Below are 119,248 nucleotides of genomic sequence, written 5' to 3' on the forward strand. Positions count from 1 at the left end.
CACAGCTCAGCTCCCTCCCCTATCCAATTCTTTTGGGTCTGATCCCCCTGACCCAGCACCCCCTCTGCAGGTGCCGTGCCCCTCATCCAGTCTCGGATTGTGGGAGGCTGGGAGTGTGAGAAGCATTCCCAACCCTGGCAGGTGGCTGTGTACAGTCATGGATGGGCATACTGTGGGGGTGTCCTGGTGCACCCCCAGTGGGTGCTCACAGCTGCCCATTGCCTAAAGAAGTAAGTAGGACCCTGGGATCTGGGGAGGGAATGGCTGTGTCCCACAGGAATAACAGCGGGATACTTCCCCCAGGGTCACTTCTCAGGTGAGGCTTCAGACTAAAGGAGAGAGGGAAGGTCCTGGCCCAGGTCGCACCCGGAGGCAGAGCTGGGTCTGGACCACTCTCCCCATGGCTGCCTGGGTTTCTCTCTGTGTCTGATCTCGCTGTGTCTCTTGGTATCTGGCTCTGGTTGTGTCTGTATGACTGTGTTTTGGTCTCTATGTCCCTCTCTCTTTTCTGTCTCCCTGTCTCTGTGTCTCTCCCGTCTCTGTCTCTGGGTCTCTTTGCGGCCATCTCTGTCACCGTGTGTCTCACCCTGCATCTCTTTGCCTGTCTTTCTCTCTGGGTCTCTGCCTCAGCCCTTCCTCATCACTACTGAACACACCCAGATGGGCCCGTGAGGGTAGGTGGGGAGCACCCAGAAAAAGGAAGGACTTTAAGCTCAATGTGTATGCATGTGAGGGGGTGCCTGTCATTGCACAGCACTCTCTGCAGGACATCCCTCCACCCTGGGGAGACACAGGGAGGGCTGGTTTCAGCTGTAGCTGGGTGCACAATTGAGGAGGGAGGAAGGAGAAGGGGAAACAAGAAAGGAGGGGAAGGTGGCGGGGCACGGTGGCCCACGCCTGTAATCCCAGCACTTTGGTAGGCCGAGGTGGGTGGATCATCTGAGGTCAGGAGTTTGAAACCAGCCTGGCCAACATGGCAAAACCCCGTCTCTACTAAAAATACAAAAAGTAGCCAGGCGTGGTGCTGCGCGCCTGTAATCCCAATTACTAGGGAGGCTGAGGCAGGAGAATCGCTTGAACCCGGGAGGCAGAGGTTGCAGTGAGCCGAGATCGTGCCACTGCACTCCAGCCTGGGTGACAGAGCAAGACTCCATCTCAGAAAAAACAAACAAACAAACAAACAAACAAACAACAAAAAAAAAAACGAAAGGAGGGGAAGGGAGCTGGAGAGAGAAAGGGGGACGTGGCCCTGAGCTGTGGGCCAGGCCACCCGCCCCTACAGAGCCCTCGCTCCAGCCCCAGCTGCAGGTGAGCCACCCTCATGCCTCTCCTCCTCCCCCTGCTACTCCACACTCCTCAGATGCCCCCGTGGCCTCCCTCCTTTTTTTCTCCCACACTGTATCACCCCTGGCTTCCTCTCTGCTGTTTCTCTTTCTCTCTCTGACTTCCTGCATCCTTTTCTCATTTGTCTATTTCTCACTCCCTTCCTGGTTCTGTTCTTTCTCCCTTCCTCTTCCCCATGTCTATTTCTTGCTGTCTCTGTCTCTTGTTTGCTCATCCTAATTCTCACTGTTCTCCCTTCTGTTTTTGTCATTCCTCTGCCATTTTATGCTCTCTCTTTTCCACTTCGTTTCTTTCAGTTTCTGTCTCTGCCTCTCACATGATCACACTCCTGTTTTCTAACTCACTGTCTGTATTTCACCACGACTATATCTCCCCGACCCCTGTGCTTTTCTCACTGTTTCTTTTTCTTCCGTTTGGAGTCTCCCTTATCCTCCCCTGCCCCATCTACCTTTCCCCATTTTCTCTCTCCTCATGCATCCACCCCCTTCCTCCCCAGGAATAGCCAGGTCTGGCTGGGTCGGCACAACCTGTTTGAGCCTGAAGACACAGGCCAGAGGGTCCCTGTCAGCCACAGCTTCCCACACCCGCTCTACAATATGAGCCTTCTGAAGCATCGAAGCCTTAGACCAGATGAAGACTCCAGCCATGACCTCATGCTGCTCCACCTGTCAGAGCCTGCCAAGATCACAGATGCTGTGAAGGTCCTGGGCCTGCCCACCCAGGAGCCAGCACTGGGGACCACCTGCTACGCCTCAGGCTGGGGCAGCATCGAACCAGAGGAGTGTACGCCTGGGCCAGATGGTGTAGCTGGGAGCCCAGATGCCTGGGTCTGAGGGAAGTGGGGCCAAAGAACCAGGTGGGGTCCGGCCACAGCCCAGTTTTTCTCTGACCCATAGTCTTGCGCCCCAAGAGTCTTCAGTGTGTGAGCCTCCATCTCCTGTCCAATGACATGTGTGCTAGAGCTTACTCTGAGAAGGTGACAGAGTTCATGTTGTGTGCTGGGCTCTGGACAGGTGGTAAAGACACTTGTGGGGTGAGTCATCCCTACTCCCAACATCTGGAGGGGAAAGGTGAGTGAAGACCCTAATTCTGGGCTGCAATCTGAAAGCTAACCAGACATCTGCCTCCCCTGCTCCCCAGCTATAGCCACGCCCCCTCCCCATGCCTCATCTGCCACCCTCCTTCCCCCTTCCCTGACTCCCTCAACACAAGAGGTGATTCTCACAGCATAATTCACCCATTCCTGTGTTGAGCACATGCTTACTGGGCACCTGCTACGTGACCAGCATTGCCGTAGACCCTGGGAAGCAGCAGTGAACAGATAGAGAGAGCAGCCTCTCCCTCCTGCAGCCCCCACGCTGGTGAGGGGCACGGGCAGGAACAGTGGACCCAACATGGAAATGCTGGAGGGTGTCAGGAAGTGATCGGGCTCTGGGGCAGGGAGGAGGGGTGGGGAGTGTCACTGGGAGGGGACATCCTGCAGAAGGTAGGAGTGAGCAAACACCTGCTGCAGGGGAGGGGAGAGCCCTGCGGCACCTGGGGGAGCAGAGGGAGCAGCACCTGCCCAGGCCTGGGAGGAGGGGCCTGGAGGGTGTGAGGAGGAGCGAGGGGGCTGCATGGCTGGAGTGAGGGATCGGGGGCAGGGCATGAGATGGCCTCACATGGGGAAGAGAGGGCCCCTCCTGCAGGACCTCACCTGGGCCACAGGAGGACACTGCTTTTCCTCTGAGGAGTCAGGAGCTGTGGATGGTGCTGGACAGAAGCAGGACAGGGCCTGGCTCAGGTGCCCAGAGGCTGCCGCTGGCTTCTCTTTGGGATCAGACTGCAGGGAGGGAGGGCGGCAGGGGTGTTGGGGGAGTGACGATGAGGATGACCTGGGGGTGGCTCCAGGCCTTGTCCCCGCCTGGGCCCTCACCCAGCCTCCCTCACAGTCTCCTGGCCCTCAGTCTCTCCCCTCCACTCCATCCTCCATCTGGCCTCAGTGGGTCATTCTGATCACTGAACTGACTGTACCCAGCCCTGCCCATGGCCCTCCATGGCTCCCCAATGCCCTGGAAAGGGGACATCTAGTCAGAGAGTAGTCCTGAAGAGGTGGCCTCTGCGATGTGCCTGTGGGGGCAGCATCCTGCAGATGGTCCTGGCCCTCATCCTGCTGACCTGTCTGCAGGGACTGTCCTACTGGACCTTGCCCCTTGTGCAGGAGCTGGACCCTGAAGTCCCCTCCCCATAGGCCAAGACTGGAGCCTTGTTCCCTCTGTTGGACTCCCTGCCCATATTCTTGTGGGAGTGGGTTCTGGAGACATTTCTGTCTGTTCCTGAGAGCTGGGAATTGCTCTCAGTCATCTGCCTGCGCGGTTCTGAGAGATGGAGTTGCCTAGGCAGTTATTGGGGCCAATCTTTCTCACTGTGTCTCTCCTCCTTTACCCTTAGGGTGATTCTGGGGGTCCACTTGTCTGTAATGGTGTGCTTCAAGGTATCACATCATGGGGCCCTGAGCCATGTGCCCTACCTGAAAAGCCTGCTGTGTACACCAAGGTGGTGCATTACCGGAAGTGGATCAAGGACACCATCGCAGCCAACCCCTGAGTGCCCCTGTCCCACCCCTACCTCTAGTAAATTTAAGTCCACCTCACGTTCTGGCATCACTTGGCCTTTCTGGATGCTGGACACCTGAAGCTTGGAACTCACCTGGCCGAAGCTCGAGCCTCCTGAGTCCTACTGACCTGTGCTTTCTGGTGTGGAGTCCAGGGCTGCTAGGAAAAGGAATGGGCAGACACAGGTGTATGCCAGTGTTTCTGAAATGGGTATAATTTCGTCCTCTCCTTCGGAACACTGGCTGTCTCTGGAGACTTCTCACTCAGTTTCAGTGAGGACACACACAAAGACGTGGGTGACCATGTTGTTTGTGGGGTGCAGAGATGGGAGGGGTGGGGCCCACCCTGGAAGAGTGGACAGTGACACAAGGTGGACACTCTCTACAGATCACTGAGGATAAGCTGGAGCCACAATGCATGAGGCACACACACAGCAAGGATGACGCTGTAAACATAGCCCACGCTGTCCTGGGGGCACTGGGAAGCCTAGATAAGGCCGTGAGCAGAAAGAAGGAGAGGGTCCTCCTATGTGGTTGAAGGAGGGACTAGGGGGAGAAACTGAAAGCTGATTAATCACAGGAGGTGTGTTCAGGTCCCCCAAACCACTGTCAGATTTGATGATTTCCTAGCAGGACTTACAGAAGTAAAGAGCTATCATGCTGTGGTTTATTATGGTTTGTTACATTGATAGGATACATACTGAAATCAGCAAACAAAACAGACGTACAGATTAGAGTGTGGAGAAAACAGAGGAAAACTTGCAGTTACGAAGACTAGCAACTTGGCTTTACTAAGTTTTCAGACTGGCAGGAAGTCAAACCTATTAGGCTGAGGACCTTGTGGAGTGTAGCTGATCCAGCTGATAGAGGAACTAGCCAGGTGGGGGCCTTTCCCTTTGGATGGGGGGCATATCTGACAGTTATTCTCTCCAAGTGGAGACTTACGGACAGCACATAATTCTCCCTGGAAGGATGTATGATAATATGTACAAAGTAATTCCAACTGAGGAAGCTCACCTGATCCTTTGTGTCCAGGGTTTTTAGTGGGGGTCTGTAGGACGAGTATGGAGTACTTGAATAATTGACCTGAAGTCCTCAGACCTGAGGTTCCCTAGAGTTCAAACAGATACAGCAGGGTCCAGAGTCCCAGATGTACAAAAACAGGGATTCATCACAAATCCCATCTTTAGCATGAAGGGTCTGGCATGGCTCAAGGCCCCAAGTATATCAAGGCACTTGGGCAGAACATTCCAAGGAATCAAATGTCATCTCCCAGGAGTTATTCAAGGGTGAGCCCTTTACTTGGGATGTACAGGCTTTGAGCAGTGCAGGGCTGCTGAGTCAACCTTTTATTGTACAGGGGGTGAGGGAAAGGGAGAGGATGAGGAAACCCCCCTGGGGATTTGGTTTGTCTTGTGATCAGGTGGTCTATGGAGCTATCCCTACAAAGAAGAATCCAGAAATAGGGGCACATTGAGGAATGATACTGAGCCCAAAGAGCATTCAATCATTGTTTTATTTGCCTTCTTTTCACACCATTGGTGAGGGAGGGATTACCACCCTGGGGTTATGAAGATGGTTGAACACCCCACACATAGCACTGGAGATGTGAGATCAACAGTTTCTTAGCCATAGAGATTCACAGCCCAGAGCAGGAGGACGCTGCACACCATGCAGGATGACATGGGGGATGCGCTCGGGATTGGTGTGAAGAAGCAAGGACTGTTAGAGGCAGGCTTTATAGTAACAAGACGGTGGGGCAAACTCTGATTTCCATGGGGGAATGTCATGGTCTTGCTTTACTAAGTTTTGAGACTGGCAGGTAGTGAAACTCATTAGGCTGAGAACCTTGTGGAATGCAGCTGACCCAGCTGATAGAGGAAGTAGCCAGGTGGGAGCCTTTCCCCGTGGGTGTGGGACATATCTGGCAAGATTTTGTGGCACTCCTGGTTACAGATACTGGGGCAGCAAATAAAACTGAATCTTGTTTTCAGACCTTATACTGTGTAATTGTAAGTGGACATTTAGTAATGTACAGGGGGTCAGGGAAAGACGGGGGATAGTGAATGCACCTGTGGGACTGGTTTGGTTTCTGTGATTGAGTAACCCATGGAGTTATCTCTGCAATGATGAATTGTTTGAAAGAAACCTGATTGATTTTATATTGAATTAGAAGTTAATAAGCATGCTGAAAAATAAGAGAACATATTAGGAATATTGAGCAAGACTAACATACATAAAATATGAGAAAAAGTAGGTAGGAAATATTAGGTGGGAAAAATATGATAATTGGAAAAAGTAAAAAAAAAATGGATTAATAGAATTGAGTAGAGGTGAAGAACGCAATAGTGACATTTTAGACCAGATTGAAGAAAAATGTCAAAGAAATACTGAATGATGTGAGTGCTGGCAGTGCAGATACTGAACACTAAAGACTCAGGAAGAGAGAAAAATAGGAAAGGAGGAAACACATGACTAAACACTGAAGGCAGGTTTTTTTTTTTTTTTTTTCCGCAGAGTTTCACTCTTATCGCCCAGGCTGGAGTGCAATGGCTCAGTCTCGGCTCACTGCAACCCCTGCCTCCCAGTTCAAGTGATTCTCCTGCTTCAGCCTCCCCAGTAGCTGGGATTACAGGTGCGTACCACCACACCTGGCTAATTTTGCATTTTTAATAGAGACGGGGCTTCTCCATGTTGGTCAGGCTGGTCACGAGCTCCTGACCTCAGGTGATCCGCCTGCCTTGGCCTCCCAAAGTGCTGGGATTGATTACAGGCGTGAGCCACCGCACCCAGCCTGAAGGTAAGTTTTATAGAATTTAAAATATCTGAACGACCTCAGATCAATAGAATCCACAGAGTGTGATTGAGTAGAAAGAAGGAAAGGCTATGAAACAAAAAAGAAAACTAGTATTGTCATTGACAAAAAATGTCATTGACAAAGCCCTGGAGAGAAAGGATGGCGGAAATATTGAAGGAAAAGAATGTAGAACTAGAATATAAATTCATTCCAACAGTTTGGCAGTGTGTATCAATAGCCTTTTTTAGATAATGCAACATTCTCATACATTGCTTAAGGGAGTATAAATTGGTATACTCATTTTAGAAAATGATTTAGAAGTATATGTTGCAGCTGAACATATGCATGACCTATCAGTATCAATCTTAGAAATATACCCCCTAGAAACCCTAGAAATACTTCATATTTTCATAAAAATCCTCGTACCAGAAAGTTCATAGCATCCTCAAACCAGAAACTGCCCAAAATGTTTATCTATAGGAGAATGGAGAAATAAATGGCATATTCATACCAATGAATAGTGTGTGTAATGAACAAGGATTATGTTTCATCCAAGACAGAGATGGGGCTTTAAAGAAACTGCCACAGGAACACAAAGAGAAAACCAGAGACGGAGAGACAGCAGGGGAAATAGAATCTGAGATAGACAATGACAAAATTGGGAAGAGAAAAAACAAGGTAGCTGGAGACACACAGAGAGACACAGACAAACAGGAAGACAGTATCCCCTCGTGGTTAACATCACAGCTTCTGTTTATTAAGCACCTAATGTGTTACAACTGCACAGATCCCATTGAACCATGGGCCCTCTCCCTCACCTCCCCAAGGAGGCAGCATGCAGGAGCTCAACTAGGCAGAGAATCCAGGAGTCCTGAGGTGGTTGCATGAATGGACAGCATACACTAAATGAAGAAATGCTAGACCTGCCCTGGTGTACTGAGCATGAGGGATTTAAAGGCTTTGGGTAATGGGAACACGATCATACATTCATCATTGTGACCTGCACACCCACCCTGGGAGGCTCCAGAGGGCGCACCTTTCACTACAACAGGAAAAATGAATTTGTGAGGGGAGTACCAGCATCCTTGAAGAGCTATATGATCCCTCACCTCTGTAGGTCAGAAATTATGTGGGAATGGCTGACACTGAAGCAGGAAATCTCAATTCAGTGAGGATAATTGGATACCAAGATGGTTGGGGCCAAGTGATGCTAATTTCACCTAAACATCGGCATGGTTAGTACAATAGACAGCACAGTCAACACAGTAATCATGATAGTCTGACTTCGGAGAACTATGGTGCTGGCTAGTTGATCACAGTGTTCCTGGAAGAGAAATAGATTGGAAAAGACTAAATTATTTCTATGTAATCAGAAGACTTCTTGGGTCCAGTGAACAGAAGTATAATTTGAATCATAAAAGCAAAGAATCCTGGCCCATCGTTCAATTCATAAACTTGAGTCAGTTACCAGATGTTTTGGAGATTATTGGACACTGATTCTTAACTGACACTAATTACAAGAGACCCAAAACACCACTGTAGTCCAACAATCAGTGTAGCGCCTGGTGGAGGTCAGGAGTTGTGGCCGAGGCCCATCTCACAGTGGATCCCGTGGGTCTCTGAACCTACCCTTCCGGTATTTCACCAATTACAGAATAATGCATAACTGGGACAGGCATGCTGAGAAAGTGACAGAATTTCCACATGGGCTTCCAGACCTGTGGATGAGGGATGTTACACCAGACAAGTCCAGGTGGAAGTCACTAGGACTTAGCCCCATCTAGGCTAGCCCCACCTAGCCCCATCTAGGAGGGATCAGGGGTTACACCAAGCCCCGGTCCTTCCTTTATCATGTGGCTGCACCCAGCTGAATCCTGTCGTATCTCCACACCTAGGGAAATCATAAACCAAAAGCAAGTCTGCATTCCTGCAGGGATTACAGAGGTTGGTGACACTGTCAATGACTGAAGGACGCAGGAGTGGTGGTTCCCACTACATCCACATCCAGTTCACCTATTTGGCCCATGCTGAAAACAGACAGATCTTCAGGGATGATAGTGAGTTATCCTAAGTATAACCAGGCAGTGAATTTCATTACAGCTCTTCATGTGGCTTCATTGTTTGAGCAAATAACACATCTCCTGGTACCTCATATGCAGCTATTGACCTGGTTAATGTTTTGTTTCACCTCAATATCTTAATAAAGGCAACCAGCAGCAGTTCATTCTCTACTGACAAGGCTTTATTATCCATGAATATCCTCTTGGTGTCTCAGTGATGATGCATCCACTGTCATTTCTGATCTTACTAACGTGTATCTTCTGTTTTTTTTTTTTGTCTTTGTTATCCTGGCTACAGAATTATCAATTTTATTGATCTTTTAAAAGAAACAGTTGTTTTAGTTGATTTTCTCTATAGGTTACTTGTTTTTAATTTCACCAATTTCTGCCATAATTTTTATTATTTATTTTCTTAGGTTTGCATTAGGCTTAAATTGCTCTCTGAGTCCATGGGAGGTTGGACTGGAAGCTGGGATTCAGAGTGGGAGTCTGGGAGTGGGTCCAGATAGAGGGTGTGGCTGGAGGTGAGTTATTTGGGACTGGAGAAGATCTAGGGGCTAGGTGGGATGTGGCTAGCGTCTGATGGGCTGTGGGGCACCCAGGGGTCTGACCTGGTGTCTGAGGGAACAATAGATCATCTGGAGATGTGAGATATGAAAACGAAGAGGAAGAACATGTTGGGCAGGAGAAAACCAAGGGTGGTAAAAGGAAGTTTTTTTACATAGCTGTTGGGATGAATTTGTGTCTGGAGAGATTCAGGTGGGGCCAGGAAGGTTCAGCTTTGTCCTGGTTTACACTCCCCACAAAGGAGGGATCAGGGGTTACACCAAGCCCCGGTCCTTCCTTTATCATGTGGCTGCACTCAGCTGAATCCCGTCCTATCTCCATCTCCAGTTGTGCAGGTGCAACCTCAGTGCCCACGTGTTTGTCAAGAACTCTGAGGGGCTGACATTTTACCAACTTAGAAACAAAAAAGTTGGCCTGCCACACCTTCACGGGTATTGGCAGAACACACCAGAACCTGGCCAGAGACAAAGGACTTGATTACTTGACACAGCAGGCAGCGTGAGGTTCATGTTCATACGGGTTCATCTTGCCCGAGTCCTATAGGGTGACCAGAGCAGTCCAGGTGGATTTTGCACTCAAAGTGGTTTATGCCACTGCAGAGGGTCCTGAGTTTCAGAATCCTCAGTCTTATAAGTGGGCACTAGCAAACCTGCCCAGCATTTGCCTTTTGCTTTTTAAAGAGACAATGTCTCACTCTCTCCCAGGTTGGAAGGGAGTGGTGGGATCATAGTCCACTGCAGCCTCAAACTCCTAGACTCAAGCAGTTCTCCCACCTCAGCCTTATGAGTAGCTGGGACTACAGGCTTGCACCACCACACCTGGCTAATGTATGTATGTATGTATGTACTTATTTTGTAGAGAGGGAGTCTTGCATTGATGCCTAGGCTGGTCTTGAACTCCTGACTTCCACCGATCCTCCCACCTCAGCCTTGAATCTTTGTCTTTGGTGGTGATATTATTTTTATTACCCTGAACCACAAACAGAATTGCTGCACAGGGGCATATTATATTTATTGTCCTGGACAGTAAACTAGTCAATTCTGGGAAGACATTATTTTTATTATCCTGGACAGTCAGCAAACCTGCTCTGATGGAGATACCAACTTGAAAGACTGCTTGTTAGCTAGACATCCTTGATAGATATTATCGAGTAAGATAATGTTAGTACCTTTGCTCAAAAATACATATAGAAATGTAAGAGACTCGTGGAAATTTGTCACTCACTACTCAGCTCCTGGCCTCCACCCTTCTCTGCTGGAGAGGCCCCCTTTCTTCCCTTCCACCTCTCATTCACTGCATGTTCCCCCAGTTCTCCCAGTGTTCTGGGCCCTGTTTATGCCCATGGTAGATATAACAACGGTAATTCAATCGGGATGAGCAAACCCTGCCCTACTCTTCAGTGCATATGTGTGTGTGACTTTGACTTTGAAGGTCCTTTGACTTTGAAATGTCTCTGTTTGGTATCTGTGCATAGTGAAGCTCTGTGTGTGCATGTACATGGGTGGTGGGAGTGCGAGGCTCTGCCTGTCCACTACCTGCCCATATGTGTGCATTTGTCCCCAAATGCAAAACCTGATGAGTCACCTTCAATACGAAGTATCTCTGACGTGGGCACTGATCCAGAGGTAGATTATTTCCTATCCTGGCTGCCTGTGTCTCTAGCTACACCTTTGACCTTGAATGGCCAACCCTGTGTCTGGGTGCTACCCTGGCATCTGCTCCAGTGGGTCCATATCCGAATGCCTGGCCTCTGGGTCTGCGCCTGCAACTTTGAATCACCGCACACTGGCTTCTGCATGAATCGCAATGTTGACCTTGACTGTCATATCCGGTCCTGTGATTATGTTTGAATTACTTTGGCCATATTTATTTCTCAAATCTGAATATCCACAGATGCTATGTATCTCCCACCCATCTAACCTTTACAGCAACCTCCAATTTACAGATGAAATGGAGGCACAGTGAGATCAAAGAATTTTCTCAAAGTCTCAAAGCTGATATTTTTGAATGCAGGTGGTCAGACTCTGGATATAACCACCATACTCATGTCTGTGAATCAGTGTCTGGGACTCTGAGTGCATATCCCTGTCTCTTCCCTTTGTAATCTTATTAAAGACCCAACCTTGTACATCCAGACCCTGTGTGCAAGTGTGTACCCACGTGACCTTGCACACCCAGAGCCACACTGGAGGTTATGAATTTAGGTTTGAGCTCTTATGTCCAAATCTGTGTCTATGAATGTGTATGTGTGTGCTTACACCCGTGCCTGTCCATATTTATATGCACATGTGATCACTTGGGCTGTTATTATATAAGCCACATGTACATGCATATGAATTTCTGCTTAAGGCACACAGTCTATATATGTATCCAAGCCTGGAAACCATCCTGTGCCTGTATGTATGTCCATGACCTTGTGTGGTCACATATGTGTCCTTCCCTGGCATGCTGAGTTTGGCTTAGATCTCCAGATTCTGAGGCCAAGAATGCTACCATACAAATTGAATGGACACGTCTGTTTGAGGTCTCTGACATATGAAAGCAACCGTCTGTCTAAACCTGTATCCAGTGAACCTGTCTCCATCTCCAATCACAGAGGGAATTTTGCCCTCTGGTCCTTCATTTCCCTTCTGTCTGTCTCTCTCTGTCTCTCAGGAACCTATCGCATGTAGGATAGGAGATGAAAGGAGAAGTTCTGGAAAAACAGGCTGCAGCTGTAAAACCTAAAGAGAGGAGAATGCTTCAAAAATAACAGAGGCTGGGCACAGTGGCTCACTCCTGTAATCCCAGCATTTTGGGAGGCCAAGGCAGGCGGATCACGAGGTCAGGAGATCGAGACCATCCTGGCTAACATGGTGAAACCCGGTCTGTACTAAAAGAACAAAAAACAAAAAACGAAAAACATTAGCTGGGCGTGGTGGCATGCGCCTGTAGTCCCAGCTACTCGGGAGGCTGAGGCAGGAGAATCGCTTGAACCTGGGAGGCAGAGGTTGTAGTGAGCCGAGATTGCACCACTGCACTCCAGCCTGGGCGACAGAGCAAGACTGTCTCAAAAACAAAACAAAACAAAACAAAAAAGCAAACAAAACTAACTGCCCCAAAAACCAGAGACTTCCGGATAAATTGTGGGAAAAGCATATGTGAATGGTTTTCACATATGTAGGTACTGTAGGGCACTGGGAAGGGTGGCCACATAGGAAAAAGTCTCTGTTCTCAGGGATCCTCTATTCCTTTCCGCAGAGGCTCAGGATGGCAATGGGGAGGTGTGGGGAGGGGTGAGAGAGACTCGAGAGAGAGAGAGAGATGGGCAGAGAGATGGGGACTGAGATACACAATGACAGAGATGGCCAAGAGAGATGCAGAGAAAAACAGAGACGGGGAGACACAGAGACAAGAGACAGAGAAGAGAGAGGGAGATCAAGGCCGAAACACAGCCACACAGACATAGCAGAGCCATATACCAAGAGACACAGAGAGACTAGATGGACAGAGATACGGTGAGAGACCAAGGCAGCCCCCAAGAAGGTGGTCCCCAATGCATGTTCATGCAACCTGAACCAGAACCTTCCCTGTCTCTCTCCCTCTGTCCCCAGCCTCATCTGAGGGGAAATGCCCAACTGTTATTCCTGTGGGGCACAGACACCCCTCCCCAGACCCCAGGTCCCCACTCACCGGGTGATGCAGTGAGCAGTAGTGAGCACCCAGTGAGGATGCAGCAGGACGTCCTTGCACTGGAAGTTGCCGAAATGGTACAGCCCTGCCAGGGTTGGGAAAGCTTCTCACACTCCCAGCCTCCCACAGTCTGGGACTGGATGGCAATCACAGCATCTGCAGAGGGAGTGCTGGGTCAGGGAGGGCAGGCTTGGCAGGAGGGCCCAGGGACTGGGCTAAGAGAGGGAGCTGGGCTGTGGGTTTGAAGGGGGCAGAGGACCAGGGCTGGGGATCCAGGGACACAGGAGGGCCTGAGATTCTGGACCATTCCTTGGGGTTTGGGTTGGTGGCTGTTCCTGGTGAGGAGACTTTGCTCTGAGAGCAGGGCAAACCCCAGGGATTAGGGTAGGAGACATGAGATTGCCTGGAGCAGGCATGGGGTTGGGAGCAAAGTATGTGGGGTGATTTGGGGTCTTGTCTAGGAGGCTGTGGTGGGGAGATGAAGGACAGAGTGCTTGTGGGTTTATGAGCTTCTTGAGTCTGGGATGTCCTGCTCCTATGGACAGGGGACATTTTCCCAAGTTAGCAGTTTTTTCAGCCAAATTACCTAATATGATGCTACACCCAGATCAGGGTGGCAGGAGAAGAGTCAGGAATGGGGACCTAGGGACAGACACCTGATCCAGTCCCCAAGGCTTCTCCCCTTCCTGGTCAGCACTCTCTGAAGACAGTGGGTCTCTTCTCTACTGGTTCCATGTCTCTGCCATTAGCTCAGATTCCATCTTCTTGTCCTTGTCTTTCCATCTCCATCTCTGTCTGTCTCTTTGCATGTGTGTATTTGTGTGTGTGCATCTTATTTTTTTTTGTTTCTCTAAAAATCCTGTCTGAGAGAAACCTTACTAGTTGTTCTAGAGGAAAGAAGTCTTAAGGATGAGCTTTCTGAATTAGTTCTGGCATTTCTAGTGTTTGGAATTGGTTCTGTAATGCGAATAAATTAAAGGCACCACAACTCTATTTTCAGTAATACAAACAGAAATAAAAGTCCATGGTGTGATGTGGCAATAGAGATATGCAAAATAACACCACTGGATATTCCGAATCAAATAAAGGAGCAATGACCAGGGTGATCATGTATATGACACTTTAGAATATTTTTTAAAGTAACAAGCATAATGAAATTGGATGATTGCTTCTAGTTGTGTTGGCAAAAGTGGAAAAAGAAAAGAATGAGCACAGGACTTTAAATTTCCAGATTTCAGACTGAAGAAATAATCTAAAGTTGCTATGTCTATGATGTTGAAAGAAACCTTTATCTCCTGTAGCCACAGAGCTGAGATTTCTGAAAATCAAACCTAGAATCTTATTGTGTGAGTGGCTGAATTACAGTGCTAATTAAATCCTCAGCATGCATGCTGTCTGCCATTAAAGTGAAGGCATAATTGAAAGGGTAGGGATCCCGAAAGTTGGAATGAAGACATGTGGGAAGACTCTGATTATGGTCAGGAGACTGGGGAAAGGGTCTAGTTAGAGGATGTGGCCTGAGGCTTTAAAAATGAAGATCCAGGGGACAGATAGAATGTGGCCAGTGTCTGGCAGGATGTGGGGCACTTGGCATCTATCCTGGTGCCTGAGGAAGCAGTGAACTCTCCCAAGAGGGAGAACCCAAGAGGAAGAGCACGTTGGGGAGGAGGAGAGACAAATGGCGAAAGAAAATTTATTATGCCAAAGGTGGGATGAATTTGTATCTGGAAGGATCCAGCTAGAGCCAAGAAGGTTCAGCTTCAGCTTGGCTTACACTGCCCCCAGAAAAGTTCAACTCAGCCTTGTTCCCTCTTCTGTTATTTGGCTGTGCCCAGCTGGGGCCCCTCCTAACTCCAAGGGCCAAGAAAGTTCAACTTCAGCTTGGCTTACACTGCCCTCAAAAAAGTTCAACCTAGCCTTGGTCCCTCTTCTGTCGTGTGGCTGTGCCCAGTTGGGGCCCCTCCTACCTCCCACCCTTCCATCTCCAGCTGGACAGGTGCAGCCTTAGTGCCCAACTGTTTGTCAAAAACTCTGAAGGGGCTGATGTTTTGCCAACTGGCAAACAAATAAGTTAGCCTGCCACAGTTTTATGGATACTGGCAGAACACACTGGATTCTGGATCAAAGGCAAAGGACTTTATTACTCACAGCACAGAAGGCAGCATGAGCTTTGTGTTCACATCAGTTCACCTTGACCCTAAGTCCCACAGGAATGATCAGAGAAGTTTAGGAGGATCCTGTGACACGGTGCTTTGACCCACAGCTGAGAAACCTGAGCTTAGGAATCCTGAATCTTACGAAGGGACTATTAATATTTGTCCGAGAGGGAGACACATTCTTCGTTATCCTGACCACAAACAGACCTGCTCTGGAGGAACATACTATATTTATTGTACTGAACACTAAACAAATCTGCTTTAAGGGACACATTATTACACTGGTCGGTAAGCAAAGCTGTTTTGTTGAAAATACCATTTGCGAGATGGCTTGCTAGCCAAACATCCTTGATAGTCCAAAGCAATTTTTTTTTTCACTTTGAAGACATGTAGAAACATGAGAGGCCCATGGAGAATTTTCTCTCAGAATCATAATTTAAATTCTCTAACCTTCCCTGCAAAACAAACTTATATTTTCTTCCTTATACCCCTTGTCTGCCACATCTGTTACCCTAGCCTCACCAGCGTGCCAGGCCCAGTTCCCAAAGATGGCAGGAAAAATATGGGGATCTGATCTGGATGTGCCCTATTGTTGCTGTCTGTTTACGTGTGGATTTGACTTTGAGGGGACATATCCATGTTTCCCAGTGTAGAGGCTCATGGTCTTCTGACTGCGAAAAGTCCTTGTTTGGTACTTGTGCGTAGTGCAGTTCTGTGTGTGTGTGTGTGTGTTGTGTGTGTGTATGTGCATGCACATGTGTATGTGTTGGGTGTGCAAGGCCCTGCTGTCCACTACCTGCCCACACATGTGAGCCATGTCCCCATATGGGAAAACTGATGAGTAACCTTCAACACCAAGTGTCTGACTTGGGGGCTGATCTAGAGACAGATAAATCTTGTCCCAGCTGCCTGTGTCTCCAGAATACGTCTTTCCCCATAAATGCCCAACTCTGTGTCTGGGAGTTGCCAGGAATCTAACCTATGAACCTGTATTTGAATGTCTGGCCCTTGGGATTGGTGTCTGCAACTCTGAATCACCACTAAGTGGTTTTATGGATGAATCACAGTATTAGCTTTGACTAACTTTATCTGGGTCTGCACATATGTCTGATTTTGGCTATATTTGTTTTCAAAATCTGAACATGCACATGTATGTACCATAACTAAGTCATGTGTCCTTGATTAAAATAACTGATATTTATTACTACGCATTACAGTTACTGTGTGCCAGGCATTATCATGCACACCCACACACAGGCATACACATAAAGACACATTTTTCTATTTAAGTCTTAAGGAAACCCCCATGAACAAATGAGGAAATGGAAAGACATTGAGGTCAAATAATTTTCTCAAAGATTCAGAAATAATATGTTTGATCCCAGGTGGTCATACTTTTGGATACAACCACCATACTATAGACCCATGTCTGTGAATTGCTTTTGAGGGGGCTACTCAGGATATGTCCCCTCAAAGTCAAACCCAACACTGCATATCAGTGTCTCTGTCCTGTGTACCTTTACTAAGGCCCCCACCTTGTACGTTCAGACCTTGTGTGCAAGTGTGTGCATCTGGAACACTGGGTATCCAGACCTACAGTGGAGTGTAGATTTTGGTCCAAGCTTCTATGTCCAAAGCTCTGTGTGTGTGTGTGCGTGTGTGTATGCACACGTACACCTATGTCTTTTTTTTTTGAGACAGTTTTGCTCTTATTGCCCAGGCTGAAGTGCAATGGCACGATCTTGGCTCAAGTCAACCTCTGCCTCCCCAGTTCAAGCTATTCTCCTGCGTCAGCCTCCCAAGTAGCTGAGATTACAGGCAATTGCCACCATGCCTGGCTAATTTTGTATTTTTAGTAGAGAAGGGGTTTCTCCATGTTGGTCAGGCTGGTCTTGAACTCCCAGTCTGAGGTCATCCACCCATGTTGGCCTCCCAAAATACTGGCATTACAGGCGTGAGCCACTGTGCCCAGCCACACCCATGTCTTAACTGTCCACACTTACATACAAATATCAATGTCCATATAGTGATCCTCGAAGCTGAGATCTATTTATATGTTACGTGAAGGTAAGCTGTAAATGCTGTACCTACCAATACCTAAGTTTGAAAGTCTGGTTGTGCATATATGTAGGTTCACAATCTAGTATGGCCACATCTGTGCCCTTGTATGACCCTGAGTTTGGCCGAGATACCCAAACTCTGGGACCAAATTTGTGTGTCATACATACTGAGTGTCACATCCATTTAATATCTGTGACAGATGAATGAGCCTGAATGACTGGCTCCAAGTGACCACTTGTCTGAACTCACTGTATCCAGTGACCTTATCTTCATCCCCAACCACAGAGAACTTCTTGCCCTCTGGTCTTTTCCCCTTTCTCTCTCTTTCGGGAACCTATAACACATGAGATGGGTGGTGGGAACAAAAAAGGATACAGTTCCAGGGAAAAGAGGCAAAAGTTTTTTAAAGCTAGAGAGAAAACAGTATTTTAAAAACACATCAGAGGCTCCTGGAGAAATTGAGGGGAATGCATAAGTGAAGAATATGTAGGTAGATAAGGGCACAGTCAGGGAATAGGAGGTGAGAAGGACCCTGTCCTCATGGATCCTCTACTCCCATCCCAGAGGCCTAGGACGGTGACTAGGTCCTGGGAACTGAGGAGTGTGTGCTCTGCTCCCAATCTTGGCAAGTGATTCTCTTTGAATGTGGACATTTTAACTGTGGTCCTTCATGCACTGTCCCCCGCTGTGAGCTCTCTGAGGCCCACTACCAAACCTGGTAAGAAGGCAGGGGTCAGGGTCCTGAAAAACGTGGCTGGGAGTAGGAACCCGTGGCTTCTGTACCTGGAGTTGGAGAAGGCTGAAAGCCGGGAGTCCAAGGTCTTGGAGAAGGAAAATGTTGGGATTCTGGAGTCCTGTATTTTAATGGGTTGGGGAGAGAGTCCTTGACTCCTCTGAGGACAAAAGTACTGGAGCTTGGGGACTACAGCCCAATGGGTGTGTGCCCACACATTGGAACTCTTAGCTATCTGAGATGCAGGAGTAGGGGCCATTGGTACCAGGGCCTCGGGAGGTGGTAAGTGGAATTTCAGATTATCACAGGGCTTGGGGATCCCAGATTGCTAACATTTGGGTCTTTCTGTCTACTCCACACTCAGCTTGTGGGTAACCACTGGCCTGCTAGCTCCCTATAGTTGCTGGGCCAGCAGGAGCCTGGCGAGCAGGAACTGCGCAAGCGCGCTGGTTCTAAACAGCTGAAGGGCGTTTGGCGCATCTTCTGACATCATCAGCACTATGAGGATCCCGGCGCACCACTATGACGTCACGTAGGCGCAACTAGCCCACCATCACCCTGTGCCTCTCCAGTCACATGTATCACATGGCACTGCCCACGTCTGCCCCCTTGTTGGTGTGTCCAACATGGTCTCTGACTTAGGCTTTGTGTCCATAGGGAAGAGCCTAGGACCACAGGGAGGCTTGGGTCACAAGATGCTTGAGAAAAGCCAGATGTGTCCAGTCTATGAAACCTGAAATACATGGCTTTTGGGAAGAGGGGCAGGGTCCTGAATGTATGGGTCCTTCTCAAGTTCAGGGTCTTCCCTGGTGGGTCTCCTTGATAATTGTATTGTGCCAACATCAGCATAATTTCAGACACATCTGGTAACATGGACTACCCAGGGCACCTGATGGACACCTTAGTGTGTGCATGTTTGGAGGGCAGAGGCGCAAATGGTCCTAAAATCTTGATCTTGGTTACTAATGTTGGCTGTTCCCCTAAACTGCACATCCAGGGCAAATGTTGATTTGTTGCATCCTAGACCCTGCCCTCAGCTACACCCCTGTCTCCACCGCAATCCATCCCAACACCATCCTCATCCCTAACTTTGTCACCATCTCCTGCCCTTGAGAGCTGATGAAAAGGAACGCCCAGAAAATGGAACTTACGGCCAGGCGCGGTGGCTCACGCCTGTAATCCCAGAACTTTGGGAGGCCAAGGCGGGTGGATCACCTGAGGTCAGGAGTTCGAGACCAGCCTGGCCAACATAGTGAAACCCCGTCTCTACTAAAAATACAAAAATTAGCCAGGCATGGTGGTGCGCGCCTGTACTCCCAGCTTCCTGGGGAGGCTGAGGCTGGACAATCACTTGAACCCAGGAGGCGGAGGTTGCAGTGAGCCGAGATCACGTCACTGCACTCCAGCCTGGGCAACAGAGGGAGACTCTGTCAAAAAAAAAAAAAAAAAAAAGGAAAGAAAACAGGGGATGTGTGCAGAAAACCAGGAGATATAGAGTCAAGAAGCATCAGAAAAAAGGTCAAAACAAAAGGTCGAAAAGGGCCCCCCTGCAACAACAACAAAAAAGAAAATGGAAGTCACCTGCCAACATTACCTAGTTACCCAGAGGCTGAGCTGAGATTCACACCCAGGGCTGACTAGGTCTTTCTCCTGCATCTCCTCCCCTTTTCTTGGAACACCTACTTCTCTCAGGTTATCCTTTTCTTCCAAAGCTTCCACAGTTGGCTCAAACCCGGGATTCTGAGACAACCTAGTCTCCCTGACTCCATGGAGGCTCTGCTTCTCATTCAGACCTAGCAAAATGATCTAAAGCTCACTCCACCAATGTTGAGCTCCTAGCCAGACCCTACACCAAGGTAAGCCCTGGCCCATGCTCAAGCCCTACCCCTCCTAAAGTCTTACCCCTGCTCAAGCCCTGCCCCTAGCCCAAGCCCTTTCCCCTGTGCAAGCTTCTGACCAAGGCGCTGCCCTCTGCTCAAGCCCCACCCCTTATCAGGCTCCACCCATCCCAAAGCCCTAACCTTGCTCAACCCCACCCCTGCTCAACTCCACCTGTGCCCCAGGCCCTTTGCACAAAAATTAGCCAGGCATGATGGTGCACACCTGTAGTCACAGCTACTCTGGTGGCTGAGGCAGGAGAATCGCTTGAACCCAGGAGGCGAAAGTTGCAGTGAACTGAGAGCATCATCTCTGACCAAGGCTCTGTCCTCTTCTTAAGCCCCGTCATGCATAAGGCCCCATCCCTGCTAGCCTTCCACCCCTGGCCTGGGACCCTCCTTCACTCAAACTCTCCTCCACTCAAACTCTCCTCCACTCAAACTCTCCTCCAGCCAGTGCTTGCCTCTTAGCTGGCGCTCTGCTTCAGACCCACCCAGCACTCACTTCTGGAGGCAGTGTGCAGCCGACAGCACCCACTGTGGATGCTCTAAGATGCCCCAGCGTCTTAAAGTTTTCCACTGACAGTGCTGGCTGTCTGCCAGGGCTGCAAGTGCAGACTGCATTCCTGTTGCCACCAATGAGGACTTTGCTGGCACTGGAGAAAGTGCTTGGGAATGGAGTCTGGGATCCTGCAGGGGGAATCACAGCTCCTGGGGATGGAATCAGGACACAAAGTGGAGGGGTTCAGAGTCGAGGGTCAGGGTTAGGATTAGGAAGGTGTGGGTTGTATTGAGGGGTGTGACGGTTAATATCAAGCATCAACTTGATTGGATTGAAGGATGGAAAGTACTGTTCCCTGGGGGTGTCTGTGAGGGTGCTGCCAAAGGAGATTAAGATTTTACTCAGTGGACTGGGAAAGGCAGACCCACCATCAATCTGGGTGGGCACCATCTAATCAGCTTCCAGCATGGCCAGAATAAAAGCAGGCAGAAGAATGTGGAAAGACCAGACTGGTTTAGCCTCCCAACTTACACGTTTTCCCGTGCTGGATGCTTCCTGACCTCGACATTGGACTCCAAGTTCTTCAGCTTTGGGACTTGAACTGGCATCTTTGCTCCTCAGCTTGCTGACAGCCTATTGTGAGACCTCACCTTGTGATCATGTGAGTCACTTATCCTTAATAAACTCCCCTTTTTATATACATCGATCCTATGAGTTCTGCCCCTCTAGAGAACCCTGACTAATACAGGGGGGAAAATATGGGCAGGGTATCCAGGTCTGCTTTTTGGGCTGGGGCATGATGAGGCTAAAGGACATGTCAGTTCTTTTTTTTTTTTTTTTTTTTTTTGGAGACAGAGTCTTGCTCTGTCACCCAGGCTGGAGTGCAGTGGCGTGATCTCGGCTCACTGCAAGCTCTGCCTCCCGGGTTCACGCCATTCTCCTGCCTCAGCCTCCTGAGTAGCTGGGACTACAGGCGCCTGCCACCATGCCTGATGCCTGGCTAAGTTTTTGTATTTTTAGTAGAGATGGGATTTCACCATGTTAGCCAGGATGGTCTCCATCTCCTGACCTTATGATCCACCCGCCTTGGCCTCCCAAAGTGCTGGGATTACAGGCTTGAGCCACCCCGCCCAGCCAGGACATGTCCGTTCTAAACTCCAGGCCCCTGGTCTGTCCCTCCGATACATCCTCTTACACCATCCTCAGACACACAGTTTCTTTTCTTTTCTTTTCTTTTTTTTTTTTTTGAGATGGAGTCTCACTCTGTCGCCCAGGCTGGAGTGTGGTGGCGCAATCCTGGCTCACTGCAACCTCTACCTCCCGGGTTCAAGCGATTCTCCTGCCTTGCCTCCTGAGTAGCTGGGACTGCAGGTGCCTGCCATCACATCCAGCTAATTTTTTGTATTTTTAGTAGAGACAGGGCTTCACTGTGTTAGCCAGGATCGTCTCGCTCTCCTGACCTCATGATCCACCCACCTCAGCCTCCCAAAGTGCTGGGATTACAGGGTCTCCCAGCTAATAAATGGCAGGGCAGGGCTTTGAACCCAGGCAGGGCAACTCCACAGCCTATTTCCTTAACCACTGTCCCATAAGGCCTCCCAAGGTCCCAGTGGGCAGGGCATGGCTAAACATGCAGCTACATGTCAGAACCCTGGAGTCAGGCTCAGGGACACAGGACCAGGTGACAGGCACAGGGCACAACCTCCCATGTGACATCACGCTTGGCTACACACACTCTTGCAAAGCTGCAGGGTGACTCATACAATGTGGTCACACCATGATACACACAGCACATGACACCGAACCAGATAGGTACAACCACAAAGACCCAGTCACATGGTAAATTATAGTGATATCATAATCCAGAAACAGCCTCGGATGAATGGAAATGCCTGCTCACCCTAATACACAAAAATCACACAAGTACAGCCACACAAGCACCCCCATACACACGTCATACGGGCATGTAAACTTAGAAGCAACCCTGTCTGCTTGAAGACGGTGACACTTTGGGACATACACATCACACACGCAGAGCCATGGACCAAATTGTGTCCCTCCCTCTCCAGACTTATATGTTAAAGTGCTAAGCCCCAAGATAGTGGCATTTGGGGCTGGGACCCTTGGGGGGTGAGGAGGGTTAGCTGAGGTTGTGAGGGTGGGGCCTTCATGATGAAATTAAGTGCCCTAATATGAAGAGGAAAAGAGGGAGAGAGAATTGAAACCTGCTAAACCTCAGACTTGGACTTTCCGGTCTCCAGAATGGTGAGAAATAAATTTCCGTTGTGGAAGCCACCTGTCTGTGTTATGTTGTTATGGGAGCCAGAGAAGACTAAGACACACACACTTACACCCCTCTCCCACCACATACACACAACACACACACCTGTGACATTGTGGACGACATATCCCAGGAGCCTGGTGCAGGGGGTTTCTGCTGTGGTCATCAGGTTGGCACCTGGTGGGGAGGGGATTCTGGGATTCTTTAGCCATCTCGCTTCTCCACCCTCCCACGGAATCTCTGGGCAGCAGCAGCCATAAGGGATCCTCTCCACCTTAGGCGGTGAGACCCTGAAACCATAACCTAGGGCAGAGTTTCTCAACCTGGCCTCTACTGACACTTCTGATTGAATCATTCTTTGTTGTGGGCACTGCCCTGTGTGCTGTAGGATATTACGCAGCATCCCTGCCCTCTGCCCACTAGATGCCAGTAGCACCCTCCTTGCCAAGTCGTAGCAACCAAAAATGTCCCACTGTCCAGTGGTCTCTGGGAGAAGTCAGTGTTAGCAACATCTGGAATGAGAGGGAGTGATGGGGAGCTGGAGAGATGGAAACTCAGAGTGCAAGAAAGGCAAAGAAAGTCAGTGACAGAAACAGAGAAAGTTAGATAGGGATAGAGACACAGAGACACTGATACAGAGACACCAAGATGGAGGCTGGGGGAGACAGAGTCAGAAAGCTAGGATGGGGAAGATGGAAACACAAGCACAAAGAGTTCTCAGGGTCAGTGAGTCTGAAAGGTATGGAGACGGAAATACAGGTGTTGACAGCAGACACAGCCTACAGCCTCTGTGCCCAGGCATTGTTCTAAGCACTTGACATGCAGTAATTCACTTTCATAGGAACCTTACCTGGAAGATTTGATTATTAGCCCCATTTCACAAAGTTAAGTATCAGAGAGGTTAAGTAACTTGCCGAAGGTCACACAGCTATCAGCAGTTTATTCCATTTTTACTGCTGAATAGGATTCCATTGTATGGATGCACCATGGTTTATCTGTCCACTCACCAGTTTATGGAACGTCTGTCACTGCTTTAACACTGCAAACTTCCCTCTCCCCAATCTTCCTTATTATTTAACTTATTATATATGATTTGTACTAATTTACAATATTATGTTAACACATATAAATGTATATCTAATTTGTTATTTATTTTATTGGATGTATTTTCTATTGTTTGTATCTTTCAGCTACAACAAGAACAAGGATCTTTGCCAGTTTTGTTCACTGGTTTATCCAAAGCCCCTAAAACCCTGCCTAGCACATAGTAGGTACCTGATAAGTACTTACTGAATAAATGAGAATGAATGGATGGCCACAAACTCTTTCTATCACTGTATTTCTCAGTTGAGCTTCTCGGTCAGGGTACTGCCTCTCTGGCTGTTTCTGTCTTTGAGACAGACAACTAACACACACACTCTCTCTCTCTCTGTTTATATCTGTCTCTCTGTGGCTGACACTCTCTCCATCACTTTTTCCTGTCTCTTTCAGTAGATCTCTCACTGGAGAGATCTCTTAGTCTCTAGAGGGTGGTTGGGGTCTTGTCAGGGGTCTGGGGTTGGGAATCTAGAGCAGAGGAATGGAGTTTGGAGGCTGGGTCTGAGGTCTGGAGTCAACCTTCAGAATCTCCAGTTTGTGCTGTGGAATCTAGAGCTTGGAATCTGAATTCTGGGATTTTGGGGTTTGGAGTGAAGCATCTGGAATCTAGACGAGACATCAGCAAACTATTTCTGTAGAAGTCCAGAAAGTAATTATGTTAGGCTTTGTGGGCCAGACAGTCTGTGCTGTAATTGCTCATTTCTGCTGTCCCAGCATAAAAGCAGTCATAGACAACACAAGAAGGAATTAATGTATGTTCCAACAAAATGTTATTTACAAAAACACACAGCAGCTGGATTTGGCCTGCAGGGGTGATTTGTTTACTTCTGATTAAACTGGAACCTGGAAAATGGAATCCAGAAATGGAAGTCTTGGTTCTAGAGTCCAAAGACTGGTCTGATATCTAGAGCTTGGACCACCAGTCTGATCTCCAGGAAGATGAAGCTCAAAGTCTAGAATCTGAATTTGGTGACTGAGATCTTCATTTTGGAGTTAAGATTTTTGTATGTAGATCACAAAAGACTGTCACTTCATTGCAGTACAGTTTAGCCCTGAAATTGGGGTTTAGCCCAGGAGGGTTCTTGGCTTCACTCAGGAAAGGATTCAAGGGTGCTGGTAGTGTGAGACAGCAATTTTCGTTGAATGGTGCTGCTCCTTGCGAAGCAGGGCTCACTCACAGGCAATGTGCCCAGAATCAGCCACCTATGGGCTCTTGGCAACTATATTTATACTCATGTAAATCCACTTTCAATTACATGCAAATTAAGTAATGGGTCAATGTAAATTGAGGGGTCATTTATTTAGAACTTTCTAGGAAAAGAGCAGTAACTTCCAGGTCATTGGCATGGAAAGGAGCAGTAACTTCCGGGTCACTGCCATGGAAAGGGGAGGTAACTTCTGGGTCACTGCCATGGAAAGGGGAAGTAACTTTCAGGTCATTGCCATGACAGTTTATAAATGCCATGACACTGGTGAGGGTGTTCTATACCAATGAGCAATGAGAGCAGATAGGGATCACTTTTGTCTTCATCTGGTCATTCCTGCTGGGTTTTTTTTGTTTGTTTGTTTTTTTAAGATGGAGTCTTGCTCTGTCGCCCAGGCTGGAGTGCAGTGGCACAATCTCGGCTCACTGCGAGCTCCACCTCCTGGGTTTACACCATTCTCCTGCCTTAGCCTCCCGAGTAGCTGGGACTACAGGCGCCTGCCACCACGCCTGGCTAATTTTTTGTTTTTTAGTAGAGATGGAGTTTCACCATGTTAGCTAGGATGGTCTCGATCTCCTGACCTCGTGATCTGCCTGCCTCGGCTTCCCAAAGTGCTGGGATTACAGGCGTGAGCCACCACACCCAGCCATTTTTTTTTTTGAATTTTATCCTGTCTGGACTTGTTTTGGTCAGCAGGGTTGTGACCAGAAAACAAGTCCTGCCAGTCTCCTACCTGATCTTTATAAAACATTGTCTGGATAATCATGAAAAGTCGTTCGGTCTAGTTGTCAGTATAACACAGAGAGAGAGGCCTTCCCTTCTTACCACTGGGGACTCCTGCCTGCTCCCTGTGACTGGACATGTTTCTATCCAACTAACTGAGGTCTGGCATCGTCCTATGGAGTTGACCTGAACTGTCTGTCTTTTCTTCAGAGCAAGGAGTGCCGCAGGGGCCCAGGTGTCACCATTTTGTTATTATAGGCAACCCCTCCAGGCTGCTTGTAGAACCATCTAAGGCAAAATTACTGATCAAGTTCATGTCTATCCAGGTAAACCTGAGATGAGTAAAATGACCTGTCCATCCATTCACTAAGGTCTTATGAACTGTCCACTCATCCCCTGAGGTCCTATGAATGTTTTTTTCTTTTAGAGACAGGGTCTTGCTCTGTCACCCAGGCTGGTGTGAGCATAGCTCACTGGAGCCAAGAACTCCTAGGCTCAAGCAGTTCTCCTGCCTCAGCCTCCTGAGTAGCTGAGGCTATAGGTGCACACCACCACACCCAGCTAATTTTTAAAAAATTGTAGACATGGAGTCTTGCTATATTGCCCAGGCTGGTCTCAAACTCCTGGCCTCAAGCAATCCTCTTGCCTCAGCCTCCAAAGTGCTGCAATGCCTGGTGCCTGTGAATTTTTTTTTTTTTGAGACAAAGTCTTACTCTGTTGCCCAGGCTGGAGTGCAGTGGTGCCATCTTGGCTCACTGCAACCTCCACTTCCTGGGTTCAAGTGATTCTCCTGCCTCAGCCTCTCTAGTAGCTGGGATTACAGGCACGTACCACCAGGTCTGGCTAATTTTTGTTTTTTTAATAGAGACAGGGTTTCGCCATGTTGGCCAGACTGGTCTTGAACTCCTGACCTCAGGTGAACCGCCCGCCTCGGCCTCCCAAAGTGGACTAGGTTTAGATTTCTATATGTCGAAATTGTATAGATAGGTTAATAGTGTTATGGAAATTTATGTCCTCATTCTTTCTTATTGTGGTAAAGTACACAAAATATAAAATTTACAATTAGTGGCATTTAGGACACTCACGATGTACAACCCTACCAGTATTAATCCAGAACATTTTTATTACCCCAAAAGGAAGCCTTGTATACATTAGCAATCACTCCCCACTCCCCCCGACCCCCAGCTCCTGGCAATTACTAATCTGCTTTCTGTCTCTATGGATTTGCCTATTCTGTATTTCATATAAATAGAAGCATAATTCAGCCACAAAAGATGGAATGGAATAATTCAGCCTTTTGTGGCTGAATTATTCCACTTAGCATCATGTTTTCAACGTTCATCCATGTTTAGTATTTCATTACTTTTTGTTACTGAATATTCATTGTATGAATATGCCAGAAATTACTTATCCAATTTACTAGTTTTACCTGTTGGATTGATTGTTTCCAGTTAGATGCTACAGTAAAAAAAAAAAGCTTCCATGAACATATATATAGGCACACATATATAGAGTCTAAATCATTATATATATATCATATATATTGCAGATATGCATAAGTTTCTTTAGTGCGTATACTCAGGAGTGAAATTTCTGGGCATTAGATATGCATATCTTGGCCAGGTGTGGTGGTTCATGCCTGTAATCCTAGCACTTTGGGAGGCCGAGGCAAGCAGATCACCTGAGGTCAGGAGTTCGAGGTCAGCCTGGCCAACATGGTGAAACCCTGTCTCTATTAAAAATACAAAAAATTAGCCAGGTGTGGTGGCAGATGCCTGTAATCCCAGCTACTCAGGAGGCTGAGGCATGAGAATCGCTTGAACCGGGGAGGCAGAGGTTGCAGTGAGCCGAGATCGTGCAACTCCACTCCAGCCTGGGCAACAAGAGTGAAATTCCGTCTCAAAAAAAAAAAAAGATATGCATATCTTTACCGTTTCTACTTGAGGTCATGGAAATATCCTCCTAAATTATGTCCTAAAAGTTACATTGTCTTGCCTTAATCAGGTCTAATCTACTTGGAACTGATTTCCGTGTGTGGTGTAAGGTAGGAGTTCAATGCCATTTTTTTTTCCATACTGATACCCAATTTTCCCAGCAATACCTACTGAAAAGACATGTTCTCCACTGCTTTGCAGTGTGATTTCTGTTTCATATAAAGTGCCTATAAATGCACAGGTCTGCTTCTGGCTCTGGGTTCTATTCTATTGGTATGTTTGTCTATGTCTGTGCTAATATCACACTTCTCATGATAAGTTACAAGTAGAAAAGGCTACCCTCCTTGCTTTTCTTTGGAAGTGTGGTGGCTGACCTTTGCCCTTGCCCTTTGTTCTTTTTCAAAAATTTTAGAAACAGTCTGTCAGGCTCCAGAAAAATCCTGCTGAGATTTTGGTTTGGAATACATTGAATTTTAAAATAATTTTGGAGATAATTCTCCTCTTTACAACATTGAGTTTTCTCCTCCGTGCACATGGAACAATATATCTCTCCATTTATTTTGGTCTTTCTTTTCTTTCTCCCCTCCCCTCCCCTCTCTTCCCCTCCCCTCCCCTCCCCTCCCCTCCCCTCCCCTCCCTTCCCCTCCCCTCCCCTTCCCTCCCCTCCCTTCCCCTCCCCTTCCCTTCTCTTCTTTCGAGATGGAGTCTTGCTCTGTTGCCCAGGCTGGAGTGCAGTGGTGCGATCTCAGCTCACTACAACTGTCGCCTCCCAGGTTCAAGGGATTCTCCTGTCTCAGCCTCCTGAGTAGCTGGGATTACAGGCGTGAACCGCCGTGCCTGGCCTTTGGTCTTCTTTAATATCTCTCTATGGTATTGGATATCTTTGAAGACTTATTTTTAGGGTCTTCATGGATTTTACATTTTTTGATTTTTTAAAATTTTGTGGCAGTTACATAGAAATGCAGTTGATTTTTTTATTGATTTGCTTCCAACAATCTTGCTAAATTATATGATTATTTCTATAATTATTTATTGATTATTTGGGACTTTCTGCATTCATAATCATATCAACTAAAATATTTTATTATTATTTTTTTGAGACAAGAGTCTTGCTCTGTTGCCCAGGCTGGAGTGCAATGGCGTGATCTTGGCTCACTGCAACCTCCGCCTCCCAGGTTCATGCAATTCTCCTGCCTCAGCCTCCAGAGTAGCTGGGATTACAGGCACATGCCACCATGCCCAGCTAATTTTTGTATTTTTAGTAGAGACGGGGTTTCACCATGTTGGTCAGGCTGGTCTCAAACTCCTGATCTCAGGTGATCTGCCCTCCTCGGCCTACCAAAGTGCTGGAATTACAGGTGTGAGCCACCACACCCGGCCAGCTCTTTTTCTTCTATAATTATGTGCTTATGGCTGCATGTTTCTCTCTGAGCACTGTAGTAGGCACACGCAATACATGTGTATACATCTTGTATTTTCCTTAGCATTTAATTCCAAATATTTTCTAATTTTCATTATATCTCTTGTTTGAACTCTGGGCTCTTTAGGGGTGTTCCTTTAAAATCAAAACACACAGTCCTAGATGAGATAACTCAGAAACAGCCAGTCAAATACCACATGTTCTGTCTTATAAATGGGAGCTAAACAGTGGGTACAGACAGGCATAGAGTGAAATAATAGACACCGGAGACTCCGAAAGGTGGAAGCATGAGAGGGGGTGAGGCGAAGGAGGAAAAATGACCTGTTGGGCACAGTGCACACTGCTTGGGTGATGGGTACAGTAAAAAGCCCAGAGTTCACCACCGCACAACATATCCCTGTAAGAAACCTGCACTTGCGGGCGGGGCGCGGTGGCTCACGCCTGTAATCCCAGCACTTTGGGAGGCCGAGGCGGGAGGATCACGAGGTCAGGAGATGGAGACCATCCTGGCTAACACGGTGAAACCCCGTCTCTACCAAAAATACAAAAAATTAGCCGGGCGCGGTGGCGGGCGCCTGTAGTCCCAGCTACTCGGGAGGCTGAAGCAGGAGAATGGCGTAAACCCGGGGGGCGGAGCCTGCAGTGAGCGGAGATCGTGCCACTGCACTCCAGCCTGGGCGACAGAGCGAGAACGAGACTCCGCCTCAAAAACAAAAAACAAAAAACAACAACAACAAAAAACTGCACTTGCACTCCCTAAGACCATTTTGAAAACACATGAGGATTTTCTGGTTATCATGATTTCTAGCTTAATTACATTGTGGTCAGACAACATACTCTATATATTCCAACTTGGAAATTTGTTGAGACTTGCTTCGTACCTCAGTAACAGGTTCACTTTCGTAAATGCTATGTGTGGTTTTTAAATTGAGGTAAAGTTTTTATTGAGGTATGCACAGTGTGGCGTTACAGTTCAATGAGTTTTGGCAAATGCATACTCATGTAATCCTCACTCCTGTAAACTTATGGAAAATTCCCATCACCCGAGAACGTTCTTTTATCCTTATTCCCAATCTGTTTTTTTTTTTTCACTTTTATTTTTGAGATGGAGTCTCACTCTTTTGCCCAGACTGCTGTGCAGTGGTGTGATCTCGGCTCACTGCAGCCTCTGCCTCCTGGGTTCAAGCAAGTCTCCTACCTCAGCCTCCAGAGTAGCTGGAATTACAGGCCCCCACCAACACACCCATCTAATTTTTTTTTTTTTTTGAGATGGAGTCTTGCTCTGTCACCCTGGCTCGAGTGCAGTGGCGCGATCTTGGCTCACTGCAACCTCCACCTCCTGGGTTCAAGTGATTCTCCTGATTCAGCCTCCTGAGTAGCTGGGATTACAGGCACCTGCCACTATGCCTGGCTAATTTTTGTATTTTTAGTAGAGACGGGGTTTCACCATGTTGGCCAGGCTGGTCTTGAACTCCTGCCCACCTTGTCCTCCCAAAGTGCTGGGATTACAGGTGAGCCACCGCACCTGACCCCAATCTGTTTCTATACCTATTCCCCTCTCCCATCCCAGCAACCAGGCCACATTGAATAATTTTGCCTGTTCTAGAATTTCATATAAATATAATCATATAGTGTATCATATTTTGTGTCTGGCTTCTTTCACTCAGAATAATGATTTTGAGATGCATGTATGTTGTTGCTTATATCAATAGTTTATTTCTTTCTGGTGCAGAGTAGCAATCCATTATATGGATATATCACAGTTTGCTTATCCACTCACTTACTGATAGACATTTGCTTCATTTCCAATTTCATTATTATGCATGAAGCTACTATAAACATTCTTAGGGAAGTGTTTTCTATGGCTATTACCTAAATACCTATGAGTAGAATCGCTAGCCATCATGTGGATGTATGCCTGTCTTTCTAAGAATCTGCCAAGCTGTTTTCCAAAATGGTTGTAGCATTTTACCCCCTACCCCCAGCAATGTAGGAGAGTTACAGCTGCTGTAGATATAACCAAGACTTGATGCTGTTATTCTTTTCAATTTTAGCCATTCTGGTAGCTGTATGTCTTTTGAAATGATTCTATATTTTTCAGATACTGGGTGCAACATTCCATATATGACCATTAAATAGAGTATGTTAATCGTATTGTTCAAATTATCTATATACTTATTCAGTCTCCCATCTCCTTGCCCCTCAGTTGCCCCATTCTGCCCCTCAAACTTCCCTCTTTCTACTCCTTGGTCTCTGTAGCTGTCACTCACAGTAGCCCTCTCCACAATTCTCCCCACTAGACTCTAGCTGCAGCAGCCAACTTCTGAGACACATGCAAATTAAAAATTCTTGAAATGCAGTTAAGAAGACAAAAATGAATATAGATCAACTAGAGCTGAATAGTTAAACTAAGCAAGAAAATCTCTACGGTTACCATTTGCTGACCTGACTTTTCAGAAACTGGACAACATCCATGGCACTGGTTTCTCTTAACTATCCAGGGAATGGCCCCTCCCTCTGAAACCCTGTGGCCCTCCTGGTCAAAGCTCCCATTTCCCAGATAGGGAAACTGAGACCCATGGAGGGAAAGCCATTTGTTGGAATCTCTGAATGGAAGGGGAAGCAAGGAGGACACTACAAACAGAACCTGCGCTTCTCTTAGACTTTATTTCTGGATCTAGGGGAAAGGGACAAAAAATGAAAAACCAACTGGTAAGGTTGGGTCAACGTGCCACAAGGGGGCACTGTGTACAGGGAGAGTCTAGGTGGCATTGGACCGCTGGGTCTGAGGGAGGAGGGGCTGGGACCCGGACCTCTGGGTCTGGGGAAGGAGGGGTTGGGGGCCTGGACCTCTGAGTCTGAGGGAGGAAGGGTTGGGGCCTGGACCCCTGGGTCTGAGGGAGGAGGGGCTGGGGGGTCTGGACTCCTGGGTGTGAGGGAGGAGGGGCTGGACTCCTGGGTCTGAGGGAGGAGGGGCTGGGGGGTCTGGACTCCTGGGTCTGAGGGAGGAGGGGCTGGGGGGTCTGGACTCCTGGGTCTGAGGGAGGAGGGGCTGGGGGCCTGTACCCTTGGTCTGAGGGAGGAGGGGCTGGGGGCCTGGACTCCTGGGCCTGAGGGAGGAGGGGCTGGGAACAGATATTCCTGAATTCCTTCCGCAGGATGTATTTGAGGGTCAATTTCATGGGTTCCCAGTCCCCATAGTTAACTGGCCTGGACGGTTTTCTCTATCCACTCAGTGAATTTGCAGAGGTTGGTGTAGACGCCTGGCACGCCAACTTGGCCACACGGGGCTTTTCCGAAAGACACAAGGCCCTGCAAGTACCCGTTGCAGATCAGGGGCCCCCCAGAGTCACCCTGTTGTGAAGAGAGGGAGAGTCAGAATCCGAAACACAGAGAGATGGAAATGGATGTGGGATCAGAAAGGAACTAAATGAGACTGAGAAACAAAGACAGAACCATCATCAATAACAACATAGCCCAGCAACATATCTGTTGGAAGTCCCATTCCAGATCCCTGACTTCATCTAATCCTGCTTCCCGATGTCCTATGTCCTGAATGCTGGCTGCTTCTCTTGGGCTTGTGGTCTGTTTCTGTTTGTCTGTCCCTCCTTCTTTGTCTCCTTTGTGGCTTGTTTATCTGTCTCAGTGTCTCTGCATCTCTTTGTAAAGTCTTTTTTTTTTTTTTGAGACAGAGTCTTACTCTGTTGCCCCAGCTGGAGTATAGTGGTATGATCTCGACTCACTTCAACCTCTGCCTCCCATATTCAAGCGATTCTCCTGCCTCAGCCTCCCAAGTAGCTGGGATTACAGGCGCCTGCCACCATATCCAGCTAACTTTTGTATTTTTAGTACAGACAGGATTTCACCATTTTGGCCAGGCTGGTCTTGAACTCCTTACCTCAAGTGATCTGCCTGCCTTGCCTCCCAAAGTGCTGGGATTACAGGCATGAGCCACCATGCCCAGCCTCTTTGTGGAGTCTTGATTTTTCCTATTTCTCTTCGTGTTTCACCTCTATGAATCTGTGTCACTGTTTCCCTCTGGGTACACAGTTGACCCTTGAACAACCCTGGTTTGAACTGCACAAGTCCACTTATACTTGGATTTTTTCAATAAATACATTAGAAAAATTTTAGGAGAGTTGCAAAAATTTAAAAAAATTCACAGATGAACTGTGTAGCTTAGAAATATCAAAAAATTCCAACAAAGGTATATCATGAATGCATAAAACATATGCATAAATCGACTATTTATGTTATTGGTAAGGCTCCCCGTCAACAGTAGGCTATTTCTAGTCACGTTTTTGGGGAGTCAAAAGTTATAAGAGGATTTTCTGTTGGGTGGAGGTCACCGCCCTCAGGCCCCATGCTGTTGGAAGGTCAACTGCATTTCTATGTGTGTGTGTTTCTGCCTCCCCATGGCTGTTTCTGTTTCTCTCTTCCTTTGCTTCTCTTTATTCCTGTGTTTATTTCTCTGTTTCTCTCAGTTTCTCTCTCTAGTTGTCACTGTCTCCCTGTGTGTCTCTCCATCTCTGCATCTCGCCATGCGGCCCTGTGTGTCTCTGTCTCCCCCTTCTCCACCCTTCCCTGAGTCGCCTGCCCTCCCCTTTCCCGTCTCTCACGTTGCAGGAGTCCTTCTGGTCTTGCCCTCCGCCGGCGCAGAACATGCTGGGGTGGTACAGCGGGTCATAGAGCTTACTGCAGACCTCCTCAGACACCACCGACACGTTCACGCACTGCAGCACGGTAGGCATTCTGCCTGGGACGCAGAGCTCTGGGTCAGCCCCCGCGACGGGGCAGAGGACCCCCTTGAAGAGGGCAGACACACACCCGTGAGCTCACCGTTCGCCAGCAGACCCCAGCCAGAAACGAGGCAAGAGTTCCCCGCGGTAGGGCACTGCAAAGCAATGCTGATGCTCCGGATGGTGTCAGACTCGGACACGGATTCGTCCAACTTGATGAGCATGAGGTCGTTAGCGAGCAAGGGTCTGTTGTACTCTGGGTGCCGTACGGAGAGGCTGGCCTCCACCATCTGGCTCCCTGGCTCTTGGTCGGCCTCAAGACTGTGCAGGCCCAGCCCGATGGTGTAGGAGCTGTGGGCCACGGAGGGCAGGTCAGTTTTGTGGCAACTACATCCTTACCTCCATTCTCATCTTCAACCCCATTCCCATCCCCATCTCCTAACCCCAACCCCACCCTCTTCGCGGAACACCCTAAGAGCTACTTAACCATGGTCTCAAATCCTCATTCACAAAAATTCAGGGACAAGAACTTGCCTTAGTTCACTAGAGACTCAGCACTGGGCTGAGATTTCAAGTCAGGGCTCTCTGAATCCTTCCGAAGCAAGGTTCCCGCCTCCCAGCCCTTCCCTCTGGGCTCCCCGGATCCAGGCTCATTCCGTCCTCCTCCCAGAGCCTTCACCGCTGTTTCCCCCTGAGCACCCCAAGATGAGCCTGATATTAGGCCCCGCCCCCGGACCCAGGCCCTGCCCACTCCCCCTACCTCTGCACTCACTTCTGGAAACAGTGTGCGGCTGACAGCACCCACTGCGGATGCACCAGGACGCCCGAGCAGAACAATTCGTTTTCCATGACCAGTGCCGCCTGCCAGGGCTGCGAGTGCGGGCTGCAGTCCTCGCCGTTTATGATTTGGCTGCAGCTACCAGAGACGAGCGATCCTGAGGGCGGAGTCAGGGATGGGATCGGGACCAGGAGGCGGGCCCAGGGTTCCTGGGGGGTGGGCTTACCGAGCAGGGGCGTGGTCAGAGGTTCAGGAGCAGTCAGGGCTCCTCGGGGCGGAGTCAGGGCTGGGAACGGGCTCAGGAGGCGGGCCCAGGGCTCTTGGGGGAGGGGTTACCGAGCAGGGGCGTGGTCAGGGCTTCAGGAGCAGTCAGGACTCTTCCGGGGCCGAGTCAGGGCTGGGGGCGGGCCCAGGGGGCGGACCCAGGGCTCCTGGGGGTGGGGTTATGGTGCAGGGGGCATGATCGGAGCTTCAGGGGCTGGTCCAGTATATAGGCCTAGGGCTCCCAGGGGCGGTGATCACGGTGCAGGAGCCTGGTCAGGGATTCAGGGTAGTCAGGGCTCCTGGGAGGAGAGTCAGGGCATGGGGGTGGGCTGAGAAGGCGGGATCAGTGCTCCTAGGGTTGGGGTTACAGCGCAGGGGCGCCATCAAGGCTTCAAGAGCTGGGTTATGGCTAGAGGCAGTCTCAGAAGGTGGGACCAGGGCTCCTGGGGCGGAGTCAGGGCTCTGGGGTGAGCTCTGGAGGTGAGACTGGTGCCATCGCGGTGCAAAGCCACGGTCAGGAGGGGTTCAACAGAGGAGTCTAGGCTCACAGCGGTAGGATCGGGTCCTTTGGGGTGAATTAAAGCTCAGGGGGTGGAGTTGTTGCTGGGAGCAAGGATGGGGTCACTTGTCTGCGCAGACCGATGCTCAAAGTCGGTCCTGCGCCGAGTCACTCCTATCCTCTCCCAGCCTTGCCCACAGTCACACCCAGCCACGAGCCCATGCACACCAAAACACCATTTTATAGTCCTGTGAGGTGAGTTCCTTGGGGGTGGGAGAGGGGGATCTCAGGACTGAAGACCCAGGAAGCAGGCGCAGATTCCCAGCAATGGATCACTCCCCAGGAAGCACAATCTCCTGCACCCTCGGCTTCCCCTGTCCCCATATCATCATTACACTGTTGTCACTCCACCAGATATTCAGAGGCACAAACTGTCAGAGTCTCACAGGTACAACCACACACCCAGGCACACTGCCACACACAAATTCACCAGGATACAAGGAGTTACAGGGGCACAGCCATGGGGGACGGATAACACGGTACCGTCTCACAGGCAGCTTTGCAGTCACAAGCAAGAGGACACTGAGTCACACCTGAACATTAACAAACACTGTGCCCCCGAGCACGGACAGACACACACACGCATACTCAGATACCTGCGACACCAAGGATGAGGTACCCCAGGAACCAGCCCCAGGGATTTCCTGCTGTGGCCATCACGTCAGCACCTGGGGATGAGGACTGAGACTTAGCTGTGTCTGGGGATCTTCAGCCCAAGTCTCTCCATCCCTCTCTTTGTCCCTCCCTTTCTTCCCTCTGGGACGTTATTAGGTAGGCAAGAGCCTAGACCATCTACCCCCTCTCCCATCCATGGACCCAGAACCTAGAGAGACAGATTTAGAGACTGAGAGAGAAAAAGAGAGAGAGAGATGGGAAAAGAGAGAGAGAGAGAACTAGGTAGAAAGGAAAGTTTAGAGAAAGCATCTAGCCATCTGTGAATGGCGAGAGATGGTGTCTAGCCACCCACAAATAAGCATGGAGGGCAGACACACAGAGAATCAGAGCCGGAGAGACAGAGTGCTTGAGAGATATCCTCAGAGACAGTCTGAGAGTTAGACATGGAGATATAGATTCAGAGAGACAGAGAGACCCCTAACTAGAGACAGTGACTCCTAACTAGAGACAGTGAGAGATCTGTCTAGAGAGATGTGGAGACAGAAGGCACAGAGGCTGAGAATCCAGCGACATGGAGCTGTAGGGAGAGTTGGATCATGAACACTGCAGGCTTTTAGTGGGGGACCACCAGGCCTCTTACCGGGCCACCTCTGGGCTCCTGGATTCCACTGCTGGGCTGAGCTCCAGCCTGCTGCCTCCCGCAGGGGCCTCTTTGGGGCTTATAAGCATCCTCAGCCTGGGCTGGCCTGCCCCCAGGGGATGTGTTCCAGGGGTCAGGTGCTGCAAACTTCCAGCTCAACTCTCTCAGGCTGCCTCAACTCTGACCAGGCAGTGGTTGGGGGCCCAGAAGGGGCTGGCAGCAGGGTCTAGGGACCCAGGGAGGAGACCCCTGCCCAGATCCTAGACTACACTCTCCTTTCTCTCTCTCTCTCTCTCTCTCATTCTTTCTCTTTTCATGTTCTTATTCTCTCTCATGAGATACCTCTCTCTTGCCTGTATCTCTCATTTTCTCTTTCTCTTCTTCTTTCTTTCTCTCATTCTCTCTCATTATTTTTCTTGTGTTTTCTTTCATTTCCTCTCATTCTCTCCTGTTCTCTCTCATGTTCTTTCTCTTTTTAAATTAAATCTCTCTCTCTCTCTCCCCTCCTCCTTCATCCCTCTCTTTCTGTGCTTCTCCAGCAAATTTCCCCAGGTTCGTATCCAGCCTACATCACGAACTATTTTTGGAACCTTGGGCAAGTGACTGCACCCCTGTGAGCCTGTTTTTCCAACTGTAAAACTGGAGTGACCATTATGCCCCATTTCCCAAGTGGATTCAAAGAGGTAATTCAGGGAAAGGCACACAGTGCCAGGCACATTGTAGGCTCTCGGTGAGCGGGAGAACTAAAAAGTCTTCGCTCAGTGAAAAGCAGCTGAGTGCCTACCACACTCCGAGCTCTGCGGCAGGTGCTGGGGCCACAGGAGGAACCAGCAAAGTCCTCGTCACTGGGGATCGCGTCCTACCCGGGGGCACAGACCATAAAGGAAAACTGCAGGGACCAGCATATAAGGTGGTGGTCGGGGAGACTCAGAGAAGGGGAACATTTAAGCTGAGAGCTCAGGGAAGAGGAGGAGGAGGGTCCCCGCAGCAGGGGCGGTTGCGGGGTGCAGGGGAGAACTTGGCTTCAGCCAGAGGAGGGCAGGGCGGGTAGGAGGGCAGGGCGGGTAGGAGCGCAGACCGGGAACCGGGCGGGCCTGCAGGAGTTTACGTACCAGGATTAAGGAGCTTGGGTTTTACTTAAGTGCAATGGATTTTAAGCACAAGGATGGAGTGACATAATCTTATTTACTTTTTAAAAACTTCCAGCTTGGAGAGTGATGGTGGGGGCGGGGCGGGGGGCAGTGGCAACAGCCCAGGTGGGAGGTGACAGGGTCAAGGGAGAAGAGAGGTGAATGGACACGGGGTCCCCTCTGCATGTGGAGCCAAGTTACTGCCCGATGGATGGAAAGTGGGGGGCCAGGAGCAGAGGGGCCAAGGATGGCATGGAGGCTTGGTCTGTTGGCTTGCGCTCTACGGATCTTGTGGAGACGCATAGGTGCGGGAAGGGGGGTGGGGGGTGAGAGGGTGCCATAGACCGCGGAGGGTGCACGGAGGGGCAGGCCGAGGTCAGGACTGCCGAGAAAGAAACAGTGGGGACTCATCAGGGGAGAGGTGGTGTTTACAGCCACGAGGCCGGGTGAGATCATCCAAGGAGTGGGTGAGTGTAGACCGCGGAGCCGGCGCGGGTGAGCGATGGTGCCCGCAGGTGACCGCGACGAGGCAGGAATGTCTGTGTGTCTCTCTGTCTCTCCTGGGTCTCTAACACTCTTTCTCTCTCCTTCCTTACTTCTTTCCCCCACACCCCACCCCGTGTGTCTGTCTCTCTTTCTCTCTGGCTCTCTTTTCCTCTGCCTCTCTGGTCCCATCTCTGTCTCTCTCCCCCTTGTCTCTGTTTCTCTCACCTGCCAGACTAGAAGCATCCCAAGTGAGACCCTCCCCCAACTCTGTCCTGGGCCCGTGCGCCCCCAGATAACTCTGGGCAGGACGGGACATAGGCTGGGACCACAGAACAGGAAGCCCTGGCAGGTTTCTGTCTCTGTCTCTCTTTTCCCTGTCCCTGTCCCTTTCTCTCTCTGATCCCGTCTCTCTCGCTCTCCCTCTGACCTCTGTCTGTGACCCTCTGATCTCTGTCTGTCTCTGTCTGCCCCTGTGTGTCTCTCTTTCCTCCTGTCTCTGTCTCACCTTGCCTTCTCTCTCTGTCTGTGTCTCCACACCTGTCTCTGTCTCACCTTGCCTTCTCTCTCTGTCTGTGTCTCCGCACCTGTGTCTGTCCATCTTTCTCTGTGTCTCTCTCCTCCCATCTCTGTCTCTGTCTGTCTGTGGCTCCTCACCTGTCTCTGTCCATCTTTCTCTGTGTCTCTCTCCTCCCATCTCTGTCTCCGTCTCTCTGTCTGTCTCCGCACCTGTGTCTGTCCATCTTTCTCTGTGTCTCTCTCCTCCCATCTCTGTCTCTGTCTCTCTGTCTGTGTCTCCGCACCTGTGTCTCTGTCCATCTTTCTCTGTGTCTCTCTCCTCCCATCTCTGTCTCTGTCTCTCTGTCTGTGGCTCTGCACCTTTGTCTCTGTCTATCTTTCTCTGTCTCCGCTTTCCTCCTGTCTTCTCTCATGTTGCTCTGTCTTTGTTTTCCATGCGCTTCCAACACTTCTCCCTTCGCTCTCTTCATTGTGTCTCAACTCAAGTGTTACTTCTTCAGAGCCCTTCCCTGAGCCCTCCCCTAGTCTGATTCAGGGTCTTCACTCCCCTATTTGTTTTTTCATCTTATAGCATCCTACATGCTCCTTTAGAGAATTTGGTACAATGTATACACGTATTATTGTGTGTTTCTTTTTCTTTTTTTTCTTTTTTGTTTGTTTGTTTGTTTCTTTGAGATGGGGTCTCACTGTGTTACCCAGGCTGGAGTAGAGTGGTGCGATCTCTGCTCACTGCAACCTCCGCCCCCCGGGTTCAAGCGATTCTCCTGCCTCAGCCTCCCCAGTAACTGGGATTATAGGTGCCTGCCACCAATTCTGGCTAATTTTTGTATTTTTAGTAGAGATGGGGTTTTACCATGTTGGCTAGGCTGGTTTCAAACTCCTGACTTCAGGTGATCCACCCACCTTGGCCTCCCAAAGTGCTGGGATTACAGGCGAGAGCCACCGCGCCCGTCTTATGTGTTTATTTTTCTAGTAGCTGTTTCTTTCATTAGTGTGGGAGCCCCTTGGGGAAAGGGCTGGTGTCTGTTATGTTCACTGATAAAAACTATTCACTGCAGATGTGTTGAGTGGATGGATAAAGGGAGATACAAAAATAGAGAGAGACAGACAGGAGAGGGAGAGATGAAGGCTGACGGAGAGAGAAAATAACAACAGACAACAATGGTAGCTTACTATTAATTAACCTTTAGAATATGTTAAATTAATTGTGAGGAGGTCAAGAACTTACCATATGTCTGGCCCTCTTCTAAGTATTTTAAATGCAATAACAAATGTATTCCTCAAAAAAATCTAAGAAGTAGATGCTGCTATGAACTTTGTTTGACAGATGAAGAAACTGAGGCACAGAGCGGGTAAGTAGTTTACCAAGGTCACAGAAAGACTGAGGCCAAAAGAGAAGAACAGACAGAGGTGGGTAGATGGAGAGTAGGAGAGAGCTGGGAACACATTGAGAGATGTGGCCAAAAAGATAGGAAGACGCTGAAAGAGAGACACGTCTCAGGAATTAGGAATAATCATCACTTTAAAAATAATAAAATATCAGTTTGGGCACGGTGGCTCATGCCTGCAATCCCAGCACTTTGGGAGGTTGAGGCGGGTGGATCACCTGAGGTCAGGAGTTCGAGACCAGCCTGGCCAACATGGCAAAACCCCATCTCTACTAAAAATACAAAAATTACGTGGGCGTGGTGGTGGGCACCTGTAATCCCAGCTACTTGGGAGGCTGAGGCAGGAGAATTACTCGAACCCGGGAGGCAGAGGTTGCAGTGAGTCGAGATCGCGCCATTGCACTCCAGCCTAGGTAATAAGAGTGAAACTCTGTCTCAGAAAACAAACAAGTAATAATAATAATGATAAAATATCTAACATTTATCTATCACCTCTCTTCTAGTTGTCATGGTAGCAATTTTATACAAGTTAACTAGTTTTAATTTTCATAACTCCCTGAGGTACTCATCATTATTCCCAATGTGATGAAAGAGGAAATGAACGCACAGAGAGGGCAAGCTACTTATTGACGATCACACAGCAAAGCAGCCATGCATGTGGGCTGCCTGACCCCAGAGCCCATATCTTGAGCTGTTATGCCACCTCTCTCTATAAGTCAGGAAACAGAAGCTGAAGCCAAAGGACAGGTGGGCCTTCCTGTAGATACACAGGTCATGGGGGCCCACCCTGGCCCACTATCCATCACCTGAGTCATCTGAGTTCACCCCCACCTGCGGATGAGATGCAGCCTCAGCCAGAGAAGCCAGGGAGTATTGCTGGGGAGGGGAGGGAATGCGGCCACAGACGGGGCCACCCACCCACCGAGAGAGCCCACTCTTACTGTATAACTGGAAGAACAAGCCCCTTCTACCTCCCATCCCCCTGGGGGCTGGCTGAGCCACAAGAGGCATGAATCTCTGGATGCAGTGGTGCCGCTGCACTAAGGCCCCAAGGCAGCCCCAGCCATCTCTGCTGAGGTGCCCAGAGCAGCCCTTAGGGAACTGACCCCTGAGTTTTCCTCAGTAACCTCAGGGAACTCCTGTAGGCTGGATTTGAACAAACCTCAAGGGTGGAAGAAGGCATCACTCTTGCTTTTTTTTTTTTTTTTTTTTTGAGATGGAGTCTCGCTCTGTCGCCCAGGCTGGAGTCCAGTGGTGGGATCTCGGTTCACTGCAACCTACTCCTCCCAGGTTCAAGCAATTCCCCTGCCTCAGCCTCCCGAATAGTGGGGATTACAGGCACACACCACCACACCCGGCCCATCCTTGCCTTTTATTCAATAACATAAGGCTACCTTGGGGCAGATTGTATTACACAAGAAAAGTCTTTTCCTTCCTTAGTATGGACGATAGGATATTCAGTAGGAAGAAAACTCAAAAGTCCTGGTGTGAGTGGCTCCTTTTCCTGCTCCGGTCTCAAGAGGAGAGAGGCTGGGACTGAATGGTGCAATCCTGGGATCTCCTCCAGAAGTGGGGAGGATGGAGAGACGGACTTTGGGAGAAGGAAAGATGGAGCTCACTCCAGCATGAGGGAGGTGCGGGGAGGCAGAGAGAACACAGCCCGTTTGCCGGTAAGATGGGAGGATGGCTGTGGGCTGGGGGGACAACTCTGGGGAGGATCTTCTAGCCACTCTGCAGCAGCAAGTAGAAGAACCCCAGTAAATAATAAAGGAGGGCTGGGCACAGTGGCTAACGCCTGTAATCCCAGCACTTTGGGAGGCTGAGGCAGATGGATCACTTGAGCTCAGGGGTTCGAGGCCAGCCTAGGCAACATAGCAAGACCCCGTCACTACTAAAAATAAATTAGCCAGGCATAGTGGTGCACGCCTGTCGTCCCAGCTACTCAGGAGGCTGAGGCAGGAGGAGGATCGCTTGAGCCCAGGAGTTCAAGGCTGCCGTGAGCCAAGATCACACCACTGCACTCCAGCCTGTGAGAGCAAAAACAAACAAACAAGGCTGGGCATGGTGGCTCACGCCTGTAATCCTAGCACTTTGGGAGGCCAAGGCGGGTAGATCACCTGAGGTCAGGAGTTTGAGACCAGCCTGGCCAACATGTCGAAACCCCGTCTTTATTAAAAGTACAAAAAATTAGCCGGGCTTGGTGGCGCATGCCTGTAATCTCAGCTACTTGGGAGGCTGAGGCACGAGAATCACTTGAACCCAGGAGGTGGAGATTGCAGTGAGCCAAGATCATGCCACTGCACTCCAGCCTAGCGACAGAGTGAGACTCTGTCTCACACACAAACTCACCAAAAAAAAAAAAAAAAAAAAAAAAATCACCCCAAAACCCCACAAAAACCAAAGGAGCAGAAGTTATGATGGTGGCCTCATTAACCAAGGGCCTGGGCATCCCCCATTTTTCTAGCAGCAACCAAGCTGAGTCATCAGACATCACTCTACAGAAGAAGGAGGATGGATGGGACCCCAAAGTAGCTGTGACATTTCTTGCCAGGCAGATGGGGACAGGGGCAGTGGGCCTGGAGCAGACTGAAATCAATTAAGATCTAATTGTGCAGGCCATAGTGGGCAGGTGTGGTCAAGGGACTAGCTTTTAAATTTTATTTAGGGTTTTTTTTTTTTTTTTTTTAGATGGAGTCTTGCTCTGTCGCCCAGGCTGGAGTGCGGTGGTGTAATCTCGACTCACTGCAACCTCCACCTCCTGGGTTCAAGTGATTCTCCTGCCTCAGCCTCCCGAGTAGCTGGGATTACAGGCACACGCAACCACACCTGGCTAATTTTTTTGTACTTTTAGTAGAGACGGGGTTTCACCATGTTGGCCAGGCTGGTCTCGAACTCCTGACCTCAAGTGATCTGCCCACCTCGGCCTCCCAAAGTGCTGGGATTACAGGTGTGAGCCCCTGTGCCTGGCCTTATTTAGTTTTAATTAATTTAAATGTAAACACCGACACTTGATTCAGTTATTGGGAGAGTTTTAATTAAGTATGTTTGGAACAACCTGGGTGCGTGAATCATCTTTTTCAACTCTAAACTTTCTGGGCTCTGAATGCAGATCAAATATTTCTGAAAAAACTTGGCATCCAAATTGCGATGTGCTGGGAGTGTAAGTATATACACTGGATTTCGAAGAACTGGTGTGGAATAAAGAATGTAAATTCTCTTACTGATTTTTTTTACATTGGTTACATGTGGAAATGACAAGTTTGGATATATCAAGTTTAATATGTTACTAAGATTAATTTTACCTGTTTCTTTTTCCTTTTTAAATTTATTTATTTATTATTATGTTTTATTTTTGCAGAAACAGGGTCTCACTAGTTGCTTAGGTTGGTCTTGAACTCCTGGGCTCAAGTGATATGCCTGCCTCAGCCTCCCAAAATGTTGGGATTACAGGCGTCAGGCACTGCACCTGGTCCAGGTTTCTTCTTAAATGTTCCCTCCTGACCACCTGTCTAGAATGGCTCCATCTCTTTACCCTGATTTTATTGTTATCAAGTATGTAAGTCTGTATTCATTTCATTTCCCATTGCTGCCGGAGTAACTACCACACACTCAGTGGCTTAAAACAAAAAAAGATGCATCCGCTTACAATTCCAGAGGTCATAAGTCCAAAGTGTCTAAAGTGGGCTAAAGTCAAAGTGTCAGTAGAACTGATTCCTTCTGGAGGCTTCAGAGGAGGCTCTGTTTCCCCCTTGTTTCCAGCTTTAAGATGTCACCTGCATACCTTGGCTGGTGGCCGCATCCTCCATCTTCAAAGCCAACAGTCGCCTGCATCATCCTGACCTCCGCTTCATGTACTCACCCTCCTTCTCTGACGGACTCTTCTGTCTCCCTCTTATGGGTGATCAAGGTGATCTTTGTGATCACCTGGAGCCCCCTCGGGTAATCCAGGATAATCTCCTCATCTCAAGATCATCCACTTAATCCGTCTGCAAAGTCTGTTCTGCCACATGAGGTCACATATGCACGGGGTCGGGGGATTGGGACATGGACATCTTTGGAGAGGGGGCATTATTCTGTGTACTCAAAAATCGCGGCATATTCAGTGATTTGCTCGTTTATTGTGCCTGCCTCTGCTGGACCGTAAGCTCCATGAGGAACAAAACATGAACCTGTCAGGGTCACCATTGTATCCCCAATGCCAGGGACGATGCCTGGCACATAGTAGTTGATCAGTAAACATTCACTGAGGACTGGCCTGGTGCGGTGGCTTATGCCTGTAATCCCAGCACTTTGGGAGGCCGAAGTGGGCAGATCATGAGGTCAGGAGATCGAGACCAGCCTGGAGGACACAGTGAAACCCCATCTCTATCAAAAATACAAAAAATTAGCCAGGCGTGGTGGCGGGCGCCTGTAGTCCCAGCTACTCAGGAGGCTGAGGCAGGAGAATGGCGTAAACCCAGGAGGCAGAGCTTGCAGTGAGCCGAGATCGCGCCACTGCACTCCAGCCTGGGCGACAGAGCAAGACTGTCTCAACAAAACAAAACAAAACAAAACAAAACAAAACAAAACAAAACCATTCACTGAGGACAAATGTTCCAAGGACAGAAAAATTCATGCTCTTATGAACAAGTGATTTACAGTAACAGAAACCGTTTGGAAATTGGCATTGCGTTTTACACTGATTAAGAGACGGACTCTGGAATACACACTGTCATAGTTCAAATCTCTGCTCTGCCATTCACTAGCCGGGCAACCTTAGGCAGATCGTACTGTCTCTGTGCCTCGATTCCTTATCCGTGAAATGGGGATAGTTACAGTAGTTGTCTCATAGAATGTTAGAAGGATTAAATGAATGAGTACATACAAGGCAGTTAGAACTCTGCCAGGTGCAAAGGAAGTGCTTCATAAGCGTTAGCTTTCATTGTCATTATTAATATTATTCTGCAAATGATATTTAACAAAACATGATGCAAACCCAAGCATAGGGGATTCGTTTGTAGTTCCAAATAGATTAAACATCTCAGGAACACTTTGGAAGATTCTTATTGTCTCCACCTTGAGCTCACCATGAACTCAAGGAGCGAGAGAATACAGTCCATACAAGTTGTGAATCCTGAAAATCTGAGACAGGTCTCAGATTTTTCAGAAAGTTTATTTTGCCAAGGTTGATGACGTGTGCCCGTGACATAGCCTCAGGAGGTCCTGACGACGTGTGCCCAAGGTCAGCAGAGCACAGTTTGGTTTCGTACATTTTAGGAAGACATGAGACATCAATCAACATATATAAAATGAACATTGGTTTGGTCTGGAAAGGTGGGACAACTCGAGCGGGGAGGGGGCTTCCGGGTCAAAGGTAGATAAGAGACAAACGGTTGCATTCTTTTGAGTTTCTGATTAGCCTCTCCAAGGAAGGCAATCAGCTGTGCATTTATTTATTATTATTATTATTATTATTTGAGATGGAGTCTTGCTCTGTTGCCCAGCCTGGATTGCAGTGGCGTGATCTTGGCTCACTGCAACCTCCACCTCCCAGGTTCAAGCAATTCTCCTGCCTCAGCCTCCCGAGTAGCTGGGACTACAGGTGCCCGCCACTAAGCCTGGCTAATTTTTTTGTATTTTTAATAGAGACAGGGTTTCACCATGTCAGCCAGGATGGTCTCAATCTCCTGATCTTGTGGTCTGCCCGCCTCAGCCTCCCGAAGTGCTGGGATTACAGGCGTGAGCCACCGCACCCCGGCCAGATATGCATTTATCTCAGTGAGTAGAGGGTGGGTTTGAATAGAATGGGAGTCTGGTGGGCTCTAAGCAGTGCCCAGCTGGACTTTTCCCTTTAGCTTAGTAATTTTGGGGGCCCCAAGATTTATTTTTCTTTCACGAACTCATTTCAAAACTGAGTCTGGATTTCATTCTCCTAGCTTGACAAATTCAGCTGCCAAATTGCTGATTAAAAGCAGATTTCCTTCTTAAAGAGGAAAGCCATGGTTTTTTTTCTGAAAGGAGAGGAGAGAGCCTTATCATTTCTGTTTCATAAAAGGAAACTTTCATGAACTGCTTCCTGGCTCCTCTGGTTATGGAGTGAAATTCATTGCAATTTCTTAGGATCTCTACCCGGGCCACCCACAGAGGGCTCTTGAACAACATGCAGGCTGCAGACACATCTGGCCTGTCTCGTAGAGTCTGGACTTTTTTGTTTGCTTGTTTGTTTGTTTGAATGGATCACGAGCATTAAAAGGTCAAGAGATTGCAAGTTTCTCTTGAAAAGGCCACGGTATCAGTCAATATCACGCCTGCATTCCCACGTGGCCATAATCCAGCATCAGCAGGTGCTGAGTGGCCACCCCGGGGGCACCCTGTGGTTTTCCTTGGCCCACACACAGTCAGCTTCCCTCATTTATACTTCCTGCCTGGCCCCAGGAGGTGGCTGAGTTTGTGACCTCGGTGGAGAAAAAAGCATGGACACACAGAGACATGGATATAAAGAGATCAGAGGGAAAGAAAGTCACAAATAACGAAACAACACAACAAAAGGAGTCATCCATCACCCTGACCATGAACATCATCATCATAGCTACTCTTGTAACGTACTTTATCTTGTGCCAGGCATTATTCTAGGCTCTTTGTAAATGTGAACTCATTTAATCTCCTGAACATCCTATGAGGTGGGAACTATTATCACCCCCATTTTATAGATTTAAACAAAGAGTCACAGAGAAGCTCCCGGGTTGTTTGCAGAAAACAGCGGGCAGGTGAGAGCGCTGGGCTCGGCACTCCCCCAGTTCGGAGCAAGCGCGCCTACAACTGTGAAATACTGCCACCTAGTGGAGCCGGAGAGACATACTCGGAGAGGACTAAAGGCTGTGGGCCCAGGGTTCTCTTGCGCCAGTCACCCTGGGCCGCAGCATCCGGCTCAGCCTCCAGAAACGGGAGCAGAGGTGGCAGGAAGCAGGGCTGGCCGCCACCAGAGCTTTCCACCTGGGGACACCAAGTCCTGGTCCTGACTTTGGGTCTCTCAGATGTAAAGGGAGGGGTTCAAGCGTGACATCAGGCGAGGGCTGAGTGTCTGGCCTCATGGTCGGCTTTCCTCAGCTGAGGATAGCGACATCGCATCGGTTTATGTGAAGTTTCAATGGGGACGTCCACACAACACGTTGGACACACAAGAGCCCGGCAAATGGTATCTCCAATTATTGCTATGAATACAATGAAGTCACATGGTGACCTTGGTTGCCCTTCGCCATCTCCCGCTCCGCTGTGCACCCATATAGTCAAATAACAACCATGCAGATAATAATAATAATTAACTTCTCACATAATTGAGTGGCTATAGTCATTTTCTAAAAATAGAGACAGGGTCTCACTACGTTGCCCAGGCTGGTCTTGAACTCCAGGCCTCAAACAGTCCTCCCACCTCGGCCTCCCAAGTGCTGGGATTACAGGTGAGTCACTGCACCCAGCAGATTCTTTAACTTGAGTTATTGTACTTAATATTATAGGATAAAATCATAAGCCTGTCTTAAAAAAAAAAATGGTGCAGGGCCGGGCATGGTGGCTCATACCTGTAATCCCAGCACTTTGGGAGGCAGAGGTGGGTGGATCACCTGAGGTTGGGAGTTTGAGACCAGCCTGACCACATGGAGAAACCCTGTCTCTACTAAAAATACAAAATTATCCAGGCGTGGTGCTGCATGCTTGTAATCCCAGCTACTCCGGAGGCTGAGGCAGGAGAATTGCTTGAACCCGGGAGGCAGAGGTTGCGGTGAGCTGAGATGGTGCCACTGCACTCCAGCCTGGGCAACAAGAGTAAAACTCCATCTCAAAAAAAAAAAAAAAAAAGGTGCAGATCCCCAGCGCTCTCACCTGCCACTCTGTTGTCTGCAAACAATCAATTTCTGAATTGATTTCTTTCTCCATTTGAAAAGGAAATCAGCTTTTCTCAGCAAAATTCTCACTGGCTAGATTTGTTAGATTGGGGAAAGGTGAGAAGAAAGCAAATCTTTCTTTGGTTCCACACTTACTGAAGTGGGAGAACACTGCCGCTAATTGGTAACACATGCTAAGTGTGTGTGCTGTACAACAGTCTTAAGGGATTGCAGGAATGAACTTGTTTATATTCCCAGCCACCCTAGGAAGCTGCTACTGTTTCTATCGCCACTATAAATAGGGAGAAACTGAGGCAAAGGGAGATTAAAGTTATTTCCTAAGTCAAGGTGCCATGGTTCACACCTTTAATCCCACCTTTAATCCTGGGAGGCGAGGAGGGAGGATTGCTTTAGTCCAGGAGTTCGAGGCCAGCCTGGGCAATATAGTGAGACCCTTTCTCTATTAAAAAAAATTTTTAAGTCATTTTCCAAGGTCACACAGTAAGGAGCAGCCAGGTTTGGACACAGGGACTCTGGCACAAGTGTGTGTGTGTAACATCATTTCTATTTAATTTTTTGAATAGAAAATATTTTCGGCCAGGCACTATGGCTCATGCCTGTAATCCCAGCACTTTGGGAGGCCAAGGTGGGTGGATCACTTGAGGCCAGGAGTTCAAAACCAGCCTGGCCAACATGGCGAAACCCTGTCTCTACTAAAAATGCAAAAGTTAGCTAGACATGGTGATGCGTGCCTGTAATCCCAGCTACTTGGGAGGCTGAGGCAGGAGAATCGCTTGAACCTACGAGGCGGAGGTTGCAGTGAGCTGAGATTGCGCCACTGGACTCCAGCCTGGGCGACAAAGTGAGACTCCATCTCAGAAAAAAAAAAAAAGAAGAAGAAAATATTTTTACATGGTAAAAAAATATGTTTATAAAAAATACAGAGTGATAAACCTTCACCTAACTTTGTTCCCCAACCTGTCCTGTCTTCATCCCTCTTCAAAACACAAAAACTAGAATATGTTTTTTTGGATCATCTTCCAGGATTTTGTGGCACATGGACAGATGCTTACAAAGATGTGTTTTTATTTTTTTTTCTCTTGCCTTTAGCCACCAGGCTGGGTTTCGCACCAAGAAACGTGTCTCCCGGAGCTTAGACCTCTTGGTGAATTCTCTTTCTTGTTATCAGCATTGAAGACCTGTAATGCCTGGTTAATGTCAAGGTTTGTGAAACACTGTTTGGATAATTACACAAGTTATAAAACAATAGCTGGTGTGAAAATTACAGATGATTCATAATTACACATATGGCTGTCAAGCTTTCTGCTAGAGAGTCTTTCAGCCTGGGAGAACTCAGTGGGAGGAACTTTTTTTTTTTTCCTAAAGGGATCTCATTGCTCATTCTGCAATGATTAGAGCTGGCCAGAAAATAGACACTGGCAATACAGCAAATAAAATCGAAGGGAAAATGCAGTCAGAGAGATCTAGGAGGACGACAATATTTTTTACTGAGCACTTCCGATATGCCAGACACATTTTTATTATGACATTTTATTTCGAAATAGTTCAAAACTCACAAAAAGTTGCAAAATAGTGCAATAATGCCCATGTACCCTTCATCCAGGTTCTCCCAATGGTAACATTTTTTATAAGGATAGTACACTGTCAAAACTAGGAAAACATCGTTGATACCATGCTGTTAACTCACATAGAGACCTTATTTGGATTTCATCATTTTTTACATCTCTCTCTCTGTCTCTCTCTCCACCCCATCCCCACCATCTGTTTGTCTCTGTTTCTCTCTGTCTCTCTTTTCATGTATCTAGTTCTTATAGCTCTATAGATAAAGGTAACCATCACCACAGTTGGGATACAGAACTATTTCATCACCATAAAGAAATTTTCAGGCTGGGCGCGTTGGCTCATGCCTGTAATCCCAGCACTTTGGGAGGCTGAGGTGGGCGGATCACTTGAGGTCAGGAGTTCAAGACCAGCCTGGCCAGCATGGTGAAATCCCATCTCTACTAAAAATACAAAAAATAGCTGGGTGTGGTGGCATGCACCTGTAATCCCAGCTACCTGGGAGGCTGAAGCATGAGAATTATATGAGGTACCTAAAATAATCAAGTTCATAGAGACACAAAGTAGAATGGTGGTTGCCAGGGGCTGCTGGGAGCAGGAAATGGGGAGTTGTTGAGTGAATACAGATTTTCAGTTTTGCAAAATGAAAAGGTCCTGGAGATTGGTTTCATAACAATGTGAATACACTTAACAATACTGAAGTATACACTTAAAAATGAATAAGGCCGAGTGTGGTAGCTCATGCCTGTAATCCCAGCACTTTGGGAGGCCGAGGTGGGCAGATCATCTGAGGTCAGGAGTTCGAGACCAGCCTGGCCAACATGGTGAAACCCCGTCTCTACTAAAAATACAAAAATTAGCCGGGCGTGGTAGCACACACCTGTCATCCCAGCTACTCGGGAGGCTGAGGCAGGAGAATCACTTGAACCCGGGAGGTGGAGTTTGCAGTGAGCCGAGATCATGCCACTGTACTCCAGCCTGGGCAACAGAGCAAGACTCCATCTCAAAAAATAAAATAAAATAAAATAAAAAATAAAATAAAATAAGGAAAATATTGTTAAATTGCAATTTTAAAGATATTTTAAGTTCTGTGGACTATATGGTTTCTGTTATCAACCAGTCAACTCTGCTTCATCGAACAACTCATACTCAATACATACATGAATAAGCATGGCTGTGTTCCAATAAAACTTTATCTACAAAAGCAAAACAAAACAAAACAAAAGACCACCTTTGAGTTGGTCACAAACTTTGTGAAACATCATTGAGTCAGTTGCGTAAGTTATACAACAGTGACTAAGTGTGAGAACTAGTGATGACTCCCTTCATTGTTATCAGTGGAGATAGATGATGCGGACCTGGCTTATTTCTTAAGGTGCACTGTTTCAAAAAGCTACAAAAACTCAGGACAAGCTCCTAATTGTGAAGATGAACAATTTCACTCATCTTGGTCTACTGCCTTGCAGGGGTGTTTTGGTAGAGTGGTTTCTCGACAGTTTTTCTTGAAACCCAAATCCAAATCCAAAGCTTTGCTGAGTAATCCATTATCCTTGAAACAACCCCGTGAAGTTGTACTGTTATTCTTGCATTTGTACTATTATTCTTGTATTTTGGCTTGGAAGACTGTGTGCCTAGCTGCTCTGCTATCCTGTCTCTGTCCAGCACACACACACACACACACACACACACACATGCACGCACACACGCACACAAATGTCAACATTGGTTTCCTCTGGTTGGTGAGATCATGGGGTGTTTTTTCATCTTTGTTTTTTGAGACAGAGTCTTGCTCCTTCGCTCAGGCTGGAGTGCAGTTTTGTGATCTCGGCTCACTGCAACCTTCACCTTCGGGGTTCAAGCGATTGTTCTGCCTCAGCCTCCCCAGTAGCTGGAATTACAGTCTCCCACCACCATACCTGGCTAATTTTTGCATTTTTGTTAGAGACAGGGTTTCACCATGTTGGCCAGGCTGGTCTCGAACTCCTGGCCTCAAGTGATCTGCCCACCTTGGCCTCCCAAAGTGCTGGGATTACAGGCGTGAGCCACTGCACCCGGCCCAGGCTGGGGTTTTTATTATCAGAAACTGCTAGACTTTTTCCCGAAGCGGTTGAACCATTTGACCCTCCCTTCAACCAGGTATGAGAGTTCGAGGTGCCCCACGAAGTGTGCAACATCTTGGCATTTTCATCTTATTTATTTTTATTGAATTTATTGTAGTTTTTTGTTATTTAGTTTTTATTTCATAATCATAAACTTAACTCTGCAATCCAGCTAGGCATGGAAGGGAACAAGGAAAACATGGAACCCAAAGGGAACTGCAGTGAGAGCACAAAGATTCTAGGATACTGCAAGCAAGTGGGGTGAAGGGGTGCTCTCCCGAGCTACAGAAGGAATGGTCTGGTCGTTAAGATAAAATACAAGTCAAACTTAGAGTTGTTCACAGTCAGCAATGGTGATCTCCTTGCTGGTCTTGCCATTCCTGGACCCAAAGTACTCCATGGCCTCCACAATCTTCATGCCTTCTTTCACCGTGCCAAAGACCACGTGCTTGCCATCCAACCCCTCAGTCTTGGCAGTGCAGATGAAACACTGGGAACAATTTGTATTGGGTCCAGCATTTGCCATGGACAAGATGCCAGGCCCTGTATGCTTTAGGATGAAGTTCTCATCATCAAATTTCTCCCTGTAGAGGGACTTGCCACCGGTGCCTTTATGGCGTGTGAAGTCACCACCCTGACACATAAACCCTGGAATAATTCTGTGAAAGCAGGAACCCTTATAACCAAATCCTTTCTCTCCAGTGCTCAGAGCATGAACCTTTTCTGCTGACTTTGGAAACTTATCTGCAAACAGCTCGAAGGACACATGGCCTAAGGGCTCTCCGTCAATGACAATGTCAAAGAACACGCTGGGCTTGACCGTGGCTGATAGTACAGGACTCGCAGCGGCAGTGTCTGCAAAGCCTATTTTAATTTTTTAAAACCGATCTGATGGGTGGGTGGTAGCGTCTAATTGTGGCTTGAATTGGATTTCCTCTCATGACAAAAGAAGTTGAGCATTGTTTCATGTGCTTTATGGCCCTTTGTATGTCTGCTGTTGTCAAGTGGACCTGTGTACACCGAGAGCTGACCCACTCATGTGTATCAGTTCTGTGGGGCTGCTGTAACGAAGTAGCACAAACTGGGTGGCTTTAAACAAAAGAAATGTATTCTCTCAGAGCTCTGGAGACTGTAAGTCTGAAATCAAGGTCCCCACGGTGTCAGCAAGGCCACACGCCCTCAGGCTCTGCGTAGAGTCTTTCCTGGCTTCTGTTGACGGCTGCTGACCACTGGCCTTCCCTGGCTGGCAGCTGCAATACTCCAATCTCTGCCTCTCTCTTCACATGGCCCTCTCCCTTTGTGTCTGTCTTCATATTTTCTTCCCTCTTTTTATAAGGACACCAGTCATACTGGATTAAGAGTCCAACATACTCTGGTAAGACTTCAACTACTTATACCTGAAATGACTGTATTTCAAACTAAGATCACATTCTGAGGTCCTGGTGATTAGAACCTCAACATATCGGCTGGGCGCGGTGGCTCACGTCTGTAATCCCAGCACTTTGGGAGGCCGAGACAGGTGGATCACCTGAGGTCAGGAGTTCAAGACCAGTCTGGCCAACATGGTGAAACCCCATGTCTACTAAAAAAAAATACAAAAACTAGCCAGGCGTGGTGGCGGATGCCTGTAATCCCAGCTACTTGGGAGGCTGAGGCAGGAGAATTGCTTGAACGTGGGAGGCGGAGGTTGCAGTGAGCCGAGATTGCACCATCCACTCTAGCCTGGGTGACAAGAGCAAAACTCCATCTCAAAAAAAAAAAAAAACCAAAACAAACAAACAAACAAACAAACAAAAAAACTTCAACATATCTTTTTGTGGGGGAACACTTCAACCTATAACATTATGGATTCAGTAGCCTGCCCTTTAAATAATGTCCAGGCTCTAGGCTACATCTCAGATGCATCAGTGATGCATTCCAAAAGTGGTAGTGTTACCATGCAACCAGTGGGCTCACAGCCCCATGTGCATAGAGGCCAATACCATAGCACTGGCTTTTGAGAAAAGAAAAACTTAATTGCACGTTGATCAGCAAAAGGACATAGGAGGAAACACCTGACTCTGTCTCCCTGAGCTGGGGGGCTGGAGCAGGTTTTATAAGCATGGAGTAAGGAGGCGTGATCTGATTGGATCTGGCAATAAGGTGATGCTGGAGAAGCATGATCTGACTGGATCCTGCCATGGGGTGACACCAAGGCTCAAATCTGATTGGATCCTGAATCCTGCCATGCAGTGTCCGCTTCTTAATTCAGTCCCTGCTCCTCCATCCAAGCACTTTGGTTCCCCCTGTGGTTGCACGCATGGTTCATCTGGGTGTACTCAGGTTATATGATCTGAAATACCATGGCAACTGAAAAACATCTCACAACTTTGTTACATAAAAGTGGAACCAGGCTGGGCACGGTGGCTCACACCTGTAATCCCAGCATTTTGGGAGGCCGAGGCAGTTGGATCACCTGAGGTCAGGAGTTTGAGATCAGCCTGGCCAACACGGTGAAACCCCGTCTCTGCCAAAAATACAAAAAACCATCACTGGTCATGGTAGCATGCACCTGTAATCCCAGTTACTCGGGAGGCTGAGGCAGGAGAATTGCTTGAACCCGGGAGGTGGAGGTGGCAGTGAGCCGAGATCGTGACACTGCACTCCAGCCTGGGCAACAAAAGTGAGACTCTGTCTGAAAAAAAAAAAAAAAAAGCGAAACCAGATTGGTCTGTGCCAACTCTGGGGCAGGCACTGTGCATGAGGTGGAATTGTCATCTTGGTGTTACAGGTGAAGAGTGTGACCTATACACCACGGCTCAGAGAGGTCAAGGAACTTGCCCAAAACTAGACAGCTGGGAATGGCTCGCAGGACTGTAGGACTCCAAATTTCTTTTTCTTTCTTTTCTTCTTTTTTGAGACGGAGTCTCGCTCTGTCACCCAGGCTGGAGTGCAGCAGCACGATCCTGGCTCACTGCAACCTCCGTCTGCCAGGTTCAAGCGATTCTCCTGCCTCAGCCTCACAAGTAACTGGGATTACAGGCGTCCGCCACCACGCCCGGCTAATTTTTTGTGTTTTTAATAGAGACGGGGTTTTGCCATGTTGGCCAGGCTGGTCTTGAACTCCTGACCTCAAGTGATCCACCGGCCTCGGCCTCCCAAACTGCTGGGATTACAGGCGTGAGCCACCGCGCCCGGCCCTGGACTCCAGATTTCATGCCCCTCCCACAACTTTCCCAGGTCCCAGTTCAGTTCTTGCAAAGGCCTCCAGGTGGCGCGATAGAGCAAATGGTGGATTCCGCTAACTTGGGTTTACAATTTCTTCGTGGGAGGCTTGCAGGGTGGGGCACTTGAACGTGCACACGAAACACCAGGGGATCTTATGGAAATGCCGCTTCTGGTTCAGTTGGTCTGGAGTGGGATTCTGTTTTTTAATATGCTCCCAGGGCATGTTGCTTCAGCCTTGAGCAGCAAGAGCTTCATTCAGTGGGATCAACAGCCCTCGCCACACTTGTGCAGGCAGCCAACTCCAGAACAGTAATTAATGACGTTCATCACAATCACGGAAACAACGATTTCCACATGTTTATTCTGTGCCGGCCTCTGTGTTCTTGTCTTTGCCTTTATGCGCATTCTCTCCTTTAATGCTCAAGGCAGTCTCATGAGGTAGCATCATTTTACAGAATAGGAAACAGGTAGGACTGAACCAGTCTGTGTCTATTGCACCCCTTCCCTTTTTCCTACAGGATAGATGCCATCCCTGGGGGACTCAGCCCAAGGCATGGGGGAAGAGAGGCCCGGGCTCTGGGGGATTGGCTGCAAGGCCAAGCGGTGGGACGAGGCCGCTTAGGCAGCGGGATTGTGGGGATTAGAAGGAAGAGTGAGATCAATAATATGCAAAGGGCCGGGCGCGGTGGCTCACGCCTGTAATCCCAGCACTTTGGGAAGCTGAGGTGGGCAGATTGCTTGAGGTCAGGAGTTCGAGACCAGCCTGGCCAACATGGTGAAACCCCGTCTCTACTAAAAATACAAAAAAATTAGCCGGGCATGGTGGTGAGCACCTGTAATGCCAGCTACTGGGGTGGGGGGTGTTGCTGAGGCAGGATAATCGCTTGAACCTGGGAGGCTCAGGTTAAGGTGAGCCGGGATCGTGCCACTGCCCTCCAGCCTGGGCAACAGAGCCAGACTCCTCTCAAATAATAATAATAATAATAATAATAATAATAATAATAATAATGTAATAAAATAGAAAGATCTGCAAAGGAACCCCAGATCCTGCACTACCTCCCTTACAACTCTCACCAAAGGAATCCTCTCTCTCTCTCTTTCTCTCTCTCTCCCTCTCATTTCTCCCTCTCTGTTTGCCCTTCTCTTTCCAGATCTCTCTCTGGGTCTCTTTCTCTTCATCTCTCCTCCTCCCTCCCTCCTTTCCTTCCTCAATCCTCTTGCTCTCCCTATGTCCTTCTTCCATCACTTTCTCTACGATCAGTGTTTCAGTCTCTCTCTCTCTCTCTCTCTGTTTCTCTCTCTCTCTTTGAATGTCACCAAAGCTAGCTCTTCCCCTCTTTCTGAATCTTTTTCTACCCTCCCCACCCCCAGTCTCTTTAAACTTGAGTCTTTCCGGTGAGGTAGTATGAGCCTACAGTCCCAGCTACTCCAGAGGCTGGGGTGGGAGGATCCCTTGAGCCCAGGAGTTTGAGTCCAGCCTGGGCAACATAGCAAGATTCTGTCTCCAAAAAACAAAAAAAAAATCTGAGTCTGTTTGTCTCACTCTCCCCAAGTTGCTCTCTTTAAGTCTCTCTGAGTCCATCTGCCTTAAATCTATTCCAGTATATCACTATGTTCCTCTCTTTCTTCCTTTTCCTCCCTTCCTCTCTCCCTCCTTCCTCTCCCCTCCAAATCTGTCTCTCTCCATCTCTCTCTGTCTTTACATCTCTTTGAGTCTCTTTCTTTTCTTTTCTTTCTTCTTCTTCTTCTTTTTTTTTTTTTTTTTTTTTTTGAGACGGAGTCTCACTCTGTTGCCTAGGCTGGAGTGCAATGGTGCAATCTCAGCTCATTGCAACCTCTGCCTCCTGGATTCAAGTGATTCTCTGGCCTCAGCCTCCTGAGCAGCTGGGATTACAGGCACCCACCAACATGCTTGACTAATTTTTGTATTTTTAGTAGAGACAGGGTTTCACCATGTTGGCCAGGCTGGTCTTGAACTCCTGACCTCAGGTGATCAGCCCACCTCGGCCTCCCAAAGTGCTAGGATTACAGGTGTGTGAATCACCGCACCTGGCCGAGTCTTTCTTTCTTTAAAGTTCTCAGAGTCTCCCTTCTTCCCCCCTTCCTACCCCTTCACCTCACATCCTTATGGCTTTGGCCCTATGTACCTATGTTTGCTTTCGCTGGCTCAATCTAGTGTTGTGGTTACCGGCACGGGCTTGGGACTCCTACGCCCTTGACTCAAATTCCGGCTCTGCCAAGTACCAGCTGCAGAAATTGAGCCAAATGCACCAAACCTCCCTGCTCCTCAGCCTCCTGGCTGGCTGAGGGCCTCCCTCCTAAGGTTTCTGTCAGGACCAGGAGGAATAAGCATGCAATGAATGCAGTGAGGTGTCTGGCACTGGATGAATGGTAGATGTTGTCATCATCATCATTATTATTATTACTAATAAAAGGTAACCCACAGCCAGCCTCTCTGTAGCCAACAATTAGATGCATATCTGGTGTGTGGAATGCATGGGGGGGAGGGCCCTCCCACCCATAAAATTGGGGCCACTCCCTGACCTTGGTTTCTCGCCAGGATCAACCACCCCAAGAGCGAGGACTGGATGGAGGATGTGCCAGCTTTCTGAGCCACACCTGCTGACACTTTTCGCCCTCAGTCAAAGCCTATCTGAGATCTTCAGCCACTTCTGTGCATTTCATTTTTTTTAAAATAAAAAGTGGTTTATCTATTTCCCTTTTTATTTTAGAGACAGGTCTTACTATGTTGCCCAGGTTGGTCTTGAACTCCTGGGCTCAAACGATCCTGCTGCCTTGGCTTCCCAAAATGCTGGGATTACAGGTGTGAGCCACAATTCTGTACATTTCAGAGAGGTATGTATTCAAGTGAGAATCAGCCACCGCTGGGTTACATTAAGTGTCTGGTTTAGCAAGTCAGGGATATAAAACAGCATCAGAAGGTGGCCACAGTGAGCAGGAACCACAACACACAAACACGCACACACACTAGTCTCACGGGTGGCTCAGCCCCAGGTCAACATCCCTGCAAGCTATGGCTTGACAATTTGACAAGCTACTTTTTACTCCATTTATAGCTTAGGTGAAGAGGTTGAATATTAAATGCATTATTGTCATCACTGGTTCAAACAGATTCCTTTCTTCATTTTCTTTTCTTTTCTTTTTTTTTTTTAAGATGGAGTTTTGCTCTTCATGCCCATGCTGGAGTACAATGGTGCGATCTTGGCTCACCGCAACCTCTGCCTCATGGGTTCAAGCGATTCTCCTACCTCAGCCTCCCGAGTAGCTGAGATTACAGGCATGCACCACCATGCCTGGCTAATTTTTTGTATTTTTAGTAGAGGTGGGGTTTCTCCATATTGATCAGGCTGGTCTCGAACTCCTGACCTCAGGTGATCTGCCCACCTCAGCCTCCCAAAGTGCTGGAATTACAGGCATGAGCCACCATGCCTGGCCCCTTTCTTCATTTTCTCTCTCTCTTTCTGTGCCTTCTTTTCCTCCCTCCCACTCTCCCTCAGTCTTACAAAATGTGCAGTGTGGTTCTTACGTATGAGTGAATGTGTGACTTTAATTTACTTACCTGGCATTGGGTGATATTCTTACTCTATCCTAAGCCACTTTGCAAATAGCACTATGTTTTTCAGGCCCACCCGTGTTGTTACGTGTTCATACATGTGTTCGTTGCATCTGACTTCTGCATAGGAACTTCATGGCGGGACGTCCACCACATTTACACAATTCCCCTACTGATGGGCACTTGGTGGCTTCCAGTTTCTGGCCACTGCAAAGAACCCTGCAAAGCACAAGCTTGTACGTGTCCCCTTGTGGGTGTGTAAGAATTTCTTTGGGATGTATAGCCAGGAGAGAAATCGCTGAGTCACTGGGTGTGTGTATACTTGTTTGATGAAATAGCATCAGCTCCGTCTTCATAATTGGAGACACCACACTCAACCCAGTTGCACTTGAACATTCGAATGTCTACACATCCCTGACAGCCCTTGACCTTGTCTGCCCTTCTCAAAATGAGAAGACTACTTGATGTAAAGTCACGTCTCAAGTTACAGTATCTAAAAAGTTTGAACATCTCTCTCTCTTTTTAGAGACCAGGTGTCAGTCTGCGATCACAGCTCATGGCAGCCTCCCAGGCTCAAGTGATCCTCCCATCTCAGCCTCAGGAGTAGCTGGGACCACAGGCTGACACCACCATGCCTGGCTAATTTTATTTTATTTTATTTTATTTTTTATTTATTATTATTTTTTTTTGAGACGGAGTCTCGCTCTGTTGCCCAGGCTGGAGTGCAGTGGCGCGATCTCGGCTCACTGCAAGCTCCGCCTCCCGTGTTCATGCCATTCTCCTGCCTCAGCCTCCCGAGTAGCTGGGACTACAGGCGCCCGCCACCACGCCTGCATGCCTGGCTCATTTTTAATATTTTTTCATAGAGGCCGTGTTTCGCCCTGTTGCCCAGGGTGTTCTTGAACTCCTGAGCTCAAGTGATCCGCCTGTCTTGGCCTCCCGAAGTGCCGGGATTACAGGCACGAGCCACCGCGCCTGGCCTTGAACTTCTCTATGTGCATGTTAGCTTTTGGAATTCTGCTTCTGCAAATCACCTCTTTGTAGCTTTTATCCATTTACCTATAAGGATATCCATATTTTTTTTCATTAATTCACAGGTGCTTCTTGCATATTACAGGTTCTAGTTCTTTGTCCATTTTGGATGTTACAAATAACTTCTCCCATTCTGATAAATGCCTATGAATCGTCCTTACCTTCTCTTAAACCAAAATGTTTAATTTTAAGATAATCAAACTAATCAATGTTTTGTCATATGATGTGTGTTTTTTTAGGTCTTAAGAAGTCATCCCCTATCACAGAGATTCAAAAACAGGCCGGGTGTTGTGGCTCATGCCTGTATTCCCAGCACAGGGATGCCAAGGCAGGAGGATCACTTAAGGTCAGTAGTTTGAGACCAGCCTGGCCAACATGGCAAAACCCCCATCTCTACCCAAAAATAGAAAAAGCAGCTGGACGTAGTGGCATGTGCCTGTAGTTACAGCTACTTGGGAGGCTGAGGCATGAGAATCGCTTGAGCCGGGGAGGCAGAGGTTGTAGTGAGCCCAGATCATGCCACTGCACTCCAGCTTGGACGATAGAGTCTTCAAAAAAATAAAAAAATAAATAAAATAAATATATATTCACCATGATTTTTTCTATTAATTTTATAATATTATCTTTCAGTGGTCTTTAATACAGCTGGAATCCAATTTCATGTGTAGTATTAGAAATCTAGGTTTCTTTTTCTCTGCACAGCAGACGAGTTTTTCTAATGCCACTTACTAAATATACCATCATTCTCCCACTAATTTGTGTTGATATTTTATCTTATATTAAGTCCCTAATATATTATATGATGATACATCAGTTTCCTATGATTCTCTTTCTGGGACCTCTCTCCTGCCTCTCTGGTCTACGTGTCTGTTCTTGCACTGATCCCACCCTTTTTTAAAAACACTGATTTTGTTTTGTAGCATGTCTTAATATCTAGGAGGGCGAGGAGCTTATTTCTTGCACCACCACAGCCGCATTTTTCTCACCACTTACATCACCATGCAGGAAATACACTGATCTCCTCCACCCTTAATGGGAACAATTTACAGACATCTGTCCCCTCCTGGTTCTGGATCCAGCCTCCACGTTAAAAAGACATCTTCATCCAGGAAAAGAAAGTCAAGGCTGCCCAGGAAAATCTGCACAATGTCTTAGCTCATCTTTCAGTTTCTAGAAGCTTCATTTCCCATACCATCCTCTCTATATCGGCATATAGAAAACCAACTACGGTAGCCCAGACACCCAAGATTGTATTCTGCCTGTTCCAAGCCCAGATGTAGGAAGTCCATGCATGGAGCTCTGAAGGAAATCATCAGAAATGTGAGCTGCTTTTTTTTTTTTTTTTTTTTTTGAGACGGAGTCTCGCTCTGTCGCCCAGGCTGGAGTGCAGTGGTGTGATCTCGGCTCACTGCAACCTCCACCTTCCGGGTTCAAGCAATTCTGCCTCAGCCTCCTGAGTAGCTGGGATTACAGGTGCCCACCACTGTGCCCAGCTAATTTTTGTGTTTTTAGTAGAGATGGGGTTTCATCATGTTGGCCAGGCTGGTCTCGAACTCCTGACCCCGTGATCCACCTGCCTCGGCCTCCCAAAGTGCTGGGATTATAGGTGTGAGCCACCACATCCAGCCTACTCTTTCTCTTTTATCAGCAAAACAAAAACTTCCCCAGAAACTCCAGCTTTGCCTTCTTGCTTATAACTGGATGACATGGCCACCCGGATGTATCCAGGTCATATGCCAATCTGAGCAATACTCGGGCTCATCAGTAATGCAGTGGGAAGAATGATAAGCACATCTCAGTTGCACCCAGCTTGCCCTGTGCAAGTCAGACAAGTCACAAAACACCAACCTCTGCCTCATAGTCCACACACATCTCCCCTCTGTTCGCCTGTTTGCCCTTGAGCCTGAACTTGATGGGAAAATGCATCCAGGCTCTGCCATTAGCAACAATCAGCGTGGGGATAGTGCTTGCATCTTTGGTGGGCAGAGAACCAAGCACACTGTTTCTCCTAAACTCTTGGTTTATTTTTCTTGAGACAGGGTCTGGCTTTGTTGCCCAGGCTGGTCTCGAACTCCTGGGCTCAAGCAATCCTCCTGCCTCAGCCTCTGAAGTAGTTGGGATTACAGGTGTGAGCCACCATGCCCGGCCTCTCTTCTTTTCATCACGGTTGTAGCAATTGTTCCACAAGTGTATTACCTTTACAGCTGTTAAAGAAACTAGAAACTGCCCAAATGTCTCCTCATAGTAAAAAAATGGCTCAATAAATCGGAGTACATTTACACAATGGTATACTGCGCAATGATGAGAATAAAACATTTACAACCATAAACAAAAACCTGGGCGGACCACACAATATATAATACTGAGAAAAAAAAAAGCCCAACACAAAATAATATAAGACACTCATTGCTTTTTTTGTTTGTTTTTTTGTTTTTTTAGACAAAGTCTCACTCTGTCGCCAGGCTGGAGAGCAGTGGCACGATCTCAGCTCACTGCAACCTCTGCCTCCCAGGTTCAAGCAATTCTCCTGCCTCAGCCTCCCAAGTAGCTGGGATTACAGGTGCACGCCACCATGTCCGGCTAATTTTTGTATTTTTAGTAGCGACGGGGTTTCACCATGCTGGCCAGGATGGTCTCGATCTCTTGACCTCGTGATCCACTCTCCTCGGCCTCCCAAATGATTTATTTATATAAACTTATTATACTTCTATATGTCTATGTAAATAAATTTATATTTATATGTTGTTCATAAATGGGAAAAATTAATTTATGGTGATAGAAGTCACAAAAGTTGCTACACTTGGGGAGAAGTCATGAAAGTCGCTACCCTTGCAGGCGAGGGATTTAGGTAGTAATGGAAGCGGCTACATTTGGCAGGGGAGGTGGTGACTGCAAGGAAGACCCCACTGGTTTTTCTGAGGAGATGCTTAGGTTCCGTGGCTCTGTCTGAATGCTGGTTACAAGGGTGTGTTCTGTTTTGTGAAACTTCACTGCCATTTATGATACTTCTGTGCATCTTTCTTTCTTTCTTTCTTTCTTTCCTTTCTTTCTTTGTTTCTTTCTTTGTTTCTTTCTTTCTTTCTTTCTTTCTTTCTTTCTTTCTTTCTTTCTTTCTTTCTTTCTTTCTTTTTTTGTTTCTTGAGACAGTCTCATTCTGTCGTCTAGGCTGGAGTGAAATGGCGTGATCTTGGCTCACTGCAATCTCCAACTCCCAGGTTCAAGCGATTCTCTTACCTCAGCCTCCCGAGTAGCTGGGATTACAGGTGCCCACCACCGAGCCCGGCTAATTTTTGTATTTTTAGTAGAGACAGGGTTTCGCCACATTGGCCATGCTGGTTTCGAACTCCTGACCTCAGGTAATCCACCCGCCTCTGCCTCCCAAAGTGCTGGGATTACAGGCGTGAGCCACCATGCCCGGCCCTGTGCATTATCTTTCAATAAAAGTTAATTTAAAATATTGCTGCAAGGGCATCTATGGGGCAGACATCATTGGTTGTTCCTCCTGTTCTTTGATGTCGGAATCCTGGTTTCTCTCAAGGAGCAGCTTCTACATGCTTTAGGGGGGGTCCTCCACTCCACCGTGAAAGGATAATCCTGTTTGGTTCAAATCAACCATGTTAACCTCTCCACCCCACTCCCCACCCCACCCCACCAGTCTGTGACTGGTTTAGGAAAGGACATGTGACCCAATTCTGGCCAGTAAGAATAAGATAAAATTCTGCTGGGGTGGTTTCTGGAAAAGCATCATCCTTCTCAAAGACAGACCCACTACGGGTGTTGATCTTAAGGATGATGACCCCCCACCGAGGAGAACCAAGCGAAACACAGCCTGACGCCCTGTGTCTGGAGCTGCCCTTACCTGGATTTCTTGATATGTGAAATTAAAACTTATTTACTATTGAAGCCAGCATGAATCTTCTCTTGTTCCTCAAAGCAGCTTAACCGGAAACATCATTTTGGAAAATGCGCTCGAGACTGCCCCTTAGCTAGGATTCTGCTCCTATCTAGATTTTTTTAAGATTAAAAAAAAAAATTGAGTCCAGATGGCTCACGCCTGTAATCCCAGCACTTTGGGAGGCTGAGGTAGGCAGATCACCTGAGGTCAGGAGTTCGAGACCAGCGTGGCCAACATAGCGAAACCCTGTCTCTACTAAAAATACAAAAATTAGCCAGGCATGGTGGCTTACACCTATAGTCCCAGCTACTCAGGAGGCTGAGACATGGGGATTGCTTGAACTGGGGAGGTGGAAGTTGCAGTGAGCCGAGAATATGCTACTGCACTCCAGCCTGGGTGACAGAGTGAGACTCTCTAAAGAAAAACAAAAACAAAAAACAAACATTGAATTACAACTGTCACCCAGTACTATTTGCCCCTATTTTCACACCACACCACACACCCTGGCACCCCAGTCTTTCTGGAATGTCCCCTAAAAAGTCGTGAGGACTTGTAAATGGCTAGGCACAAAGGGGAAGATAAAGGTGACAATTATTGGATCATTTTGATGTATGTGTCCTTCTCTCACACCTTTGACTGTTCATCAGGCAGACACTTCTTATCTCTTCTTCCTTGCTGGTAAGGACTGCACCCGTGACAGAGAAATGTCAGAAACTCACTTTCTCAGCTTCTCTTGAAGCTAGAGTGTCAGCATTGGGACCTTCTCCAATGAGTGGTCACTGAGACCCAAGAACAGATCCAGGGGTGTCAGGGGACTCTGGAAAAGACTTTCTTTCCTAATGAAGAGAGCTCTGCCAACAGAGTCTCTCCTTCCTGTCTTTTGTCATGGTGTGTGAGGATGTGATGTCTGGAGCTGTGGCAGCCATTTTACAGCCACGAGATTACAAGCCTAAAGGAGAAAGCTGACATATTTTCTTCTTCCTGCTAGAACATAAGCTTAAGGAAGGCAGGGGTTTGGTGTCTGTTTTATTAATCAGTCTATCCCAAGTGTCTATAATATTACTTGGCTCTCATAGGTGCTCATGAGTTGAATAAATATATGAATGAATGAATGCAGAGGGCAGTAGAGAAGAAAGATGGGTCCCTAATGATGTAATGTAGGAATCACCAAACCACAGTACTTCCCTCTTTTGGGGCTTCTTATTATGTGAAATAATACACGTCCTTATTGCTTAACCCACTTTGAGTTGGGTATTTTGTTACTGACAAAATTTTCTGGTGTAATTCCTTTTCTAGAGTGTTCAATTTCCAAAGTATTCCCTGGAGTGACTTTCTATAACCACCTGTGAGTATCTTGAGAAATCTTAGAGCTGGATTGGCACATGGAGATCATTACGTTTCAATCCTCCCGTTTTACAGGTAGAGAAACTGAGGTCCAGAAAAAGTACAAATGACCTTTACACAGGTCACTCAGAAAGTGCTGAAGACTAAAATGTCCATGTGTTGATGTGTTGTCCATTTCAATGACTACCATGCCCACAACCTTCTTAGGGGCCCTGCCCTGCCCACTGCTATGGATGAAGGGGTGGCTGGGGGATCCATGTTGCACTCTGTGGGCCCACCTTTCAGACTAGAGATAGAGTCTGCATCTGACCCTAGGGACAGCCAACCAGATTTTTTCTCTAGGGGCTATGAACAAAGAAAACCCAGTAACTGGAGCCAGTTATGGGGGAGAGAAGAGATGCTTTGATAGGCAACAGGCAGTCAATGTAATGAGAAAACAGAGGTGGGATGAGAAGAAAGAGACTGTGAAAGACACATAACTAGGGGAGAAGGGATAGAGATCCCACAGGCAGCTGCTTCTGCTCTGACATTTTCCAATTTAAATTAATGGATATTCTTTTGATAACTGATATGGCCTGGCCCTGTGTCCCCACCCAAATCTCATCTTGGATTTTAATTTGAATCATAATCCCCACGTGTTGGGGGCGGGATCTCATGGGAGGTGATTAGATCATGGGGACAGTCCCCCCGTGCTATTCTTGTGATAGTAGTGAGTTCTCACAAGATCTGATGGTTTTATAATTTTCCCCCTTCAGTTTGCCCTTCTCCTTCCTGCCAACCTGTGAAGAAGGACATGTTTGGTTCCCCTTCTACCATGATCGTAAGTTTTCTGAGGCCTCCCCAGCCATGCTGAACTATGAGTCAATCAAACCTCTTTCCTAATTACCCAGTCTTAGGTAGTATCTTTGCAGCAACTTGAGAATGGACTAATACAATAACCTACCTCCCGTTTCTACCCTGGCCAACAAGCAGCTCCAGTTTGTTCTCCACAAAGAGCCAGAATGATCTCCTTTGTGCATGAACCAGCTCTGGCTGAAAAACCTCCAATGACTTCCCAGATTCTCAGAGAAAACAAACAAGTGTCCAGCTCTATGGGTCTTCTTTCAGCTCCTGGAGAATGTCCAGCATGCTCCCATCTCAGCACTTGGCACTTGACCTCCTCTCTGTCTGGAACATCAGTGCCCCAGATGTTCATGGGGCTGGCCACTTTCTTTCTTTCTTTTTTTTTTTTTTTTTGAGATGGAGTCTCCTTCCATCACCCAGGCTGGAGTGCAGTGGCGCAATCTCAGCTCACTGCAACTTCTGCCTCCCAGGTTCCAGTGATTCTCCTGCCTCAGCCTCCCAAGTAGCTGGGATTACAGGTGTGCACCACCACGCCCAGCTAGTTTTTGTATTTTTAGTAGAGACAGGGTTTCACCATGTTGGCCAGGCTGGTCTTGAACTCCTGACCTCAAGTAACCACCTACCTCAGCCTCCCAAAGTGCTGGGGTTACAGGCATGAGCCACCGCACCCTGCCCGAGGCTGGCCACTCTTTATCCTCTCAGTCTCAAATGGTACCTCCTCGGCGAGGCCCTTTGTGTTTGTTGCAGTGGCTACTGTAACAAATCACTGAGAGTCTAGTTGCTTAAAACAACACAGATTTATTCTCTTGTAGTTTGGGAGGTCAGAAGTCCTAAAGATCTCACTGGGCAGAAATCAAGGTGGTCGGCAGGGCTGGTTCCTTCTGGAGGCTCTAGGGGAGGGTCCATTCCCATCTCCTCCCGCCTTCCAGAGGTTGCCCATATTCCTCGGCTCATGCCCCTTCCTTCACCTTCATTATTATTATTATTATTGTTAGAGATTGGGTCTCGTTCTGTTGCTCAGGCTGGAGTGCAGTGGTGCAATCATGGTTCACTACAGCCCTGAACTCCTGGGCTCTAGTGATCCTCCTACTTCAGTCTCCCGAGTAGCTGGGACTATAGGCACACACCACTACACCTGGCAAATTAAAAAACATTTTTTTATTTTTTTTTAGAGATGGGGTCTCCCTATGTTGCCCAGGCTGGTCTTGAACTCTTGGCTTCAAGCCATGCCCCTGCCTTGGCCTCCCAAAGTGCTGGGATTACAGGCGTGAGCCACCATGCTCATCTTCCTCTGTCTTCAAAGCCAGCAGCATAGCATCTTCCAGTCTCTCATTCTGATCTTTCCGCCTCCCTCTTATAAGGACCCTTCTGATTATATTGGGTCCACCCAGATAATCCAGGATCATCTCCCCATCTCAAGACCCTTAATCACATCAGCAAAGCCCCCTTGCTATAGAAGGTAACATATTCACAGGCTCCAGAAATTAAGATGGCGTTTCGAGGTGGGAGGGAGGCATTATGCTGCCTCCCATGCCCTCCTTGATCATCCAATGTAGAGACCCCCCCACCAACTCATGACATTTCCTCTCTTGCCTTATGCCCTGCTCTGATTGTGTTCATGTCACTTACATAATTACTATGGCACATACAAGTTTATCTCTCTCTCTCTTTTGTTTTTTTGAGCTGGCATCTTACTGTCGCCAGGCTGGAGTGCAGTGGCGTGATCTCTGCTCACTGTAATCTCCACCTCCCAGGTTCAAGCGATTCTCCTGCCTCAGTCTCCTGAGTAGCTGGGATTACAGGTGCATGCCACCATGCCTAGCTAATTTTTGTATTTTTAGTAGAGAGGGGGTTTCACCATGTTGGCCAGGATGGTCTCGATCTCCTGAACTTGTGATTCGCCTGCTTTGGCCTCCCAATTATCTCTCTCTTTATTGTCTGTCTTCCACTCCTGGAATGTGAGCTCTACAAGGCAGGAACTTTTTGGTCTGTTTGGCCCAATGCCTTATCCCCAGCACATGGAACCATTCCTGGTGCAAAGTAGCCACATGGGGCCGGGTGTGGTGGCTCATGCCTGTAATCCCAGCACTTTGGGAGGCCGAGGCAGGCAGATCACTTGAGGTCAGGAGTTCGAGACCAGCCTGGCCAACATGGTGAAACCCTGTTTCTACTAAAAATACAAAAACTAGCTGGGCGTGATGGCAGACGCCTGTAATCCCAGATGCTTGGGAGGCTGAGGCAGGAGAATCGCTTGAACCTGGGAGGTGGAGGTTGCAGTGAGCCGAGATTGTGCCACTGCACTCCAGTGTGGTTAACAGAGTGAGACTCCATCGCAAAAAAAAAAAAATAATAATAATAAATAAATGAAAATTAAAAAATAGCCACCTGGCCAATATTTATGAAGAAGGTGAAAAGTAGTCTGACTGGACCTGTTTCTCACAACCCAAGTGACCTCATAGACAAAACACATGAGCCTGGAGGCGGAGATATGACTTGTTCATAGCCACCCCGCACAGGGAGGAGACACAGGAAGATTCCACTTCTCAGTTTATTTCTGGGACTAAATTTGGGTCAGAGCTGCAGAGAAGGGATGGGCCCTGAGCTTGAGGATGAAAGTGCCCCAGGGAGATTGAGATACAACCCCCGCCCTGGACAGTTTTGGAAATTGTTCCCAGGGTTCAACTAGAGAGACACGGTCAGCCCAATGTGGGGGAAGCGGACCCTGAGTCCTGGAGACATGGGGTCAGGGGCTGGAGAGATGAACACTCTCAACATCTCTGGGAAGGAATGAGGGTCTGAAAGGAGTGTCAGGGCCGTCCCTGCAGCAGGTGGGGATGCCGGTGTGCTGAGTCCTGGGATGACTCAGGAGTTGGCCTGGATGGTTTCCTGGATCCACTTGGTGAACTTGCAGAGGTTGGTGTAGACACCCGGTCTGTTGGGCCGGGCACAAGGGTAATCTCCCCAGGACACGAGTCCCTGCAGGGAGCCGTTGCAGACCACAGGCCCCCCAGAATCACCCTGCAGGAGAGAAAGGGAGGCACGAGAGAGGCAGAGATGTGGCAAAGTGGGCAGAAGGAGACATGAGAGACCCAGAGACGCCCATAGATGGAGAAGCAGATGGGAACAGACACACAGAGATGGAAAGTACAGAGATGAAGAAATGCAGAAAAAGACAGAGAAGGAGACACAGGCAAAAAGAGAGAGAGGGAGAATGTTATTAATATTTCACTCCAAATCCAGCTTTTTTTTTTGAGATGGAGTCTTACTCTGTTGCCCAGGTTGGAGCGCAGTGGCCTGACCTCAGCTCACTGCAGCCTCCATCTCCCGGGTTCAAGCAATTCTCCTGCCTCAGCCTCCCAAGTAGCTGTGACTACAGGTGTCCATCACCACACCCGGCTAATTTTTTGTATTTTTTTTGTAGAGACGGGGTTTCACCATGTTGGCCAGGCTGGTCTCGAACTCCTGGCCTCAAGTGATTCGCCCACCTCAGCCTCCAAAGTATTGGGATTACAGGCGTGAGCTACCATGCCTGGCCTCCAAGTTCAACCTTCAGACCCCATTTGTCACTCTCCACTCCATCTTCCTCTTCCAGATTCCTGTTGTCCACACATCATTTCGGGGGGCCTGTGACCCTTCCTCTCCACATCTCGAATCTTCGTCTCTACTTTCTGTTCCAGCCTGTCTCCCTCATCGTGTATCTCTCCGCCTCCCTTTCTCTCTCACTCTCCCCTCCAGCCTGTGCAGGCCTTATTTCTCTTACTGGACACACACCTTCCTTCCCCATTCTCCACCAACCCATCCTTATACCTCCCTTCTGCAGAAATACAGTTCTCAGCCCCTGGATGAGGGCTTCTCGATCTGGGCACTGTGGGCATCTGAAGCTGGATAATGGTTTGTTGTGGAGGCCTGCCGTGTGCATCATAGCACGTTGAACAGCACCCTTGGCCTCTATCCATTAGTTGCCAGTAATGCCCCTCCATATAGTTGTGACAACCAAAAATGTCTCCTGGTATTGCCAGTGTCTTCTAGGGGCAGAATCACTCCCAATAGAAATCCATTCGCTTGGACTAATTTGTGTTTCCTGTCCTCAATTCCCCATACCTCCCTATAATTACCCTCCTATAATAATACTCACTGCTCTTCAACAGTCATTTTTTTCCCTCTTTTCCTTCCTTCCTTCCTTCTTCCCTTCCTCCCTTCCTCCCTTCCTCCCTTCGTCTCTTTTTTTTTCTTTCTGACAAAAAGTTCTTGCTTTGTCACCCAGGCTGCTGTCTGGAGTGCAGCGGTGCTGTCATGGCTTACCGCAGCCTCAAACGTTTGGGCTCAAGCAATTCTCCCACCTCAGCCTCCCAAGTAGCTGGAACTACAGGTGTAAGCCACCACACCTGGCTAATTTTTTTTTTTAATTTACTACATATTTATCTATCTCTTTATTGCCTGTCTTCCACTTGGGGAACATGAGGTCCACGCGGCAGGAAGTTTTTGGTCTGTTTTGCCCGATGCCATATCTGCAGCACCTGGAACCATTCCTGGTGCAAAATAGCCACTCGGCTAATATTTATGAAGAAAATGAAAAGTAGCTTGAGTGGACCTCTGTTTGAGGTAGAGAGAAATATCTATCTCCCAGCTGGGCACGGTGGCTCACACCTGTAATACCAGCAATTTGGGAGGCTGAGGCAGGCAGATCACTGGAGGTCAGGAGTTCAAGACCAGCCTGGCCAACATGGTGGAACCCCATCTCTACGGGGGAAAAAAAAAAATAGCCGGGCATGGTGGTGGGTGCCTGTTATCCCAGCTACTTGGGAGGCTGAGGTGGAAGAAATGCTTGAACCCAGGAGGCGCATGCTGCAGTGAGCTGAGATGGTGCCATTGCACTCCAGCCTGGGTGACAGAGCTAGACTCCGTCTCAAAAAAGAAAAGAAAAGAAAAGAAATAAATATGTACATACTACAATAATGATGTAAGTGGTATGAATAAAATCTACTAAAATAAAAACAATTAGTATTTTTATTTTTTTAATTTTTAGTTGCCCAGGCTGGTCTTGAACTCCTGAGCTCAAGTGATCTTCCCACTTCAGTCTCCCAGAGTGCTGGGATTACTGGCATGTGCCATTGCACCCGGCTTCATTTCTTACTTACATGCATGCAAAATATGAATTACAGAGTCCTGGTATCAATTATTAGGAAAGCCAAGACTTGCCTTTTTCCCAGTAGCAGACACTGTTTCAAAGCAAACAAGCTTAGCTGCCTGTACCTCTAAATTTCAACTTTCTTGTGGTTTAATTTCTCTCATTATTTTTTAAATTTAATATCTCTGCAGAGTTTCTTTTGAGAGGCTGTTAGTTAACTGCTCTGAGCCTTGGCTCCTTGTTTGTAAAATAGGGCCAATAATAACAGGTAAATGAGTTAATGAGCTGAGGTATGCAAACCACTTAAAACAGTGTCCAGCAATTAGCCAGATGCTATTATTTTTATACTATTGGTATTAGTATTGTTGTAGTTGTTATTATTTCTTGCTTGTAGCTTTTAGTGGCCACACCCAGACCACACACCGGTATGAAAAAACAAACAAAAAAACACCTTGAGGTCTGGAAAAACAAGATACTAACCTTGCCCACAGAAAGGCTAAATAGTTTTAAATGCCACCATTCGAATGAGATGTGCTTTCTTTTCTTTTCTTTTTTTTTTTTTTGAGACGGAGTCTCACTGTGTTGCCCAGGCTGGAGTGCAGTGGTGCGATCTCGGCTCACTGCAAGCTCTGCCTCCCGGGTTCAGGCCATTCTCCTGCCTCAGCCTCCCGAGTAGCTGGGACTACAGGCGCCCGCCACCACGCCCGGCTAATTTTTTGTGTTTTTAGTAGAGACGGGGTTTCACCGTGTCAGCCAGGATGGTCTCCATCTCCTGACCTAGTGATCCACCCGCCTCGGCCTCCCAAAGTGCTGGGATTATAGGCGTGAGCCACCGTGCCCGGCCGAGATGTGCTTTCTTCTGTTAAAAGTTTTCCCCCTCGCAACCCCCCGCTAAACCCAGGGCACAGAGAAGAAATGGGGAGAGCTGGGAAGGTGTTGCATTTGTCAGGTTTGTACAATTTGGGGGGAGCTTTTCATAGCCATGGGACTGGAGTACTCCTGAATCCCCAGCTTCCTAACTACTGTTGAAACCCACACCCTGCTAATGAGAGCTTGTTAACTTACGTCCTTCTAGATCCCTTGGGAGCCTGAATACAGAGGAGGGTGCTGGTTGATGTAACAGTTTGATTTTAAATTCTGTCTTCCTCAATAGATACAGCTTCCATTAGAATATAGGGAAGCTCTGTGTTGGTGACCAAGAAATACTTGCAGAGCATTCGCCCCTGTCTACACCTCCAGCGTCACTTTCTACTGTTGCCCCCACTTTTGTTCTCCAGTTGCATTGGTTTCCTCTTCTTCTTTGAATCAGCCAAATTCCTTACTGCCTCAGGGCCTTTGCACGTGCCTTTTCTTTCCCCTTAAACTTCACGAGTTTAGCTTCTTAGTGTCATCCATTCTCTGCTCAAATGCCACCTCTCCAAGGAGGCTCCCCTGACCACCTTTTTGAATATTGGCCCTTATTGTTTACTATCCTAAAACCATGTTTTATTTTGGGGTTAACCTTTACCACTCTCTGAAATTGCCCTATTTATGCAGATTCTTGACCACAGAGTTTTTTATTTTTTAACTTTGTTCCTCCAGCCCTTCCAGCAGCTTTGCAATTAATCCCATGTATTAAATATTCTCTTGTAAAAATACCTACCAGATTTCTCTTTTCCTTCCTCAAGATATTTTACCAGCACTTGCTAGAAAACTGTCATATTACAGATTTTGTTGAAACAAGACACTTAACTACCACACGCCTGAAAACTGCCAAAACTGACATCTGTAACATGGAGTGCCCCTATTAGATATGGTATCTTTATGCAGTGCACAACCTGCCCAACCATACAAAACAGCCCTGATCTTTCCCTCTAGATCCGTGCCATCCAATACAGTAACTGCTAGCCACATGTGGCTACTGAGCACCTGAAATGTAGCTAGTCCAAATTGAGATGTGCTGTCAGCATAAAATATATACTCACTTTCAAAGACTTAATATGAAAACAAGAAAAGAATGTAAAGTATCTCATTCATAATTGTTTTATATTAATTACACTTTGAAATGATTGTATTTGGGGTACATTGGGTTATTAAAGTTAACTTCACCTGTTTCTTTTTTACTTGTTTTTTTTTTTCTTTTTGAGACAAAAGTGTCACTCTGTCTCCCAGGTTGGAGTGCAGTGGCACGATCTCAGCTCACTGCAACCTCCACCTCCTGGGTTTAAGTGATTCTTGTGTCTCAGCCTCCTGAGCAGCTGAGATTACAGGCGCCAGCCACCATGCCAGGCTAATTTTTGTATTTTTTTTTAGAGACGGAGTTTCGCCATGTTGGCCAGGCTGGTCTCGAACTCCTGACCAAAGGTGATCTGCCTGCCTCAGCCTCCCAAAGTGCTGGGATTACAGGTGTGAGCCACCGCGCCCAGCCTTTTTTACTTGTTTTAATGTGGCTACTAAAAAACTGGAAATGACATAAGCAGCTCAGCATTATTTCTACTAAACACCACTACTCTAGGGTATGAGCTCTGTGAGAACAGGGGTCCTGACTGTCTTGGCAATTGCTGGATTCTCAGAATTTGGCAACGCTCCATGTTACCGAGTTGGCACTCAGTGTGTATCTGCTGAATAAAGAGAGGTGTCCTCACCTGGCAGGAGTCTCTACCTGCTTTGTCACCGGCGCAGAACATGGTGTCATCTATCTGTCTCGGGTAAGCATCCTCGCACCTTTTCTGACTTAGCACGCTGATATTCAAGCACTGGAGGACCTTAGGGAAGCGCACTGTCAAACAGGAACACAATGAGAAGTGGGGAAAGATGGAAGGCGGCAGAGATGGGTCGATATCAAGAAGAACCTGGACACTCACCTTGGGGGCTCTTGGTTGTCCCCCAGCCAGACACCAAGCACTTTGTCCCAGCAGAGGGACAATGAGAGGAGACGTTGATGGGTCTGACATCTTTAGTGGGACGAATTCTTCGGTTCAGTTTGATGAGCATGAGGTCGTTAGAGTGGCCAGGGTGGGAGTAGCCAGGGTGGGGGATGGATTTGACCCCCTGGAACATCTGCTGCCCAGATTCATAAACTGGTGACAGGGAGTAGTGGCCGAGACGGACTCTGAAAACTCTGAGGAAGATGGGGCAGGTCACCACCAACCCTGATCTCTATCTCCACGTCCAACGCCAATCCCAACCCCACACCCAGCCCCAGCCCCACCCCCATCCCCACCCCCGGTCCCCAAACCATCCTCAACTCCCTCTTGGTCTCCAATCCCATGCCTGTCCCCATCCCAGTCACAATTCCAAACCCATCCCATTCCCAACCCTAATTCTTTCCCTACCCAGAAGCCATCACCATATGCATTCTCAAGCCCAAATCCAACCATCTCCAACCCCACCCAAAACTCCAATCCCTATCCTTCATTCTATATCTGCTCCCAATCTCAACCCTATCTCCATGCCATCTTCATTTCCACCCCAGCCCGATTTTCACCCACCCCCAATTCTAAAGCCAATCCCAATTCCACCTCCATCCCAAACCATTCAACAAATATACGCTCCTAACCTCAAATCCAACCCATCCTTGGCTCCTTCCCATTCCCTACCACAACACTCTCCCCTCTCCAACCTCATCCTCCCACCTTGCTCCCCCGCAAAACTCCATCCTTAGTCCCATCCCCAACTCGACCTCCTCCCGCTCCCACATCCCCAACCCATCACCACCAGCCCTCACCTCCATGACACCCCCAACCCCACTTCCCCATCCCCACCAGCCCTCACCTCCATGACACCCCCAACCCCACTTCCCCGTCCCCACCAGTCCTCACCTCCATGACACCCCCAACCCCACTTCCCCGTCCCCACCAGTCCTCACCTCCATGACACCCCCAACCCCACTTCCCCGTCCCCACCAGCCCTCACCTCCATGCCCCCCAACCCCACTTCCCCGTCCCCACCAGCCCTCAGCTCCATGACCCCCCAACCCCACTTCCCCGTCCCCACCAGCCCTCACCTCCATGACATCCCCAACCCCACTTCCCCGTCCCCACCAGCCCTCACCTCCATGACATCCCCAACCCCACTTCCCCATCCCCACCAGCCCTCACCTCCATGCCCCCCACCCCCACTTCCCCGTCCCCACCAGCCCTCACCTCCATGACACCCCACCCCCACCCCCACTTCCCCGTCCCCACCAACCCTCCTCTTGGAACTCCCACTCACTTCTTCCTGCAGTGGGCGGCCGTGAGCAGCCACTGTGGATGCACCAACACCGCCCCGCAGTAGAGCTGGTTGGGCCTTAGCAACAGCGCAGCCTGCCACGGCTGGGTGTGCTTATCGCAGTCGGACCCATTGATGATGCGGCTGCTGCTGTCGTCCGACCGGGCGTCTTCCCCGGCCCCAGCTCCCAGGTCCTGGTTGCTCCCAGAGGGCACGGTGTTAGAGGGGTGGTCACAGGAAACATCATTGTTGGCGAGAACATGCTCTGGGAACGGAAAATGGGTTGGGCGGGGCTCAGAGGCGGGGCTTGGGCTGGGGGTGGGTTTCAGACTCAAGAGGCCAGACCAGCTAGAGGGTGGGTGTCTGACACGCTGAGGGGGCAGGGGCAGGGCCTGGAGAATAAGAGTGGCACCTCTCAAGCCCAGGCTCAAGCTCAAGGACAGAGCCCAGGCTCAGGTAGGGTTACTGGACTCTAACTGGACCTCACAGATTCCTGGAATTGGCTAGAACTACATGGGAGGGTAAAATTGGGTACAGGATTCCTGGACAAGCTCAGGGGTAGTGCCAAAGCTGTGGGGGCTGGAGCCTGGGGATGGGAGGGAGACCAGGGCTTTAGGGATGGAACTGGTCTCAAGAAGTGGGGTCAGGCCTCAGTGAGTGGGGTCAGGGCTGGAGGCAGGAAGGGGTTTGGAATTGACTTAGTTAGGGTCAAGGCCAGGGTTACATGTTAGAGTCTCCTATAGAGCTCTGACTTTGGGCTGGGGGCAGTGGCTCACGCCTGTAACCTCAGCACTCTGGGAGGCCGAGGTGGGCGGATCACCTGAGGTTGGGAGTTCGAGACCAGCCTGGCCAACCAGGTGAAACCCTGTCTCTACTAAAAACACAAAAATTAGCCAGGTGTGGTGGCGCGCACCTGTAATCCCAGCTACTCAGGAGGTGGAGGCACGAGAATCACTTGAACCTGGGAGGCAGAGGTTGCAGTGAGCCGAGATCACGCCGCACTCCAGCCTGGGAGAAAGAGCAAGACTGTCTCCAAAAAAAAAAAAAAGCTCTGACTTTGAAGGGGGTTCTAGAAGGTACCCACAGAATAGGGGGTGGAGCCTGGCCCAAAGGGGTGTGGCCTTAGGCGGGGTCCACTAGAGTCTGGCCTAGGGGCGTGGTTGAGGAAAGGAGGTGGGGTCAGAGCTCATGGGCGGAGCTAGGGTTCCGAAAGCAGGACCAGGAAAGACCGGCTCAGCTTAGGGGGCCACATGGAGGGGAAGAGCAGGCCTAGGTTTCTGAATTCTCAGATGAAAACATGCCTTCTCAATCCTGTCAATCTCCTCCTCTCACACACAGACCTACAGACTACATACATGCCCCACTCCATCATCAGTCCTCCCGTGCCCATTCACTGGTTCTTACCCTTTTTTTTTCTTTTTTTCTTTCGAGACGGAGTTTCGCTCTTGTTGCCCAGGCTGGAGTGCAATGGCGCGATCTCGGCTCACCGCAACCTCCACCTCCCGGGTTCAAGCAATTTTTCTGCCCCAGTCTCCCGAGTAGCTGGGATTACAGGCACGTGCCACCACACCAGCTAATTTTTTGTACTTTTAGTAGAGACGGGGTTCTCCATGTTGGTCAGACTGGCCTCGATCTCCCGACCTCAGGTGATCCGCCTGCCTCGGCCTCCCAAAGGGCTGGGATTCCAGGCGTGAGCCACCGCGCCCGGCCTGGTTCTTACCCTTGCTGATTGCCCTGGCACCACCATCATTCACGAACTCACCCCAAGAACCACGCGCACAACAGCAGTAACAGCCAAGCACGCACGCAGTTCTGCAGACACGTACATGTTGCCTCCACAGGGGCAGCTAACATACAGCTCTGTCTCCAGGTACACACGCTCCTGGGCAGCCTAGCGGGATCGCACACCCTCATCCACAGTGTCTCAGTGCCACGCACAGATGCCGTGTGTGCACAGATGTTCAGACTGCCACATACTCTTCTGCACACAGGCACACCCTGCAAGTCAGTCACCTAGCACCCATCTCCCAGAGATAGCTACCCCTGCACCCTCTATCCCTCCAGGCAGAGACAGAAACTCGACACACAGCTGCACCATCACACATACAGTAGCATTTACACGGCCTCACACAGACACACACAGTCACATACAGTCAGCCCTACACAGAGCTTCAGGTAGTCACACGGTCACAAATACAGGCATCCATAACGTCACACTCAGCCACAATCATATAATCGCCTGCAAGCAGCACACAGTCACACCTTTCCACGGTGATGACCACTTCTGTTGCACACAATCCCGGGACCTCAGGGGCAGGAACTGCAGATACCTGCAGTCATATACAATGCCAAGTCACCACACACAGCCAAACACACAGTGAACACCCCCAGTGCTACATGCATTCACCCACACAGCTGTGGAGCCACACACAATCTTAAATGCACACACAATCACAAAACCACACACACAGCCTCAAAGGGTCAGTGCCACCTGCCGCACAGTCACCTGATATGGGAAAAGGCATCCCCCTCCCCGACACACACCGTGGCAGTCACAGGGCCACATGCAATCGCACAACCACAAGTACAGACAGAGACTCACATTCACCCGGTCCCGGAGTCATGCCCAGGCTCACACAGTTCCCCAGGGGACGGGCGCTCTAGTGCCGCAGAGACAGTCCTCCCAATCCCACACCCCTCCCACCCCAGAGTTCTGGTTACCTGTGACCCCCAGAAACAAGGCTGTGATCAGAGCACAGAGCACCCACATCCAGGGGGGTCTTGCTGTAGCCATGGCCGCTGCACCTGGATGGGGAATGTCAGAGGGTTGGGAGGCCCAGGCCATCCGGGGAGCCCTTAACCCACTTCCCCTCCCTCCCCTACCTTATTTCCCCAGGTAGAAAGGAACCACAAGGGCGGGCCACCATCAGCACTGCGCTGAGACCCAGGCACTATAGAATTCAGAAGATAGGAGTCTAGCAGCCTCCAGACAGGGCAAGGAGGGGACAGAGAAAGATGTGGGTGCAGGACGCACAGACACCTCTCCTTCCCTGCCTGCTGAGCCACCCTCACCAGGTCTCACTTGCCCTGTCCCCCAGGTAGGGGGTGGGGGATTTGCTCCCAGCTCAGCCGCAGACTTCTCAGGCCTGTGCCTTCCTGGCCACTGCCTCCTCCTGGGCTCTGGGCACCGGGCCTGAGTTATAACCACCCACTGCTCCCTGGGGCACATTCCCGGGCAATGAGGTGCCTATCGGGCCTTAGCAATAGCTCCTCCTGCTCCCCCTATCTCCACCCCCAGAGCACCCCCCACCCAGTCCGGAATGTCACTCCCTGCCTCCCTGGCCGGGAGAATGGGGAGGGGTCTCTGGAAGCCAGGCCAGCCCCTTCCCTGCCTCCCCCAGCCTTAAGGATCTGGCTTCTCACCAACTCTGGGTCACTATTCTTGGCGCCTGGATTGCTTGCTTTCTTCTCTGCATTTTGCTCATTCCACCACTGTCTGTTCATCCTCGATACTCCTCTTTCCATCTTTGTCTCTGGTTTTTTTTCAGAGTCTTCTTCCATCTCTCTGTGGTTCTCCCTCGGCTGTCTTTCTGAGTCTCTCTCAATATCTTGTGTCTCTCTCCACCCCTCTCTCTCTTTCTATCCCTCTCGCCTCTCTGTCTCTCTCTCTCTCTGTCTTTTTCTCTGTCTGTCTCTCACTCACTCTCTCTCTCTCCTCCTGTCTGTCTTAGGAGCCTTGTTTTGTTCTCCTTGGGCCACAGGTGTTTCTGTCTCCCTGTTCCTCCCTGTCTTTCTATGCCTCTGTGATTCTTTCTTTTTTAAAGGTTCTGAATCATTTGTCAAATATACCTTAGAGTTCTTGGCCCATTTATTTTCCTTTATTTCACTTCTGCTCTATTTGTTGACAGCATTTTTTTTTTTAGGTATAACTAAGGTACAACAAACTGCTTGTTCGTTTGTTTATTTATTTATTTGAGACAGAGTCTTGCTCTGTCGCCCAGGCTGGAGGGCGGTGATGTGATCTCGGCCCACTGCAACCTCCACCTCCAGGGTTCAAGTGACTCTCGTGCCTCAGCCTCCGGCGTAGCTGGGATTACAGGTGTGCCCCGCGACACCCGGCTGATTTTTTTTTTTTTTTTTTTTTTTTTTAGTAAAGACAGAGTTTCACCATGTTGGCCAGGCTGGTCTCAAACTCCTGGCCTCAAGTGATTCACCCACCTCTGCCTCCTAAAGTGCTGGAATTATAGACATGAGCCACGGTGCCTGGCCCAAACTGCATATTTAAAGGGTAGAGTCTGATGGCTTTAGGTACTTGTCACATCAGCATAGTCAAGAAGATGATCATAGACACCACCCTGAAAACTGTGCTTCTGCCCCTTTGCGTGTATCTGGGACTCTTAATCTCTCTTTCTTTACACCTCTGTGTCTCCCTTTGTGTCTTTCTCTATCTTCTTTTTTCTCTCTGACTCTGTGTGTCCCTGTGTCCCAGGCTCTCTGTGTGTTCTCTCTGTGTTTCTGTAGTTGTGTTATTCTGTCTCTCTCTCTCTCTCTCTCTTTCTTCCCCACCCCTTCCTCCTTCCCTGTCTTTCTGCCTCCCTCTCCCTGCATTTTAGGCAGGGGAGACTCAAACCACTTTGCAGAGGGAGCTCTCAACTCCTTCTCTTGCCTTCACTCTGGGCCCAGGCCATGGAGCACAAAGAGGCAGGGACCCAGTCTGGGAATCTGCAGGTGCCGTGGCCCAGCTGGTATGGCCAGGCATGGGTGAGAGAGTTGGGCAGGGCTACTTGTTATTGGGAAAATAGATCAAGAGGCCAGGAGAGGGGCAGACGGCTTGGGAAATGGGCATTGGGTGGGGAACCCGAAAGGTGGCTTCTCCCTCTCCACTCCTGAGCCATCTGAGGCCACCTCTCCTGACCTCGTCTCTACGCCAGCTTTTCTTTCCATCTGCCGCCAGCTCTTTGCATCTGTCTTCGTGTCTCCTTGTCTCTGTCCTCACTAGGAAGTAAGAGCTAATGAAACATTCATCTGTGATGTGCCAGACACAGGTGTCTGTGAACAATCAGACTCAGGTGTCCGTGAACAAAATGACAAAGACGCCTGAAGATGCTGCCTTCTTTGAGCCCTCATTCCTTGAGGGCAAAAAAACAACCGAGCTGTGTTGCTCACATCTATAATTCTGTTAAAGGGGAGATTTTAGAGCACTCAGGACTGGTTTTAGTGCACAGGGAAAATACCAAAAAACCCAAAATAACAAAAACCTATTCTGAGGTTTATTTTGATTATGACAATTAATATTTCATTCATTAAAGTGACAAAACCGTGGCCGGGCGCAGTGTCTCACCCCTGTAATCCCAGCACTTTGGGAGGCCAAGGCAGGTGGATCACAGGGTCAGGAGTTCGAGACCAGCCTGGCCAACATGGTGAAACCCTGTCTCTACTAAAAATACAAAAATTAGCCAGGTGTGGTGGCGGGTGCCTGTAATCCCAGCTACTCAGGAGGCTGAGGCAGGAGAATCGCTTGAACTTGGGAGGTGGAGGTTGCACTGAGCTGAGATCACGCCACTGCAGTCCAGCCTGGGTGACAAGAGCGAAACTCCATCTCAAAATAAATAAATTAATTAATTAATAAAGTGACAAAACCAGCAACCTATTTCTTCCTTTAGTCTTTTAAGTTGTTTGCAACCCATTTTGATCTAGATAAATCTTTTTCTTTCTTTCTTTCTTTTAGACATCAGTTGCTTTTAAGTTCTTTTTTTTTTTTTTTTTTTTTTTTGAGATGGAGTCTCACTCTGTCTCCCAGGCTGGAATGCAGTTGTGCGATCTTGGCTCACCGCAACCTCCGCCTCCTGGGTTCAAACGATTCTCCTGTCTCAGCCTCCTTCCCGTGTAGCTGGGACTACAGGAGGCACACCGGCTAATTATTTTTTTGTATTTTTAGTAGAGATGGGGTTTCACCATGTTAGCCAGGATGGTCTCCATCTCCTGACCTCATGATCCGCCCGCCTCAGCCTCCCAAAGCGCTAGGATTACAGGTGTGAGCCACCGCACCCGGCCTATGGGGTCCTCATAATAATGCTTGGTCCTATTCACAAACTAAGTTAATTAAACACCTTCAGACATTTTAAACTACGTTTCTAAAACCAACACATTCAACCTCTTCTGGAAGTCCCTTGAGTTTTAGGCACCACTTCCAAAGCATTGAAGTGAGTTTGTACATCTGAGTGTATTACACTCATAAATATGACCCATGTTGCATTCTTTCAGATATCCCAATGCTGGATATTAACTTGGCGTAACTCCATCTTAAAAAATCACAGCTCAATTATTACACATTTAAAGCTGAAGTCACAAGGCTTTCCCTATAACAGGTGAAATTCTCTTAGACACACAATCACCTAAAATACCAAAAGTGTAGAGATTCTGCTTCAAAAAAATAAAATTCATAAGAAGGGTTGGATGTCTAAACATTTTAATGCTCAGTTCCAAAACATCTCAGAATTACAAGAAGACTTCAGTACAGAAGAGTGGTTAGGAGCCCAAACTGTGGCACCAGCCCCTAGCATTTAAATTCTGGTGCAGCCATCTACTAGCTGTGAGGCTTTGATCACACCATGGACCCCCTCTGTGCCTTGGTTTCCCTGTCTGTAAAATGGGAACAATAATGGTATCCACCTCACAGGCTTGTGATGAGGATCAAATGAGTTAATATATGTAAGGCACTTAGAATAGTACCTGGTAAGTGCTAATCAGTATATTTTAAATTATTATTATTACTGTTGTCATGACTATCATTATTCTTATTATCCATTCAGAAAGTCAATTTCTTTCTGAATGGCTCACACCTGCTATCCCAACATTTTGGGATTCTGAGATTCATGGATCACTTGAGGTCGGGAGTTTGAGACCAGCCTGGTCAACACGGTGAAACCCTGTCTCTACTAAAAAAAAAAAAAAAAAATTAACTGGGTGTCCTGGCACACAGCTGTAATCCCAGCTACTCGGGAGGCTGAGGCAGGAGAACTGCTTGAGCCCGGGAGGCAGAGGTTGCAGTGAGCCGAGATCGTGCCATTGCACTCCACCCTGGGCGACAGAGTGAGACTCTGACACTCTGTCTCAAAAAGAAAAAAAGAAAGTCAATTTTCTCTCAATTAACTGCAGCTGATTTTGGTCTGGACCGTCATTGCCTGGGTTCCTCTTGGTGACCCTGGTGAATTTCACGGCTTTTCCGGAGAAGGTTGCTCAAGGGGGGCCCAGGTCATTCACATGACTTCATAATTCCATCAAGTCACAAAGTCAGCCACTTCCTTCCATCACGTCCCCATGATAGAATGTTGCATTTCTTTGATTCTTAAGGCAAAGATCATAGGGTCTTTCTAAAGCCCAGATCTGACCACGTCCTTCCTTTTCTCCAGGTCCTCGGGATCAGGTCCAAGTTCTTCTGCCTGGTGCTCAGTGGCATCATCTTCCACTGACCTACATTTCCAGCCACATCGTTCATTTCTCCCACCTCAGACGCCAGCCTCCACCATCCAGGACGATTCACAGGTGTCCTCACACCCCCAGGATTGTCTACATGTTGTTCCTTCTGTGAGAATGCCACCCACCCGAACTTCTCCAAAGGGTGACCTCATATCCGGCCTTCCTTTCCAGCCCTCCCAGGCCCAGCCCCACCTCAACCCTCATCTTCTCTCCCTGCATCATCACCTCAACCTCCTCCCCAGCCCCAGCCTCCAGGGTCTCCCCTCTGGTTCATCCTGCACATGGCCCTAGGGCTGCCCCAGCTCACAGACTTTCCATGGCTCCCCAGTGCTCTCAGGAGAAGGTTTCAGCCTCTCATGCTGGCATCTGAGATCCTTGGGGATCTGATCCCTGCCCTCCTCTCCCATCACTGTTACCCATGCATGGTGGTCTTCCTACCCTCCCACCTTCCTGGTTTGGCTGTGACAAAAGTTTAGGCTGGGCGCGGTGGCTCACACCTGTAATCCCAGCACTTTGGGAGGCCGAGGTGGGCGGATCATGAGGTCAGGAGTTCGAGACCAGCCTGGCCAACATGGTGACACCCCGTCTCTACTAAAAATACAAAAACTAGCCGGGCATGGTGGCACGTACCTGTAATCCCAGCTACTCAGGAGGCTGAGGGAGGAGAATCACTTGAACCTGGGAGGCGAAGGTTGCAGTGAGCCGAGATGGCGCCACTGCACTCCAGCTTGGGTGACAGAGCAAGACTCCATCTTGGGGAGGGAAAAAAAAATTTAGGGGCAAAAGCCATCTTTGAGGTGTAGCACAAGGTGGAGGCATCAAGAGTGCCTTCCTGGAGGGGAGGAAAAATCAAATTGGCTGTAAAGGAGAACTGAGAATATCTAGATTTCAGAAAGGTGGAAGTCAAATCAAAGCAAAAAGCCCCACTCATAATAAAATTCATTCTTTATTGAGTGCATGGTGGCCCAGGTGCTATTCCGTGTATGTCATAGGTGTGAAACCTTAAATCTTTCCAACAGCCACTGCCTTATGGAGACTGTATCATCCTTATCTTCATCTTACAGGTGAGAAATCTGCAGTGAAGAAAGGTACATCCCAAGGGGACACCGACAGTAAGCAGTGGAGCTGGGATTCCAGACACGCGGCTGGGCCTCTGCAGGAAGAAATCAAACGTGTGGAAGGGTTGGGGAGAGGAGATGCCTAGAAGGGATTTTCCTGTATTCTCTTAGTGGTGGGGGTAAGACCAAGGACCCAAGTCCTCACTCATCACGTCCTCCCCAGTGATGCAAGGATGGAGCTGGTGTAAAACCAGGGAGAATCAGGACCCTCACGTCGCTGCGTTTATTAAGCATCAGGGTCAGAGCTGGGCAGGAGAGGAGGGGAGGCAAGGTCTAGGTGAGAGACGTTCTGGAACCAGCCAGTGGGGTGGTAGGTCGGGAGGTGGATGTCACATGTCAGGGTCACTTGGCCTGAATGGTTTTTTGGATCCAGTTCGTGTATCTGCAGACGTTGGTGTAGACTCCTGGCTTCTCCTTTGATCCACAGGGGATGTTACCCCATGACACAAGGCCTCGGAGGTGGTCTCCACATACCAGCGGACCCCCAGAATCACCCTGCAGGAAAGAGGGAGAAAGTCAGATACAGATAGAAACCCAGAGACTGTGTGTGTGTGTGTGTGTGACAGAGAGAGAGGTAGAAAGGGACAGAGGTACTTACTGAAAGATGGAGAGAAAGACTCAGGGACAGAGAGACAGAGAGAGAGACAGTAAGACACACAAAGGCACAGAGAGAGAATGGTAGAGAGAGAATAAAGGAGACTCAAAGACACAGAGATAGGAATGCCAAGATGCAGAGGAACATAGAGAGCAAGAAAGAGAAACAATTTAAGAATGGAGACTGACAGGTGTGGAGAGAGGCAGAGGTGTAGAGACCGATGGAGAGAGAGAGAAAAGAAGAAGATGAAGACGAAGGAGGAGAAGGAGGAAGGGGAGGAGAGGGAAGAGGGGAAGGAGAGGGAGGAGGGGAGGGGGAGGGGGTCAGGGAGATGGAGGAGGAGGAAGAGGAGGAGGAAAAGAGGGAGTGGAAGAGGAAGAGGAAGAAGGAGGGGGGAGGAGGGGAAGGAGAGGGAGGAGGGGGAGGGGGAGAGGGAGAGGGAGGAGGAGGAAGAGGAAAAGAGGCAGTGGAAGATGAAGAGGAAGAGGAAGAAGGAGGAGGAGGAGGAAAAGAAGATGAATAAGAGGAGGAGGAGAAAATGAGGAAGAGGAGGAGGAGGGGGAGGAGGGGAGGAGGGGGAGGAGGGGAGGAGGGGGAGGAGGGGAGGAGGGGGAGGAGGGGAGGAGGGGGAGGAGGGGAGGAGGAGGGGGAGGGGGAGGAGGAGGAAGAGGAGGAGGAAGAGGAGAAGGAGGAAGAGGAGGAGGAGGAAGAGGAGAAGGAGGAGAAGGAAGAGGAGGAGAAGAGGAGGAAAAGGAGGAGGAGGAAAAGGGGGAGGAGGAAGAGGAGGAGGAGGAAGAGGAGAACGAGGAGGAGGAAGAGGAGAAGGAAGAGGAGAAGGAGGAGGAGGAGGAAGAGGAGGAGGAAGAGGAGAAGGAGGAAGAGGAAGAGGAGAAGGAGGAGGAAGAGGAGGAGGAAGAGGAGGAGGAGGAAGAGGAGGAGGAGGAGAAGGAAGAGGAGGAGAAGAGGAGGAAAAGGAGGAGGAGGAAAAGGGGGAGGAGGAAGAGGAGGAGGAGGAAGAGGAGAACGAGGAGGAGGAAGAGGAGAAGGAAGAGGAGAAGGAGGAGGAAGAGGAGGAGGAGGAAGAGGAGGAGGAAGAGGAGGAGGAGGGGGAGGAGGAGGGGGAGGAGGAGGGGGAGGAGGAGGGGGAGGGAGAGGAGGGGGAGGAGGAGACAATAAGACCCAGGTGGGAGAGGTAGGGAGGGCCCAGGGAGAGATATGCCTGGCACTATTCCGTCCAGGGACACCTCTCCACCACGTGTCTTGAGGACAGTCTCGCCCGCCTGCCCTTTCTTTGCGTCCAACTTGCTATGTATCGCTTTCCCTGTCTCTGTCTCTGTTTCTGCCTCTGTCTCCCTCTTGGTGGGACTCTGCACATCCCTCAATGCATTAGTCATTCTGGCTTAAAGAGGAGAGCTTGGATGGATGACAATGGAGGAAAAGTTAAAGTATTCGGGAGGGAGTCCCCTTTTCCCAGCTAGTGTCTCCCTCCTCCAGAGCCTGGTCGTTTCTGAGCAGGCTCGTAGGGGCTCTGTTTGAGGAAGGACAGTCCCCTCACACCATCTGCTTCCTTACTACCTCTCTTTGGTTCTTTTTGTTTTTAGACAGAGTCTGGCTCTGTCCCCAGGCTGGAGTGCAGTGGCGTGATCTCAGCTCACTGCAGCCTCTGCCTCCTGGGTTTAAGCAATTCTCCAGCCTCAGCCTCCCGAGTAGCTGGGACTACAGGTGTGTCCCACCATGCTTGTGTAATTTTTGTATTTTTTTTTTTTGAGATGGAATCTTGCTCTGTTGCCAGGCTGGAGTGCAGTAGCATGATCTCGACTCACTGCAACAACCTCCGCCTCCAGGTTCAAGTGATTCTCCTGCCACAGCCTCCTGAGTAGCTGGAACTACAGGCGCCTGCCACCACGCCCAGCTAATTTTTGTATTTTTAGTAGAGATGAGGTTTCCCCATATCGGCCAGGCTGGTCTCAATCTCTTGACCTGGTTATTCACCCACCTCGGCCTCCCAAGGTGCTGGGATTACAGGCATGAGCCACTGTGCCCATCCTAATTTTTGTATTTTTAGTAGAGATAGGGTTTCACCATGTTGATCAGGCTGGTCTCGAACTCCTGACCCCAGGTGATCCTCCTGCTTCGGCCTCCCAAGGTGCTGGGATTACAGGCATGAGCCACTGTGCCCATCCTAATTTTTGTATTTTTAGTAGAGATAGGGTTTCACCATGTTGATCAGGCTGGTCTCGAACTCCTGACCCCAGGTGATCCTCCTGCTTCGGCCTCCCAAAGTGCCAGGATTACAGGCATGAGCCGCTGCTCCTGGCCTCTCTGGTTCTTGATCCCGTGGCCTCCATCCTTGTCTCTGCACTTCCTGTGTCTGCTGGCTGTGTCTTTATATCTCTGCATATCCCTGACTGTGTCTCTGTGTGTTGAACTAAGTCTCTTCTTTTCAGGGCTTGGGTTCTCCCTCAGCCTGTCTCTGTAAAGCTCTCTTTTGGCCTGTGTCTCTCTCTTCCTGTGTCTGGCCATGTTTTTGTGACTTCGTCCTGTCTCTGGCTGTGTAAGTGGCAGATCCGGGTCACCTCACCTGGCAGGAATCCTTCCCGTACTTCTCATCCCCAGCACACAACATGTTCTGGGTGATCTGGCCAGGGTAGGCATGCTCACACTCCTCACGGGACACCAGGTGGATGTATGCACACTGGATGGTGTCAGGGAAATCACCTGTTAGGGGAGAGATGGGCCAGACTCAGCCCAGGCCTTGCACTCCCCACATCCTCCCCAGTCACCCCCCCAACCCCTATAAGTCCTCCATCCTCTATTGGTCCCTCTTTTCTATTGGCACCCCTCTTCCTGTTTGTCTCTCATTCTTACATCTCATTACCATCGTCCCTGCCTCCTAATTAGTCCCTCTTTCTATCATTCTTCCCTCCCATTGGCTGTCTTCCTCATTAATCGTCTCTTCTCCAGGAGTCCTCATTTCCTATTGGTTTTCCTTTTCTCTTAGGTCCCTCCTCCACTTTTCTCTCTTCCACTGGTCCCACCTTCTTCAGTAGTTTCAGTTGACCTGGAGGACTCTTCCTCTGTTATGCCCTCCTCTACTGTACCCCTCCTGATCAGTAGTCCATTCTTCATTGGACACTTCCTGCCCATTGATTCATCTTGATTGGTCACTCTGTGACCATTGGTCTTTTCCTAACTGGCCATGCCCTCTCCCATTGGTTCTTCCTTTCTATTGGTTCTTTATCCAATGGTCCACCTCCATCATTGGTCCTTTTCTAACTGTCCCCACCCTCCCTCATGGATCCTCCCTTTCTATTGGCCTTTCCTCCAATGGTCTACCTTCCTCATTGGTCCTTTCCTAACTGGCCCTGCCCTCCCTCATTGGCTCTCTCTTCCTATTGGTCTGCTTCCCTCCTTGGTCCTTTTCTAACTGGCCTCACCATCCCCCACTGGCTCTCCCTTCCTATTAGCCCTTCATCCAATGGTCCACCTCCCTCATTGGTCCTTTTCTAACTTGCCACATCCTCCCCCATTGTCTCTGCCTTCCCACTGGCCCTTCATCCAATGGTTCACCTTTCTTATTGGCCCTTCACACACAGGCCCACCTTCATGGTTCCTGCTGATCTATTGGACCTGTTTTTTCCTCTAGTGACTCCTCTGGACCATTGATCCTTTCCCCTTAGTCCCTCTTCCATCAGCTATACCCCCATTCACTGTCTCAATTCACATCCTTCAGTTGGCTTTTGTGCTTTATTGGTTTCTCTTCTTCCATCAGTTCCTTCTCCATTATTCCTTCCTGCTGTTCAATGAATCCTGATCGGTCCCCTTTGACCTTTGACATCCTTCCTGATTAGCATCTCCCCACTGACCTTCCCTCTTTATTGAACCTTCATCTTATGTTCCATCTCTCCCATGCTATTCACCCATTGGTCTACATTTTCCATTGGCTGTTCACTCACTGGCCCAGCTCCCAAATTCACTCTCCCTCCCCCTTGACCTTTCTCCCATTGAAACCCTGTCCCATTGGTCCTCACCATTAGCCCATCTTCCCATGGCCCCTCACCAATTTTCCCACTCCCCATCCTTTGGCCCACTTCCCCCAGTAGCCAGTAGCCTGCTCCCCACCAGCCTCCCACTACTGACCATCTGCTGTCTTGCCCCAGCCCAGGATGTGGCAGCTGGTGGTGTTGGCTGAGCAGTCCCTCTCCAGGGGAAGGGGCTGGATGAGTTCAGAGAGTTTGGCTGGGCGTGCCAGGCGCAACAGCATGATGTCCTGGTCATGGCTGGCGGCATCATAGTCAGGGTGGATCACAGCCCGGACAACAGAACTCTGCTCCTGGGAACTCTCCCTTTGCCGAAGGTTATGCTTCCCCAGGAACACCTGAAGATTCCTGGGAAGGAAGAGGGCTGGGTCTCACCTGGAGCCCTTGGGCTACAGTTGAGGCTTCAGAGAGGGCTGGGAAGTCATGAATCAGCTGGCCTGCTCCTCCCACAGTCTTCCCCAGCTGGGTAAATGGCAATTCCATCCTTTCAGAATAATCTTGGGGGCTATTCTTCACTCTCTTTATTTCATGCCCTACATCCAAGCTGTCCAGAATTCCTTTTGCCTCTCTGAAGCATATCCAGAATCTGGCCACATCTCACCTTTCCCACGGCTACCATCTTGGTTTGAGCTGCCTTTTCACTTCCTACCTGAACTAGAGCAGTAGCCTCCTCAATGGGCTCCCTGCTCCATCTCTGGCCCCCCACAGTCCATCGTCCACAAAGCAACCAGAGATATTTTAACAATGTAAGTTGGTCCTGTGCCTCCTCTGCTCAGCCCCTCCTATGACTCCCATCTCTCTCGGAATCAAAGCCAAAGTTCTCAACGTGGCGCACCAGGCCTTGCAAGCACTGCCCCATCATCTCTCAGACATCTTCTCCTCCCACTCTCCCCTTCTCTCCCTCTGCTCCAGCCAAACGCTGGCTTCCCTGTCTTGCCTTGAACACAATAGTGATCTTCCCACCTCAGGGCCTTTGCACTGCTGTTCCCTCTGCCAGCAAGTCTGTCCTCCAAGTACCTGCATAGCTCACTCCCTCACTTCCTTTAAATGTCGCCTCTCAGGGAAGCCTTCCTTAGTTGCCCAATTAAAATACAAATACCTGTTAGTAGGCAATTCCTATCTCCCTCCCCTGCTTTCTGTTCCACCAGAGAACCTATCACAATCATCTGACATGCTATATATTTATTGTTAAATATTTACTCATTGTATTATTTCTCCTCCTTGCAGAGCAATGCTGTCCACTAAATGCTACGATGCCATGATCTCGATCTGCACTGTCCAGAGGTGGCTGGGGGAACCACAAGCTACAGGTGGCTGCTGAGTACTTGAAATGTGGCTTGTGGATTTTCCATTTCATTAATTTCAATGTAATTTGCTATATGTGACTGATGGCTACCATATTAGACAGTGCAGCTCTAGGATGTCAAGATGGGGATTTTTGTTCTATTCAGATATAGTATCTCCAGTGCGTTGATCAGCACCTGGCACAGGATAGGTGTTTGATACATATTCCTGAAACAGAGAGTCACTCCCTTGCTCAGACATCACCCATGGCTCCCCATTGTCCTAAGAATAAAGCCTGGGCTCCTCCACTTGGCACTGGAGCCCCTGTGTGATCTGGCTGTAGTCACTTTCCAACCTTATCTCCCAGCACCTTCTGCCCCCCAGTGAACGGGAAATTTTCTTTTCTGAGAATACTCAAGACGGTTCTCACCTCAGGGGTGTTATCACAGCCTTTCCTCTGCCCTGAACATTCCTTTTCCCATCTTCGTGCCTCTGCTTGGATTTTATCTCATTAGAAAGTCCTTCCTGACCCTCCTCCATCTAAAGTAGGTACCCCTATTCTTTTCCTTCATAATTTGTAATTATATGGGGTTTTGAAGGGTTTGCTTCTTTTGTTGGTTTGTTTTTTTGAGACAGGGTCTCGCTCTGTCACCCAGGCTGGATCTGCAGTGGTGTTCTGTAGATCACAGCTCACTGCAGCTTTGTACTCCTGGGCTCGAGTGATCCACCCGCCTCGGCCTCCCAAAGTGCTGGGATTACAGGCATGAGCCACCATGGCCAGCCCAATTTGCTTCTTCTTTCTTTCCTTTTTTTTTAGACAGAGTCTCGCTCTGTGGTTCAGGCTGGAGTGCAGTGGCGCGATCTCGGCTCACTGCAACCTCCGCCTCCCAGGTTCAAGCAATTCTCCTGCCTTAGCCTCCCAAGTTGCTGGAATTACAGGAGCCCACCACCATGCCTGGCTAATTTTTTGTATTTTCAGTAGAGACAGGGTTGCACCATGTTGGCCAAGCTGGTCTCGAACTCCGGTAATCCACCCACCTCGGCCTCCCAAAGTGCTGGGATTACAGGCATGAGCCACCATGCCCAGCCCTCACTTTGCTTCTTAAATAACTGCTTGTCTGCACCTTGCTGTCCTTGTGCTCCCAAGGGCAGGGATGACGTGTGTGTCCCATCCATTGCTGAATCTCCACTGCCCAACTCGAATGTGGCACTTAGCAGGTGCTCTTAGTCAATGTACATCAAAGGAATGAATGATGGTGGTGAGAGTCATCCAAGGTCTCCTTGGGGTCAGGGGAACCACCCCAGGGATTGTCACTTGCTATTTCCCTGCACCTCAGTTTCCTCATTTGCAAAATGGTGCCAAGAGTCCCTTGTGGTGGGCATTCCAGGAAAGGTGTGTACATGGTTTCACTCAGCACCTGATTGGTAGTTAGCATCAAACAAGTGGCAGCTGTCGTGAATCTGACTAGTGAGGATCAGCGCCCAGGGTTTTTGTCCTGGGCCCTCCAGCTCCTCCAACTGTGCCAGCTTTTTGGATGATCTCATCTAGTCCCATGGCTTTAAATACACCTGTTTGCTGACGATGCCTTCATTTTAACCTCCAGCCCTGACCGCTCCTCTGAGCTCCAGAGTCCTCCCTGGCCTCCCTGCTGGGACATCTCCCAGGCATCTCAAACTCATCGTGGCTAAAGCAAAATGTCAGATGCTCCTGTGCCTACACCCGGCCTGTTTCTCTTTCCCTCTCCCACAACTCAGAGAAAGACGTGGCAAAACACCCAGTTGTTCAGGACAAATACCCGGAAGCCAGCCCTGCTTCTTCCTCTCCCTCCTGTTCCTCGTTGCCAAATTCTGCTGGCTCAGTCTCAGAATTCCACATCCCAAGATATTCAACATCCCTCCATCCCCACTGCGACCGCCTGGGTTCAAGCCACCCCCCTATGTCGCCGGATGAAAGCAACAGCCCCCACGTGGGCCTCCCTCCCTCTCTCTTGCCCAGACCACGTTCCACGTGGTAGCCAGGGTGCTTGTAAAAATGTAAATCAGGCTGGGTGTGGTGGTGGCTCATGCCTGTAATCCCAGCTCTTTGGGAGGGCGAGGAGGGCGGATCACCTGAGGTCAGGAGTTCGAGACCAGCCTGGTCAACATGGTGAAATCCCGTCTCTACCAAAAATACAAAAATTAGCCAGGCAAGGTGGTGCACACCTGTAATCTCAGCTACTTGGGGTGCTGAGGCAGGAGACTCGCTGGAACCTGGGAGGCAGAGGTTGCAGTGAGCTGAGATCATGCCACTACACTCCAGCCTGGGTGACAGAGCGAGACTGTGTCTCAAAAAACAAACAACAAAAACAAAACTGCCCAGTGGCTTCCTACTGTGCTCAGAATTAAATCCAAATGCCCATCATGCCCTGCAGGTCCCCAAATGATCCAATTCCCCCATTAGAAAGTAAGTTCAGGAAAACAGCAATTTTGCTTGTTTTTTTTTGTTTTCTTTTTTTTATTTTCTTTTCCACTGCTATGCCCGCAGGGCCTGGCACACATTAAGTACTCAATTAAGCAACAGCCGAATGCACCTGGCTATCAGATGGCCTCGTGCTGGGATGGGGGGGATGCCTGTGTCACCTCCTGCCTGACATCTATAAGACACCCTCAGGGTTCAGTCGCATCCGCTGTTCATTTACGGTGTAGACTCACGGTTTTTTGCAGTGGGCAGCTGTGAGGACCCACAGTGGATGGATAAGGACCCCACCACAGAGCAAGTGGCCCGAGGTGTAGAGGGCAGCTTGGTAGGGGTGAGATGTCTTGTCGCAGGGTCCGCCATGCACCAACTTATTCTGCTCCTCTGCCCAGGCTGAGGGAGAGAAGATCTGAGTCAGAGAGGAGTTCTGGAGAAACCAAGCGCATCCCCCTCAACATGAACTCCAGTCAAGATTGGTCAGGTGCAGTGGCTTATGCCTGTAATCCCAGCTGAGGCAGGAGGATCGCTTGAGCCCAGGAGTTTGAGACCAGCCTGGGTAACACAATGAGACCTCATCTCCACACACACACACACACACACACACACACACACACACACACACACAAATTAGCAGGGTATGGTGGCATACGCCTGTAGTCCCAGCTACTTGGGAGGCTGAGGTGGGAGGGTCACTTGAGACCCAAGAGTTCAAGTCTGCAGTGAACTATGGATCATGCCACTACACTCCAGCCTGGGTGACAGAGTGAGACCCTGTCTCAAAAAAAAAAAGCTTCTCTGTATTTCCACTCCCAAACTTACCCCATTCCCATTACAAACCCAACTGTATCCCCTATCCCCGGGCTCTCTCCAACTTTCCAACCTACCTCCTACCTCTTCTCCGTTTAGATCCCCATCCCTAAAGCCAACCCCACCCCAAACCCTCATATCTTCAAACCCACCTCCCACCACCCTCCCCATCTGTATTCCCCACCCTTAGCCTAATCCCCAACGTCTTCCTCATTTCAAAGCTCCCCCACCCCAACCCTGTGCATATCCCCATCCCCAATACCAGCCTCTTCTCCATCAACAAGCCCAACCCTGTCTGCAAGCCTCCCCCATCCAAATGCCCTTTCCCCACCTGCAGCAATCAGACTCAGCACCACCATCAGCTTCTTCATGGCCGCTCCTGAGAGGGGAAGCCACATGGTCCATTAGTCACTGCCTCGACCCTCCCCCCATCCCTCTGTCTGCTCCCTCTGCATCCTCTCCTTCCTTCCTGGCCTGCTATGCTCTCCTGCCTTGACCTCTGTCCTTCCCGTCTAGCCTCCTGATTTATTCTTCCCCAGCCCACATCTTCCATCAGAGGATCCCACGAAAACAGTGCCAAAGAGAATTCAGAACTACGTCCACTGGTCCAGTAACCCATGGTGAGATTCTGATTAGATCTTTCTACTTTCTTGGGCACTGATTTGCCTTCCTGTCGACAGGAGAGGGTTACCCTAGGGGGCCCTAGCGTTCTTCCTCTGTATGGGAGTTTTCCTCGGAGCCTGGCTCTGTGCGCAATGGCCACCCACCCCGCCCACCCGGCAGGTTCTGTGATGTCTGTGATCTCACCTGCTGCAGGCCTCCGGGCCTCCGGGGATTCTTGAGTCGGGGGAAGGAACAGCTTTGAGACGAGGAGGCAGAAAGAGTTAGAAATGCGGGGAGCCGTGAGGAGAGAAGACACTCAGATGCAGTGGCAGAGCCAAGCGGAGGACGCAGGGGCTGCAGAGCCCAGGGCTGCAGGGACTGCCAGACACACACCCCCAGCTCCCAGGCCTCCCTGGAAGAGGCTGGTTCTGTCCCCAGATGCTTCTGGAACGTCCTTTTAACCCCTGTCTCTCAGGTCCCTGAGCCAGGAGACTGGCTACACCCTTTTCCTCCTTACCGAGGCCTCCCACACACATTCCTCCCGCCCCCACGCTCTGCTCTTGGTGACCCCTGACCAGGCCTCCAGGGAGGGGAGCACTGGTCCCTGAGTGCAGTGAGGGCCTGGACTCCTGGGTCTGAGGGAGGAGGGGCTGGGGGCCTGGACTCCTGAGTCTGAGGGAGGAGGGGCTGGGGGCCTGGACCCTTGCGTCTGAGGGAGGAGGGGCTGGGGGCCTGGACTCCTGGGTCTGAGGGAGGAGGTGGGAACTTGGACTCCTGGGTCTGAGGGAGGAGGGGCTGGGGGCCTGGACTCCTGAGTCTGAGGGAGGAGGTGGGAACTTGGACTCCTGGGTCTGAGGGAGGAGGGGCTAGGACCTAAACTCCTGGGTCTGAGGGAGGAGGGGCTGGGGCCTGAATCTGAGGCAGAGGAAGTTCTAGTCGGCTCAGTCCTTAGACCTCCGGGTTTTGGAGAAAGAAAGTGTCTGAAGACAAATTCCGGCCTCTGGGGCAAGCAGATGGTGCCCCAGGCCTCCCTGCACCCCCAGCACTCTCTGTGCCACCCAGGGACCTGCAGGCCCTCACTCCGGGCTCCAGAGCCCTCCGGCACTGGGAAGCAGCCTGCCCAGGTTCAGTGCGGTTGGGGTGACTCACACACCTGCCCGTAGGTCCCTCTGTGTGCTGCCTGCCGACCTCTGTGTCCCCAGGAGAGAGCGAGCCAGCCAGCCGGGGAGACAGCGTGTGTCACCACACTGGCCCCCGCCCCTGCCCCGGGCTGGGGAGCAGGCCCAGGCGCGATGGGGAAAGGGCCCAGGAACAATGGGGCTTTGTCCGCCCCCAGCACCCCAGTGCCATGCTCCCAGCAGCTCCGCGCCTCAACCTCTCTTCCGGCGGGCAGGCGGGAGGGCGGTTACATCAATGGCTTCCTTTTGTCCCTGTCTGACAGTCCTCCTTTGCAGTCTCTGACTGCCCACCCGGCCCTGACTGGAGATTTCGGCACTCCACATCCTCCTGGTCCTTCTCCTCCAAGTCTGCCCACCCCTGAGGTCTCTTGCTCCATCTGTCTCCCTGGCCATGGAGGGGAGGGAGCTTCCATCTCTCTCTCTCTCCCATCTCAGTCTCTGTATTTGTGTCTCTCTACCTTTTTCTCCACTTTATTTTGTCCCTCTCTCCCTCTTTTTTTCTCTCTCTCCCTTCCTCTCTCCCTTCCTTCCTTCCTTCCTTCTTTCCTTCCTTCTTTTCTTTCTTTCTTTCTTTTTTTTTGACGGAGTCTTGCTCTGTCACTCAGGCTGGAGTGCAGTGGTGTGATCTCAGTTCACTGCAACCTCCGCCTCCTGAGTTCAAGCAGTTCTCCTGCCGCAGCCTCCCAAGTAGCTGGGATTACAGGCGCCCACCACCACGCCCGGCTAAATGTTTTTTGTATTTTTAGTAGGGAAGAGGTTTCACCATGTTGGCCAGGCTGGTCTCAAACTCCTGACCTCAGGTGATCCACCCACCTTGGCCTCCCAAAGTGCTGGATTACAGGTGTGAGCCACTGTGCCCGGCCTCTCTCCCTTTCTTTCCCCTTGATTCTCTGACTCTCCGTGCTTATCTTCTCCTGGGTCTCTTCTTAGATTTCCCCGGGGGTAGCACTGTGTGTGCCCACAAGGGAGTCAGTTTCCCCAGGAAGTAGCGGGGATGATTCCCGAGCGATGAGGAAGCTAGCAGGATGGAGGAGGACTTGAGGACTTATTGATGAGATGCGGACACACAGCGAGAGGCATGGAGTTAAGCAGAAATCGGAGAGCACTTGGGAACGACGTGGGGTTGTGATAAGATGGTGGTGCTGGGCAGTAGCAGAGGGATCTGGGAAGATTTAGGGAGGTGCCTTTGAACTTGGGCCTAGAAAGCTGAGCCAGGCGTAGGTCAGGAGGAAAGGCCGTGAAAATGCCTGGCCTGGGTGCACGTGGGAAACCGCAGGCAGTGGTTGGGGTGGTTGGTATGGGCTGGAGGGTGAGGGTGTGTGCGTGGCAGAGTGGAGAGAAATGAGGAGGGGGAAGTCACTGCGTAATAAGGACAATGATAGGAATGAAGTCTGGCTCAGCACCTGCTTGGGCTGGGCACTACAGGTAACTTAAAAAAAAAGTTCTTTTTTCTTTTGAGACAAGGTCTTGTTCTGTTGCCTAGGCTGGAGTGCAGTGGCACGATCCTTACTCGTGGCAGCCTCAACCTTCCTGGGCTCAAGCGACCCTCCCACCTCAGTCTTCCCAGGAGCTGGGACCATAGGCATGAGCCACTGTTCCCAGCCAACCCTTTTCTTTGTCTTGCATTGAATCTAATTGTCATCTTGCATTGCGCATCCCCCATCACTCCAGGGATGAAGACTACTTCGGTATTCAGTATACTCTCCAGGTGCTCCCTCTCACATTTGGTCCCCACTGACCTCAGCACCTTCTTCTCAGGACGTGCTATCTTCACAGACAGCAAGTCTGATGTTGCACAACCCAGTGACCAGGTCCTATCCCTCTGCCTCCTCTCTCTGGGGGGTCCCTTCCTCTCTGTCCCCACACCCTCAACCCCAACTCAGAGCTGCACCTCTCCCACCTGGACCAGGATCCCTCTGTTCTCTGTATCCCTTGCCCCAGAGAGACCTTCCTGTGCCTTGAGCTGACCTTGCCCCTCCTCTCACAGACCTGCCCTGGGTCCCCATCTCCCTTGGGACCAAGTCCCAGCCCCCCAGCCTGGCATTTGAGGACCTTTAGCATCCAGGGAAGTCCCGGCCAATGAATTGTGATGCCAAGCACGCATGCACATTTACATTTTCCAATCACCATATTTTTTTTTTAAGTCAGAAGATTTTTTAAGTGTCCTTACCACAAAAAATAAGGGTGTAAAATAATGCATATGTTAAATAGCTTGGTTTAGCCATTCCACAACATATACATACATATATCAAACATGATGTTATACACCAGAAATATATACAGTTTTTACTTGTCAATTAAAAAATAAATTTAAGGCCAGGCATGGTGGCTCATGTCTGTAATCCCAGCACTTTGAGAGGCCAAGGTGGATAGATAGCTTGAGTCTGGAAGTTCATGACCAGCCTGGGCAACATAGTGAGAAACCATCTCTACAAAAAGTTAAAAAATTAGCCAGATGTGGTGGTGCACACTTGTAGTCCCAGCTACTCAGGAGGCTGAGGCGGGAGAATTGCTGAGCCTGGGAGGTCGAGCCTGCAGTGAGCTGTGACTATACCACTGCACCCCAGCCTGACATGGCTGGACAAGGTGGCTCATGCCTGTAATCCAAGCACTTTGGGAGGCAGAGGTGGGAAGATCACTTGAGCCTAGGAGTTCAAGACCAGCCTGGGCAATATAGTGAGATCCTATCTCTAAAAAAAAAAAACAAAAAAAAGAAAAGAAAAAAATTACGTAGGTGTGGTAGCACACATCTGTGGTCCCAGCTATGCAGCAGGCTGAGGTGGGATAGTTGCTTGAGCCTGGAGGCCCACGTTGCAGTAAGCCATAATCACGCCACTGCACTTCAGTGTGACAGAGCCAGACCCTGTCAAAAATTTTTTTAAAAAGAGTCCTGAGTGGTGAGTGGCCCTCACACTGCATGACACAGCTATGTCTACGTCTCCGTGTGGCTCCAGCTTTCTAGAACACATCAAGCTTCCCTGACCCATGCCCTGCCCTCTGGCCTCTGGCCCTTCACTGAATGCTATTCCCTCTTCTTCTTGAGATGGAGTCTCGCTCTGTCGCCCAGGCTGGAGTGATGTGGCGCGATCTCTCTTCGCCTGCTGGGTTCAAGCAATTCTCCAGCCTCAGCCTCCCGAGTAGCTGGGATTACAGGCACACACCACCATGCCTATATTTTTAGTAGAGATGGGGTTTCACCATGTTGGCCAGGCTGGTCATGAACTCCTGACCTCAGGTGATCTGCCTGCCTCGGTCTCCCAAAGTGCTGGGATTACAGGCGTGAGCCACCGCGCCTGGCCTATTCTCTCTTCTTAGCATGTTTTCCCCACCTTTTCCTGGCAATAACCTGTCCTTCAAGTCTTTGCTTGGACATTACCTCCTCCAGGAAACCTTCCCTGAACACCACCCAGCTGCCACCTGCTGTAGTTGGATTACTCATTCTCTCACGTAGGTTCCCACAGCAGGTGTCTCCCTCAACCCAACCTGGACGGGGGGCCACCTGGATTGACATTCGTCGTCTCTTCCACTGGACCGTGAGCTCCTTGAGGGCAGGTACGGGACTGACTCATCCCTGTGTCCCAAGCAACCACACAGGACCTTGCCCAGAAGAAGCCTTAGGCAAGACTGACCAAATGACTAAATGACTTTATCACACCCACTCCCATTTTACAGATAAGAAAACTGAGGCTCAGAACGGGAAGTTCATTGCTCATCATCAAACATCCAGGAAATGGTGGAGCCTGAATGGGAACTCAGCTTCCAACATGGCGTGGATGTGGCCCATCCCTTGGTGGCCTGGCTGGGTCTATCTTATGACAGTACGAGGTGAGTGAACTTGGGAGGAATTGTTGAGAGCTGGGTGGGGAAAGAAGGGAGGTGTTAGGCTGTGGGGAGTGGAGGGACTTTGAAGAGAAAGAAATTTCTAACTCTGCCTCTTCTCTGGTGACCTTCATGGTTTGCCATCTCTGCATACTTTGAATGCTTATTTACTGGATAGTTTGCTCCAGATTGTCTTGCTCTGCAAAACTCTTCACTAAATAAATTCTTCTGTCTCGGTGCAGTGGTTCACACCTGTAATCCCAGCACTTTGGAGGGCTGAGGTGGGAGGATTACTTGAGCTCAGGAGTTAGAGACCAGCCTGGACAACATAGTGAGACCCCGTCTCTACTAAAAAAAAAAAAAAATCAGCCCAGGCATGGTCCCAGCTACTCGAAAGCCTGAGGCAAAAGGGTTGTTTGAGCCCAGGAGACTGAGGCTGCAGTGAGCTATGATCATGCCACCAAACTCTAGCCTGGATGATAGAGCATGACCCTATGTGAAAAAAAGAAAAAAAAAAAAATTATAAGGAAACTTCATGAGACTGTAAGCAGAAAAAAGTGCCAGAAGTCATAAACAATAAAAACCAATGCCTAGGCCAGGCGCGGTGGCTCATGCCTGTAATCTCAGCACTTTGGGAGGTCAAGGCGGGCAGATTGCCTGAGGTCAGGAGTTTGAGGCCAGCCTGGCCAACGTGGTGAAACTTGGTCTCTACTGAAAATACAAAAATTAGCCGGGCATGGTGGCAGGCACCTGTAATACCAGCTACTCAGGAGGCTGAGGCAGGAGAATCACTTGAACCTGGGAGGCAGAGGTTGCAGTGAGCTGAGATCGCGCCATTGCACTCCAGCCTGGGTGACAAGAGCAAGACTTTGTCTCAAAAAAAAAAGAAAAACAAAACAAAACTAAACTAAAACCAGTGCCCATTGAAGGAAGGCTTACCTTGTGCCACACAATGTTTGAGCACTTTCTGTATATTAAATTATTGAATCTCTGTAATAACCCTAGAAAGTAGGTGCTTTTTCTCCCATTTCAAGGATGAAGGAACAGGGACAGGGGAAGTAATGAGCTTAAAGGAAAATAGCTTGTAGGGACTAGAACTGGGATTTGAACCCAAGAAGCCAAGATCCAGAGCTAGTCCCTTAACTACCACACTATACTGCTTACCCAAAGAAAAATGAATTACTTAAAAAAAATCAACATTAGTACCATCTCAGTCATTGCAAACCAATCTACCTGTAGCTTGCGTATAGGAGAGCAGAGGGCCAGGGCCAGGGATCTCCAGGCTGACTTAGTGCAAATGCAATGTTTTGTTACTTTTTAAAATTCCAGATTGAATGTTGGAGTGCCTTGCAGAAGAGAGAGAAAATGTTGCTAAAACTTCAGGGGAATGACTGGTTGAAAATGTTTGACATTCTTTAAACTTGACAGGCCCAGAAACAGAAGGGGCTGGGGACCTGGGCTCCTGGGTCTGAGGGAGGAGGGGTTGGGGCGGGGGGTCTGGACTCCTGGGTCTGAGGAAGGAGGGGCTGGGGGGAGTCTGGATTCCTGGGTCTGAGGGAGGAGGGGCTGGCGGGGGGGGGGGGTCTGAACTCCTGGGTCTGAGGGAGGAGGGGCTGGGGGGAGTCTGGACTCCTGGGTCTGAGGGAGGAGGGGCTGGGGGCGGTCTGGACTCCTGGGTCTGAGGGAGGAGGGGCTGGCGGGGGGGTCTGAACTCCTGGGTCTGAGGGAGGAGGGGCTGGGGGGAGTCTGGACTCCTGGGTCTGAGGGAGGAGGGGCTGGGGGTCTGGACTCCTGGGTCTGAGGGAGGAGGGGCTGGGGGTCTGGACTCCTGGGTCTGAGGGAGGAGGGGCTGGGGGGGGAGTCTGGATTCCTGGGTCTGAGGGAGGAGGGGCTGGCAGGGGGGTCTGAACTCCTGGGTCTGAGGGAGGAGGGGCTGGGGGGAGTCTGGATTCCTGGGTCTGAGGGAGGAGGGGCTCGTGGGGGCAGGCCTGCACTCCTGGGTCTGAGGGAGGAGGGGCTGGGGGTGGTCTGGACTCCTGGGTCTGAGGGAGGAGGGGCTGGGGGGAGTCTGGATTCCTGGGTCTGAGGGAGGAGGGGCTGGGGTTCTGGACTCCTGGGTCTGAGGAAGGAGGGGCTGGGGGGAGTCTGGATTCCTGGGTCTGAGGGAGGAGGGGCTGGGGAGTCTAGATTCCTGGGTCTGAGGGAGGAGGGGCTGGGGTTCTGGACTCCTGGGTCTGAGGGAGGAGGGGCTGGGGGGAGTCTGGATTCCTGGGTCTGAGGGAGGAGGGGCTGGGGGGTCTGGATTCCTGGGTCTGAGGGAGGAGGGGCTGGGGTTCTGGACTCCTGGGTCTGAGGGAGGAGGGGCTGGGGGGAGTCTGGACTCCTGGGTCTGAGGGAGGAGGGGCTGGGGGTAGTCTGGACTCCTGGGTCTGAGAAAGGAGGGGCTGGGGGTCTGGACTCCTGGGTCTGAGGGAGGAGGGGCTGGGGGGAGTCTGGATTCCTGGGCCTGAGGGAGGAGGGGCTGGGGGGTCTGGATTCCTGGGTCTGAGGGAGGAGGGGCTGGGGGGTCTGGATTCCTGGGTCTGAGGGAGGAGGGGCTGGGGGGAGTCTGGACTCCTGGGTCTGAGGGAGGAGGGGCTGGGGGTCTGGACTCCTGGGTCTGAGGGAGGAGGGGCTGGGGGGAGTCTGGATTCCTGGGTCTGAGGGAGGAGGGGCTGGGGGGTCTGGATTCCTGGGTCTGAGGGAGGAGGGGCTGGGGGGTCTGGACTCCTGGGTCTGAGGGAGGAAGGGCTGGGGGGTCTGGACTCCTGGGTCTGAGGGAGGAGGGGCTGGGGGCCTGGACTCCTGCGTTTTCTGTGTTAGCCTCCTATATGGGAGAATCAGAATTAGCGGCTGCAGAATTTCTGCAATATGACAGGGCTGTGGTGCCTGCGTTAGGAGAGACTCAGAGGGAGATGAGATAAGGAGGGGAAGGATCTGGAGGATCTTGGTGGGGAGGGAATTCTGGGAGAAAAACAGGAAGAACAGGTAGGAGGGCGTGTCCTGGGCTGGAGTGGCTCCTCGGTCAGCAGCGTCTGAGGTGTGACCACACAGAGGATCTTTGATGTTAGATGGCTGGGGCTGTGGCCAGGCTCTGAGTCACAGAGGACTCCTCCCTCATCCTACCCGCTTCCCGAGGTTCCTTTCCCTCCCTTCTTGGGGAGCAGGTGCCACCATCTTCCTCCGGCACTGTTTGTTTACTTCTTACTTCTGGCAGACCCCCATGGGACCCCTGTGTCCTGTCTACTGTCATCCCAATCCCTCTGAAAACCGCCAGCCTCCCTCCTCACTTGTCACTCGTGAGATGCTCAGAAACACTTTCACACCCCTTCCCACGCTGATGAAGTTGGCCTGTTCTCTCCTCCCTCCTCCCTTCCTTCTTCCTCTCTCCATCCTTTCCTCTCTCTCCCATTTTACAGACAGGAAAAACTGAGATCTGGGAAATGGAAATATGCCCTGGAACAGGGCCGGCAGGACCAGGGCTCAAAACCAGGCACATTTTTCTTTCTAGTCTCCCTTCCTGAAAGGTCACCTCTCTCCAACCTTAGATCTTCAGACTTTTTTCCCCACCTTTATTTTTCATGTTATAAAAGCGCACATTCAAGGAAAAGTACACAGAAGGAAGGAGACACCTCATGACGACCCCAGTATGCAGTCTGGGACATGTGTTTTCAGATCTGATTCTGTGAATATTTCATTTTTTATGGGTAGGGTCACATACATATATATTTTTGTCCTTCCTTTTGTCATTTAACATCATATAGCCTAAATGTTCTTGAATAATACTGACAATTCTGTCTAAGTATCATTTTTAATAGGTTTATAATATCATTGTGGGCTGGCCGTGGTGGCTCATGCCTGTAATCCCAGCACTTTGGGAGGCCAAGGTGGGTGGATCATCTGAGGTCAGGCGTTCAAGACCACGCTGGCCAACATGGTGAAACCCTGTCTCTAGTAAAAATACACAAAAAATTAGCCTGGTGTGGTGGTGCACACCTGTAGTCCCAGGTACTTGGGAGGCTGAAGCACGAGAATCACTTGAACCCAGGAGGCGGAGGTTGCAGTGAGCCAAGATTGCATCACTGCACTGCAGCCCAAGCAACAGAGACTCTGTCTCAAAGAAAAAAAAACATCGTTGTGCCAAGCCAGACTATTATTTAAGCCATCCGGTACTTTTGGAACATGTTTGATGGTTTCACTTCATTTCTGTGATAAATAATATCATGGTAAATTCAAGTCTTGTTCTACATTTTGGATTTTTTTTGTTTTAGTAAGTTCTTCCTAAGATTAGAGTTACTGGGTCAAAGGTGGTGAATAAGGGTCTCAGTGTACGTTGACCAAGTGTCTTCCGTAAAGACTGTACGAACGTCCAGTTCCAGTGTTTGAGAGTGCTGGTCTCACTGACTCTTCTCCAGCACTGAGGGTTTTGTGTTTCTTTATTTGTTTTGGTTTTAGGTCTTTACCAATTTGATTGGTTTATCAACAGGGCACGAGGTTTAAATATATCTTTGAGGAAAGGTAAAGTCAAATTTGACTTCATAGGTCATCGGCATCCTCACTCCTGTGCATTTTCTGTTGGAAGCACACAGTTAATTAACTCAGTGTGGCGTTAGCGATGCTTTTTCATGGTGTCATTTATCCACTTGGTGAACTTGCAGACTTGAGTGTAGACTCCTGGGTCATTGGGTTGGCCGCAAGGGAAAGTTCCCCAGGACACCAGACCTTGCAGGGTACCTCTGCACACCAACGGTCCCCCTGAGTCACCCTAGAGGGAATAGAGCCGGAGATTAACTTTGGCTTCAGATCAAAGCCCAACTCATTCTCATACATTCCTCAGTTGTCGGTCTCTGTCTTGCAGATTATGGACTTCCACCATAGCCAATGAGAAGAGACTCATTGTCTCTGGGGACTAATGGGAGAGCTAGTGCTAGGGACACACTAGGTCCTTTGAAGACACTGGGTTGACCCTTGGCCAATGAGACCAGTTGCAGAGAAGGGGTGGGGCTTCCAGGATCAGAGCACTCTTTATTTTCCAATGTTAAGGACCCTGCTCCAAGCTAGTAGGAGAAGGAACATCATCTCCAAGGGGTGGATGCATGCCCTGTGGCGCAGGAAAGGGGGACACGATGGTCTCGGAGACCAGGGTGAAGACCAGTTACATAATTTACAGGGCTTGGTGCAAAACGAAAATGCAGGGCTCTTTGTTCAAAAATTATTGAGAATTTCAAGACAACAACAGGAATGCATTAGACTAAGTTTGAGACCCTTCTGAGTGTGGGGCTCTGTGTCTGTGCAGAGCTTGCACATTCATGAAACTGGCCCTCACCAGGGGAGAAGGGGAACACCCTATTCTCTAGGACAGTCATCTCTCTCCCATCTCCTCTATCCCTAACACTCACCATCCCACATCCCCTGACAGCTGAAGGTGCAGATGTGAGCAAGGAGGATGGGTGTGGAGAGACAGAGAGAGTTGGAGGTGGAGAAGAAAGAGGGAAAGGAGAGAGAGACAAAGAGAGATGAGGAAGAGGGAAAGGGTATGGGGAGAGAGAGAGACAGAGAGATGGGGGTGGAAAAGAAGGAGGGAGAAGAGAGACAGACAAAGAGATGAGGGAGATGGGGAGGGTGTGGGAAGAGAAGAGAGAGAGAGATGGGGTGGAGAAGAAAGAGGGAGAAGAGAGAGACAAAGAGAAAGGGGGAGGGGGGAAGGTGTGGGGAGAGAGATGGGGTGGGGGTGGGGAGAGGAGAGAGAGACTGGAAGAGAAGAGGAGAATAAAGAGAGAGAAAGAAAGATAGAGATGGGGGAGCGGTGGGGAGAGGAGAGAGATAGAAGAAAGAGAAAGAGAGAGACAGTAAAAAGGAGGGGGCAAGGAGAGAAGAGGGAGAGAGATGAAGAGAGACAGAGAAGTGGGGGAGAGAGAGAAAGAGGAGAGGGCCAGAGAGGAGACAGAGAGAGAGGAAAAAAGAGAGAGCAGGGGGGCAGGGAGAGGAGAGAGAGGGAGGGGAGGAGAGAGAGAGAAGCAAGAGAAAGAGGGAGAAGACAGACAGAGAGCAGAGAGGAGGGCATGGAGAGAGAACAAGGGAGGGAGAGCAAGCTAGCTCAACACAGAGAAAAAACAAAGAGGAAAAGAATGAAATGAAATTATGTCACAAAGAGAGATGTGGGAAGACTGTTCAGAAAGAGAGGGGATGACAAAAGGCCACAAAGAGGGAACAGAGAGGAGGTGGAGAGAAAGAGTGTTTTCCCCGGGACCAGGGCCAGGGTCAGGTGAGTGAGTCATCAGCTTCAGGCACAAAATCTCAGTAACTGCAATACACAATACTTCAATGCAGTACTTAACGAAATCAAATGTAATACATAAAACTGCATGATGGGCATGGTATCCACATTTTAAATGAAGACAGTGCCAGTACAGCGCTGTGCTGAGCCACGCTAGTACTTACGGCAAGGGAAAATTCAGTAAGATCCACCTGCTCTTTATTTAAAATGTGACATTTTGTCCATCATGGACTTCTGCATGAGTTTTTATTTTTATTTTTAAATATTGCGTTATGATTTATCTCAATCACTGAGGTTTTTGGTGGCCCCTTAAGGTTTGGGCCTGAGGCCAGCACCTCAGTCTCCTTCCCTGGTCCCACCCCCACTTTCTCACCCCTATTAAACTCTCTGTCCCATCCCCAGGGCCACATCCGCCCCTAAGTAAACTCCCACCCCTGACCTAGGCAGAGAATGAGGTGAAAAAAGCTGAGGAGGCCAGGCCTGGGGGGAGGGCAAGGCTGGGCTTGGTGCCCAGTCACTCGGGTCAAGCTCTGTCCCTGGGGCATGCAGACAGGGTAGCCAGGACTGGGGAGGAATTGGGGGGGAGGGTCTCACATTGCAGGCGTTTTTCTTGGAGTCGGGGATGCCAGCGCACAGCATGGAATTTTCCAGTAAGTCCTTATAAACCTTCGTGCAGTCCTGCGGGGAGATGAGCTTGACATCCACGCACATGAGGTCAGAGGGAAAGGTCACTGCAGGGAGGAGCAGGGAGAGCTGTTAGTCAGAGAGGATGGGGGCGAGGACCAGAAGGGCTGTTGTTCAGGCTCCTGGGCCTGAGGACCAGAGGGGCTGTGGGCCCAGGCTCCTGGTTCTGAGGGAGGAGGGTCTGGGGCCCAGGACTGCTGGGTCTGAGGGAGGAGGGGCTGGGGTCTGGACTCCCGGGTCTGAGGGAGGAGGGCTGGGGGCCTGGACTCCTGGGTCTGAGGGAGGAGGGCTGGGGCCTGCACTCCTGGGTCACTGAGGCCACCTACCATCTGGGCTCGTGGTAGTGCCCCAGCCGGAGACAGTACAGGTGGTTCCAGGGGGTTCGCAGCGGGAGGGCAGCCTGACTTTCTTCACCATGGATGACAGCCTGGCCTGGCTATTGAGCTTCACGAGCATGAGGTCATTAACATGGGTCTGTGTGGAGTAGCCGGGGTGGCGGAATGACTTCGAGGCCTTGATCCTCTGAGCTCTCCTGTCGCCCAGCGTATCACTGCCCAGGTGCACGGTGTACTCACTGCGAGGAGTGACATTCACAGATTCAGAAGAGACACTGTGACAGAGAGGGTGTGCAAAGACCTGGGGGACGGGGTGGGGACAGAGACCCAGAGAGGGGGGGACAGAGACACAGAGAGAGGAGGGGGGACAGAGACACAGAGAGAGGAGGGGGGACAGAGACACAGAGAGAGGAGGGGGGACAGAGACACACAGAGAGGAGGGGGGACAGAGACCCAGAGAGAGGGGAACAGAGACCCAGAGAGAGAGGGGGACAGAGATCCAGAGAGAGAGGGACAGAGACCCAGAGAGAGAGGGACAGAGACCCAGAGAGAGGGGAACAGAGATCCAGAGAGAGCGGGGGACAGAGCCCCAGAGAGAGGAAGACAGAGAGCCAGGGAGAGAGGGGGACAGAGCCCCAGGGAGAGGGGGACAGAGATCCAGAGAGAGAGGAGGGGGAACAGAGACCAGAGAGAGAGGGGGACAGAGACCCAGAGAGAGAGGGACAGAGACCCACAGAGAGAGGAGGAGGAACAGAGACCAGAGAGAGAGGGTGACAGAGACCCAGAGAGAGAGGGGGAGAGAGACCCAGAGAGAGAGGGACAGAGACCAGAGAGAGAGGAGGGGGAACAGAGACCCAGAGAGAGAGGGGGACAGAGACACAGAGGGGAACAGAGATTCAGAGAGAAAGGCAGACAGAGACCCAGAGAGAGGGGGACAGAGCCCCAGGGAGAGGGGGTACAGAGGCCCAGGGAGAGGGGGACAGAGATCCAGAGAGAGAGGGGGACAGAGACCAGAGAGAGAGGGACAGAGACCCAGAGAGAGGAGGGGGAACAGAGACCTAGAGAGAATGGGGGACAGAGACACAGAGAGAGGGGAACAGAGATCCAGAGAGAGGGGGACAGAGACCCAGAGAGAGGGAGACAGACAGCCAGGGAGAGAGGGGGACAGAGCCCCAGGGAGAGGGGGTACAGAGGCCCAGAGAGAGGGGGACAGAGACCCAGAGAGAGGAGAATAGAGCCGTAGGCACAGAAAGACTGCCCTTCCACCCCCATAGCGAGCTGGAGACGCTGGCGCACCTCCAGCAGAGACTTGGGCGGCACCTACTTCATCTTGCAGTGGGCGGCAGTGAGCACCCAGTGCTCATTGACCAGGACGCCTCCGCAGTGGAGCTGATTGCCACTGAGCAGGGCCACCTGCCATGGGTGGGAGCCTCTTGCACATGGGGCGCCATCAATAATCTTGTCACCCTGGCCTGGATGGAGACATGGAGGAGCATGTGGGTAGCTAGCATTAGGGGAAGGCTGAGGCTGCACCTCAGGGATTCCCGGAGTCAGAGATGGACAGAGACAGATGAAAATGCGTGGAGAAATACAGAGAAAGCAAGAGATAGGGATAGAGACAGACAGAAGGAGCCCACTCAGAAACCCAGGAGGCGCATCTCATCTGGGGAACCACAGAGAGACACTGAGCACAGGAGGCAGGGCCTGGAGGGGACAGAGACCCCCCGAGTCAGCAGAAGCAGGAAGAGCGGGGGCTTCAGCCGACAGTCTGGTCCTCCCAGGATGGAAGCTGTTTGAGGAGGGAAGGGTTCTGACTCAGGGACTCCTTGGAGAGGGTCAGTGGGGGCCCTGAGGTGAGGTCAGACTTCCCAGTCCAGCTTTCACCTTCTTCTCCTGCAGTTTCCAGGGCTAAGGATAGCAGTAGGATCTGCAGGGGCAGGAGAAGAGATCTTGCCATGGTGCCCTGCTGAGCCGCTCAGGGGCTGCCAGGCGAGGAAGGGCCTCTCCTGCTGGAGCTGAGAAGGAGAAAGCATTCAGGCCCAGCCCCTCCTCCCTCAGACCCAGGGGTCCAGGCCCCCAGCCCCTCCTCCCTCAGACTCAGGGGTCCAGGCCCCAGCCCCTCCTCCCTCAGACCCAGAAATTCCTTTCTCTGGCCTCTCCTTCCTTACACTCAGAAGTCCAGATCCCTAACCTCCTCCTCCCTCAGACCCAGGAGTCCAGACCCTCATTGCCCTCCACCCTCAGGCCCAGGAGTCGAGACCCCAGCCCCTCCTCCCTCAGACCCAGGAGACCAGGCCCCCAGCCCCTCCTCCCTCAGACCCAGGAGTCCAGGCCCCAGCCCCGCCTCCCTCAGACCCAGGAGTCCAGGCTCCAGCCCCTCCTCCCTCAGACCCAGGAGTCCAGGTCCCAGTCCCTCCTCCCTCAGGCCCAGGAGTCCAGGCCCCAGCCCCTCCTCCCTCAGACCCAGGAGTCAAGACCCCCAGCCCCTCCTCCCTCAGACCCAGGAGTCCAGAACCCCAGCCCCTCCTCCCTCAGACCCAGGAGTCCAGGCCCCAGCTCCTCCTCCCTCAGACCTAGGAGTCCAGGTCCCAGTCCCTCCTCCCTCAGGTCCAGGAGTCCAGGCCCCCAGCCCCTCCTCCCTCAGACCCAGCAGTCGAGACCCCCAGCCCCTCCTCCCTCAGACCCAGGAGTCCAGAACCCCAGCCCCTCCTCCCTCAGACCCAAAATTCCTGTTCTTCAGATCCCTAGAGACCCCGGGATCTAGGCTCCGATCTTGCCCTTCCCTGTGGAACCCAAACTTCTGACTCTGTAGTTCCTTTTTCCCTAAAAGGCCCCAAATTGCAGACTTCCAGGCCCTCACTGCTCAGGACCGGGAGTCCAGGCTGCAGCCCCTACCTCTCGAGAGCAGAGTTCAGGCTTGGAGCCAGCATCACCCCCTCCCCTACAGGTGCACCCTTGATGAAGCCTCTTCTCACCTCGAGAGGATCTGATGTGATCCAAGTTCCGACTTGGGCTGGCACACAGCTGGGTTCCAAAATCTCCAGCCCTCTGCTGGGCCGTCCTCTTATACCACCCCCCGCCCCATGCCCGGCCCCAGCGCCCTGGGGTGCAGGCGGAGCCGACTCTGGGACACCCCCGCCTGCATTTGCGGTTCTGGTTATCTGGAACCCTGACGAAGCGAGAGCAATTGGCACCACTGCACTCTCTCTCCACCCTCCCTCCGAAGGACGGGCGGTGCCCAGCTCCTGCGCCCCCGCACATTCTGGTCCCACAGTCCCTCCTGGCTGCTCTCGGGGTAGGGACCCGGTGCGCTGGGTCTGAGAGGCAGGAGCGGGATTCAAGGACTCGCTGAGCTCAGAGAATAGGCTCTGGCTCGGGTCCTTCTCTGGGGCGGTTTTCTTTCTTTCTTCCCTCCTCCCTCCCTCCCTCCCTCCCTCCCTTCCTTTCTGTTTTTTGGATGGAGTCTCTCTCTATCGCCAGGCTGGAGTGCGGTGGCGCGATCTCGGCTCACTGCAAGCTCCGCCTCCCAGGTTCAAGTGATTCTCCTGCCTCAGCCTCCCGAGTACCTGGGATTACAGGCACGCACCACCACTCCCAGCTAATTTTTGTATTTTTAGTAGAGACCGGGTTTCACTATGTTGGCCAGAATGGTCTCGATCTCCTGACCTCATGATGTGCCCGCCTCAGCCCCCCAAAGTGCTGGGATTACAGGCGTGAGCCACTGCGCCCGGCTTCTGGGGCCATTTTCTTGCCCTCACCCCCTCTCAGGGGTGGCCTAGACCCTACATCCTAATTCTGGCCCGTCTGTGGGAACTTGTCCAAGCTGATCCCAGTCGTGCCTGTAAGCCTGAACCCATTCCCAACTCTAAGAGAGGTGTAAGTTAAAAACAACGCTTTCCCTAACCCCACCCCACTAATATTTGCCATGTTTAGGATCTATGTTCTTATGGTCATTTTAATCATGTTATACATAGATTTCTTTGTATATTATGTATTTATAACAAAAATGTCTGTACTTAACATTATCTAATAGAACATTTTTGAGGGCTTCATTTATTAATTTATAAGCAAACATTTATTTTTCTTTTTTTAACTTTTCTTTTCAGTTCGGGGGTACATGTGCAGGATGTGCAGGTTTGTTGCGTAGGTAAACGTGCGCCATGGGGGTTTGTTATACAGATTATTTAATCACCCAGGTATTAAGCCTAGTACCCATTAGTTATTTTTTTCTGATCCTCTCCTTCCTCCCACTCTCCACCCTCTCATAAGCCCCAGTGTGTGTACCCAAAGGAATATAAATCATTCTGTTTAAAGACACATGGACACGTATGTTCATTGTAGAACTATTGACAACAGCAAACACAGGGAATCAACCTAAATGTCCATCAGTGATAGACTGGATTAAGAAAATGTGGTACGTATACACAATTGAATACTACGTAGCCATAAAAAAGAACAAGATCATGTCCTTTGTAGGGACGTGAATGGAGCTGGAGGCCATTACCCTTACAAACTAAAGCAGGAACAGAAAACCAGATATGGCATGTTCCTACTTACAAGTGGTAGCTAAATGATGAGACTGCATGGACACATAGAGGAGAGAAGAACCTTTCTTATTTTTTTTTTTTAGATGGACTCTGGCTCTGTCACCCAGGCTGGAGTGCAATGGCACGATCTCGGCTCACTGCAACTTCCACCACCCCCGTGTTCAAGTGATTCTCCTGCCTCAGAGTCCTGAGTAGCTGGATTACAGGCATGCACCACCATGCCCAACTAATTTTTGTATTTTTAGTAGAGATGGGGTTTCACCATGTTGGTCAGGCTGCTCTCCAACTCCTGACCTCAGGTGATCCACCGGCCTCGGCCTCCCAAAGTACTGCGATTACAGGCCTGAGCCACCGCGCCCAGCCAAGGATTTTTGCTAAATGAGTAGATTATAGCTGCTCTTGCCACAGGGGAGGAAAATGGGTAACTATGTGAGATAATGGACATGTTCATTTGTTCAGCTATAGTAATCATTGTCCTATGTATATACATCGCATATGATCATATTGTACACTTTAAATATACATAATAACATTTATTTTTTAAAAAGAGGAAAACTTTTCCCTCTTTGTACATTTAGATTAGTTTTCCTTCCTTTATAATGGTTGTGTAATATTCCATACTATACTTGTATCATGATGCATGTCATCTGCCTCAACTTGAAATACGCTGGGATAGTTTTAATTATAATAATGCTGAGATGAACTTCTTTGTACATTCATCTTTTTTCATTGTAGTCATTCAAACAGCATCCATTGAGCATCTACTTTGTGCCAGAAACTATTCAGGCTCTTGGAGACACAGCAGTGATAAAACAGAGAAAAATCCCTGTCTTCATAGAGGCTTTTGTTTTGTCTGTCAGGTCAGCACAAAAATAAGCATATAAAATGTAGAGTTTGTTAGGTGGTTGTAAGTGCTATAAGGGAAAATCCAAGCAAGGAAGAGGGTTGGGGAGTTACTGATTCCCTCTACCCTCAAGGATCCCTGAGGTTATAATATCAGGAAGGTTGGCTGGAAAGACCCCACGTGAAGGTGATATTTGAGCAAAGTCTTGAAGGAGATGGTGGAGGGATCCAGGTGGCTGCTTGAAGGTAGTGAGTTCCAGGCAAAGCGAGCAGGCAGGTGTGTTAGCCAAGGAGCATATCTGAAGTGCCTCAGCAGGCAAATCACTGCGACCAGAACAGAGTGACCAAAGGAGATGAGGGCAGGTGATGAGGCCAGAAATATAACAGGACTCTGATGACATGCGGTCTGAAAGGTCTTTGGCTTTTATTTTGAGTAAGACAGGAACCATTGTTGGACACACTGCTAAAGTTGGTTTTGACCTCAACCTCTAAATTCGATCCCCAAAACGGGATTTATTTCTCCACCCTGGACCTAAAACTTATCTCAATCCTGACCCCTAACTCAATTCTTTTTTTTTGCTTTGTTTTGTTTTGTTTTTGTTTTTGAGATGGAGTTTTGATCTTATTGCCCAGGCTGGAGTGCAGTGGTGCGATCCCAGCTCACTGCAATCTCCGCCTTCCAGGTTCAAGCAATTCTCCTGACTCAGCCTCCTGAGTAGCTGGGATTACAGGCATGTGCCACCACACTTGGCTAATTTTTTTTTTTTTTTTTTTAGTAGAGATGGGGTTTCTCCATGTAGGTCAGGCTGGTCCCTAACTCCCGACCTCAGGTGATCTGCCTTCCTCAGCCTCCCAAAGTGCTGGGATTACATGTGTGAGCCACCACGCCTGGCACCCCAACTTGATTCTACATTTGACCCATAATAGTAGACATTATTGTTGTGTCCCCAGGCATTCACTCCTTCTGCCTTTCTATCAGAGGCTCCATTTTGTTTGGATAATACTTTATCCTCATCAGGACTATAAGCCTCAATGAACCAAGCATTGAAGCCATATTTTGTTTGCTTAATTAGTTTGAAAATGGACATGTGCTGTTCTTCTGGCCAATGAGGAGGAGGGGAAGACCACTGAGGCACTTCTAGGAAAGACTTTCTCATTTTCAAAAAGAGGCACTGAAAGGGGACTTTTTTCTTCTGCTAGATGGTGTCTTTTCTGGATGCAAATTCTGGAACTATGGCAGCACCCCAGGGACCACAGAGGGAAGTGACCAGAGGACTAAGTCAAAACACTGCAGGTAGCCCACCAGAGAGGTGAGGATCAGCTGGGTCTTTGATGAAGTCACTGAGCTGGTGAATTAACCAACGATGGAGACTCTTCATGTCATGATTTTTCAGATTCCCTTTCTGGGTTAGAGTTGCTTGGTCCTTGTAGCCAAAATCATCTTTATAAGACCTCAATGTTCAATCAGAATATTGACTCAGATCCCAAATCTGATCCCAAGCCACAAATCCAAATCCAATTCTAACTTGATTCCATATCTTGAAGCCACATAAATCAACAAACTCAACCATGCCTCCAGTCTTAGCTCTCTTCCCAACCCTCATCTCCATATCCCATTTCAGTCCATATCCCATTTTGGCCATTGTTAATGTGAAGACGACCAATTTAATTTTTAGAATAGTCTTTTTTAAAAAACAAATTAGTAATTTAGATCCTATAGCTGACTACCTCTCAACTAAATTTAATTTTTTCTTAGTTTTTCTTCTATACGGTGGTTTTCTTGTTTTTTAGTGAAAAGTTGTTGATTGTTTATGCAATATTTTAACACCAATCCTTTATATATTTAACAAATATGGATTGGGTGGTAGCTATCTACCAATGAGGATACAATGGTGTGCAAACCTAGATAGTGTCTCTTCCCTCAAGGGGCTGATAGTGTCATGTAAAAGAAATACAGTCAAATAATTCATAAACAAGTGTAAAATTACAACTACAAGGCATGCTCTGAAAGACAGGTGCAGGGTATTATGAAGGCACTTCCAGAGGGGTTAGACCCAGGAATTGACTATGAGCTGAGATTTGAAAGAATATTAAACTAGAAGAAATCTTCTAGTAACTAGAAATAGACTAGAAGAAATCTTCTAGTAACTAGAAATAGTAAACTAGAAGAAAATTTCTTCTGGTAACTAGAAGAAAATGGGAGGAGAATGGGCAGTGTGTTGTGTAGAGAAAACAGCATGTGCAAAGGCCCAAGGCATTATTGCTGGAGCTCGGAGGCCCGAGGTTAACTGCGACCAGATAATGACGAGCTCTGTATGTCATTGTGAGTCTTACTTTATCCTGTGGATAATGAAGACCTATTTGAACCTTAGTCAGAGAAATAACATAACAAGATTCGTATTTTCAAAACATCAACCTAGCTACTGTATGAAGGCTGGATTTGGGTGGGATGTGAAGATACTGGGCAACCATGGGGGAAGTCATTGTTGTTGTCTAGATGAGGGAAGATGGTGACTTGGATACAGGTGGTTGAAAGGTGGAGACGATGTTAAGTACATGGAGTCAAAATGCACTTAGGAGAGAGAATCAACAAGCCTTGGTGATGGATTGAATGAAGGTTGTGTTGAGGTAGTGGGAGATGTTAAGATTTCAAAGTCTGTTGCTCGATGGACAGTGATGCCATTCATTGAGAAGACATGGTAGATGTGGTCAAATGGTTCTGATATGACAAGAAAAGACCTCAGACCCTGACTTCAAGCAGAACCCTAAATCCAACCTTTACTTTGACACAACTCCCAACACGTATTTTGACATGAGCCCCAGGCTTTTTGTTTGTTTCAATAGCTTTCGGGGTACAAGTGGCTTTTGGTTACATGGATGTATCGTATAGCGGTGAAGTCTGAGATTTTAGTGCACCCATCACCCAAGTAGTGTATATTGTACCCAATATTTATAGTGTTTTATCCCTTATCCTCTTCATACCCTCCCGCTTCTGAGTCTCCAGTGTCCATTATACCACTTGGTATGCCTTTGTGTACCCACTGCTTAGCTCCCACTTACACATGAGAACGTAAGGCATTTGGTTTTCCATTCCTGAGTTACTTCACTTAGAATAATGGCTTCCAACTCCATCCAAGTTGCTTCAAAAGACATTATTTGATTCTTTCTATGGTTGAGTAGTATTCCGTGGTGCATACACATCACATTTTCTTTATCCACTCATCAGTTGATGGGCACTTACTTTGGTTCCATATCTTTGCAATTGTGAATTGTAGTGCGATAAACATACATGTGTATGTGTCTTTTTGATACAGTGACTTCTTTTCCTTTGGGTAGATACCCAGTAGTGGGATTGCTGGATTGAATTGTAGATCTACTTTTAGTTCTTTGAGAAATCACCATACTGTTTTCCACAGAGGTTGTACTACTTTACATTCCCACCAGCAGTGTATAAGTGTTCCCTTTTCATCACATCCATGCCAACATCTATTGTTTTTTTGACTCTTTAGTAAGCCCCAGTCTTAACCCCAAACCTTAATCTGTACCCAATCCTGAACCTCAAATTCTGCTTTATCCTTGATGAACCCCAATTTGTATCTCAACCAATAACCTAAATCTTGACTGAGTTCTTGACTCCAAATATCAACTCAGTCTGGGATCCAGACCTCAATCAACCTTAACCCTCCTGACCCTTGACCTTAACCCTGAACCGTTAGCCATAAGCCAAACTCAACCTTGACCTGAGCAGTGAATGTCACCATAGCCTGAGTATCAAGCCTGCCCCGGGATAATTCAGACATTAGTCTCCATTCCCATCATATTCTAGGAAGCCCACATTCATATCCTCCCCCATGAACCCATTCCCTCACATCCAACACCAATTCTAACACTCTCACCCCATCCCACCCTATTTTCATCCTCAACCCAATTGCTACCTAAAATCCCATTCTCATTTCCATCCCCAATTCTTTTCCCAATTCCATTTTTATTTCTCCAGCTCACCACACAACTTTGACTCTTCATTTTACAAAAACTCTAAAATAAAGTCTGCCAACTAATATCTTGCTAACATTGATGCTATACTAACTCAACTCAAGCCGAGTCCCAAAATCTTCTGAGACATTTACTGTCATCGAATCCAAAATCAGATCCCCGAACTTGGACATCTAGCCCTGCCCATTCCACAGCAGGAATCTGGTCGTGAAGGGTGTCAACATTCCTGACCTGGGCTCCCAAATCAAGGAGAAGCAGACTCCAGCCCAGCTGACCTCACAGCTCCATGATTCAGCAATCTGTATCTTTCCTTCCTGGCTTCTCAAAGACAGAAATGGTAGCAAGACTTCCAGTGTATTATCTACTCCCTGCATCTTCATCCTTAGATTCTCTCCTCCCTCAGTCCTCTGCCTCCTTAGTATCTGTTAGAAAGAGGAAGGAGCCAGGCTACTCTAGAGCCCTGTTATTCACTCCTAAGTCACCAAAACATCTATCCTCTGCTTTTCATCATCTATCATTCTGTAAATTATATTCCTAATTATTTAACCTGATTTTGTTGCCAAACACTGGTCATCACAAGCAGAGGAAATGTGTGTGGGGTTCTTTTTTTTTTTTCCAGCACCCCGCCCAGACCGGAGAACATAGGAGGTACTTAAATAAATACTAGTCTGCAAACTTCTGGCATCCACAGGTCCACAGGCCTTAGATTCAGTCCTGCCTTGATCCCTGAGCTGTTCCACCATGCAGTGTGACAGAAAGAACTAGAAAGAACTTGGACTTTCAACCCAGCTTTGAATCCTGGTTGCCCACCCTGTGACTTCGGGTAAGTGACTTCATTTTTCTGAGTCAGACTTTGCCCCTCCCCAAAGTGGAAGAGAGCAAAACCTATTTACCGAGGCAAATGAGAGGATTAAATAAAATTATGAATGGAAAATTGATGGGCACATAACAGCCAGTGAATTAACGTGAGTTCCCTCAGCCCATTACCCACGGAATGAAGCAGCAGCTCCCATTTTTTTCCCCCTACATTTAGTGTGGTGTGTCAGGTGCTGCGCAGACCTCGTCTGTATTCCTCACATTGGTCCAGGTGAGGATTGTCATCCCCATTTTACCTTTCTTTTTTGCCCCCTGCCCCATCATCCCCATTTTATAGATGAGAAAATGGAGGTTTAAAAAAGGCTAGATCACTTGAGCAAAGTCACAGAGCTGAGGAGTCAGAAGTGTCAGAATTCAGCCGGGCGTGGTGGCTAAAGCCTGTAATCCCAACACTTTGGGAGGCCGAGGTGGATGGATCACTTGAGGTCAGGAGTTCGAGACCAGCCTGGCAAACATGGTGAAACCCCATCTCTATTAAAAATACAAAAAACTAGTCGGATGTGGTGGCATGTGCCTATACTCCCAGCTACTCGGGAGGCTGAGACAGGAGAATCACTTAAGCCAGTAAGCAGACGTTGCAGTGAGCCGAGGTTGCACCACTGCACTCCAGCCTGGGTGACAAGGCAAGACGCCATCTCAGGAAAAAAAAAAAAAAAAAGCCAGAATTTGAACGTTGGGATTCAAAGGCCTATGGTATCACTACTGCACAAATCCATACTCTGAGAAGGAAATTTCCTTGTTACATCCACATGTACCCTCTGAGTCTCATTTGGTTCAAAACAGACTTGGATCGCCCTCAGCCTATTAATGATGCATACCCCCATGTCAGAGAGAGGCCCATATCCAGGCCCACTGTGCCCTTTGCATTTAGTCCTGGCACCTGTTGCTAAGTCTCATCCAGACACCCAGCCCCATACCTCCGTCGTCCTCAGACCTATGTCCAGAACCTTTGTTAAATGACTCATCTTCCACCTTATGATCACACCTGAGAACTGGCATCTGATAATCTTGCCAGCTATGCCTTTCCCTGAGGGATTCTGAACACTGTGACCCTCGTACCTCCTGACTCAGCCCATGGGTTCTGATGGCCAATTGTTTCATACTTCCTGGATTCTCTTCCTCCTTATTTCTTTCTTTCTTTTTTTTTTTGAGACAGAGTCTCACTCTGTCACCCAGGCTGGAGTGCAGTGGTGCGACCTCAGCTCACTGCAACCTCCACCTTCCGGCAGAACCCCATTTCTTTTGGGGGAGAGGCTGCCTTATTTCTTATAGTTCTGGTGAAACTGTCAATCATAGTTCTCCAACTCCACCCACCCACTGAGGTGGAGAAATGACCCAGGCCAAGTCAACAAGATCAGTGTTTTCTCTCTGGCAACAATGATAGATTCAAGGGGTGGGCCCAGTTGAAACTGGACCAATTAGAGTTCCTCCCTGGGATTAATTTCAAGATGCCAGGAGAAAGGAGATTTTTGTTTCTGTTAGTAGCTGCTATGTTCCCTCCATGCCCCTCCTTAGTACCTAAGATTGAGTAAATCAATCCCTAAGTCTTTTCAGGCTTATATTCCATTGGAGACATTAAAGTATCTCCTGGATCAGCCTAGGCAACATGGTAGAGTCCTAGCTGTACCGAAAAAAAAAAAAAAAAAATGGCTGGGCGTGGTGGCACATGCCTGTGGTCCCAGCTACTCAGGAGGCTGAGGTGGGAGGATGGCTGAAACCCAGGAGGTAGAAACTGCCTTAAGCATTGTTTGTGCAATGCTCACTGTACTCTAACCTGGGTGACAGAGTAAGACCTTGTCTCAAAAAGGAAAAAAATCTCCTTGGCATTGGATGATACTAAGAAAGTATCAACTGTGTAAGGTGTGATAATGTAAGTTGGTTATGTTTAAAACGAATCTCTTTTGGAACAAGGATTGGCAAATTTTTAAAATAAAAGGCCAGAGAGTAAATATTTTAGCTTATGTGGACCAAGAGAGAAAAATGGAAGATATTATGTAGATATTTAATAGCAGGAAAGAAAATAAAATTTCACAATTTTTAATTGATGAAATTCAAAATGTAGTAATGATAATTTAGTGCAAATTTTTTGTTGCTATTCCTTATCAAGCTCACGCCTGTAATCCCAGCACTTTCGGAGGTGGAGGCAGGCAGATCACCTGAGGTCAGGAGTTCAAGACCAGCCTGACCAACATAGAGAAACCTTGTCTCTACTGAAAATACAAAAAATTTTAGCCGGGCATGATGGTGCATGCTTGTAATCCCAGCTACTCAGGAGACTGAAGCAGGATAATTGCTTGAGCCAGGGAGGCGGAGGTTGCGGTGAGCCGAGATCACGCCATTGCACTCCAGCCTGGGCAACAAGAGCGAAACTCCATCTCAAAAAAAAAAAAAAAAAAAATTTAGCTCAGGAGATTTGGTCCAACAGCTGTAATTTGCCATCCCCTGTTTTAAAAATGCATAATAAAATATTTAAGAATGAGATGTTGTGGTGACTGAGATTGCTTCAAAATATTCCGGCATTAGGGAAGTGTGTGGTGGGAGTATAGGTGAAACAATAATTGGTTTTGCATTAACTTTTTTTTTTGAGATAGGGTCTCACTCTGTTACCCAGGCTGGAGTGCAGTGGTACAATCATAGCTCATTGCAGTCTCAACCTCTCAGGCTCAAGTGATCCTCCCACCTCAGCCTCCTGAGTAGCTGGGACCACAGACGCATGCCACCATGCCTGGCTAATTTTTTAATCTTTTGTAGAGACCAGTCTCCCTATGTTGCCCAGACTGGTCTTGAATGCCTCGGCTCAAGCAATCCTCGTGCCTCGGCCTTTCAAAGTGCTGAGGTTACAGGCGTGAGCCACTGCACCGGACCTTGCATTCATTATCGAAGTTGGATGGTGGTATATGAAGACACATTATGTTATTCTATTTTGCATGTGTTTGAAATTTTCCATAATAAAAATTATAAAACAATTCTTTGAGTTGAGATGTCCCCTCCAGAAATGCATCCCTGGCATCAGAAGTTTAATGCCATGCTTGAAAGACTTCCTCAGGATTTCTGGTATGGGGGAACTGTCATAAAGCATCAGGGAGATTGATGAATGCAAGGTATCTCACACACCCACGCCCCTTGTGGAGAATTGCCTTCCCATAGCACTAAGTGGCCATGTTTCATATCACATGACTCCAAGTAGCCACTGATTGGCTAAGATTTGGTCACCTGACTGGGATGCCATCAAATGATTGGCCATTCAGTGACCAATGATGTGGCTGAAGAGGAAAAGGTGAGCTAGACGAATCAGATTCTCTTTCATGAGACTATTATCTGAGAGATCCTAGTGAAGGAGGAGGCGAGGTTTAACTCTGGACTAGATTGAAGACAGCTGGAACAG

General features: G+C 49.2%; 6 protein-coding genes across 10 annotated transcripts; 1 reads left to right on the forward strand and 5 right to left on the reverse strand.

Annotated features, from left to right (window-relative positions):
* The first annotated feature begins 70 nt into the window (after positions 1–70).
* KLK2 (kallikrein related peptidase 2) lies at positions 71–5,937 on the forward strand. 3 transcript variants are annotated; one of them, XM_057300580.2, is made up of 4 exons: positions 71–230; positions 1,841–2,127; positions 2,241–2,414; positions 3,775–5,937. In XM_057300580.2, the coding sequence occupies exons 2-4, from the start codon at positions 1,941–1,943 to the stop codon at positions 3,777–3,779; spliced, it is 366 nt and encodes a 121-aa protein (XP_057156563.1). In that variant the 5' UTR covers positions 71–230; positions 1,841–1,940; the 3' UTR covers positions 3,780–5,937. The 3 variants fall into 3 exon arrangements, with proteins under 3 accessions (XP_057156563.1, XP_057156562.1, XP_003813691.3); XM_057300579.2 differs by having other exon boundaries at positions 2,241–2,377; XM_003813643.7 differs by having other exon boundaries at positions 162–316; positions 2,241–2,377.
* Positions 5,938–31,400: 25,463 nt separating this feature from the next.
* Positions 31,401–36,020, reverse strand: KLK4 (kallikrein related peptidase 4). The gene is made up of 5 exons (XM_055102864.2): positions 35,960–36,020; positions 34,535–34,859; positions 33,863–34,113; positions 33,643–33,779; positions 31,401–32,377 (listed from the first exon to the last, which is right to left on the reverse strand). Exons 1-5 carry the CDS (start codon positions 36,018–36,020, stop codon positions 32,225–32,227), a joined length of 927 nt encoding a protein of 308 aa, XP_054958839.1. The 3' UTR covers positions 31,401–32,224.
* Positions 36,021–50,244: 14,224 nt separating this feature from the next.
* LOC100980727 (peptidyl-prolyl cis-trans isomerase A) lies at positions 50,245–58,471 on the reverse strand. Its single transcript, XM_063599704.1, has 2 exons — positions 58,465–58,471; positions 50,245–52,502 (listed from the first exon to the last, which is right to left on the reverse strand). The coding sequence occupies exons 1-2, from the start codon at positions 58,469–58,471 to the stop codon at positions 52,006–52,008; spliced, it is 504 nt and encodes a 167-aa protein (XP_063455774.1). The 3' UTR covers positions 50,245–52,005.
* Positions 58,472–68,102: 9,631 nt separating this feature from the next.
* Positions 68,103–78,395, reverse strand: KLK5 (kallikrein related peptidase 5). Its single transcript, XM_055102866.2, has 9 exons — positions 78,315–78,395; positions 77,775–77,842; positions 77,660–77,696; positions 76,654–76,782; positions 75,379–75,477; positions 74,895–75,262; positions 73,544–73,800; positions 73,325–73,458; positions 68,103–68,590 (listed from the first exon to the last, which is right to left on the reverse strand). Exons 1-9 carry the CDS (start codon positions 78,393–78,395, stop codon positions 68,435–68,437), a joined length of 1,329 nt encoding a protein of 442 aa, XP_054958841.1. The 3' UTR covers positions 68,103–68,434.
* Positions 78,396–83,297: 4,902 nt separating this feature from the next.
* Positions 83,298–94,580, reverse strand: KLK6 (kallikrein related peptidase 6). Its single transcript, XM_008966183.4, has 7 exons — positions 94,426–94,580; positions 93,477–93,528; positions 93,001–93,048; positions 92,099–92,255; positions 88,224–88,471; positions 86,665–86,801; positions 83,298–83,983 (listed from the first exon to the last, which is right to left on the reverse strand). The coding sequence occupies exons 3-7, from the start codon at positions 93,038–93,040 to the stop codon at positions 83,831–83,833; spliced, it is 735 nt and encodes a 244-aa protein (XP_008964431.1). The 5' UTR covers positions 93,041–93,048; positions 93,477–93,528; positions 94,426–94,580; the 3' UTR covers positions 83,298–83,830.
* A 7,283-nt stretch (positions 94,581–101,863) lies between these two features.
* Positions 101,864–108,888, reverse strand: KLK7 (kallikrein related peptidase 7). 3 transcript variants are annotated; one of them, XM_034944418.3, is made up of 6 exons: positions 108,580–108,717; positions 107,489–107,619; positions 106,929–107,076; positions 105,596–105,843; positions 105,180–105,316; positions 101,864–103,073 (listed from the first exon to the last, which is right to left on the reverse strand). In XM_034944418.3, exons 2-6 carry the CDS (start codon positions 107,559–107,561, stop codon positions 102,918–102,920), a joined length of 762 nt encoding a protein of 253 aa, XP_034800309.2. In that variant the 5' UTR covers positions 107,562–107,619; positions 108,580–108,717; the 3' UTR covers positions 101,864–102,917. The 3 variants fall into 3 exon arrangements, with proteins under 3 accessions (XP_034800309.2, XP_063455692.1, XP_063455693.1); XM_063599622.1 differs by lacking the exon at positions 107,489–107,619 and having other exon boundaries at positions 108,580–108,888; XM_063599623.1 differs by lacking the exon at positions 108,580–108,717 and having other exon boundaries at positions 107,489–107,621.
* Between the last annotated feature and the right edge of the window lie 10,360 nt (positions 108,889–119,248).

The sequence above is a fragment of the Pan paniscus genome, chromosome 20, assembly GCF_029289425.2.
Source record: "Pan paniscus chromosome 20, NHGRI_mPanPan1-v2.0_pri, whole genome shotgun sequence".
In the NCBI taxonomy this organism is placed as follows: domain Eukaryota; kingdom Metazoa; phylum Chordata; class Mammalia; order Primates; family Hominidae; genus Pan; species Pan paniscus.

Coding starts and splice junctions, on each gene's coding strand:
- KLK2 (XM_003813643.7), top strand. CDS start 162: ATGGGCATACTGTGGGGGTGTCCTGGTGCACCCCCAGTGGGTGCTCAC. Junction 317..1,840: donor CCCCCAGGGTCACTTCTCAG/GTGAGGCTTCAG, acceptor CTTCCTCCCCAG/GAATAGCCAGGTCTGGCTGG. Junction 2,128..2,240: donor CAGCATCGAACCAGAGGAGT/GTACGCCTGGGC, acceptor TCTGACCCATAG/TCTTGCGCCCCAAGAGTCTT.
- KLK4 (XM_055102864.2), bottom strand. CDS start 36,020: ATGGCCACAGCAGGAAATCCCTGGGGCTGGTTCCTGGGGTACCTCATC. Junction 34,860..35,959: donor CCTCATCCTTGGTGTCGCAG/GTATCTGAGTAT, acceptor CCCTCCCCCAAG/AGCCCTGGGCCCGCCTCCTG. Junction 33,780..33,862: donor CTGGGGTCTGCTGGCGAACG/GTGAGCTCACGG, acceptor TCTGCGTCCCAG/GCAGAATGCCTACCGTGCTG.
- KLK5 (XM_055102866.2), bottom strand. CDS start 78,395: ATGAACAGACAGTGGTGGAATGAGCAAAATGCAGAGAAGAAAGCAAGC. Junction 73,459..73,543: donor GACAACCAAGAGCCCCCAAG/GTGAGTGTCCAG, acceptor CCTGTTTGACAG/TGCGCTTCCCTAAGGTCCTC. Junction 68,591..73,324: donor CAGGTAGAGACTCCTGCCAG/GTGAGGACACCT, acceptor TCTCTCCTGCAG/GGTGATTCTGGGGGGCCTGT.
- KLK6 (XM_008966183.4), bottom strand. CDS start 93,040: ATGAAGAAGCTGATGGTGGTGCTGAGTCTGATTGCTGCAG. Junction 86,802..88,223: donor CTGGGGCAAGACAGCAGATG/GTCAGTAGTGGG, acceptor CTCCCCTAACAG/GTGATTTCCCTGACACCATC. Junction 83,984..86,664: donor ACGGGAAGGATTCCTGCCAG/GTGAGGTGACCC, acceptor TCTTTCCTGCAG/GGTGATTCTGGGGGTCCGCT.
- KLK7 (XM_063599622.1), bottom strand. CDS start 108,865: ATGTGCGGGGGCGCAGGAGCTGGGCACCGCCCGTCCTTCGGAGGGAGG. Junction 107,077..108,579: donor TCACATCAGATCCTCTCGAG/GTGAGAAGAGGC, acceptor GTCTCCATCCAG/GCCAGGGTGACAAGATTATT. Junction 103,074..105,179: donor CCAAGAAAAACGCCTGCAAT/GTGAGACCCTCC, acceptor TATTCCCTCTAG/GGTGACTCAGGGGGACCGTT.